Source organism: Schistocerca americana, chromosome 6 (genome assembly GCF_021461395.2).
Source record: "Schistocerca americana isolate TAMUIC-IGC-003095 chromosome 6, iqSchAmer2.1, whole genome shotgun sequence".
Lineage (NCBI taxonomy): Eukaryota > Metazoa > Arthropoda > Insecta > Orthoptera > Acrididae > Schistocerca > Schistocerca americana.
In genome coordinates this window covers 239,453,195-239,597,373 of record NC_060124.1, presented here as the reverse complement: position 1 = coordinate 239,597,373, position 144,179 = coordinate 239,453,195, and positions in this window count along the sequence as shown.

The following is a 144,179-nucleotide window of genomic DNA, read 5'->3' as shown; positions in this document are numbered from 1 at the left end:
AGCTAGACTTTGAGAATGGACAGCGTTTTGATGTAAGCTGCATTGGCGCCACATTTTATAAAATAAAGGTCACAATTCGGATTGTACCCGTCGGCTGTGCAGGGATAAGGCAGACGGATTTTATTGAGTTGTGTGTCGTATGGGGAAGTGCGCTAATTTGGCAGAGTCGTCGAAAACGGGCTATTGTGGACAGAAGTACAGGTAGTCAGAATTGGACTAAATATACAGGTCGCTAAAGGAACATCTGAGAGAGTGGAATAGGAACAGTTAATTTTAGGGGAACTTTGAAGGTCGTGAGACACAGCCACCACGTACAGGTCCTGCAAAAACCGGAATGTTTAGCGAGATGAGAAAAAACAGATACTGTTCATTAACCTAAAGAATTTACCAGTGGGTCTAAGAACCACAGCTGTGCTTACAGAGGTCCACCCTTATCTGGCGCCATATAAACTCAGAGAGACGACGACAGCGGGACACAGTTTTGTAGAGTCAAGTTTAACGATTTTCCGAACTGGTTAACCACTTGAAATGAGGTTTAGAGAGGGAGACCAGCACATCTTGCGACAACTTCTCTCTGGTCTGTGTTCATAATATTTATCATTCAGCCAATAAGTACGTGATGCCAGAAAATCTCGGAGAAATGAGTCTTCCTTGTCGGAAGCACACTGCAGAAAGTTTCTCTTGAGCCAGGTGCCATCTCTGGCAAATTTTCACCTCAGGCAGACTTCACTTCGACAACGAGAGGCTCTAATCCGGCAGAGGTGCAATTAGTCACAAGTTGTTGGCACAGATCCAGTGACTCGTTTTGTAGCCAATTTAGCTGCCACTTGCAGATTACGAATATGGTGAGTCACATCAGCGAGGCGAACTGCAGGGGAAGTCACGTCATTTTTAAGGATATTCAATAATTTCGATCTTCTATTCGAATACTTGCTTGCAGGCAGTGGTTAACATGCTTTCAGCTCCGGCTACAGACGAAAAGTATATTTTTCTGTAATACTTTGTATCTTTAAGCATTATCCTTCGGCAGTCATGGTACGACTTCCACGAATCAATATTTTAATCAGATACGCGTTCATTGTAAATACAAAATGGTTCAAATGGCTCTGAGCACTATGGGACTTAAAATTTGAGGTCATCTATCCCCTAGAACTTATAACTACTTAAACCTAACTAACCGAAGGACATCACACACATCCATGCCCGAGGCAGGATTCGAATCTGCGACCGTAGCAGCAGCGCGATTCGGGACTGAAGCGCCTAGAACCGCTCGGCCACAGTGGCCGGCTTGTAATTACATCGCAGATTCCATGTCCAGGGTTTCCAAGGCATTTGCTTATGATTGTACATGACTGTCAAACCATTTCTTTTGCATTATCATGTGTCATACTGAGATATGTTGTAGCGATATGGTAATGGTGTAATTTGTAATATTAGAAGCCAATAGCGTGTATGGTGTCAGGCAAATCCAACACCTTCCATGAACACCCTGAAATGATTAGCAAATCCAGTAGTATGTCACATAGTTCCGAATAAATCGTGACATTAAATTAACCAAAGTAATACGAGTAACGAGTGAGCAAATGGAATACCACAGACAAACACAAGAATGCCTAAAAGCATGTCATGCCTTCCCACCGTGAGACAAACGCAGTTCCGAGGGGAGAAATGAGGACGGAAGCCGAGAGCAGAGCCGTGTTAAGCGAGAAGGCCCTACGATAAGGGACGGACGGACACCCACGTCGCCAGCTAACTGCTAGGACCACACCACCCGCAAGTTTTTTAGCGTGAGACTTTTTCGCGTCTCTGTTACGTCAAGACCACCCCCCAGCCCATGTTAAAAGCTAGAGCCCTCCAGAAGAACAGTATAGATCTTACAATAACGCTAAAAGGACCACACCAGCTGCAAGTTTTAGCGTGAGACTTTTTCGCGTCTCTGTTACGTTGCAAACTTTAAAAACATTGCCCCACCACGAAATGTATGACGTTTCTCATTGGATAGACAGAATTTTTGTAGGCGGAGCTTAAGGTTAACAATGAGACCCTGATAGGTCAGATGAAAACACAGCCAGATAGTTTTTTTAAACCAACTTCGGTAAATTGTAGTAAGGTGAAGTTAGAAGAGAGTTGCTTCCGAGAGGGCGAGCTGGACGGAGCTGTGCTGTCCGCTGCCCCCTGACGAACACCGACAAGGTAATGAACGCAAGCGATGCTGCATAACAGCGCATAAAGCTTCACTCAGAACTGCAGAAGTCTCATCTGTTACACCCCCTTTTTACGTAATACTAGTGTCGATCGTCAATTAAAACTCATGGTGTTCACATTTGCCACTTGAAGTAAAAATCTGAAACGCGATGATTTTTCTGTTATATAGTTATTGAGAAGCCACATCAGTCACTGTAATTTACGACAAGTTAGATAAGTAATTAAAGATAATTGAGCGTCACTGTAGACCATTTTGATAGTTTTCTCTTTTGTGAAACTTAATTTAAACCTAGAATATAGATGTGATATGGCATAGGTCATCCTTCGATCCATTGTAGAACTTGGAAACCCATTCAGGGAATATTCGTTCACAATTTTGTTGAACACAGTTGGTTTTTATGATCCTGTATTAAAACATTTCCTTTTATCAATAGTGCAGTTTATAAACGATGTTTTGTGAGTAGAATAAAATTTCCAATGGTAAACTTAACTGCTTTTTCGACGTTATTTTACCAGCTAACTAAAAATAGGAAAGCCTTGAGCCCCTTCCACTAAATTTAGTTAGTATTAAGATTCTTTTACAGGGAGTGCAGTGGAGCTGACGCTGAAATCATTAAGTACTTGGTTATATCATCGCTAGTCTCACTGAACTCTTCTGAATTCTACATGTCATGTGAGGTCTGGCGTCTCCTTACCAGCAACACGTCCCAGGTTCAAACTAGTCAATTCCCTAAAAAACACGCTCAGAGCGTCGTTGCGCGAAAGTGGTAGGGAGACACGATATAGAACAAACAGACACCACGCAGAATGTTTAGAAGCGCTTGATACGAAATACTTTGTTTCATGACTTATTTTGACAGTAATTAGCTGTCATTTGCAGATTCTAGTATCTATAATGTACACTCAACATAGGCTCTACAGCGCATCGGCTAAGTCTTCCTGAAATGTCATCGACGTATCATCTTTAATCGTGTACCCGTTTTTGCTCCTCTGTTACTGTTACTGGAGCTTGTTTTCAGTATTTCGAAGAGACCGATGTTGGTTGTACTTATGGGAGTTAGGTAACTTTTATTATTAAAATACTATGGTTGCGAGTGCATAATTGTTGTAGGGTCGTGCAAATTACTACATGAACACCATTCAGTCCGTACACTGTACGTCTGAGAATCTGAATGTGATACCTGGTTACAGTCGAAGCTGGTCATGAAGTAAACTATTTCACATCAAGCGATCTTGGCTTCTAATATTACAAATTATATTAAGTTAGCTGAAATCCTTGTTTAATTTCATAGATAATCTAACTCCTTTACCGTAGTTTTGGTGGACAACGATTTAATTATGCCAGATAGGCAGTGCCATTGAATAAATCCCCCTAAAAATCCATGCCAGATATGTTCGATCAGGTACAAATCTGGCATGCTGGTGGGTCAATGCATCATTTGAAAGCGATTGCTTTCCTCGAACCACTCCATCACACTCCTGGCCTTCTGACATGGTGCGTTATCCTGTTGAAAAATGCCACTGCCATCGGGAAACTTGATCGTCATGAAGGGGTGTACGTGGTCTGTAGCCAGTGTAGGATACCTCTTACTTCTTGGCCGTCTTGGTAACTTGCACAAACTTCGCTGGACCCTCGGCTGCCCACGTGAAAGTTCCCCAGAGTACAATGGAGCCGCCGCCAGCTTGTCTCCATGTCGCATTACAGGTGCCAAGGAGCTGTTCCCCTAGATGACGGCTGATTGGCGCCCTCCCATCAGGATTTATCAAAGTATGCAACGGTCTGCCACTGGGCCAACGTCCAGTGCCGATGGTCACGTGCTCATTTCAGTCGTGTTTGCCGATGTCGTGGTGTTAACAACGGCACGCGCATGGGTCGTCGGCTGAGGAGACCCATCGTTAGGAGTGTTCGGTGCACTGTGTGTCCAGACACACTTGTACTCTGTCCAGCATTAAATTCCAATGTTAGTTCTGCCGCAGATCGCCGCCAATCCTGTTTTACCAGTCGGCCAAGCCTGCGACGTTTCACATTTGTAAGAGACCGGAGCGGCCCAATCCCACTACGTCTGAACGTGGTTTCACCCCGGTTTCGCCACTTGTTGAAGACACTCACCAAAGAGCTCCTCGAACACCTGACAAGTCTTGCAGTTTCCGGAATACTCGTTCCGAGCCTCCAAGCTAACTCAATCTGCCCTCGTTCCAGCTCAAATATATCGCGCGCCTTTTCCAATTCTACATATGTACAGCACGCACATTTATACAACATGTACCGTGCGTTTCGTCTGACTAGAAGTCATTCCTCGCCAGGTGACGCTACTATTGCCTGGACGGGTTTATACTGATAGCAGGTCGGTGGTCATAATGTTATGGCTGATCAGTGTACTTCATTAACTGTAATCAGATTATGTTGTTGTTCACACATGGATCAAGTTTCATACAAACAAGAATATTTTCATGGCATTAATACCGGAATCATAACTGCTGTGCACTCTTAGGTTAAGCTATAACACGTAGGAACAGCTTTCAAAGTGAAGCCGTATGGACAGATGTGACTGTATCTGTTATCCAAGCTCAGTTCGATACAATGCCCATCTGGGTTGAATTTATTGGTAGTGCCAGAGTTAGCAGCTGCAGTGGTCAAAATAAATGTTACACGTTGTCTAAACTTGAAATCTGAACGTTGTGATCCAGTAACACGTTACGATATCAATACATGGGATTGTTTGAAATGTAATTATAGCAGAAACAGTTCTGGTTCCTACCGTGAGGGAACACGATGTGCTGTCTATAGCAACTATGTCCCTTGTAAACACTGCAGTACTTGTGCTCTCTATCATCACGATAGTTGTATTGCTTCAAGATGTTTTGGGCAACAATAACTTTCGAGCAGTGACTCTGTACAGACATTCCAACAAGAAGACAAAAGTCGCAGTAAATGTCGTTATGAGTCAAACTAATGTTTCTAGAATCTGGAACACGTTTCTAGCAACAGGACAAGTGGAGGCTCGACACAGTAGTGGCCGCGGAAGAAAACCAACAGGTGTGCAGAACCGATTTCTGCATATAACGGCAAGTATATACCGCCACCAAGCTGCGACACGTCTACAGCAGCAATTACAAACAGCCAGAGGAGTGCAGTTATCAACAAAATGTATGATGTTGGCTCCGTGGGTAGTGGTTATGTGCTGGAAGGCCTCTCAAGGCTCCTCCTCTGCTTGGGTCTGAAGAGGGACGATGAGCACGAAACCACTCTTTGTGGACTAGGGAGCACCGGGACAACACTCTACGGAAAGAGGCTCTTATCAGTCTCCACCCTGACAATATTCGTGATTGCAGGCAACAAGGACAACGTTTACACACCAACTGTGTCTTTGAACGCCACCCTTATGAAGATGCTAGAGTGAAGCATCGGGACGACATCGTTGCACGCATTATGGCTCTGTCTGCTGAATGTCTAGGAGAGGGATTCACGCTGGTGGTCGACAATGCACGCTCCCATCGTCACAGTCTTGTGAACACATTCTTAGTAGAGCATAGAAACAGTCGAATGAAATGGCGCCCGTATTTTCCAGATCTCAACTGCACTGAAAATCCATGGACCATGCTTAAACGAGTTGGTTGGCAATATTCCTGTCCCATCACAGACCTCACAGAGAATGCTATGGAAGAATGGAGCAATATCCCCCAGGTGTTACATGGACAGTTCGGTAAGGAGTCTGTCCAACCGCATTCAAAAGTGTCTTCAGTTCCTAAGAGGGACATTTGGTTGATAAGCAATGTGTTACACAGGATGACAGTGACAAGAAACCGTAGTGTCTGCAGTGAAATCTTTTGTAAGGTTTTGTTTTTGTTTGTGTTTATTATGTGAAAACGTGTTCACTATCTTTAATTTGACATCTTTGATTGTCGGGTGTTCTCCCGGATATGTAATTGAATGGGAACGACTGGAAATCGATATCATAGGCATATCGGAGATGAGATGGCACCAATAAGGTGATTTCTGGTCTGGAGAATACAGAGTCATTCACACCAGAACGGACCAAGATAGACCAGAAATGGGAGGAGTTGGAATAATTCTGAGGAAAAACTATGGCTCACGTGTCAAGGGATATGTGCAATATAGCTCTCGAATAATACTAGTCAAACTTGAAACTAAACCAAAGGACACTGTGATAATACAAATATACATGCCAACATCCAAAGAAGAACATGCAGTCATTGACGAAATATACGAAGAAATAAGCAATACGATGAGAAATGTTAAGGGAGATGAAAACCTTATTGCCATGGGGGACTGGAAAGCGATTGTGGGTGAAGAACAGGAGGAAGGAATTGTTGTCAAATATGGACTTGGAAGACGAAATGAAAGAGGAGCTCGACTTATCGAGTTCTGCTCGAGGAACCAATTACTTGTTGCATACACACTTTTCCAACATCAAAAACGAAGAAGATACACATGGAAGGCCCCTGGAGACGCGAGGAGACAACAGATTGATTAAATTCTAGTGAAAGCAAGTGTTAGGTACCAGATAAAAGATTGCAGGAGCTATCCATCTGCAGACATAGGCAGTGATCATATTCTGGTCCTGATGAAAAGTTCACTGAGATTCAAACGTTTGAAGAAGAAGCTAGTAAAACTTAAATGGGAACTAGAGAAACTGGAAACTGAAGGACTGACAAAGCGCTATGGTCATGAAACAGGTAACTTAGCTAAGAATTTTCAACATGGTGGAGTAAATGAAGAGTGGAATCAAATTAAATCTGGTATATACAAAGCAGCAGAAAAGATAGTTGGAAGAACTGAACCCAAAAACAATAGGAAATGGATTAGAGCAGATACTATTGAGCTTATGGAAAACAGGAGATTATACAAAAATGCAACTGATGAATAAGGAAAAGTGAATGCAGAAGACTAAGGAATTTAGATAATAGAGAAGCTAGGAAAGCAAAAGAAAATTTTCTTGAAGAAATGTGCAGAGAAGTGGAAGAAAATACGCAAAACGGAAGAACTGATTTAGCCTAAAGAACAGCAAATCAATTTTTTAACAAACGTAAAACGACACTCTGAGGCACAATAGAAAATAATGAGTGGAAAATGGTGTTTGGTGAAGACATGGTGAAGAGATGGAAATAATATATAGAGGAGTTGTATGCCGGAGCACCTCTTTCAGAGGAAGTAATAGGAGGAGAAGAGCAAGTAGACGAAGATGAGATGGGAGATGACATTCTGCAAGAAGAATTTCACAGAGCTCTAAAAGAACTACGGGACAACAAAGCAATGGGTATTGATAACATCCCTGCAGAACTAATAAAGAAGGCTGGTGACAGTATGAAAATCATGCTGCTTAAACTCATTAGTTCCATCTATAACACAGGAGAGATACCGACAGACTGCCAGAAATGTATCATTGTTTGTATACGAAAGAATGCAGCAGCTAAAAAATGCAAACAGTACCGAGCTGTAAGCCTAATATCATATGCATCAAAAATTCTCATAAAAATAGTTCTAAAGGGAATTGAAGAGAAGGTGGAGGATATGCTGAGTGAAGATCAGTTTGGTTTCAGAAGGGGTTTGGGAACAAGAGAGGCGATTCTGGCACTGAGACTCGTTATTGAAAAGCAATTACAGAAATATACACCCACTTATATTGCCTTTGTAGACATGGAAAAGGCATTTGATAACGTTATCTAACAAGAGATATTCAGAGTGCTGAGGAAAAGTGGAACAAAGTACAAAGACATCCGTGTGATACTCAGTCTCTATAAGAATGTGTGGCAGTGATTAGGAACTGTCACCATGAACAAGAAGCCAATATTAAAAAAGGGTAAAGGCAAGGATGTGCTCTCTCTCCTCTTATATTCAGTGCTTACATCCAGGAAGCTATAGACCAACTTCGAGAAACTACTGAGGTGGGAATCAATATTAATGGGCAGAAGATAGACATGCTACGTTATGTAGAAGATATTGCTATAGTCACAGAGACAAAAGAAGATCTAGAGAAAGTCCTCAGAACAATGGAAAAAATTCTATGCAGTTATTATGGAATGAGAATAAACAGGAAAAAGACTAAAGTGATGGTATGCAGTACAGGAGCAGAATATGAACCTCTGAGAATGAGAATTGGAAGAGAGGAGCTGGAAGTGATAGAGGAATTTACTTACCTGGGAAGCAAAATCACAAGAGAGGGTAGAAGCCGGAAAGAAATTGCGAGCAGAATACGAAAGGCAAAAATTGCATTTAATCGGAGAAGGAACTTACCAGCAACAACATCAGTCTGAAAATAAGGGAACGTATCATGAAAGGTTTCGTTGGGAGTGTGGCCCCATACGGATGTGAAACTTGGACGATTGGAAGAGAAGAGAGAAGACGGCTAGAGGCCCTGGAGATATGGCTCTATAGAAGGATGATGAAGATCAGCTGGAGAGACAAAGTAACAAACGAAGAGGTGCTTAGAAGAGTACAGGAAACCAGATCTCTGTGGAGGCACATCCAAACAATAAGAGACAAACTTGTGGGGCAAATCCTACGACACAACAACATCATTGGATCAGTAGCAGAAGGAGCTATTGAGGGAAGGAATCGCGCGGGGGTGGCCAAGGATATCATACACGCAACTGATCCTGATTGACGTTGGATGCAACACATACGTCGAAATGAAGAGGAAGGCAGACAGAAGAGAGGAATGGCACTCTGCTGCAAAACCAACCTCAAAGGTTGAACACTAAAAGATAAGAATTTTTACCACTGTTCTTGTAATATATTTCACGCACCAAATGACTACGGATGTAAATAATATACTCTTCTTCTTATCCTGTTTAAGTGTCATAATGATTTTTTTTAAATTTTCTTTCTTTCCTAGCGTTTCTGTTTTAGTGACAGGCAGTGTATAATTTTCCTTCTTCGTTTTGTAGCCACTAGAGGAGGCTGTAGAAGACAAATTGTGTCCGTCAGCAACTTGCCGTACGTGCATGAAGCTGCGGTTACTACAGTAATCCCCGTACGTCTTGAGAACACGCACACACAGCTCGGCAGCGCTCCCGCGGGTCGCTTTCGGCCACTGTGCGCCCCTCGCTACGGAGGCCGGCAGTTGCGGACTGCCGCCCCCACAATGCGGTCGGCGACCATGTAGGGCCGCTCCGGTGGGCGAGGACCTCCCGCGAGCGCGATAAATTAGTTTTTATGTCGCGAGTCGCGTATTTACTGCCGTGAAATATTGCGGCAACTGCCGCCGCGTGGAACTGCCGCGCGCGGCCGTGTATGCTTAACGGTTACATTGCGGCCGGCGGCGGCCGACAGCGTGCTCCGCGCAGACCAGGCGCTACACGTTGCCGGCGTTACTGCCGGCCTCTGAAGTCGCCGCCGAATGACTGCCCGTGTGTGCAGCACTGCCGGCAGAGCTACCTCGGCCCTCGGTCTTTCTACAACATCCATCTGCGAGGAATGAGGGGCATGCCTTCTACGAATACGCCTCCTTGCTTTTTATCTTCTGCGTAAGCATAACAAATACTTGTACACTACTGGCCATTAAAATTGCTACACCACGAAGATGACGTGCTACAGACGCGAAATTTAAACGACAGTAAGAAGATTATGTGATATGCAAATGATGAGCTTTTCAGAGCATTCATACAAGATTGGCGCCGATGGCGACATCTACAACGTGCTGACATGGGGAAACTGTCCAACCGATTTCTCATACACAAACAGCAGTTGAACGGCGTTGCCTGCTGAAACGTTGTTGTGATGCCTCGTGTAAGGAGGAGAAATGCGTACCATCACGTTTCCGACTTTGATAAAGGTCGGATTGTAGCCTATCGCGATTGCGGTTTAACGTATCGCGACACTGCTGCTCGCGTTGGTCGAGATCCAATGACTGTTAGCAGAATATGGAATCAGTGGGTTCAGGAGGGTAATACGGAACGCCGTGCTGGATCCCAACGGCCTCGTATCACTAGCAGTCGAGATGACAGGCATCTTATCCGTATGGCTGTAACGGATCGTGAAGCCACGTCTCGATCCCTGAGTCAAGACACGGGGACGTGTGCAAGACAACAACCATCTGCACGATCAGTTCGATGAAGGTTGCAGCAGCATGGACTATCAGCTCCGAGACCATGGCTGCGGTTACCCTTGACGCTGCATCACAGACAGGAGCGCCTGCGATGGTGTACTCAACGACGAACCTCGGTGCACGAACGGCAAAACGTCTTTTTTTCGGATGAATCCAGGTTCTATTTACAGCATCATGATGGTCGCATCCGTGTTTGGCGACATCGCGGTGAACGCATATTGGAAGCGTGTATTCGACATCGCCATACTGGCATATCACACGGCGTGATGGTATGGGGTACCATTGGTACACGTCTCGATCACCTCTTGTACGCATTGAGGGCACTTTGAACAGTGGACGTTACATTTCAGATGTGTTATGACCAGTAGCTCTACCCTTCATTCGATCCCTGCTAAACCCTACATTTCAGCAGGATAATGCACAACCGCATATTGCTGGTCCTGTACGGGCCTTTCTGGGTACAGAAAATGTTCGATCGCTGCCCTGGCCAGCACATACTCCAGGTCTATCACCAATTGAAAGCGTCTGGTCAATGGTGGCCGAGGAACTGGCTCGTCACAATACGCCAGTGACTACTGTTGATGAACTGTGGTATCGTGTTGATGCTGCATGGACAACTGTACGTGTACGCGCCATCCAAGCTGTTTTTGACTCAATGCCCAGGCGTATCAAGGCCATTATTACGGCCAGAGGTGGTAGTTCTGGGCACTGATTTCTCAGGATCTATGCACCCAAACTGCGTGAAAATGTAATCACATGTCAGTTCTAGTATAATATATTTGTCCAATGAATACCAGTTTATCGTCTGCATTTCTTCTCGGTGTAACAATTTTAATGGGCAGTAGTGTATTCAAATATTAAATTTTAATTTTCTTTCTAACCAAAAACGTTTCTTTTAATTGTTTTAAGCATTGTCAGTGAGGTAACCAAAGATGTTTCTTTGAATTGTTTTAGCCATCATCAATGAGCTAGAAAGGAATTTACAGTTACATTGATTACCAGAAACCTCTCGTACCAGAATCTTTAAAAAATCAAACTTCCATGTGCATTATTATTTAGAAAAATAGTGAAACGTCACAACTGGGAAATGTGATCACAATGAAATTAACTCTTCCGCTTAGAGACGCAACAAGATAGAAATGATTACATTTACAGAGCTGTACGTGCTCTGCGACTGTGGAAACTCAGTGCGGAGTAGCACCATCACATACTGCAATCAGAGCCGCTAGACATCGTCGCATGGAATGAAAGAGCGCCTGAATATGCTGCTGGGAAGACTCTTTCACGCGGATGCAGATGCGCCCACATAGCATCAACAGTGGCTGCAGGACAACCTAACGAACGACTTGCCGATCGACCATACCCCAGTTATGTTCGATAGGTTTCACGTCAGGCCAGCGGACAGACCAGGGAAGCGATAGAAGCTGTCGTTCTTCGAAGAAAGATTGCACACTCCTCGCCAAATGCGGCCAGGCGTTCTCCCATTGAAACACAGCATGTGGAACGGCCTGCACGAGAGGTAGTGCCTCGGGCCGTAACACTTCCCTCATGTACTTGTTTTGTAAATAAAACCGTCTTTTCCTGCTACCACTTAATTTATATTTCCCAGTAGCGTTTTGCCTTTTTCTGGTTCTTAGGCATCATCAGTGGGGTCTGTAACAAAACTGTATCTTTGTAGATCCCACTGATGATGCCTTAGAACCAGAAAAAGGCAAAACGCTACTGGGAAATATAAATTAAGTAACAGCAGGAAAAGGCGTTTTACCATTTACAAAACAAGTATTTCTATGCTTGCTGTGGTGGATGCCCACGCAAACAAACTTGTTACTCCCTGATGTACTGACAGCTGTTGAAATTGACCTCAAGATGTACGATGCGTGATCATGTGTTATAGGCAATGGCCCACCAGAGCACTACATTCTGCAATTCTCCTCCATACCGTTCAACAGTAAAGTTTTTCCGACTGCGTTCACTAGGTGGCGCCCAACACGAATGCGGACATCACTGTAGGGCAATTCTAAGTAGGGTTCGTTCCAAAACACCGCGATTTGCCTCTCAGCATGCCAGCGTCGTTGTTCACGTGCCTATTGGAGTCTCATACGTTGGTCTCCTCTTGTTTGATTGAAGACGAAGCAGTGGCATGCATGCCACCAGTCACAGTTTTAATCTGCCAGGAAGTTTCATATCAGTGCACACTCCACTGTAGAGTGAAAATTTCATTCTGGGAACATCCCACAGGCTGTGGCTAAACCATGTCTCCTCAGCATCCTTTCTTACAGGAGCGATATTTCTGCAAGGTTCGCAGGAGAGCTTCTGTGAAGTTTGGAAGGTATGAGACGAGGTACTGGCGGACGTAAAGCTGTTAGGACGGGTCGTGAGTCGTGCTTTGGTAGCTTAGATGGTAGACCACTTGCCCGCAAAGGCAGAGGTCCCGAGTTCGAGCGTGTCTCGGTCCGCCCTGTGATGTCGGCGAGGTTACCCGTTTCCTCTTCGAATGACGGTACCGCACCGACTGTTATTGGGTAACACCCACCTATCTGGTCACATAAAAGAGGACACTGTTGGGTGTAATGGCACGCCATGTCTCTGCTTTCAATCTCTTACTATGATTTCTCTGTTCTTCAAGTCCTCTTATCGTGCCGTATTGCAAATCATTGCCTCCACCTGCTTTACTTTTTACGAAAAGTAGTGTATAAAACAGCGTCAAATGTCTGAGTACCTTACAAATGAGTAAACCTTAAGCATGTAACGTTTGTTGGAGGTCACTAACTGGTCGCAGTGTCAAACACAGCAAGAGTGTAACATGGGCAATCGGCGATCTCTTTTACGCTACAGGTACTATTACATCATTCGCAACGTCTAATACGCCATATCTCCTGAACTATGAGCCGTAGAATGGTAAAATTTTGAAGTGCATTCAGTGGTATACAGGGCGTAACTAAATTCCCTTTACAGAATATGAGGACAGTTTCCTTACATCTGCATAACAAGAAAAGTCTCGTAAAAATGGACTCTAAAATGTGCACTTGGGCAATAGAAGAGACGTGTTTCACAGCGTCGAAGACGATCAGGCGCTCATAGTTCTTGATATTCGTTCTGCAGCACATGTGTCATTTTTAGGTTTCCAGAAGAAGTTGATACCATACCTCTCTGCATGGGACATACATTTCCCGTAAACTGTGAGCCAGTGATTCATGGGCATGAAGCCGACACATGACTGTATCCCAGACATATTCCATCAGCAGTGTGAACAGATTAATTTGGTGGTCAATACATCAACATGTATCCACTGACAAGTTCCTCAAGCCACTGTATCATATTTCTGGCTTTGTGACACATAGAGCTATCTGCTGACAGATGCCATTCTCACTTGGGCAGACATCAAGCATAAAGAGATGATGGTGGTAATTAATAATATTCACACAGTGCTCAGCTGTTATGGTACCTTTGATTACTATGACAGCACTATTGGAAACCAATTAGTTTTCCCCCATTGAATAATAATGTCCCATCAGCCTGTGTTCATGCTGTGCATGTCCTAGCAGCCATTCGCCTGGATGGGGGAATATCTGAACCATGCACTGTCTCTGTTGTGGTGGGGCTCACCTCAGCAAAACCTGTGGCCATGTGCAGCTTCAGAAAGTGCGAGGATGCTAGGCAGGAGGGTCAGTTCCTTGGCGAGTGTGTTGCTACTTCATGTGGTCCAACAGCAGCAGCTAGTGTGACAGTCAGCCAACAGGTTGAAATGGGTCACCTGCAGGGTGCACGTAGGTGTACACTGGAAATCAGCGACCAAATTTCGGCACCAAGAGTCGCTTGAAGTCGGCCTTCCCGCATCCTAAGCTGGATGGCACAAGTTCAAACCCTGGCACCATCAGGTCTAGGCAAGACTCATACACTAGTGGCTAAAAGAGATACTCGCTAGCTGCTGAAGAGACTGGATGGCAAACAAAGCGTTAGCAGTTGTCGTGTAGCATGCAGTAGTTCTCATTATAGGAACGTCCAATAACTTGTAACTTACTCATGTTCTCACATTCGTTCAACCACTTTCCACAGATGCTTACGTCAGTAGCATGTGAACTACCGTCGAGCTTCAGTGCCTCCAGGATACTTGTTCCCAGGCACCAGACCCTAAAAATGGCTCCATTGTCAGGGTCATTCAAGCCAGCGTATTTGCCCAATTGCAGCCCATTTCGTCGCTATAATGGTTCCGTATTTGTTTCTGCTGCACTTATATACTTTCAGTAAAGAAAGATTAATTTTAATGCCCCATCATCAACACATCATTAGAGATGGCACACCAGACTGAATTCTTTCAAATAGAGCAGGTTCATCCAAGAATTGCGCCCGGCAGGCGCGCCCGCGCCCCGCGGGCGCAAGACAGTGTAGTTCAGCGCCCCGTCCGCTACCATGTGTCGCTAGTGTCGCCATAGGAGCGAGTGAGAGAGAGAGAGAGAGAGCTGCAGAGCGAGTGAGACCGCACAGCACAGCTCTGCGCTAGACTGTCCCGCGGTCAGATCTAACGTAAACAAAATATCTATTTTCGAATTAATTTTATGTAAGGGATATAAAGTCTCATTCTTACTGTTAACAGTTACAACTGAGTATTTTTTGTTATACTTCGTGCTACAATTTTTTGTACCCCTTTTCAGAGTTTAGAAATCGGATCCTTAGTTTTCTGTTTTGTACGTAATAATTTTAGCTGACCAAGATTGAAAACTTATTAAAATAGAATTAAGGTTATAAAGCTCTTTAATTCTTACAGTCAACATTGTTAAAGAAGACAATTAACATTTTACACGTTTTTCTTTTTCGAGGAAACGATTTTGTCTAGGCTTGGTACAATATTCCGTGAGACTGCTAACCTCAAAGAATTGGTCAAATTTTTATCGCCAAGGAATGAACGTTTCTTACTTTTAGCAAGCTTTAAAAGAGAGAAAAAGCGCTCGCAAATATACGTGGAACCAAACATTGAGAGATCTTTGGCCGTGTGCTTGTGCAAAAGAGGCTATTTCTCTCCTGGAAGACAGCTGTAAAAGTCATCCAAAGTTTTACACATAAGAAAGCGGTCCTTGAGGCGGATATCGCACTGCAAGCCAATCAGCTGTAATTGAAGAACTTGTGAGACGTCCTATGCCCGAAGGGAAAACGGGCGAACAAATACATCTATCGGCTGGCGTTCGGGCGGTCCGCACGGCCAGCTACGCGGCACGGCTCGGCCGCTGCAGCAACATTCGAATTCGCCCGGGGCAATGGCCGCAGGTGATCACGAGCGCTAGCGCCCCAGGGGCACAGTTTGAACGAGCCCGAAATAGAGGAAGGGAAATCACCTCTGACGTTTCAAAGGAACCATCCTGGCATTTACGTGGAGATTTTTACGGATATAATGGAAAAACTACGTGTGGATGTGGATCTGAATAGTCATTATCCCAAATAGGAGTTGATTGTTGTCACCACTGCACCAAGTCATTTTATTACCTACTTGTTGCTAGTGATCACATTCTAGTCGGCTTATGAGTATGTATCATAACATGTCTCAGTATGTTTCATAACGTTCTACGAGTGGCCAGAAAAAGGAAAGAAAGAAACCTGAAACCATAACGTCTTACAGTGCATCAGAGTAAAGGGTGGACGTGGTTGATCAAATGACTCATAAATATACTACGAAGGTTGCATATAGGAGATGGCAAATGCATGTCTTCTACAACATACTGAATGGCAGCAATAAATGGATGGGCCATCTATAACATAGTAACTAACAAAATAATGGAAAGGAAGAAGTTCATACTTCAACTGCAAATGAGCTCAAAAGAACGAAAGAGCAAGAACATCAGCAAAGGAAGAGGATGTGGGCCGAAATCACCTAATAAGCGGAGAAAGTGCCAAATCAGACTCTGGAAAGGCAACAAGAACAGAGAAAACTGTGTGAAGTGCCACAAAGCCGTGTGCGGAAAATGTGCGTGTAAAACATAAATCACTTCTGCTAAGTGCGTCTAGCAGCTTCAAATGACTTGAGTGGAAAGTAATACAGAGCTGTTTGTAACACACCAGTGAGAGTAAAATGGACCAAATATACTAAATGTGTCGAGAAGGTTGTATGAACAATTAATAAATTAAAATCTATAGTTAAAAAACTTGTTAGCAGTCGCAACAATAAATTTGTATGATACATTGTTATTCAAATAAATTACTAATTATTATTTGTAGCTGTAAATTATTGTTGTGATTGCTAGAAATAAAGTATGTGTTGACAACTTGTTTAAGTCAAATATGAAAATATTTTATGTGGGGTCAAAATGACCTCTTTCCGCCGTTTGAGGAATGAGAATGCCAGAAACTCCGCCGTTCTATTCAACTACTGTGATGCTGGACGTAACGGACATTAAGCTGATATTAACATATCTTTTATCAGATGAGAGAATCCTTGGGGAAATATAGCCTATGCCATCCTGTTTTACAGAATTTTCACTAGCAATCAACAAGTAAAGATAAAAAATGGCTCTGAGCACTATGGGACTCAACTGCTAAGGTCATTAGTCCCCTAGAACTTAGAACTAGTTAAACCTAACTAACCTAAGGACATCACAAACATCCATGCCCGAGGCAGGATTCGAACCTGCGACCGTAGCGGTCTTGCGGTTCCAGACTGCAGCGCCTTTAACCGCACGGCCACTTCGGCCGGCCAAGTAAAGATACTTTAGCGATATGAAAACACGTGAATACTCCGATTTCTTCTGTCTTCCAAAATAACACGCAAAAAAGGAGGAATCTATATTTTTCTTGTGTATGGAGAGCAACATCCTCATATGGGTTCGGTAAGGTGGATTTCCTAACTGGGGAGTCTATGTCGGTGGTAGGGTTGCGGTTGGGACTCTGCGTCCAAGCTGCTGCTGCTCGTTTCGCAACGTGGTAAGAGACAGCGAGGCTGGTCTACGGCCAATGGCAGACATTGTCTTGAGGACTCGGCTTACTGGAAGATGAGGTTCAGCCAGTCACAACCTGGCAGATACAAAGAAAGGCTCTGGTCAGTCGCCTCTTCAAGTACTTAAAACCATCGGCAGATGGCGCTGGACCAGACTGGAGGTGACTGACCAGCTTTTTCGTCCTGATATTCTATGGTTAAGCAAGGTAATGAGCACTACACTCATAAAAAATATCATATAATGAATTTCCTACGTTCCTGTGGGCTAGGATGCGACTTGCATGTTGTAAATAGATACAAATGTGTTCCATTTCCCAGTGCTATTGCTACATGTCTCCTGTATAAAGGGAGCATGGAATTATAGAAGAACCTCCCCCCCCCCTCCATCTTGTTTTTTCTCACCTACTCTCTCTCTCTGCCTACCTTCTCTCTCCCAAGTCCTTTTGCATTCCCCTCCTCTGCCTTTCCCCACTCCCACGTTTTTCCTCTCCCCCCCCTTTTTTCCCCCCATGTACCCTTGGCTGTGGTGTGTCATCTTCGTGCCAACTTTTTAGTGCAGTGTTTCAAGTGAGTGATAAGTGTTGGGCTTCTTTTTCAAAGTGTTGCGAACAGAAATCATACGGTCGCTGGGTGTGATTTTTATATCCCTTGCAAACAGAAATTAGACTGTCGCCATGATTTTTTTTTAATTCTCTGTCTACTGTTTTACCTGTCTGCTTCCTGTGTATTTTATTATCATCGCCAACCCTTTGTTTTATGTTTTAATGTATACAATTTTCCGCCATTTTGCAATTTAAGTCGCCATTTCTATTGCCTGCTTTTATTGTTTTTATCTTCTTTTTATGTTCTAAAAATACTGTAGGCTGAAGAGCGGCGTACTAAGGTGCTGTCGAAACTCAATAAAGGAAAAAAAAATATAGCAGAACCTATCCCTCCTACCAGATCTAATCCTCCACTTCTTTTCCTTCCCCTTTTCCTAAAGGGCTCCCTCTCTCCCTCCTCCCCCACCCCCTCCTTTCTCCCTCCCACCTCCTCCCTCCTAGTTTCCCACTCCCTCCCCCCCCTACATCACTGGGCTTCCTCATATAACCCTACCCTCTACCCTACCCTCTCCCTCCCCTCCCCCTTTCTATCTCCCATTGGCTACTTCCCCCCTCGTTCTCCACTGTCTGTCCCCTGCACCCAGTGGCAGGTCCTCCCCCCATCTCATCAGTGTGTTCAGTGCGCCAAAGATCATCATCAGTGTGCTAAGTGCTCTCTTCACCAAAGTGCATCAGTGTTCTTCTACATTGTGCTCCTCCGTTCACATGTGAAACTGTTTGTTTACGATTGTGTGCACTGCTGAACTTACTTGTACAACCAGTGCCTTCTGCAAATGCCCTCATTTCATTGCTTATGTATGTCTCCTGTTTTTACCATTCATGTATGTCTGTATTGCTGTCTCCATGTTTTCTATCTGTTATTCCGTGGCCGAAGAGCGGCGCAGATAGGCCACTGCCGGCCTACCTTTTGTAAGGTATTAAAATAACAATAAAGGAAAAAATATATAGCAGAATTGTGACTGTGCTAATGCTATTACCCATCGTTATTTCTTTCTCAGGAGATATTTCAATGCAACATCACTAGTAGTTTGCTGTTCTACTATTAATACCTATTCTCCCAAAGTAGGCCTACTGGCTAGACTGGCTGGGACAACTCCCCACATCCAGCAGTAACTGACCAGGGAGAGCTACTATCAAAAATCCATATCAGTCTTCTGCATACAGTGATGTACATGTGTGTAGTTGGGTGACCTTCAGATGTATGAGTAGTTGAAACTAGATACCTAAAAGTTTGGTGAAGCCCGTTTCTTACCGACGTGTTCTGAAAGAAATGTTGTCTTTGAATGTTGACATCGTGAACAAAATCTGTCCTAGAGGATTTTGCACTAGTTGAGATGTAGCTGACAGAAGGTTTTTCTGGAGAGGACTGGTAAGTACTGCCTAAGACATTTCTGGAGGAAGAAGACCTGGTTGCTGTTTCACCTTCATACTGTAGGACAAAACTACCTAACGTGTTTTAACCCGTCAACCAAGGTTTTCCCTCTGTATAAGCATTCATATTGATTCCCATCAGTTTTTTGCACCCATCAGTCACAGTTTCGAGTGCCCTCTGGTGGCAGTAACGTGAATTAAGTCAGCTGGTCTCCAGATGTCAAGGTGGATACACGCTCAATCAAATATTTTAGGAATCTTTTTCCAACATGCTTACACCCCAATATAAAGAACAACCATCCTATGTCCTCCACACCAACAGCAGAGACTCATGACATAGACTTTACAACCTGATGATGAGAGCATTGTCTCTTGAAATGCGTTGTTAAAATATATGTATAAGATTCGCAGTTGAATGCTAACAGTGATAACCAGTATAACGACAATTGCTACCTCGACTCCATAATGGATTACATTAAAAAGAGACTCAATGATTTTTCCCACCAGTGTTCAGGTGGGCAATGGGAGTGGAAGGTAGGAGCCCTCTCTCCCATAAACTGATTAAATGAAGAATATACAAAGTGAATTTTATAAATAAAGAATGTAACTGACATTGAATAAAATTTTGCTGTGAAATTGTTCCAGCCCAACGGCTCAGTACAGACTGAGCTTTTCCCACAATTTTCGAGTAGGGCTTGGGAGGGGAAATAGTGGTGGTGTGAAATTGGTGGACAGGAGGTGGGGGAGAACCCATGACATCATTAGTGTGACTTTGCCACACACACATCATATGGCACGGAGTATGGGTGGGAGGAGGTTCTGTGACCTTGAATACATTAAAATCATGCTGGAATGAACATTATCCCACTACTTAGATATTTCAGTGTTTAGTACAGATCGTAAATGATTCCATTTATCTACACATAAGGAATGAGTAGTTTGGGCTAGTGACTATTGTCAGATCATATGGTCATAACATGCAAAATTTAACCATGTGGACCGATACTGATAATTGATGATTATGAAAAGTAGGAACCAATTTCAAACATCGTCTACTGCTTCACCTATAGAAACAGAGCTGCAGGTGTTTTGGATGTGATGCGAATACATAATCTGTCGCTTGTTTGTAAAGATATTTTCACTAGTCAAAATTTTTACTGACGGAACTAAGGAGTTCTTAAATCTGGTAGGTAGGGAATTTGAGATGCCGCAGTATCTTTCACATGTTGCCACCTCCATCTGTAAAATAAGTGATAATGTATAATAAGGCACTGCTTTACCCATTGGTTATAACGTGTATTATTTCTCATTCATCGAATCAGGAAACCATTTTCCCCACCACTGCTTATTTATGGCTCTGCCCTCCGCATCTAACTCTATTTAGCCGCGTGGCGCTATTTCTTTGGATTTCCCGGGATGCATTCGCTTGGAGGCGGAGCAGTTTGTACTCTGAGATGGCGTGCTAGTACGGGAACATAAACAGAAAAAAGGCGAGCTATTTTATGGCGGCGCCATAAATGTGTTAAGCGTAATAAATGGGTAATTTCGGTATGCAAATCACGAGGAATCTACGAGCCTCTTTCTTGGGGTAAAACGGTTGTCCGCAAATATTTTACAAGGATTTAGAAATACGGCAACCTTATGTAGGAAACTAGGACGATAGTTACGCAAAAAAAAAAAGGAAAAGAAAAAGCACTGGGCCTCCATTTAGTAGCATTTTTTTCCTTACCGAAGGAGAAATTACGTCTGCAACAACATTCAAATATTCAACATGGTTGCTCTAAACGAGCGGGTACATGATACCACAGTGTTCTTGTAACTCAAACGATAGCAGTTACTACGCATATGCTGAAAGTACAGTGTGTCCATAATGAAAGCTGCAGTTTCAAAACGCTTTAGCAAGAGAACGACTGCTCAGAATGACGCCAAATGTGAACAGCATTGGCGCAGAGGGTAACGTCATGGAACGAAAGAAGAAGGAAAAAAAAAACATGACCAATAGATGGCGCTGTAAGCGTCAGCACATGCACACCAGCAGCCGCGCCGTACACGACTCTAGCTCAGTTTGGATTCCAGACGCCCTACACAACTGTCTCCACGAAGGGTTGCCTGTTGGTAAAGCTCTTTTACAAGAAATAAGACTGGTGACTGTGCACCCAGTATCCCTACAGAAGTACTGGATATCAAAAAAGGCATTGATTCGATGTCTGCCAAGGGTATGAATAAAATGATTAAAAAATTGGAAAAAACAGATTCTCTTGTGGTGAAGTGCGGCAGAGGGAGGAATGCAGTAATCAGACGTCTATCGAAGATGTGGCTACAGCAGTGCATGATGGGTCGAACGGTGGTGTGCAGAAATGTGGTCCACAGGGAACTGCCAGAACGCTGCACATGCCTGCGAGCATGGTGCATAAAATCCTGTTAACCATAATCACCCACTTTCAGGAGTTGCTTCCTGCTGACCTGTCAGCAAGACAAATATTAGCTCTGGAATTTCTTGCTCGCATGGAAGTGGACAATGAATGGCCATGGAACATTTTGTGGAAGACGAAGCCCATTTCCAAGGGCATGTCAGTACGCATAATTGCAGAATATTGTCAATGTAAAATATCTACCACATCAACAGCTACAACTCCATTTGGCAAAGATGATCGTGTGAGGTTGGTAGATAGCATTTTTTAACGTAGGCCCAATGTTTTTTGAGGAGGTGAGTCCTGCGTGTGCTGTTACCTAGTACCCTCCCTGGTAAACGCTTTGAGAGTCTTTTGTGCACCAATGTCATTCCAACCCTTCGACAAAGTAGATGTGTGGACAGGATCATTTTTATGCAAGGTGGCGCTCCTCCGCACACTCCACAGCCAGTGAAGCGACTGCTGCAGAGGCGTTTCGAAATTCCTGAAATCGTCACCCGTAATTTCCCTACGGCCTCGCCGTCTAGATCAGCTGATCTTAATTAGTGTGACTTGTAGCTGTGGGGTCATTTACAGTGACGAACGTAGCCGAAATGAAGGCACGCTTTGCGCAACGCACTCTCAACGTAACCCTCGACACATTCCGATCTCCTGAGAAAAATGCTGTTTTTTGATTTAAAGTTGTGGCACAAAACAGTGGAAAAGTGAACAGTATACCGAAAATGTCTTGCGCCAGTCTGACAACAGCTAGAAACCGATGACATTTTGCTTTTTATGCTGGTTTGGGACTCAGGACAATTAAAAACATTTTTTCCATCCGATGTGGTACGACCTTATTGTGGCGGTTGAGCTTACATAACATTGCCATAAACGATGACTGCCAAACTTGTGCACTCACGCACATTGAACAGCGCGGAAGGTGTAATGCGTAGCTCAACTGCAGCAGTCATATTGCTATTCATCTGTCATTTGTAGATGACACCACTTATGGTAAGAATCTTACTGCTATCCGTTGGTAAAATTTTCCTTAATATTTTTCCTTTTGTTCCATGGACGTCATTATGAGCAGACGTTCTCTTACAGCGTTTTGAATCTAGGATTTAATTAGAGACACAGTGTATAAAATATGAGATAACGTTCTTTTTAGGCAACAACGTTCATCTACATCTGCTTCTACATGTACACTTATTTTCCGCAAGCCAATTTACGATATGTGATGGAATGTACTTTGTGTTCCACAATCATTGCCAACTTTGCTGTTCCAATAGTGGATGGTGCACGGGAGGAATGACTTGGAGAGTATCCGCTTGAGCTCAGTTGTCTCTACTTTCACGTTCATGGTTGTTTTCGCGAGATACACGTAAGATGAAGCAATAAATACAGGGCCTCTCCTGGTACCATACACCCTAGGGACTTCAGCAATAAACCACGTCGTAATGCGGAAAGCATCTGTGGTACGAGCTGCCATAGGAGTTGTAAGAGCATCTCTGTACGGCTTTCGAGTTTCCTACATGCCCCTGAGACAGAACTGTGGAGGATGTCTGGGATCAGTTTCGGACAAAAAATCAACATATTACAGTAATTACAAGTGAACTACTCCAGAACATAGGAAACAGGTTTCAATTTCGAACGCCGTCACCATTATATATTCCTATCGATAAATAGGAGATCTTATGATGCCCTTTCAAGAATAAATCTGAAATTGTTGTTCACAGATATTTTAAATCCTTCAAAGTTCTCAAATGATTGAAATTTAATTTCATTCTACAGGAACAGAATGACATTCTAAAGATGAGGAGTGATGTAAGCAGTTCGTGGTCGACCATCAAATGGTTTTCAAATTTCGGTCAAGTGCAATAGAGCGAAGGGAGGGATCTTCACCTGCTGCCTCCCATCGCCCCCCCCCCCCCCCCTCCCACTCATCTTTTGTATGTTATCAAGATGAAAATAATCATTTGGCAAAACATAGTGTAAGAAAGTTTTTATACATGGAAGAATCCTGGAGATTCTAGAAGGTATCAGATAGATTGTATAATGGTAATACAGAGATTTAGGTTTTAAATTGTAAGACATTTCCAGGACCGGATGTGGACTCTGGCGACAATCCGTTGGTTATGAACTGTAGATTAAAACTGAAGAAACTACAAAAAGGTGGGAATTTAAGGAGATGGGACCTGGATAAATTGACTAAACCAGAGGTTGTACAGAGTTTCAGGGAGAGCATAATGGATCAATTGACAGGAATAGGGACCAGAAATACAGTAGAAGAAGAATGGGTTGCTCTGAGGCATGAAGTAGTGAAGGCAACAGAGGATCAAGTAGGTAATAAGACGAGGGCTAGTAGAAATCCCTGGGTAACAGAAGAAACATTGAATTTAATTGATGAAAGGAGAAAATATAAAAATGCAACAAGTGAAGCAGGCAAAAAGGAATTCAAACGTCTCAAAAATGAGATCGACAGGAAGTGCAAAATCGCTAAGCAGGGATGGCTAGAGGACAAATGTAAGGATGTAGAGGCTTATCTCATGAGGGGTAAGATAGATACTGCCTACAGGAAAATTAAAGAGACCTTTGGAGAAAAGAGCCACTTGTATCAATATCAAGAGCTCAGATGGAAACCCAGTGCTAAGCAAAGATGGGAATGCAGAAAGGTGGAAGGAGAATATAGAGGGTCTATACAAGGGCGATGTTCGTGAGGACAATATTATCGAAATGGAAGAGGATGTAGATGAAGTTGAAATGGCAATTATGTGACAGCGTGACGAGTTTGACAGGGCATTGAATGACCTGAGTCCAAACAAGGGCCCGGGAGTAGACAACATTCCATTAGAACTACTATGGCCTTGGGAGAGCCAGCCCTGACAAAACTCTACCATCTGACGAGCCAGGTGTATGAGACAGGCGAAATTAACTCAGACTTCAAGCAGAATTTAATAATTCCAATCCCAAAGAAAGCAGGTGTTGACAGAAGTGAAAATTACCAAACTATCAGTTTATTAAGTCACGGCTGCAGAATACTAACACGAGTTCTTTTCAGACGAATGGAAAAACTGGCAGAAGCCGACCTCGGGGAAGATCAGTTTCGATTCCGTAGAAATATTGGAACACGTGAGGCAATACTGACCTTACGACTTATCTTAGAAGAAAGATTAAGGAAAGGCAAACCTACGTATCTAGCATTTGTAGACTTAGAGAAAGCTTTTGACAACGTTGACTGGAATACTCTCTTTCAAGTTCTGAAGGTGGCAGGGGTAAAATATAGGGAGCAAAAGGCTATTTACAATTTGTATGGAATCCAAATGGCAGTTATAAGAGTTGAGGGGCATGAAAGGGAAGCAGTGGTTGGGAAGGGAGTGAGACAGGGTTGTATCCTATCCCCAATGTTATTCAATCTGTATATTGAGCAAGCAGTAAAGGAAACAAAAGAAAAATTCGGAGTAGGTATTAAAACCCATGGAGAAGAAATAAAAACTTTGAGGTTCGCCGATGACATTGTAATTCTGTCAGAGACAGCAAAGGATTTGGTAGAGCAGTTGAACGGAATGGACAGTGTCTTGAAAGGAGGATATAAGATGAACATCAACAAAAGGAAAACGAGGATACTGGAATGTTGTCGAATTAGGTTGGGTGATGCCGAGGGAATTAGATTAGGATATGAGACACTTAAAGTAGTAAAGGCGTTTTGCTATTTGGGGAGCAAAACAACTGATGATGATCGAAGTAGAGAGGATATAAATTTAGACTGGCAATGGCAATAAAAGCGGTTCTGAAGAAGAGAAATTTGTTAAGATTGAGTATAGATTTAAGTGTCAGGAAGTCGTTTCTGAAATTACACTCCTGGAAATTGAAATAAGAACACCGTGAATTAATTGTCCCAGGAAGGGGAAACTTTATTGACACATTCCTGGGGTCAGATACATCACATGATCACACTGACAGAACCACAGGCACATAGACACAGGCAACAGAGCAAGCACGATGTCGGCACTAGTACAGTGTATATCCACCTTTCGCAGCAATGCAGGCTGCTATTCTCCCATGGAGACGATCGTAGAGATGCTGGATGTAGTCCTGTGGAACGGCTTGCCATGCCATTTCCACCTGGCGCCTCAGTTGGACCAGCGTTCGTGCTGGACGTGCAGACCGCGTGAGACGACGCTTCATCCAGTCCCAAACATGCTCAATGGGGGACAGATCCGGAGATCTTGCTGGCCAGGGTAGTTGACTTACACCTTCTAGAGCACGTTGGGTGGCACGGGATACATGCGGACGTGCATTGTCCTGTTGGAACAGCAAGTTCCCTTGCCGGTCTAGGAATGGTAGAACGATGGGTTCGATGACGGTTTGGATGTACCGTGCACTATTCAGTGTCCCCTCGACGATCACCAGTGGTGTACGGCCAGTGTAGGAGATCGCTCCCCACACCATGATGCAGGGCGTTGGCCCTGTGTGCCTCGGTCGTATGCAGTCCTGATTGTGGCGCTCACCTGCACGGCGCCAAACACGCATACGACCATCATTGGCACCAAGGCAGAAGCGACTCTCATCGCTGAAGACGACACATCTCCATTCGTCCCTCCATTCACGCCTGTCGCGACACCACTGGAGGTGGGCTGCACGATGTTGGGGCGTGAGCGGAAGACGGCCTAACGGTGTGCGGGACCGTAGCCCAGCTTCATGGAGACGGTTGCGAATGGTCCTCGCCGATACCCCAGGAGCAACAGTGTCCCTAATTTGCTGGGAAGTGGCGGTGCGGTCCCCTACGGCACTGCGTAGGATCCTACGGTCTTGGCGTGCATCTGTGCGTCACTGCGGTCCGGTCCCAGGTCGACGGGCACGTGCACCTTCCGCCGACCACTGGCGACAACATCGATGTACTGTGGAGACCTCACGCCCCACGTGTTGAGCAATTCGGCGGTACGTCCACCCGGCCTCCCGCATGCCCACTATACGCCCTCGCTCAAAGTCCGTCAACTGCACATACGGTTCACGTCCACGCTGTCGCGGCATGCTACCAGTGTTAAAGACTGCGATGGAGCTCCGTATGCCACGGCAAACTGGCTGACACTGACGGCGGCGGTGCACAAATGCTGCGCAGCTAGCGCCATTCGACGGCCAACACCGCGGTTCCTGGTGTGTCCGCTGTGCCGTGCGTGTGATCATTGCTTGTACAGCCCTCTCGCAGTGTCCGGAGCAAGTATGGTGGGTCTGACACACCGGTGTCAATGTGTTCTGTTTTCCATTTCCAGGAGTGTATTTGTATGGAGTGTAGCCATGTATGGAAGTGAAAGATGGACGATAAATAGTTTGGACAAGAAGAGAATAGAAGCTTTCGAAATGTGGTGCTACAGAAGAATGCTGAAGATGAGATAGATAGATCACATAATTAATGATGATGTATTGAATGGAATTGGGGAGAAGAGTAGTTTGTGGCACAACTTAACAAATAGAAGGGACCGGTTGGTAGTGAAACGTCCCCTTAGAACAATTATACAAGACTGTGCTTAAACTGACACACAATATTTTTAGCGCAACGCAATCTGACTTTCAATAATCCCTACAAAAGAATGGCCCTGACTAACATTAACCTATACCTTTCACAAATCACTTACCTCACAAAAATCTTCGTTACTCGAACTACTGCAATACAGCGAGCGCCACTACTGCCAGCTAAATAAAAGATTCAAACTACGGAAGGCACTAACTACTGATAGGCCTAGATAGCAAATGAAAGATTTTAATAGAGAACAAACAATGTATTTACCTTAATAGTCATTATATATATATATATATATATATATATATATATATATATATATATATATATATATATATATATATATAGCAGTTTATGACATCCAGTCTTACAAATTTCAAAACTCCGCCATCTCTCTCCCCACATTTACCACTGCTGGCAGCTCACCTCCAACTGCCCAACGCTACGCGCTGCTCACATCCAGCTGCCCTACAATGGCAGACAACAATGCAAACTAGCCACAGACTGTACACAGCACATACAGAGCGCTACGTGGCGTTACCAATATAAAAACTTAAACAGTCTACTTACATAGCCCCCATGCTCCCCACAAAAATTTTTACATTTTGTTTTGGGCAGTGGCCAATACAGATTTGAAAAAATTTTTCATAGTTACGATAACAAAGAAATCAAATGCACACACTAATTGATACAATGTTGGTCAAAAGCTAAAATTTTCTCACAGTCCATAAAGACAGTCCCGATCGTTCATCACAGTAAAATAGCAATGTTTTTCTCAAAGTCTGAGCAGCAGAAGAAAATGCACACGGAAGTAGTGGATTTCCATGCAGTCTTGAAGAAGTAGTGTTGTCCTTCCAACGAAAAGACAGTGCTGACTCTTGACATGCAGACAGGTAATGGGCCACAACAGAGCAAACCCACCGCAGAGTCAGTCGAAATTTTGAAGAATATTGGTAGGTAGGTCATCACAGAGTAGACCCACTGTAGTCCTTGTAGAGATGGACAGCAGCCACCTGCTGCGACTGTGCAGGTGCACAATCACCATCGAAGAGTCTTGCGGAGAATGTAGCAAGTCCATAAACCACCACTTGTGCACTCACACAGTTTTTGGAATTGTCCTTAGAACCAGCAATGCTGTTATCCAGTCCCTTCCTGAATTATTAACACACGTGCAAACACTAACAGTCCCTACTTCTCGCATATTGTCCATATACTATTACCAACAGAAACGTGTGCAGTGAAATGTAACTTACAAGTTACTTAATTTGATGAACTGGTGTCAATTACAATTTTATAACATAAGAATAGAATAACAAAGGTACAAAATACATCATTAAAGAACATAATAGTACAGATAACATTTGTAGTAAAACAGGCTTTACAAAAAAATAGAAATAAACATGCACATCGGTGTTACAAGAATTATGACATAAGTACATACATAAAGGTCATAATAACTTTTGAAACATCAACTTCTCATATGAGCAACAAAACAGAACAGATAAATAATGTCGAAACATCTTTACAAAGTAAATATCATAGTATTAGAAAAATTCTACAAGGTAACTCATATCAGCTAAACACATAAAGACAAGAAAAACACAAATATACAAGAGTACACAAACACATAGCAGAATAACACAAGAGGAAAGGGGAGGGTTTGTTTACAGTGTAACATTTGGTACTGCAGTCCAACCTAAAACTTCATTCCGTAGATCTTTTGTCTTATTTCAACATTTGTTTCCACCAAATAATCCTATCCAAGCATGCTTTCTGAATTTATATGTTCACATATTTCTTACCTCATTATTTATTTTCCATTATCTCACCTCATCATTTATTTCCAAGAAAATCCTATGTAAACCTGTTGTCCCTAAACCCTACTTTCTTGCTCATGTCCTCTTTCAAAATACTTTTTCGGCCAAACCATTTTCTTATAGCTTCTCAATGCATTTCTTCCAATTCATCACAACTCATTCTCTCATACAGCCTACCCCATCTTAAGCTAACTTAAATCTACTGAGCTCAATGCAGCAGCATAAAACAATTAACAAAAACAGCAATGATAAAAAATACAAATGGGAAAGCAAGCAGCATAAATTAGCAAAGCAAATGCATTATTACAACTAATATAAGGCAATGCACAGCAAACAAGAAAAATAAATCAGTAGTAAAACTAGATTAACAGAGTAATACAAACTGAAATTTAATAACACTATGCCTGGCAAACAGCAGCAGCAAATCCAATAACTTATATCGATCACGAAAAAGCTCAAGCAGAAAAAATATTACAATAAAGATGGCCATGTCTAATACCTATGTCACATCTTAACACTAGAGTGATGCATCACAAGAACTTACGCTAGCAGATAAGTTACCAAATCGTAAAATAATTATTTATGCAATTCCTGTAAAGGGAAATGTCTATTTATGTGCCCTCGTTTTCTTGGAAATAGATCATAAATTTATAATTGACTGGATCTGTAGGCATAAAATAACTATATTAGTACATCGATTAAATTTTATTTTAACCAATGCTGCAGCGCAGCTAGAAACTAAATATTAAACAAAATGAGTAAATAAATACATAAAGCAAGCCATATGGCATTTCTCTCAACTAGCAAGACAATAGCTGTGAAATGTTTCTCATTGTTTCATTAGGCATTTTAGTAAATATCATAAATTAAGAGCTCCACAGTATAATCATATGTTTTCAGGTTTGAGCGTGTCGTATTTGCGATGCTTTCTACAAAGGAACGTCAATGGCAAGGATAATGGCCTCTTTTCTTTTCTCTCCACCTGTGCCTTTGAAAGGCACACACTAATGGCATTTTTCCAGGCGACTATCGCACAGCTGGGTGCGGCCGACTCATTACGTGAAGGTGGTCACTTAACTTTCTTACTGAAATATTTACGACACCAGTTTGCATTACAGTGACAGTCTCACATAAAAAATTTCACAGGTCTAGAATTTGCGTTACAAATCTGTAGAAACAAAATCCTGTAAATATAACAGTGTCCAAAAAATTTTCGTCGGCATTGTGGTACTTTCACGCATTTACACACATTTCATAACTCTTAAAGTACGATTCTTGGTTTCCAACATCCTTTTTCACAAGTCAGAGTCCCTAACCACTACTCATTATTCCTTACCTTATTACACATATACATATTCGTCGACACTTCTTCAATATTTCATCATAATAAATACATAGCATAATCAAATTCCGCATATAGCATCAGCTTATTGATCATAAACATACCACAACAGCATAATAAACATCGTCATCATAACATCATAAAACCTCAGCCAAAACTCAAAAAAGGAGTAGCTTTATGCAATAATGTCAAAACCTAAAAAAAATTCTCTGCTCATTTCAATAGTGTCATCTACCTCAAACGTACTTTAAGAATCATGCTCCCTTACCAAATACATCATTCTAAGCTCTCATAGTATCACATTGGTTCCAAAAAAATATGAACAGTTCACAAAGTACAGACAAAATACAATTTCATAAGTGTGAAGTTACCCAACTGTGTAATTGCGTAAACATGTGTCACTGATGTAGTAAAAATAAGTTTATCTCTCTCAGTTAAATGATCAGATAGCTGTGTAATTATGTGTTAGAGAAATACGGTACCGATGGGTAAAGTTGTGTAAGCAAATACCATATTAGCTAGGGCTACTTGTGCTTGCCAAACACATGATACACAAAGTAAACCTGTACCCCCCTGAGGATTAATGTAATTATACCCTCAGGTGTTACAGATTACAGCAATGGAATGTAATGTATCACGGAAAACTTTCTTTGTAATTCAAAAATCTTTAAAAATAAATGTTTAAAGTACAAAATTAATCACTGAAATGCGTGTCCTGTAGCGCTAAATGTGCGTCTTGCTGTAAGATAATTCTGTTGAAGTGTCGTAGTTATCGTCCTCTGTAAGCAAAGTTCTGCTGAAGTCAATGTACTCACCTCATCATAAACAAAAGTGAGATGCTTTGCGTATAGATATCGTAGTTATTATGCTAATTGCCATGATGAAGAAAGTACAATAATGTAACGTATTGTTGTGCTACGAAAAAGGCTGTCTCATTGTAGCTATACCACAAAAGTTACTACTAAAACATGTTTTACGTTCCAGAAGAATTCAGAAAACCTGTGCAGATATAAAACAGATACATCGCATAAACAACATTGTAAATTGTCACTCATTAGTAGCGTCGTGATAAAATCGTGTAGCTGTCACATAAACTAACCTCTGTGTCATCTGGTATCTCACAGAAAGTACTTTAAATGCAGAATGTATTTTCAAGTAAACCAAAATATTGCATTAAAATCTCATTAGCAGTACTGGTAAATGTTCTAAGTATGTGAGCCTTATAGTCGTTACGTAATCGTGCAACTAACAAGCAAGAATGTACACACACAATAACACTGTGTCGTCTGTTCACAATAACAATGCATTCGTAATTTCCGTTTAACCCTTTGTTGCCTGATGGTACTTAAAAGTACCACTAAGTTTTGACTTTCATTATTTTCTCCTGGTGCAGTTTCGTGATCTGAGAGCCTGTCGGTATGTAACAGTAACTCTGCTCTACTGTTTCATACATGTTATTGTGCAATACATAGACCTCTCTGGCGGTCAGAGCTTGAAATTGATTTTCGCGCGCTACTGTGAAAGCAGAAGATTGTATGTGCTTGTTTCCATGATGTTGCCTGAATTTGTGCGCAATTTATTGAAACTTCCGTTGAGTTTTCCATTGTACGTACTTACTTTCTTTGTTTTTTTATAATAGTTTGAAGAATTACGTTACATGTGAATGAGATAAAGTGGAAAATATAAGGCGGACTTAGTAGTACCGTCAGGTTGTGTGAACACTTTATTGTAGCAACAATGCATTACCTCTCACTAGTTGTTCTGTCCACTTTTTCTTACACAGAAATCGGTAAATACATTTGCCCTTGGAACAATTAGAACAAACAGGAAAGGTTTGGCAGGGAATTTACCTAAAGAAAAATGTCTAAATCAAATCACAGAGATTCATCTTTAGACCTAACAGTATTTCAATGGAAGGAAAATAAAGTAGTGTATTTTGCGTCAAACTTCCATGGCACTGAACAGAGCGTAGTGACAAAAAATCAGAAGATGGAACTAAGACGACTATACCATGTCCAGTTACTGTATGTGATTACAATAAAAACATGGGTGGTGTGGATCATGCAGACAGATTACGTTCAACTTATGGTTTTGACAAGCGATGAAAGAAATGGTGGCACTATCTCTTCTGTGGAGAAATAGAAATTGCTTTTGTCAATGCTTACGTCATTTTCAGTGATCTACATGGGGCACTGCCACTGCTGAAATTCAGGCGTGCTGTGGCACTAGGGCTAATGAATGAACAGCAAGTGCCAAATCTCAAAAAAGAGAAACTCTGGTAAAGATGAAATAACTCTTCCAAAGAGAACGAAGGATAACTTTTCTGTTCCGAAGGATGTACGTCTTGGCAACCGAGGAAACCATTTTGTAGTGTTCAGTTGTAAAAGAGGACGATGCGAAATGTGTGCGAAAAATAAAATTCAGTCGAGACCACATTCACAATGTAGTACATGTAAAGTGTATTTGTGCTGCAATGAAAAAAAGAACTGTTTCCTACAATTTCATGAGGTATCACTAAATATGTGATATGTATACACTGTCAAAAATGTATAGCTAAGTTACTATGCATTGTGAAGTTGTTCTAGAATAAATTTATGCGAAATTTAAAAAAAAAATTCAGAAATATCATATTTCTGTTTATTAATTTACTAATGTAAAAATATTTAATATTTGTGTGGAATAAAATACAAGTTATAAAAATTGGAGCATTTTTCTGCGCATGTTGTGATTCTGTCCATGGAGTCTGACGGTACTTCTGAGTACCAGGCGAGAAAAAAGTTGTGCAAAATAAAATAAAATTTTCCTAAAATCCTACCGTCATTTGAGGCCACAATAGCATAAATTTTGCAAAGAAAATGTTAAAAAGCAAATTTTTTCTTATGTCAGAAAACAAAGGGTTAAATACGTTCTCTTGGTTCTTGACTGGATATTTAACTTCAAACATTGTTGCATATTAACAGATTCTAAGTCAGACAAAGCATACTAGTAATGTAAAGTGAAAAGTTATATGGCAAAGACAAAGTTAAAATGCAGATTATCTTTCAATAAACGGTTTTACATGTGAAATGTGGTGTAAACCTTTACCCTTCCTAGTACGCAGAGTTTCAACATCAATGCAATTATCATGTGGTATACGTCGGACTCTGTAAGGTCCATTGTAAACTAGAAAGAATTTGTGACTCAAGTGTTTCTTCTTATGTGACAATGAATAAGCTTTAATGAGAACTTTCTGACCAATATATAATTTCTTTGCATTTGCTTTAGCGTGTAGTTTTCTCCTTTTGTCTGCTGCAGATTTTATATTTATAATAGCCAAATCAATTATGTCTTTGTGTCGAAGTTTACGTGTATTCGGGAAAGGTACAAGCTCTCTGATTCTGTTCGGTGGTTCCATCTCAAAATCCAATGCGCCTTGCCAATTTCTTTCATAATTTCCGAAGTGTCCTGTGTTATTATTTTGTGGTTGTTCCGTATTTCTATGTCCCTCTTCCCGTACTGGAGCGCGAGTGTCCTCTGAAATATGTAATTCTTGTATTACTTGTGCCAACTGATCTTGTACTTCCCGGATTTCTCTTTTATGCAGTGTATTGATTCGATTTTGAATTTGTTTGAATATTCTAATTTGTTCACACTCTTCAGTGTCCGTGAAGGCTACGGGTCTTGTGTCATTCAGACCATCATATACCTTTGTAGATAAGTTAGTGAACTGATCTGTAAGTTCGGCTACTTTATCCGTTAGTGATAAGTGTTAGTTTCAGAGTGTCCATTTGTGTTGAAATCGTATCTACTGTGTCTTTTAAGTTTTCCTGAGTTTTTTCAAGCTGCATAACCGAATCGGTAGATGCAGCTGAGTCAATTTTAGCTTGCAAGATGTCGTGATTTTCATGAACAATAGTTTGCAGTTCCTTTATGGCTGCTTCGTGATTCTGTAATGCATTTTCATGACGCGAAAAAATAGGTTGAAAATGCTCACAAATTTGTGTTTTTACGTCGTCACGACTTTTTGACATTTCGATTCGATTTTATGTAACTCAGTAGTTAAATCTTCACGTGTTTGTTCAAGCGTGGTGTGAAGATTTTGTTCCATTGCATCTAACTTTTGAAGATTTTGTCCCATTTGTTTCTGATTTTGTTCAAGCGTTGTGTCTAACTTTTGAAGATTTTGTTCCATTGTGTCTAACTTTTGTAGCCTTCGTTCCATTTGTTGCATTAACTGTAATAACAATGCACTGGTGTCTGAAACATGTTCTTCAGTGCTTTTCGGCAGTGAATTTGCACCGGCAACATTCACATTTTGACAAGCGGAAAATGTGTCTTGACTCATTTGAGAAAACGGTGAGAACCCAAAACCTGAGTCTACAGTATTTGCAATTTTGTGTCCTGTCATTTCGGAATCCTGAGGCGAGCTGTTGCCTACCGATCGATCGATAATGCTTCCCTGTTCACTAATTGTTTCACTGTCTACACCATTATTTGCCGCCCGCTCTATTTCCCTATGCACAATTACCAAATTACTACTTTGAAGTCTGTTAATTCATTACACAGTGCTACTGATAAGCTATGCTCGTCGTCACTATTATTTCTCAGTTTACTTTGGAGCCTAGTGTTATGTTTTTCACACGCCATTATTGTCACAATATTTCACACGAAAACACAGAAAAGCACAATTTGAAGAGCAAAAATAAGAGAACACATTAACAGAGCACTGAAAAAAATATCTAGTTAATTGCAAGCGCAGCAGCGAAATACTTGGTGCAAATTTACATGCATGCCACAACTGTTTTACTGTACAAAAATGAAAGACTGCAACTACAAAGGAGATTCTCTCTACAATGACGCTCTAGCAATAAACTAAAGCTACACTAATTACACAAACTATAAGAAAAAATCAGAAGAGTCCAGTGAGGTATCCTCGGCTGAGGGTCGACATATGGAAGGTCCCCTTTGAACAATTATACACTACTGTGCTTAAACTGGCACACAATATTTTTAGCGCAACGCAATCTGACTTTCAATAATCCCTACAAAAGAATGGCCCTGACTAACATTAACTTATACCTTTCACAAATCACTTACCTCACAAAAATCTTCGTTACTCGAACTACTGCAGTACAGCGAGCACCACTACTGCCAGCTAAATAAAAGATTCAAACTACGGAAGGCACTAACTACTGATAGGCATAGATAGCAAATGAAAGATTTTAATAGAGAACAAACAATGTATTTACCTTAATAGTCATAATATATACAGCAGTTCATGACATCCAGTCTTACAAATTTCAAAACTCCGCCATCTCTCTCCCCACATCTACCACTGCTGGCGGCTCACCTCCTACTGCCCAAAGCTACGCGCTGTTCACATCCAGCTGCCCAACACTACAATGGCAGACAACAATGCAAACTAGCCGCAGACTGTACACAGCACATACAGAGCGCTACGTGGCGTTACCAATATAAAAACTTAAACAGCCTACTTACAGTAGGACATATTCTGAGGCATCAAGGGATCACAAATTTAGGATTGGAGGGCAGCGTGGACGGTAAAAATCGTGGAGGGAGAGCAAGAGATGAATACACTAAGCACATTCAGAAGGATGTAGGTTGCAGTAAGTACTGGGAGATGAAGAAGCTTGCACAGGTTAGGGCAGCATGGAGAGCTGCATCAAACCAGTCTCAGGACTGAATACCACAAAAACAACAACAGTGTCCTGCTGCCTGAAGAAGTCCGTAACTGCTTCCTGCACATACTCGTCCGACAGATTCCCGGTTTTCCACAGATATGTTGCCCCATACACATTCCTCACTACCCGATCGACGTCCACCGGTGTTGTCCTTCGGCAGGCAACGGAAGATTAACAGCACGTTGGATCTAAGACACCTTTGTTAGTAACATCGTCATAGTTTACGTTTCCGCATTTACCTCTCGCACAATGCAAAGACACGTACGTCACATTAAGCCCATGCCTACACGTAGTCGCAGATACATCCGCACCGAAGTCGTGCTACGTTCCAGAGATGCTGCAGCGACGCCCTGAAACGTAAAACTTTTTGATCGCTCCGTGTTTTCTTGCAAACAGACATTTCGTAATTTTACTGCTCCTTGAAGTGTACAAACTGTCGAAAACAAACTGTTCTATGATAGGCTCAGATACACTTAGGAATTACGTATAACTGTAGACAAATGAGATCAGTCTTCTGACAAGGCTTACCATCACGTCTCTCCGTACAGTTAGCGTTATTCATATACTTTTTTGCCGTCAATACTATGGACGTTCCCTATATTTTTTATTGTCGAGTACCGATGGTTAAAGGCACTATATAGTTGGTGACAAGACGACAACTTAAGACAATAAGTCAATTAAAATATCGTGGTGCTAGGGTCTCTATCATCTTAAAATTGGTCTTTACGTCAGTCAAGTAAACAGTAGGCTATATTTGACTAAATATCATACATTTGAACACACTAATATTGTATAGGTTACAGAAAGGGGGAAGGGGGGCAGAAGAGGGGAGCCAAAAGCAATGTAATAGGCAAGGACGGAGGAGAAAATGATAAGTTCTTCAAGAGTAGTGAAAGTTTAAACATTTGGGAGGGGGAGAGAGACAGGTTGAGCTTAGTAACAAAGTCAGTGGATTCTACACTCAAACACCAAAGAAACTGGTATAGACATGCGTTTCCAGATACAGAATATATAAAGAGGAAGAATATAGCGCTGCAGTCGGCTACGCCTATATAGCACAACAAGTGTGTGGCGCAATTGTTAGATACGTTACTGGTGCTACAATGTCACGTTATCAAGATTTCAGTGAGTTTGAACGTGGTGTTGTAGTCGGCGCATGAGCGGTGGGACACAGCATCTCCGAGGTTGCGATGAAGTCGGGATTTTCTCGTACGACCATTTACGAGTGTACCATGAAGGTCAGCAATCCGGTAAAGCATCATCTCCGACATCGCAGAGGCCACAAAAAGATCCAGCAAGAACGGGGCAAACGACGACTGAAGAGAATCGTTCAACGTGACAGAAGAGCAACCCTTCCGCAAATTGCTGCAGATTTCAATGCTGGGCCATCAAGAAATGTCAGACTGCGAACCATTCAACGAAACAAAATCGATATGAGCTTTCGGAGGCAAAGGTCCACTCGTGTACCCTTGATGACTGCACGACAAAAAACTTTACCCCTCTCACCGACATTGGACAGCTGATGACTGGAAACAAGTTGCCTGGTCGGGCGATTTTCGCTTCAAATTGTATCGAGCGAATGGACTTGTACGGTTATGGAGACAACCTCATGAATCCATGGAATCTGCATATCAGCAGAGGATTGTTCAAGGTGGTGGAGGCTCTGTAATGGTGTGAGGTGTGTGCAGTTGGAGTGATATGGGGTCCCTGATATGTCTTGATACGACTCTGACTAGTGACACATCCGTAAGCATCCTGTCTGATCGCCTACATCCATTCATGTCCATTGGGCATTCAGACCGACTTGGACAATTCCAACAGGACAATGCGACACCCCACACATCGATACTTGCTGGCGCCAGAAACACTCCTCTGAGTTTAAATGCTGTCACTGGCCACAGACATGGACATTATTGAGCATACCTGTGATGCCTTGCACCGTGCTGTTCAGACGAGGTCTCAATTCCGTCGTGCTCTTACGGATTTATGGATAGCTTTGCAGGATTCATGCTGCCAGTTTCCTCCAGCACGACTTCAGGCTTTAGTCGAGTCCATCCACGTCTTGTTGCGGCACTTTGGGTGCTCGTGGGGGCCTAAACGATATCTGCCACTCGAACCAGTTTCTTTGGTTCTTCAGTGAAAAAACCAGCACTCTATTTCTGTAACAAAAATATCAACAACAGTCTTACATAGCGGGCTACCCAAGGCCAACCCATCATTATGATGGGATATATGCGTATTAAGTTAGAAACATATCAATTTTAATACCAGTTCTAGCATGTTAGTAAGCTCTATAATTTTACCAATTTCAAACACATTCCTTAACTAATTTGATTTTATAATGATCATCTCGTCACTGGAACATTGTATACAGCTTTATGTTCATTGAGGCACTGGTAGTACTTCCGAGTATCGTAATATTTCATACTGAAGCCACAGATTCGAAGCTATTTTTCCTGGTGTGAGTGTGAGATGGTGAGTAAATGAAGGTTTGATGACAGCATTTAATTTCTTACACATACGAGGGTTGACTGAATTGTAATGCCAGCACCTTCGTAACTCCTCAACAGTTGGCAGCATTGTTATGCGGCAGGTACTGGCTTGTTCCGCAGCCTCTTCCCTACAGCTCCAGTTGGCGGTGAGCCTTAGCGCTGAACGGCTGTGTTGGTACAGTGTTAAGTATGGGACCCTGCTCAGACGGTCGGTCAATGCGATTTAAGCAACGTGCTGTCATTGAATTCCTGACAGCAGCAGGTGGCAGCCCAACGGAGATTCATCAGAGAATGAAAGCAGTTAATGGTGATTGCGTTGATGTGAGTACTGTGCGTCGTTGGACGAGTATGTTTAAGGATGCTGAAGCGAGAAGATCTGATCTGAGTGACAAACAAAGAGTTGGACGTTCTGTGACAGCAACCACCGAGTTTCACAAGCAAAATGTTGATAGATTGATTCAGGACGATCGGCGTATCAGTCAGAGAGATATTGCAAGCACAATCTGCATTTCAAAAGAACATGTGGGTCACATTATTGCTTTGCTTGGCTATCGGACGATCTGTGCACGATGGATACCCCGGATGCTGACTCCTGAAATGAAAGCCCACAGACTGAAAATTTGCCAGGAACTCCCCTCACGTTACGAGAATGAATGTGATGACTTTCTCCATTCAATTGTGACAGGAGATGAAACGTGGGCACACCATTACGACCCTGAGACGAAACGTCTGTCTATGGAATATCGACACAAAGACTCGCCCCAGAAAAAGAAAATCAATATGCAGCCATCATCTGCAAAAATCACGGCCACATAGTTCTTGGACGCAGATGGTGTTATTCATGTTGATTTCCTTGATCATGGAACAACAATAAATTCAGAGCGTTACATCACAACGCTGCGAACTCTGAAACTACAGCTAACAAGTCTCCGAAAGGAAACAGGAAATATTTTCCTGCAGCATGACAATGCCAAACCACACACTTCACGTGCCTCCACAGAAGAACTTAAGAGGCTGAATCTCACCAGCGTTCGGCATCCTTCATACAGTCCAGATTTAGCACCGTCTGACTTCCATCTGTTCCCGATGATGAAAGAGGATCTGCGCGGACATCATTATGCTTCTGCTGAAGACGTCGAGAGAACTGTAAGACTGTGGTAGCGGAAACAGTGTCGACTTCTTCCGTGACAGCTTCAGAAAACTTGATCGTCATTAGCACAAATGTATCGAACTAGCTGGTGATAATGTGAAAAGTAAATAATGGTAATTAAAGATCACATTTTAAGAATTATTTCTGTCTTAGTTTATTAAAATATTCCCATTCAAACCCAGTTAACGAAGGTGAAGGCACTAGTTTTCATTCAACCCTGGTATTATAAGAAGTGCACCGTATACTGCTCACAGCTGGGTGGATTGGTATATTCTCTTTATGAAGAGTGGATAAGTTACTCAATCGAACAGACCTGAGGAAAAAGCAATTCCTAGAACTGTTCACGAAATCGATATACAGTAGCCTCATCAGGTTATTTGTTCGTTACACTTTCAATACAACGCTTTGTTACTGAGCTCGAACATCCCCCTCCCCATCTCACACTCGCCTTATTTTTAACCTTTGACTGCACTTGCAAGATTTTATCATCTTCTCCTGCCTCTATTCCTATTGCATTCCTCCTTTCTTTGGCCTCTCTTCTTCTGCCCTTCACCACCTCCCGCCACCTCCCCCATTCCACCATATGGCATATATAGTATTACTGTGTTCAAATTCATGGTATTTTAGTCTCATATACCCCACTGTTTACTACGTTTTAAATGAGAGAGGTAAAATTAGTTTTAAGATGGGAGGGACCCTAGCACGATGATATTTTAATGCAATTGACTTACTGTTTTAGGTTGTAGATGCACAAGGTAACAATGGACTTAAGATCGTCTCATCACTTAGAATCATACACCTCCGCCACGTTAAGAGCACAACTTCATTACGTTGTCACAAAAGGATAATATTTACAGAATGTCACTTTTCTTTGTGGTCAATTGTGTGTCGTCCGATAACCGTAGATGCAACCCTTCATAGCTATACGTTACCTACCAAAAGTGGTTACCGCTGCCACGACTGGCCGATGAGATGCGGCACGGCGTAGAGAAGATTTGATGTTGCACCACTGAGTACCCCAACGTACCCATGGAATCGAAGATGCGGCCATATTCCGTCACTGTCCCCTCTGGCTGCCCGATATCCTTAAAAAATTACTTTGTATTTGCTTAATTTTAACGATTCATTGTCAAGTCGATATTATATGGCGGTATAAACTGTATATAACGGCAAATTTAAACTTCGCTAAACAGATTTGCTATTTTGTTTTTAATGTTTCCTTACAGTGGTGGCTATTTTGCTGTGTAATAACTTAATGTTAAAAATTTTATGCTTTTTTATATTTCTTACACTGACTTTCTTGAACGGTAAAAACTGGCCAGGCACTGTACATCTGTACACTTATCACGGCTGGCTGCGATTTACGTCTACTTAAATCCCAACACTGAACTCTTCTTTTTATATTTGGCACACCTACTTGGGTAGCGAGCGTGGCGACTGCGTACCGTGAGTAAGGGGCTATATATGTATTGTAAGCTTGCGCTATATAAGTTTGCTGTTGGAGAGATCAATTTTTTAAAAATTTATCTTTGGTTGCTGTTCTAACAACGTAGACCTATTTTTTTTATCAAAGGATAGCCTCACAATGCCAGTAGGCAAAATAAATAAATTGTGACTGTACATTAAAACACATACTATTTCTGCTTTGTACTGGTCGCTGTTCCACTGACAGTGTGTTGGGAATATGTAAACTCTAAGGCATTCTAGTGACAGATGAAAACTGGGCCGTGTAGTGGTAAATTGCGAGAATACAGGGCTGGCCAATGAGTGTAACCAGATATAGCAAGCCGCGGTAATGACATCGTGGGGAAACTTAAATTCGCTGTTGCCTACGCTTACGGCTACTGTCCTTGGAGGCAAATTCCACCTTTCAAGGACTCTCCAGACGCGTTACCTCAAGTACCAGATACACTACTTAGAAAGAAGATAGGGCACAAAAGGGAAGGGAGATAAGGATACAGAATTAGGTCCACAGGCCACACGCGAGCATCTATAAGCACTGAGCTGGTGCAAATAAGTTGGGAGACTAACATTTATTATTTGAGAATATTTGTTCTAAATGATCAATTACGTAAGAGCTACAGAATCGATGGTTTTCCTGCATTAGATTATGTTGTCCTCGTATAGTTTTCATACTTTTTTTTTTTTTTTTTTTTTTGCAATGTAGCATTTTGTAGCAGTAGGCATGGCAGGGAGTGTGTTGCATAAGGAAGACAGGGGTATGTTAGCGTGGCAGTATGAGTTATATCGTCACTGGTGTGTAGCGAATGAGTCGCGATCATCCGGTTACTTCAAGACTGGCAGGGTATTGACGTGGGTTGCTTTTCCCAAGGTGGCATTACCACCGAGGATGACCGTGAGTGATTAATTGTGAAATTTTAATATGTTTTATTTTGTTTAAAGGTTAGTAAGGGCACTTGGAGGAATTTCCAATGATTACTGTGTTTATAAATGAGACTCAGTGTTAGCAGATGTATTTTATTTTGTGTATTTTTAGAGACAATGTTTCGCTTTGTCAATCTACTTCAAATGATTTTAAAGTGACTGTGAAGATGGATATGATATAACTTGTGGACTACTGGATGCCAGTGATTATTAAATAGTCCGCCTCCATAGGTGAGTGGTCAGCGCGGCAGAATGCTATATGAGGGGCCCGGCTTCGATTCTCGGAGATTTTTTCCGCTCGGGGACTGGGTGCTGTGTTATCTTCATCATCACTCCATTCTCATCAACACGCAAGTCGCCAAAGTGGCGTCAATTAGAAAGACTTGCACGAAGTGACTGGTCTACCCGATGGGAGGTACCTAGCCACATGACATTTCATTTCGGCATGTTCGGGAGGAGTTTTGCTTCGAAATATTTTGCATAATTCAGGTGGGACCTACGAGATCCCATATTGTATCTTTCCTGGGATCTCTCTCGTCTTTTCCGTAACTCAGTTGTGATTAGAAAATACGGAGCAAAAAAATGGTTCAAATGGCTCTGAGCACTATGGGACTTAACATCTGAGATCATCAGTCCCCTAGAACTTAGAACTACTTAAACCTAACTAACCTAAGGATATCACACATGCATGCCCGAGGCAGGATTCGAACCTGCGACCGTAGCAGCCACGCGGTTCCAGACTGAAGCGCCTAGAACCACTCGGCCACACCGGCAGGCACGGAGCAGCTACTGAGAAGTTTGTATGTTTATATTTATTTACGAAAAACAACCTTACAGTTACTGAAGTATTTTTACAAGGTCAGGCAAGTTGGCGTCTGTCATAAAAGGGTAGATATACAGGGTAGTCACAATAAAACTTTGGCTGTGTGTGAGGGACGCCATGAACAACGAGAATGATACTTTGTGGAAACGTTTGTAAGGACATGCGGAAGCGAAATAACGAACAAACCAGTGAAGGAAACACTTTTTAATTTCCACGTGAGAAGCGTACATCTGTTAACTGAGTACCGTGCTTACGCTCCAGGTTGCAAAAATTGCTCAGTGTGACGACCATTTGCACCCACGACAACCTGGAGCAGCATTGGAGATACCCTGTTCGCACCACTCTTGGAACGGTGAACCATGATATATTCAGCTGACGTGCCACAGCTAATCGACTGCTTGAAGACCACACATTTGATCTAGTAATCTCAGCCATGGCAACATCAACTCCTTCAACAATTTGTGGTTCAAAATGGTTCAAATGGCTCTGAGCACTATGGGACTCAACTGCTGAGGTCATTAGTCCCCTAGAACTTAGAACTAGTTAAACCTAACTAACCTAAAGACATTACAAACATCCATGCCCGAGGCAGGATTCGAACCTGCGACCGTAGCGGTCCTGCGGTTCCAGACTGCAGCGCCTTTAACCGCACGGCCACTTCGGCCGGCAATTTGTGGCCCAGTCGGCCATCGGTCTCTTGCAGCACCTGTTCCCAAATCGCCAGTTAACTCGAACTGCCGAATCGAGGAGTTCAGCGCAATGTGGATAGGGAACCTCTCCGTATTTCTTCAATGCTTCTATACTCGCGCAGAGGAGCAGCACTAATTCTGTTCTTTTGATGATGCTTATGTTTCAACGCTATGACGCCGTACCAGTACCGTCGCTTAACAGCAATTCATGCGCTAGCACTACTAACGATGCAAATCTTGCATCACAGTGTGAAAAACATTCCTACACATGGTAAACATTAATAAAACAAAATTCTTCCAATCCATATGTGGCATACAGCAAACCAGTGCTTAATAGTATTGGTTAAAAACAGTCTTGGTTGCAATTTTAGTTTTTTATTTTTCAATGACGCGTTTCGCCTTATTTAGGCATCTTCAGGTTGACTTTTCTAGATGGACACGAGAGACACCAAGTTTTGCATACAGCGTTCCCGTTCACAGGAGCGACTCGTTACTCGCTCCTGTGAACGGGAACGCGTTATGTAGATCTTTGTGTCTCTCGCGTCCATCTAGAAAAGATAACCTGAAGATGCCTAAATAAGGCGAAACACGTCGTTGAAAAATGAAACACTAGAATTGCAACCAAGACTGTTCTTAACTGATACTATCAATAAAACGGACAAACTGCAGGGACGGATTCCTGACTGAAAAAAGGAAAAAATTTCGATGAAAATGTGTTTGGAACTGCATCGTTACCAAGGTAGATAACAGTCCTTCTGACCACGTGCCGTGCGTTCCATGCATGTTGCATGCTTTGTTGCTGATACAGCGAACTGTGAGCAGCAGAATGGTCCGGTATTCGTGTCGGGAATAAGCCGAGATGGTGGTTGTGTACGGTGAAGTAGATGGAAGCGGTCGACAGCCAGTACAGCTACACCAAAACAAGTACCCTCACGAACATCAGCCACATCACACAACATTCAAGTCATTTTTTGGAATTTGTGTGATAATGGGTTTATTCAGACATACAAACGTGCAAGAAGCGGCAGATTGTGCGTACACCAAATTTGGAGGACCAGGTTCTGCAGGTTACTGAGACGAACCCTGGTACAAGCTCCACGCAAGTGAGCCACCAACATGGTCTACATGTACCTACATCTACATCTACATGGATACTCTGCAAATCACATTTAAGTGCCTGGCAGAGGGTTCATCGAACCACCTTCACAATCCTCTATTATTCCAATCTCGTATAGCACGCGGGAAGAATAAACACCTATATCTTTCCGTACGTGATCTGATTTCCCTTATTTTATCTAGGTGATCGTTCCTCCCTATGTAAGTCGGTGTCAACAAAATATTATTGCATTCGGAGGAAAAGTTGGTGATTGGAAATTCGTGAGAAGATTCCGTCGCAACGAAAAACGTCTTTCTTTTAATGATGTCCATCCCAAATCCTGTATCGTTTCTGTGACACTATCTCCCATATTTCGTGCTAATACAAAACGTGGTGCCTTTCTTTGAACTTTTTCGATGTACTCAGTCAGTCCTATCTGGTAAGGATCCCACACCACGCAAAACTATTCTAAAAGATGACGAACAAGCGTAGTGTAGGCCGTCTCCCTAGTAGGTCTGTTACATTTTCTAAATGTCCTGCCAATAAAACGCAGTCTATGGTTAGCATTCTCCACAACGTTTTCTACGTGTTCTTTCCAATTTAAGTTCTTCGTAATTGCAATATCTAGATATTTAGTTGAATTTACGGCTTTTGGATCAGACTGATTTATCTTGTAACCGAAGTTTAACGCGTTCCTTTTAGCACTCATGTGGATGACCTCACACTTTTCTATAGTTAATGTCAACTGCCACTTACCGCACCATTCCGATATTTCTTCTAAATCGTTTTGGAGTTTGTTTTGATCTTCTGATGCCTTTATTAGCCGATAAACGACAGCATCATCTGCAAACAACCGAAGACGGCTGCTCAGATTGTCTCCCAAATCGTTTATATAGATAAGGAACAGCAAAGGGCATATAACACTAAAGGGCCTATGGTGTAAGCAGAAGGATATTTATGTTTTTCCTGCATGATAACCGGGACCATCCCTATCAGCTGCAGTCCTATCAAGGCCACTTTGAACATCTGTTGTGACGCGAATACGATGCAGCTCTGTACTGTGTTCCGGGGCGGTTTGTTGTCGTTGCACGAGCACCGGTCATATCCAGACACCTGTTCGTAAGACTTTTTTCCTCAATTTCCAGTGAGGAATACGTCCCGGCAGTTTTTCGGTTTTATTTATGTTCACCCTGTATAGTACTGTATACTGTACGGTACGCAGTTTTTCATCTACATTGGCTCCGGTAGCGAAGCTTAATTATAACCACACTGTATAGCAAATATATTCGGAAAGTGGAACAGAATGACAACTTTACGGAACACGTTTAATTACAACGTTACTGCCAACTATGAATATAACCATCATTTTGGGTAGATGTCCGGAAATGTGCGTCTCTACATCTACATCTGCATCTACATCCATACTCCGCAAGCCACCTGAAGGTGTGTGGCAGAGGGTACTTCGAGTACCTCCATCTGTTCTCCCTTCCATTCCAGTCTCGTATTGTTCGTGGAAAGAAAGATTGTCGGTATGCCTCTGTGTGGGCTCTAATCTCTCTGATTTTATCATCATGGTCTCTTCGCGAGATATACGTAGGACGGAGCAATATACTGCTTGACTCCTCGCTGAAGGTATGTTCTCGAAGCTTCAGCAAAAGCCCGTACCGAGCTACTGAGCGTCTCTCCTGCAGTCTTAAACTGGAGTTTATCTATCATCTCCGTAACGCGATTACTAAATGATCCTGTAACGAAGCGCACTGCTCTCCGATGGATCTTCTCTATCTCTTCTACCAAACCTATCTGGTACGGATCCCACAGCGGTGAGCAGTATTCAAGCAGTGGGCGAACAAGTGTACTGTAACCTACTCCCTTTGTTTTTGGATTGAATTTCCTTAGGATTCTTCCAATGAATCTCAGTATGGCATCTGATTTACCGACGATTAATTTTTATGGTCATTCCATTTTAATCACTCCTAATGCCTACTCTCAGATAATTTATGGAATTAACTGCTTCCAGTTGCTGAACTGCTATAGTATTTTTTAGCTAAATGATTAAGGATCTTTCTTTCTATGTATTCGCAGCACATTACACTTGTCTACATTGAGATACAATTGCCATTTCCTGCACTCTGCGTCAATACGTTGTAGATCCTCCTGCATTTCCGTACAATTTTCCATTGTTGCAACCTCTCGATATACTACAGCATCTTCCGCAAAAAGCCTCAGTGAACTTCCGATGTTATCCACAAGGTCATTTATAAATACTGTGAATAACAACGGTCCTGCGACACTCCCCTGCGGCACACCTGAAATCACTCTTACATCGGCAGACTTTTCTGCATTGTGAATGACATGCTGCGTTGGGGACAGGATATATTTTATTGGAGTAATTTCTTTTCCTTTCCTAATTTTTCTGACCTCTTGGGTGGCAGTAGAACAGACAGTTACAAGACGCCAGTTACTCCACTCGTAGTAATGTTGCCTTGTTTGCTGTCGCTCTGTGAACCAGGCGGAGAGACAAGGGTACTGGCGTGCGGTGTCACTCACAAAGTGACGCGGGGGGGGGGGCGTCATTAAAAAAAAAGAGCGAGGCGTCGCGGCGATCAGGCGGTCAGACGCTACTAATGAGCGACGGGGGCGGGTGGGGGAAGGACACAAGGCTAGATGGTGGGGAATGAGTGGGGGAGGGGAGTGGAGACGGACGGGCAGCATGTGCAGCGGGGGCGGCGGCGGCGGGCAGCGCCGACAGCAGGCGCTTTCATCCCCAGGCTGCAATTACGGCCGCGGGCCGCGGAAATTGTCGACTCGCGAACTCGTCTGCAATTTCCTGGCTGGCGCTCCCACCTCGCCCTGCCGCGCTCTCCGGAGTGCAGAGCGCGCGCCGCTGAATTTAACTGCCCGTGTCCCGTTAAAAAGAGGCAGCCGGCGAACGCCGTGCCATCAATTAATCAGGCGCGACTACTGTACTTACATCTTGTGCTGACTACTTACTACACCTGTATAACAAAGGTGATGCCAGAGATGTCAACAACTATAGAACCGATGTCAAATTTAAAACATTTCCGGCGTATAGACCAACAAAATTTCGACCGAACTGCCAGATGTCGGCAACTTGCTGCAATATTTCGGCGCAGAGTCTTCTAGCTAAAAGCTGCCGACATCCGACATTTCGACAAGAACTTTGTGGAGCAACTACCGACACGTTTTGCATATGACATACTCTTCCGACATTTTTGACAATATGCGTTTCATAGCCGTATCCTACTTGGGCAACAATAATATCCTCAGTAAGACACAGTTTGAATTTTAGAAGACTTACTCACTTCAAAATGCCAGTTACGTGCCTTTTCATCATATTGTACAACAATTAAGTAACAAAACAGCACCTGTTGGTTTTCTGTGTGAACTGTCTAAGGCATCTGACCGTCTGAATCACAAGATTCTCCTAGATAAACTGAGCTTTTATATAATTTCATATCTTACTAAAAGAGTGCAGAACTTTGTACTCAACAATTCGACCAATTTAACCGGCAAAGGTTCTTCTAAACGGCGATAAATCACATATGCAGTTCCATAAGACTCAGTGTTAGGTCCACAACTGTTTCTTTTATATTAAGTAAATGAGTTTCTGTCATCCGCAGATAAGATTAGTATTGTAATCAATCCATACATTATAGAGCAATAGAAGAAATGGTATACAATATTCTTAAAAGTATCACTGAGTGGTTTCTTGCAAACGATCTCACTCTCAATTTGAAAAAGTCACAACATAGTTAGTTCTGCACATCTAGAGATACGACACGGATGATACGCGTGACACGTGGTGAGGAAATAACAACTAGGATGGAAATTTCTAAAATTCTATGTGTGCGTATTGATGATAATTCAAACTGGAAAGACGAAACGCATTTGGACCTCATGAAACAACTTAGTTCAACCACACATTTACACAGTACTTCCAATAAGTGCGAAGAAACAAATCGGTAAGTTAACGTATATGACGTCTGTTCATTCAGTAATTTCAAAATAATAATGTTCTGGGGCAACTCATATTTAGGAAAAAAAGTCTTCCTTGCTCACGAACCTCCTGTAAGAATAATATGTCTTGCTCACCCATGATCAACCTGCTTACATTTGTTTAAGGAATTAAGTGTTTTGGCTACTGCTTCATAGCTTATTTATTCCTTCATGAACTTCGTTACAAATTGCGATGTACAGTTCAAAAGGACAATGATGTACATGATTACAATAACAAAAGAGAAAATGACATATGTTATTACACATTAAGTCTGCGTTTAGCACAAAAGCGGGTACTTGTTTTTGCCACCAAAATTTCTGGTTATTTACCCAGTGGTATAACATATCTGACAGACAGCAAATTTAAATTTGAAAACAGAAGGTTCCTCCTTGCCCACTCCTTGTATTCTGTATAACAATTTCCGTTTTTTTAATTTCTAAAATTTGATAGGTACCAATTATTTATTCAGATGTTTATTTTTAAAGAAATGAATAAAATAAAAAACAAAAACACTAGTAAAAGGTAATTACGGATTCACATTTACTTAAGGAAGTATAATATTAATGTAAAGTGATGTGTTCCACATCACTACGATTAATCTCTTCAAGTGATCCATGGAACATAAAACTAAGTAAGTAGCTACATATTTAACTTGGCCAGATTCAATGCTTAGTGCCAGTTAGTGTTAAATCCTTTTTGGTATTAGTCTGCGTTATTGTGAAGCGCTAAAACAATTATAAAAACGACGTATTTAAATAAAACAGCCACATGCCACGCACAGTGATATTCATTATTACCAGTCTGACGCGCCAGAGGCCAGCATCAATAGGTAATCACTGACTTACTGACAACACGCTAGTGGGATAACAACTGTGCTCAGCACTACTGTATAACATCACATCCCGTTCAGTATAGCTCCAAGCACAGAAGCAAGACGCACCGCTTCCTTTCACATCAACAAGAACTATTGTTTCTACCAAAGAGAAAATAACACAATGAGTGATACAAAGATATTATGATAGATAAGGCCACTTAACGCTCCGAAATTATTCCCACACCTGCCAACATCCAACACTATACCATTTCTTGTGTGTCATCTATAATATTTAGGTTCTTATAGTTTGGAAGATCTCGAATCTGTACCATTTATTAGGGCTTCCTTCTGTTCCACTCACGTATGGAGCACGGGAAGAATGATTGCTGAGATATTCCTGTGCGTGCTGCCATCACTATAATCTAGTCTTTGTGAACTGTACGAAAGTGAACACAGGGTGTTTTAATATATTGCTTTATTCAATTGGTTTTTTCTGAGTGGGATTTCACGCGATAGGAAACACTGAGAATTCGAGTAGTCCTTCTTTGTATCCGTTACACATCTCCTGTTCGTCCTGTTTGGTATGTGTGCCACGCAAATGAGCAATATTCTAGGATGGGTATGCAGTCCCCTTCGTAGACTGGTTGCATTTCGCTAGTATTCTGCCATGAACCGCAGTCTGCCACCTACGATTTATCCTACGTGATCGTTCTGTTTCATATTCTTACAAATGGTTACACCCAGGTATTTGTTTAAATTCACCGATTCCATTTGCGAATCACTGATGTTATTGTCATTGGATACTACCTTTTTTCGTTTTATGATGTGTACAGTTTCACGTTTCCGAACACTTAGAATAAATTACGTACGTTTTCACAAAAAAAGTGGTTCAAATGGTTCTGAGCACTATGGGACTCAACTGCTGAGGTCATTAGTCCCCTAGAACTTAGAACTAGTTAAACCTAACTAATCTAAGGACATCACAAACATTTATGCCCGAGGCAGGATTCGAACCTGTGACCGTAGCGGTCTTGCGGTTCCAGACTGCAGCGCCTTTAACCGAACGGCCTCTTAGGCCGGCTCGTTTTCACCACTTTGATATCTTATCAAGATGTAATTGAAAATTTGTGCGGTCTCTTTCAGACTGTACTTCATTGTGCATAGTCGCATCATCTGTGAAAAGTCTAGATTCACTATTAATATTCTGCACACGGTCATTATTATACAAAATGAGCAGCAAGGGTCGCAACTCACTTCCCTGGGGCATTTCCATAGTTCCTTCTACATTTGTCGATGACTCTCCGTTCCGGATAACATGCCGAAATCTCCCTTCCAAAGAATCCTCAGTCCAGATAGAAATTTTGTTTGACACCCCCCATTTGATAGCACTTTTGACGATCAACGTATACGTGAAACTGAGTCAAATGCCTTTCGGAAATCGAGAAATCTTGCGTGTAACTGACTGCCTTGGTCCATGGTTTTAAGTATGTCATGTGATTAATGTGCTACTTGTACTTCGCATGATCGATTTTTCCGGGACACATGTGCAGGGTATCGATCTTGATAGACTCCGTGTCAGTCGATTTGAATGTCCTTTATTATCGCCTTTTTGCACTCCTTTACTATCCCCTTTTTCCACGTACGTGGCAGCGTGCAAATCAACCAACCAGAGATCTTAAGCATCGCGACAGTGCCAGTCTTCAGTACATCAAGATCAGCAGTAAACGGTACACAACAGTATTAACGGCAGTAATTGACAAAAACAAATCATGACAAATCATATCACCCGTGAAATATTTCCTTACCACGATTATGTTCCTACAAAGTATTGTTGCCCACCATACCTTAATACACTGAAGCGCCAAAGAAACTGGTACAGGCATGGGTATTCAAACACAGAGATATGTAAACAGGCAGAATACGGCAACGCGTATATAAGACAAGTGTAAGGCACAGTTGCTAGATCGGTTACTCCTGCTAGAATAGCAGCTTCGCAATATTTAAGTGAGTTGGAGCGTGGTCTCATAGTCGGCGCACGAGCGTTTGGACACAGTATTTTCCAGGTTGCAATGAAGTGGGGATTTTCCCGTACGATCATTTCACGAGTGTGAATATCACGAATCCGGTAAGACATAAAGTCTCCGACACCGCTGTGGCCGGAAAAAGATGCTGCATGAATGGGACCAACGACGGCTGAAGAGAATCGTTCAACGTGGCATAAGTCCAAGCCTTCCACAGATTGCTGCAGGTTTCAATGGTGAGCCATCAATAAGTGTCAGCGTGAGAACCATTCAACGAAACATCATGGATATGGGCTTTCGGAGCCGAAGGGCCACCGGTGTGCCCTTGATGATTGTATGACACAAAGTTCTACGTCTCGCCTGGGCCCGTCAACGCCGACATTAGGCTGTTGATGAATGGAAACATGTTCCTTGGTCGTACGAGTCTCGTTTCAAATTGTATCGAGCAGATGGACGTGTGCTGGTATGGAGACCACTTCAAGATCAATGGACACTGCATGTCAACAGGGAACTGGTGAAGCTAGTGGAGGCTCTGTTATGGTGGGGGGGGGGGGGGGGTGCAGGTTGAATTATATGTGACCCCTGATACGTCTCTGACAGGTGACACGAACGTAAGCATCCTGTCAGATCACCTGCATCGATTCATGTCCATTGTGCATTCCGATGGACTTGGCAATTCCAGCAGGAAAAGGCGACGCGCCACACGTCCAGAATTGCTACAGTGATGCTCCAGGAACACTCTTCTGAGTTTGGACACTTCCGCAGGCCATCAAACTCCCCAGACATGAACATTACTGAGCATATCTGGGATGCCTAGCAACTCTCTGTTCGGAAGTGATCTTCACTCCTTCGTACTCTTATGGTTTTATAGAGAGCCCTACAGGATTCGTGGTGTCAATTCACTCCAGCACAACACCAGACATTAGTCGAGTCCAGGCCACGTCGTATTGCGGCATTTCTGCATGCTCGTGGGGCTTGGGGCTCTACACGATATTAGGCAGGTGTACCAGATATTTTACCTCTTCAGTGTATTAATGCGTTGCGGCTGCTCCTTATTAGCAAATTGTTGCTCGCAGAGACCATTCCACCTGTGGAGGCGATCCTTCCCGCGTTTGCACACCAGAATATTTTTGTATAGCTCCAGATACATATCTAAGAGGCACAGCTTGATTTCACATCAACAAGAAATTTCATTTATCCCAAAGCGGAAAGGAATACACTACGTCATATAAAGATATTTTAATACATAGTTCCACTTAATTTGCAGCGTCACAACCAATTATCTAGTGTTTTTCCTTACTTCAAATTTTCAATCAACACTCTTGCATCTAAATGAGGCTCCTATGACATGTAAGCCCAAATAGATAATGAATATTTTGTAATTATATCGAAGTATGGTTTATGTTCGGTTCCGAGGGTGCTTTTAACCAACTGACGTGTGTTTGGAGTCTGTGTAATGAATGTATATTACTTATGACCTCAGCTGCAACAGTTTGTGATCGCTAAGTCCCACATAAGGTTAATCTTCCTTTAAAAATGACTAAGGCCCAAATTAACAAAATGTAATCTGACTATTGTTACTTATGTTTCTACAGACAGTCACACCAATGCAGCACAACCTAATATTTTGTTTAATATCGGTAATACTTTAGTATAGTTTACTGGTTAACCTTCCCACTGTTGAAACCAATTTGAATCCTCCGAATAATATTTAATATGTGTCTGATAAGTAACACGGAAATCCATATTTAAGCTTTCCTATACTAAGTAGTTGTGTTTCGTTTAAATGACCTTGCAACACATCGTAAGCTCAACAGATAAAATGTCGAGTAGTTGCCGTCTCTCAGCTCTCAAGATAATTTACTGTCCGCGTTCTGAAACTACTTTATCAATCCAAAGAAAGGTTCCTTGTAAACATCCAATACGAGCAGAAATGGTTTTGATTGGAAAAGCTGATTTAAATTAGTCACGAGAATATTGAATTAAACTATCTCTGTATAGACCTTGTGCTACGTCACGTGGATACACGCTTCTGCTACCTGATAAAGTTAGTACTACAGTTAAATAAATCTGTGAAGGTCACAGTTTGAAATAAGGATATGAGATTTGCATTAACTTTATAAGTATTATTGTGCTTCAAAATTTCGAAACTCTTATATGGCTCAAACCGATTATGATTACTGAAAACACCTACTTCATTCATCGCAGTTTTACAAAGAACATTTCGTTAATATATGTTTGATACGACATAGAAAATGTAAAACCGTTTTGGTGAATGAACTTTGTAATTATTAATGTGTTTACAGATTACAACAGTCTTTACAGTTCAAACCGACTACGGTTATTCAAAACAACTCTACTGTAACAGCAGTCGTACAATGACGATTTCGATAACACACGTTTGATAAGACAAAGAAAATATTAAATGAATTGTAGGTTTACACTCGATCACGAATCGGAAAGAACATGTAAACGAAAGTAGATCTGCCACACATTGATAGTAACTGTGACTGTCACTCTGTTACTCATTCGATAACATTCCCTTAAGCAGTCACAGTGTTCCGTTATAGCTTACCAGGCCGTAAATTAAAGAGACACATTAACCTGTGTTTTAGAATAGCTGCGTGGAGAGCAGATCTCTATACTTATTATAGTCACTTCGTCAATACAAGCCCACTGCTGTTTCCATGCATGGCTCCCTCTCTTTTTCTCACTAAACAGGGTATTCGGAAATTCCCGTAAAAAAACTTCTATGACATGTAGAGGGAAGTGAGTACATAATATTTTGAATAGGAACCCATGTCTGGAAACAAAACATCTTTACGAGGTAGTTCTCTAACATGTTAGTCACGGTGGAGGATGCTTGCTTCTGATTGCCTGTTGTCGTGTGACGTCTATCCTACCACTCCCACATGTGTTCAGTCACGTTACAATTGTTATCGGAAATAGATCATGATTGACTGTGAGAGGGACCGTTGACGCATTTCACGGCTTGTGAAGCAAAATCTCTTCCAAACTTGACAGGAATTGCTTCAGGTAGTGAATGAAGGCGCATGTAGCGGCACCACCAATTGGGATAGGGAAAGTTAGTTTTGTGCGATATTCTGAGCACAAGTTACAGCCAGGTACAGGCCAGATTGCAGTGAGTTACGCATACCAATGGCTGCGATGTATAATGGAGGCCATAGGGTCTTCGAACCGCTGAAAAGCGTAAACGCAGTGGTTTGCATGGCGCAAGCTATGGGCAGAAGGGGCCCACTGGCGCAACCTAGGTGGGATAAGTACGTGACTTGGAGCGTTGCATTAGCAAAACAGGGGCGCACAGCTGAGTATAAGTAGGCGCCATTTCCTAATGAGATTCATTCAAGTATGGCAGCTCTCCTGGGCGGCGAGGCGTGTCACACCACCGGCTACATGCAGCAACAGATGGGGCGCCAGCATCCCAGTCCACGGCTGGTCGTTGGTTCGATCCTCTGAGGTCGACATGGGGTCTGCAGCCAGCCAGCGATGGGCCACTCTTCGGCTCGCTACCGAGAGCAGTTGTCTCGGCTCCCGACACACGGCGGAGACATCCCGAGGCAAAGGCCACAGATTTGGACGCTGGATCACGGGCGCTGGCCACCGTGATCTCAGCTACGCCAGCGAAGAAGAAGCAGCAGCGGGAAAGGCCTACGGCTCCTGGCGGAGCAGCGCTGAGACAACGAAGACGGTGGCCGCTGAGTCGGCTGCTGGTGCAGCCATCCTGACAATCAGAACTCTGCAGCTGGCCGGGGTTGGCTCAACACAGCATTGCATTACATGGGCCACTGGGGTGCTTCCTCAGCATTGCGGGGCCCTGTGATGCAGACCAAGAGGAACAAGAGCACTGTAGCTGAAAAACAATAAATCACTTGGAAAGTTCTCCCCAAGTTTTAATACGGGACCTCATGGCAATCACCGACTACATTTGGTGTCTTCCCGGTACATTTGCTCATCCTGATACATTCGGTGGCAGAAGTCGCCAATATAGTGCATCCCAATTTGTTAGAGAAACAACATTGCGGCGGGAAATACACGTAATGAACATTTGGCTGTCGGTCACCTCAAAAGAGGTCATATCTCACACAGGTACATAAATCTGCGCATCTTCATTGGGTTAGAAGTCACCGAAAGTAAACAATAGATGACTGGAAGTACCTAATGCAGTCTGACGAATCACATTTTGGCCTATTTTCAAATAATGCACATCGTTGAATGCGACGAAAGCCATATTCTTCTTTCAGTAGGTAAATTTCCTTCTGAAAGTCGTCTTCTTTGTCTGCTAGCATCATTGCCTCGTCAGCATACAGTAAGTCATTTAAAAGGGTCCTTCTGTCTGGCGACATAACTTCGTGAAATTCTATTTTCCGTATATGCATTTCTTCATAAATCTGAAACAAGTATTGGGAGATACGGAAGGCTTGTCCAACTCTTTTGTTAGTTTCTGTCTCACCATACATTTTTCCGCTGCAATCTAGAGTGATAGTCGTGTTGTAATACAAACTTTTTATCGCATTTATCAGATGTATGGTATGTCCGTGATTCGTCTTCATCTTCCACAATTTCTGTCTATTGACATTGTGAAAAGCTTTAATTTTTTTTAAAATTATAAAATCAGTTCTGTTAAGACACACAAATCCATAAACAGTCAGACAAGTTAGTAAATTACAGCTTAGTAAACACTCCTCGAAATGTCGTAAGCCCTTATGTATCTAGAGCCGGAGAAATGGCTATTCGTTCTACGCACAAAGGTTAATAAAGCAGCTGGAGCTGTAGTCTTCCCGTTGTTCCGTTGTTCATCTCGTCTCATGTGTTCAGGTCGTCGGGCTGAAGTTGAGAAAGGAGGTATACAGCCAATGGGTAAGAGGTTTAGCTCATATTTACCAAGACTGTGGTGTAACATGCTCTATAATACTACGATGCACTTCTCAAACATTTACGAGAACAGTGAAAGAGATTCGAACGCAATAAGTGTGAACTTGTAGTCCACGCTGCCACCACTACTCGATACCTGGCTCTGTTGTACGGTATTCAACAGGCTTGCAAATCTCTGGACCTCGATTTATCAATACGCTCGAGAAGGTATAGTCCTGGAGCAGAAACTGTTGCATCAAAGTGCACTGCCAGACGAAACATGTCAAGCACCTGGAATTGGAGGAGGAAACAAAATGAAACTTGAAGGGGTTAAGAGGGTGAATGATATCATTTCAACGATTACAAACTGGAGCTAAATTTGCAAAGAACTTGCTTTGAAGAGCTTGCTTATCAGCATGGCCTTGCCTTCCATCTGTACTGGATGCACGCAGTGATCCGGTTCGGAAGGGTGTCGTAGAGGCTATGTATCCTCTCCTGCGGGAAGCCAGCCAGCAGCTGAAGTGAGGGGTCCTTGATGTCCCACTACTGGAACAGAGACGGAATTGACACCCAAGCTGCTCTACACATTTTCTGACGGGGACAGCTCTCGGGATCTCGCGGGGACAGGAGTACATTAGCATAACGTGGTCCGTTCATAGACACACTTGTCATGTGTCAACGACCATTGTCCTGTTGAAAACTGACAACACAATACCGCCTCATGTGAGGTAAGATACGAGGACGTAGGATTTCCGTTAACTAGCATTGTGCCGTCAGTGTTCGCATAATAACTACCAGCCGTGATCTGAAACCACACTCTAAGGCTCTCCTCACCATTCCGCCACTGTGCCTCTCCAAAGCACTGTAAGTAGGGAACCTCTGGTTCGATCACCGCCATAACGGCCTGCGATGCTCATCCGGCGTGGTGCAGAACTGAAATTCACCGCTGAACGCAGTGTGACAAGAGTCCAGCTCTCCTGAAGAATTTTTCTTAAATGAAGTGGGCGAGGCTTATGTCTCGTTTAGGCTTATGTCTGGTTTCTCACGACACAGGTGGGTCTGTTTCGGACATCTATCGCCAGAATGGTAATGAACGAGGTTAGGTGGATGCTACTTGAATGAACTGACACTTTAACAGAATATAGAATGCTAGCTAATCTGACAAAAGCTCATTATCTGAAGTTTCGAGACTGCTTATCATTTTATGAAATAACTATTAACTATCTAATGAAATAGTGTGTTGGTTACTTCTTCCAGTGGCAGTTGCATGGGATGCGGTCGAATATTCTTTCACATGGCTGGATGTGAAAAGTAATTTTAAATTGAATGAGAGTAATTTGTTTGATCAGGATATGAAATAAAAGTGTTTTACAAACGAGACTAAGTTAACTGCAGAATTTTGTGCTTTCGTAGCTGACAAAAAATGATCACTGTTCTTGAGAAGCGATGTTTCAGAAGAGCAATACTCCGAAATGTTGAAAATGGTGCAGGTTCGCTTCCCTCGTCATGGCCAAAATGTGAATATATAGGGAGTTTTCTCAATAATGAATTTTCACTGGAATGAAGAGAGAAATAAGATTAACTTGGCATAAATTTTGGCCGTGTTTGACATTGTTCGAAATATTCTCCAGTGACAAAATGTTGAAATATCTTCACTCTGTACAGTCGTTGCTAAATACTGTTGGCATAATAAAACATAGATTTTAATGCATTGTAAAGTAATTCACATTAAAACTGTGCCAAACCCATTTGTATTGTTTGTTCCGTCTACAGTGGGCTTATTTGATTGCTAACATGCATCTGTCCGGTTTTGAGGAACAGAATTGTGGCATCCCTACTTATGTAGCCTACCACATCCGGTAACAACACTAAACACAAACAACAACAGTGGTGCACTCTGGTGGTTGTTCTTTGTCACAAAGGTTTGCAGTTCTGATTATCTGCATGCTCGCTGGTGAGGTGTAAGGGTACGAATTTAAACTGACCTCGGACCACGTACATGGCGTCTTTATATTTTTCTTTTTTTTTCGGAAAATTATTGAACCGTTGTCTCTAGGCTTCCCTATTTCTACATAGGTGTTACGACCAGCTCGTACCTCTATGCCACGCCGAGGAAGTACTACGCGACTGGTGTGGAGCCACGACGCTTCCCACGGTACCTTTATATCTCTCGCACGAACTACTGTCTCGCCAAAAAGCGGTGGCATTACCGTATTTTATTTATTTATTTATTGCTTGCTTTCCTCTTCTCACAGTCCTTCCATCTGCCGTCTCGTCTTGACTTCTATGCCTTTTTATTATGTTTTCTTGTTACGTAACAAAATATGATTCTTTTATCTTATTTGCTAAAACACTATAATTCTCCTAAGAGATGGAAAAATTAACCAACCTAACAGTGTCTTTTGATGTTGTAACTTCCTTCTTCATCAACTTTTATTTTCTTCTACTCAATTATTTATTCTTTTAACTGCATATTAAATATTTCATTGTGTGTCCATATCGTCCGTAGTAGTTTTACAATTCCTAAGGGTGTTTCGTGGTTACAGCTACAAGAAAGTGCGTGATTTTCCCACTAGATGTGGTTCGCTTTATTGAGCTAAAGCATCACTAGTGAAATTAAAATCAGACGGATACCAACAATCTGGTATCTGCCTGCTCAGTTGTAGTGCTTGTGGAACGATATGCATTAGGATGATTGACAGGATATTTGACACAAGATGTAAAGAACACATCAGAGAATCTAAGTACGGTACAGGCCACTCCACATTTATTTATTTATTTATTTAACTTGGCAAAATTAGGGCCATCAGGCCCTCTCTTACATCTAACCAGGCATTCTACTTATTTTACATTCATATGTTTTAGTAGGCCTGTTAAACTACATCTAGTACAAAAAGTGAAATAAACTATTACAAAGGCACACCTGGAAAAATACATACATATAGAGTTTATATTCGTAGATCATAAGTACTGTTATAATTAGACATTGTTGAAGAGACAGATTTTAGATAGGAGTGCTAGCAGCAGGTGGTATGAGGGAGACTGATAGTGAAGGGAGGAGAAGAATAGAGAGACATGATGAAACATAATTAAGGAAATGTAAAGGAAAATAAGATTGCGTGGCTAATAGAGATAGATGAAGAGGAATGCATCTCAGGAGCAAGATAGATGACGCTAGCTTTGCTGTTTTACAGATGAGAGGATTGGCCTTGTACATTAATTTTGTGGAGAACGTTATGAGGATGATAGTAGGAAATGCTTCAGCTTATTCTTAAAACCAGCAGGACATTGAATTTTGCGCAAGGTAAGGGGCAATTTGTTCCAGAGGCGGACAGCGGCAACTGAGAAGGAGTTTGCAAAAGTTTTTGTTTTGTGAGTGGGCACAGTTAGGATACCAAATAAGAGTGACCTCGTGTTTCGATTATGATGGCATGACAGGTTTTTAATCTCTGAAGCAAGGTACTGGGGTGCTTGCGCGACGAGGAGTCGGCGAAGTCGACATAGAGTGTGGTAGTCACGCAATTTGTCCGGCCGCAGCCACCCTGGCTCGGAGACCATCTAGTACAGGAATACCACAGGTGAAGCACTATTGAAAAATATATGAATAATAATCACTAAAGACAGACAGTTACTCCCTTTTCAAGAAAATTTTCACGTGCACAAATCATTAGGACAAAATAAACAGTTGTTGATTGACCAAATAAATACTGGACAACAGACACTATATAAAATAATTGAAGAAATGGCATGAAAAAGAAAAGGGCATTTTCCATTCTTCAATCTCTCCCACTCAATCCCTCCTTCTCCTAATTTCATTTCACTTCTTGCTCCTCACCTATCCCTCCAACTCACCATTACACTACTATGGATTTATGTACTCATCTCTTCTTCTCCCTACCCCAACTATCTACAAAAAACCTCCATCTTCATTCCTACATTACCCTTACACAGTACATAAATACACCGTAACCTAATTACATAGAATAATACACATATAATTAACTACAGAGAAAAAGGAGAAAAGTGTACGTTAAAGACAAACTAGTGGCGATGTCGGCAACACTGTAAAACACAGTACATCCCCATATGATCCGTAATAAAAAGATCGACATTCCTCTCTCCTCGCCCCGTCAAAGACGGGGCAGAATGTTGCTTTAATACTATCATTTTTGTATTAATTTAAAAACGGTTCAAAAAGGGGACAAATTTACCGCCAAAATACTGAAATACGGCCAACTGTCCTGTTCGTGAACTAAACATTCGTTTGTGTTGACGTTATGAAACTAATGAGCACGGAAGTTCCCTTTCTCTAAGCAAACATTATGTTAACTGGGATGCCAACTGTCGCTACGGAGACGCAAGTCAGTATGTACTGCAGGCTGACTATTAAAGCAAGCGGACATACTAGTGTTAATTAAACATCGATAAAGTATCGATTAATCGATAGCAAATGCACTATCGTCACTATCGGTAGTCTGGTTTAATCATCGATAGTCCTATCGTTTATGATGTAATTGTTTTTCATCAGGTTACCTTGCATTTGGAAAGTGGGTGCGCTCAGCGACTGTTATGTGGCTTATCCATTACAGAGTACAGCAGTCAGTCGTCCTTTTTTATGTTTTACTACGCAAATCCTGGTTTTATTTCGGCCAGTAGCTAGCCATTCTCAATGCACTATTTTATATTCTCTATGGATGTACGTTCCTGTTGTTCGGGCGTCAGTCACATTTCTTTGAATAATATGTAATTCTTTTTTAACTGGCGCCTGAAAAATTGTCGGGTCCTATTACCTCCCTGGCGTTTGGAGTGCAGAGGGAAAGTAGATTGTATGGACGTATTTAATCAACATCAAAAATGGTAGCACCTTAGACAGTCTACGTTGTTTATAAACTGTGTTGGTAATAGAACGGTCATTGTGGGTGGGGGTCGTGAGAGAGGGAATTTTCTTCTTTGTCTTCCAGTGAAGACAACTCACGGTCGTGCGCATCTCGTACCTATCAGGTGCGTTGGTAAAATCTACACACTGAAACAACATGGATTCGTGGATGTGCATTTTACAGACTGTCATCTTCAAATGTGTGAGCTTGCTCGCTTACTTGTAGCTAGGAATACAACTGTAAATAAGGCTGAAAAAGCTGCTGCAATACAACGCAGTTAATAGAGGAAAAAATGAAGTCTTAAAGATTTCTTAAGTGTTTGTAATTGTACTGTATAACGCTTTTTAAAATAAATAAAATTATTATCGTTATAAATTAAACACCCCTACTACGGTCCGCTTCTGTTCCTGAGTCCTCACTGTACTTTATGTTGGTTGCCTGTGTTGTGTTCAATTAGCGGACACACCATCTCGCGGAAAACTGAATATACAATCCGTCGAATGCCAAGTTTTTTTTTTTTTTTTTTTTTTTTGTATGGTGGCTGTTTCACCCTCTTTTGTCCACTGAGTCAGCTTAGCAGTAAAAGACTGTCAAAGCAGAAACCTTTTCCAAAATTTTATTAAAAACAAAGGCTGTTGTGACTTTCTTTCATAACTCCACACTAACGAATGACAAACTGTGTAATGTTCCAAAAAGAGCAAACAAAACATAACTGAGTCCGATACAAGAGGTGCCGACCCTGTAGAACAGGTCGTGGCATCCGCTCAAAACAATTTTGGAAGTACGAAGTGAGCTTGAGATTGCGATGAATGGAAGTTAAAAGCACTACCTATCCTCACAGCAGAAAATTACTTACCTACACAAGAGATAATAGTTTTCCTTGAACCTTTTGAAGTAGCAACAACAACAATCTCTGGGGAGTCATACATCACTTTTTACGTAATTAAACCTCTTATACGAGATAGTGATGCAAAGTTTTCGGACTTGGAAAGCACTTTAACAACTAATGAAGTACGAAGTGTTTGGGATTCCTTCATTAAATCAGTCAATGAAAGAGTGAAACCAATTAACACACTGACTGTTAATATGCTTCAGTCTGGAACCGCGCAACCACTACGGTCGTAGGTTTGAATCCTGCCTCGGGCATGGATGTGTGTGATGTCCTTAGGTTAGTTAAGTTTCAGTAGTTCTAAGTTCCAAGGGACAGATGACCGCAGATGTTAAGTCCCATAGTGCTCAGAGCCATTTGAACCATTTCTCTTTTCATGGCATCTGAAAGTCGTACTTTCAACTAAATTTTTCTTAGAAGATGAAGTTTTCCTTCATCGATTTATTGTAGTTGGCTACACAAATAAAATAGAAACACTAACATATAAACGAGTCAAGAATGTGAGATGGTACTTGTTACTTAGTTACCGGGTCCACGGCAACTGTGAACGTTCAAACAGCAGCCTCAGTCGAACTCTAATGCCTCCCCGATCAATGCAGACGAAATTGCAGTCGCGGGGTGTTGCCGCAAAACGAACGATGGCCGTTTTCCAAAGACCGCAGCGGTACGTGACGGTCGGCGCATCGGAAATCTGGCCGCCGGGACCTTCTCTCTCTCTCTCTCTCTCTCTTTCTCTCTCTCCCTTCGTATACCTCCACCACCCCTATTTCTCATTCTCTCACTCTCTCTCTCTCTCTCTGCTTCGTTCTCTCTCTCTCTGTGCCACGTTCGGTCCGTGTCTCACACTGTGGCGCTCCCAAGAGGCGTCGACCAATAGAATTAAACCGCTCCGTTCAGACCAGAGGACCCGCCGCCACCATCGTGGCGTGCAATGGCGGCGAACGTTGCTGGGGGAGGGGAGGACGCCAGAATCTGGACACAGACACGAAGGGAGAGAGGCGGCAATGCAGAAAAAGTAGGAGAGGTGGCGCCGACAGTATTAATTTCAATATTCCGCGCTGGCATTAGGGATCAGTTTGCAAAGCGTGGCCTGGCCACCGCACAGAGAATCTGCGTCTGTCGATGAGACTCTTTCTGCCACTCTATTTCTTTTTTGTAATCACTGTCGTCGAGAAATATCCTCTCGCTGAAAATGGTCGCCGAAGACGACGTTCCGAAAGTATGGTACTCGAACTGCGGAACTTGACCTGGTAGTCAAAAACAAAGCTTCATTATTTCTCGCAAACGATCTTTTTTCACACCAATACTAATGTCAGTCCGTGGAGGGAATTAGATTATCTCTTCCACAAGTCCCGGTTTGTCTGAAAACACACTCTTATTCCTCAATATTACTTCATACAGACCTCGTCTTTGTTCGTGTGTTACGTTTGAGACACCGTCTACAATACTTTCCAATTAACTTTCTACACTATTGTCAGTTCCGAGATTCCTCACGTTACAGTAGTTCAAATTCATACCTACGTCAGTGACATCCGGTCAGTTAACAATGTGTATAGGCTGGTATTGCCTATGCACACAATCTCCTGCCTCGTCAACACTAACTACTATTGTTTTATCTTGTGACGTACATGTCAAAGTTTTGCTTTCGCAATTAATCACTGCACGGTACTTTAATAGCCAATCTAACCCGATAATTACTTCCGTAGTTAAGTCTGGCACGACGATAAACTCTTGTTTAAATTGTGCCCCACATATCTCGAAGTTGACAAAATTCTGTTTTGTGATCGGTTTACTGGCCTTATCAGTAGCACCGATAATTTTCACTCCCGTTACTGGCATAACTTCGATACCAGGTCTGTCTTTCAGTAACTGAATATTTTCCCAGATACAGCACTCAATTCTGCACCGGTGTCAATCAACAAATTTAGTTGTACGCCGTGCATGTTAACAGACACTACTATCTGTCTACACTTATCCTCGATTGTTTCTTTCTTTTCCCACAATAAATCCTCGTCTATATCCAGGTCATTCCAGAAAAAAACCATCCGGCTTTGATCCTAAACCCGGCTTATCTGGCGGCTTTTTCAGCTTCTGTTCACATACAGTTTTAATTTCAACACGTTTGTCCTGAGGCTTAGTCTGTAGCTTCACCTCCAATACCGAAACCTTTTCCTGTAACTCGTCAACTAGTAAGTGTTGCTTTGCTATCAATTCATTAATTGTCACCTTCGTTGATCCCTCTTTGGTCAGATTGATCTCATCCGCCAATCTACCTGGAGGAATGTGCCCAATAGTATCTGCAATTACTTCCTCTGGATCTGCGCAACCCACACTGCTATCGTCCGACCGTATAACGTCAGCTCTAACCTCATACACACTGTAATCTACGTGCTTTTCTACCAGTTGTGTCCGGCTATCACTAAAATTCTCGTAATCTTTCTCCTTAATACTCTAGCAATGTTTAAACTGGAGTTTTGCGTCGGATGGGTCGGCTGCTTCTACCACTATAACTGTCGGTAAGGTCTGCCGGTCATGGCGAGAACTTTCCGTTACTACTTCAACATCCAACTCCTGCGGGACGAAACACGACGAATCTTGCTCGTGCTCCCCATTAACATCAACTATTTCTGGTAAAATCTGCCGGTTAGGGCCAGAACTTTCTATCACTTCACAAACACTATCTTCCTGCGGGACGAGACGCGCCAAATCCTGCCCGCGCTCCCCATAAACACTTCTCCCGTACAGGCCCCTATAACCTCTTAGTTCGTCTTATAAGCGACCGAACTGCCTTAACCAGACCTCGTCCCTCTCTGCATCCCCTCGCTCGATGACGGGCGTGTTATCCGACATCTGATCTTCTCTCACCAATAGCGAATCATTCTTAAACTCAACCTCCAGTTCCGCTGTGGGTGTTACAGCTGCCACTTTATAACCGATTTTCGGAACACTACTTAAATTGTTCTCACTGACAGTGAATGTATTTTCTACTGCCGTGTATACAGCTGATCTACTACTTGTGGACGCACTCCTTTCTCCTAACACTGGCACACTCTCCCGCCGTTGATTATTCCACACGGAATTTTCACACCGACGACACCTCGGTTTTCTCCTATTATTGGGCCGCTAAAATTTCTCCACGCCCGGTCGGCCCCTCACCGGCGTGGCTAATGGTTTCCCTGTCTCGTACCAGTAGATCCGTTCCCCGGATGCTGCTGAGGCGGCTGATCACATCCTCTGGCGTTATTACTATTCCGCGAAGCCCGTATCACGTTAGTATGATAATGGTTTCCGTCATTCCTGTTATTATCTGCATTGTACCGATTGTTATTACGGTCCGAACCATTCTTGTTATTGCTGCCATGATTGCAGTATGCATTATTCCCGTGGTTATCGTTGTTGTGGTTGTTGTGGTATCCGTTGTTGTTACCATGGCCTCTACCACTGTCGCGATTATTGCGCCATTTGTCCTCGTCCTCAACTCTTTCCGGGAAATCATTGATTGTCTTGTAATAGCTTCCTACGTAGCGTTTTGTATCATCTGGAAGCTTCTTGTAGAGTTCCCAGACTATTTCGGATTCCGAGCGGCGATCACGCAAATATTCCAAATTGTGGATCCAGCCCTCACAAAACTCCTTCATCGAGCCATGCGAATTCGCATCGAAAGGCCTCGATACGACAAATTCGCGCCAGAAACTTTGTTGTTTTTGCTCTGACCAGAATTCAGCCAGAAACAAATTTTTAAACTCGTCGAAAGTCAGGTTCGTGATGTTGAGGTTTAAGCCCCAACGCTTGACATCACCAGCCAACACGTCAATAACCGCATTAATTTTTCTCTCATTAGTCCATGATCTGGGTAAAACTCTTTCACAATTTTTAATGAAATCCGTCGCGTGTATACCGCCTTTTTTCAAGGGGTCGAACCTCTCCTCTTTCGTCAACAATTCCAACAATTCCGAACAATGTGCACAGATTGGCACATAGCTCTCTTTTTCTTCAAGTTTCTTTTCTAATTCCGAAACTCTCGTAATTGCTTGGCCAGTGGTTGTCGCAAGCGTTTCCACTTCCCTCTTTTTCTCTTCGCAGGTATTAGCCTGCTCACTCACTTTAATAACTACTTCGGACACTAAAGCCTTTAAAGTTTCCACCTTCTGCTGATCCTCTTTTTTCATTAAATGAATTTGTTCCGTCACCTTATCCTCGATGATCGGAGCAACTGCTTCTTCTACACTTTTCTTCATTCTGCTGATTTCGGAATCAAAACGAGTATTTATGCTCGCAATTTCCGCCTGAACGCCTATCATTTCCTGTTTAAGATTACCGATTTCGGTATTAATTACAACAATATCTCCTTTGATTTTATCAACTTCTGTGTTAACAACTCCAACATTGTTGTTAACAACATTAATAGCTTTGTTCTGATTGTATAGCTTCCTGTCAATTTTTTCAGACTGAGCTTCTTGCTTGGCAGACTGAGCTTTAATTCCTGCCGATTGACTCTTGATTTCGTCAATCAAACATTCAATAAATCAGTTAAATTCCCAGAAACTACCAGTTTTACTTCCGTAGCGGCTTCCTCTTTAATTGTCCCCCTTTCAGATTTATTTTTACTTCCGATTCCGAAACATTTTCTTAAGTTTTGAATCCCATTTCTGCTCTTTGTTGCGTTTCGGCGGTCGCGTCTTTCATGCTAGCCGCCTGCCCCTGAGCAATGGGTTCCGCGGTGCGCGTTTGCCACTGTTCGACCGATTTTTCCGTACCCAAGTCTACCAAATTCAGGTAATTGTCGCCTTTACTCATTTTACAAATTTTCAATATAAATGACGAATCTCAAATCTAATTAGGATTCCTCCCGCTACTTGTTCTCGCTGACGTAACGATCTGTTCTTAACCAGTACTTTGTTTCGGGATTTGCACAATGCAAAATTCGTGTCGAGAACAACCTCAAATCCAAAGATGGTCCTGTCACGGTCGCCACGTGTAACGTCCCCCTCACTTATCGACCTTAATGACAGTGAAAAATTAAACCGCATGCGCCTAATGGAAACTTCAGAAAAGCAACCGTCACCGAAGTTAATTTGTCGGTAAAGAGGGAGGAAAGGGTTACATCTAAATGAAAGGAAAAATGCAAATGAAATTGGTGGAAATTAATTTTGAAAAAGGGTAAAATTAATAAAGAAAGTAAATGTGTGGTAGTTACGTTAACAATTAATTGACGTTAATTAGATATTTGAGATTTGGGGAAAATTACGGTCGCCAGTCCCATGGACAACTACTATAATAACTGAAAATGGATGATTAATGCACATATATCTAGCACTGAAAGTGCAGCAACTGAAGGTTGACACATGTTGTGTGAAAACTGAATGTTTGTCAGAAGTAATAAATTTCGCTACGCTCTGACTTAACTTAGCAAAAGAATTAATAAAATCGGAAAATTGAAAGTTAATTTAGTGACTGAAATTAATAGTGAACTTTGTTTCTGAAGCACTACGAAATTCAATAAAATAAGGTTAGTCTTGGGCTACCTCAACAATCCTCTCAAAAGCAAATTGAATCTATGCAAATTAGAAATAAGAGATTTAACTTTGAACTTGAATGAAATGATTCTGAACAATTAACAATAGTAAAGTTTAGTACATACCAAGCTGGGCTGCAGTCACAGGTAAGTTAAAATATGGTAACAGAACTCGCACTCTTAATTTGTGCTTGTGTAATCTAAATATTGAAGCCAGCTATGAATACTTTAATTGAATTTTGAAATTAAAGCAGTGAAATGGAATGATATTATTTTAATGCTGGCGTTTGAATTTCAGCGACACTCAGGTTCATTCTGGAAAAGTAAGGGACCCGGCTTGGTAATGCAATTGGCACAATGAGCAACAATGGTTCATGCTATGTTGCTGTAATTTTGAAACAGTTTGAAAAGCTGAGGTCTGCCATACAGTTCTAAAACTTTACATGCTTACAGTCTTCCTTGTTGGTAGACTGAAGGTTTGAAGTCGTCGATCGAGGAGGTGGCGACAGTCACTCATTGTCGGCCGTCGCTGTTGCAGAAGCTGGATGTTGGCGGGCCTTCTTCTCGACACGGTCACCAGGCGAAACGGGCTCGTGGTGTGCGCCAGATAATGCTTCCCGTCCGCGACACCGTGTCAAAAACTATAATAGCAAGTCGAGCGCAATTACATGCTGCCAAACCCCGAAAGCGCGTTAACTCACGGGAGTGTCACACAACACACCTGCTCCACTGCCCTACTCCAGCCAGACACCCTCTGCCCGCGCTCCATGCGGCAGAGTTAACGCAACCAAAGATCCGAAACACTTTGGTTCTCCACACGACTTATCGATGTAATCGTTCGATAGCATAGTTTTCTCTAGGCCAGACCCAGCGTAAAAATACAAATAGTATTTTCAAAACAAATCAATTATACTTCGACATAAATGCATATATATATATATATATATATATATATATATATATATATATATATATATATACAAATAGTAAAACAATTACAATATATATAGACACAGGAATGTCATATATTCGACTGATGACCTCAGAAGTTATGCCCCATAGTGCTCAGAGCCATTTTTTTTGTCATATCTTCAGGTAACAGAATAAGGAAAAACTTTATAGTTCAATAGATGGAAATAGGGGGATATGCATTTCCAGTGTTACACACTTATCATGCAAACCAAAGAACAAGTTTCAATAACTATTCTTAATCTACAATGGCCATTCCGGATTCGCCATATTGCTCATCCAAATGCGACTGTAGTGGAAACATTGCGCACAAAAAGAATCTCGTAGTCGCCACCACATTTGTAATGAAAAACATTTTGAAGAGTAATTCTTCGGGAATTACATTTTTTGTTAGACAGCACACATTTCTTAGCATAGCTATGTTGTTAAGCAGTCACATTCTGATTGACGAGTGGATTTTCGTTTACCATTTCTTGGTATTTCTTTCACTTCATTTTCTTTTAATGCAATATTCTTTCATGTTACAGATATAAATTACAATAGCATTAATAATGAAACTTTATAGCAGTATGTGTCACACAAATATTCTGGCAAAACTAAATCACCACATTTTTTTCCTTACTGATGCTTTGAGCACTCTGATGTTTATGAGACTGTTGGTGCATCTGTGCCCAATGATTTAAAAAAAAATTATCTAGTGCTATTAGTATGCCGTTGCATGAAATTGGTAACATTTTGTAAATGCTATGGGTCATGTAATCTTTTTATGTTATTACAGTGAACGTTTCTTTAATTCTACTTTTTATCTTCAGTTAGCGAATTTTGTAGTCTTATCTTTGTTAATAACAAATCTCATCCTGCAAAATTCTAGCCAGAGATATCAAGGAACAGTGAAAGGGGTGTGCGTAAAATTTATGTGCAATTTTTCTTGTTTTGGGTGTCTGTATTTGCTCTCGAAAGGTTGGAACTGCTTAGACATGCGCGAGCAGCCTCGACAGAGAAGCAGTACTCCACAGATATGAGTTATAGGTCATCATATTTGCTCTCCTATGACTGCAACAGATTTATCTGTTGATCGCGAGGACAATAGAAATTTTTGGGAGCTGTATTAGGGATTAATGAAAGATTTGTTTTGGAGAGAAAAGGGATTGATTTTGGCAATGGCACAATCATACTCTTTGTGAAGGATGAATTATAAGGAGTGATCAAGTTTGTTTAATTTGCGGCAGTGGTTTGATAATGGACTATTCTGGGTCTGTCAAGTATAGAGATCGAGAATATTTTCGTCTTTCACTTTTTTGTCAGAATTTCTTGATCATTGTTGGAGAAATGAATTTATGAATTAGAGTTTGGGATTTTGTGTAAGGAAAGACTATACACGTCAACTTAAATTTTTTTAACTCTCTGATTATACTTACCTGATTTCAGAGGAAGTCTCACTATTACTGAAGTTTCATAAAACGCTATTAAGGAAAATGATATTAATTACTACTGAGTTCGTTTAACTCACAGTCATTGACCACATTATAAGAGTCAATTAGTTTTCAATTTATTACAAACATTATCAAAAATTATGAACCAAGGATGGTAGCAATGTTTTGAGAGAACGCATTGCACTTTTGCAAATCTCAGTAGCTCGATTCTTCAGCTCTCTTATCGAGATGTGCTGTGGCTACGAGAGCAGTTAACACAGCGTTTTCCAGTGCTACCCAGATCAACCAAATATAGGAAACAGATTCTTTCTTTAATTAAATTTCACAGGAACTCTTTTATCAGAGTTTATGGTCAGATTTTTTGATAACAACAACTTTCAGACAGGCATGACTTTCCTAGAATTTTCGCAGTGATTTCCGTATGCATTCTCCCTGTTAAATTTTGTCTCTAACAAATAGCTATACTCCATCTGTCAGCTACAAGGTCAGGTAAGTACGACATTCAAAACAGGACGACCAAAGTTTAGCATGTAACACACAATTTAACATTAAAAACACAATCATCATTACAGATACAACTTTCCCTAAAATAAATGTAAGCAGGTAACTTTAAGTGTCACCTATTTCACACGCATCTTCTGCTCCCTGTCGACCTGGCCATCTCCTCTTCCTCATCTCTTTACTCAGCCATGCCCATCCACTTGCACACCTCCTGGAACGCATTCTGATACTACCCGCACAACACACTAGTCCTACAGGGCAACTGAGATGTCAGGATCTAACAAACCTCTCCTGCACCACCCACATACCCACCAAACTGACCGAAAAGATCGCGAGGTAAAATTGCCTTGTCAGCCAGTTGTTACCTATTTTTAAAATTCCAAGTTTCTTAGTGATTGGAAAATTAGTTTAAAATTAGTTTCAAAAATTTATAATGAGCTGTCATGCTAACAAAAAAGTTACCTAATAAAAATTTGATAAATACTCTGTATGACCGACATGCTCTGAACACTCCTTCACATGTGTTCTGTATGATGTAAGACAACGAATCCTATTACATGTAAGTATAAGCATTGTTTTTAAACCCCATGTAGGTAGCGAATACTGGCTTTCTGTCCTGCCACTTATTCCTTCTGGATCGCCATAGTTAAGCAATATGCCGCACTTAAAGTGCTAACTCCTGGAAATCGTTTGTTTGTTTCGATACTTCATAGATCTTATAAACCCCAGCCTCACTTCAGACGCAGCTTAGAAGTGTTCACGACACTTGTCTTCTCTTCAACTGCTTGAAGCTGGATTCATGACTTAGTCATTGGCTCGGTTAAGTACTGAGTATACTATAGCTTTACCACCTTGGTAACAATAAAACTTATGTGAACACTCACTGCAACTGTATCCCTGTTCGGGCATTCCTTAAACAAGTATGTTATTTACTTGCTGACGATGTGTAGTAGAACGTAAAGCTTTCTGGAAGTCAGGAAACACGGCTCACTTCCGAATCTTGTGAAGAAATATAGTAAGCTAGTTCCACACCGTCGGTGCTTGCAGAAGCCATATTGGATGTACAGCTGTATTTATATTCGAAAATGACCCCACGGTGAGGGTATAGGTATTTTGGTTACCGGTCTCTATTCCGCTACCCCCATTCCACGATCGAGTCGTGCGCAAGAAGCACGATTGTTCTCTCGCGCAGCAGTTTCAAGAACTTCTCGAGATGTACACGTAGGAGAAAATATTACATTGGGTTCCTCTTCGGGGTACACAGACTCTCGGAATGTTGACAGTGAACTACATCATCACGCACAATGCCCCTCTTGTAGCATCTGTCACAGGAATTGGATGAACACCTCCGTTACGCTTTCCCGGTTACTTTAACCTCATTTGCTGTATCAGTTATGTCTGGGAATCGTCCCAATCTCATGAGAAATACTGTAATATTGATCAAAGGATTGTTTAGTAACATACTTCCTTCTTGGTGGACTGCAGTTTATGAGGATTCTTCTAATGAATCTCAGTCTGGAATCTACCTTCCCTACGATTAGTTTTATGTGGTCATTTCGTTTTAAATCGTTCCTTATGACTATTTCCAGATATTTCATGCGTATAACTGCTTCCAATGACTGACTGTAAATCGTATAATCATAGAATAAATAGGAGCTCTACCTACTAAACGCTGTACATTATATTTCCTTCTTTTGGAGGTTGAATGGTAGCGTCTGCGGGAAGCATTTATCTCTTGACGAACTGCAGGATTTCGTTACAAATTTCTAGTCATTCCCTTGGGTATACCCAAACGTAATTCACATCCGAAGATTTCTCTCCGCTAAGAGTGTCCTATTGTGTTCGGTTTACTAAGAATTCTCTAATAAAATCACAAACCTGGTTTGATGTTCGAAAAGCTTGTGTTTTATTCATTAGGTGACAGTGTGTAACTGTGTCGATCGCCTTACAGAAGTCAAGTAACACGGTCTCAACCTAAGAGTTCGTATCTACAGCCTTATGGGTCTCATGGATGAACAGAATGAGCTACATTTCAGGTGATCGTTGTCTGAGAAAGCCATCTTGATCACCAAAATTTTTGGTCTGCCGAAATGTCATAATACGAGAACATAAAACATGTCCCAAAATTCTACAACTGTCGGACGTCAGCGATATAGCACTACCTAAGGGAGTGTCTGTAAATATTTTTTATTTATTTATAGACACAATCACATTCTTATGACACTGTCATAACCGATTTCGGCCATACAGTGACCATCTTCAGATTCTAAAGGCGGCATACACTGAACACAGGTTCATGCTTTGTCAAAACTTTATTTTTACAAAATAATCTATCACGCACTCCATGGACAAAATGTTTTTTTCCAAAAGGAGGGAGTGTCTGTTCGAAAATCTTTGTGGAAAACGGGAATGACTTGCGCATCATTCCATTCCCATGTAACGGTTTGATAGACTACTTCTAGAGATTTTTTTTGTGTGATGGTAGATAAAAGGCAGTCTTTGACCCCCCACACCCCCTCCTCCCCGAGCTGTGGCGGCTACTCTTCAAGAGCTGAGAAATCAAATTCGAATGAAGCTACATATTCAATAAACATCGACCTGTTGTTTCCAGTGCTGAATGAAATGGACTATCGTTTCATTGTTTCTCGAGCAACGCCCGGTGTTTTTGTTGAATGTGTAATATAGAGTCTGTGCGAACATGTAACTTTGAACCTTCCTCTATCCAGAGACATGCGCAATGTGTTTCTATCTTTTACAGATTTCTGTAATAAATAACCGTGATCTGCGAGTTCTTTTCGAATCATCCTGTATGTTGGTGCTAACTACAGCAGTATCTCATACTTAAGTCTATTAGCGCATGCTTTCACGAGTGTCGGCTTTCTCTTTTGGGTAGGGCATTGATAATGAAGATGGAAATCTTACAACGGAATCAGACTACGTAGTGAACAACAACAAAAAGATCTGGTTCGGTGTGTGCATGCGTGCGTGTGGTTGAGTGTGTGTGTTTGTGTGTTTGTGTGTGTGTGTGTGTGTGTGTGTGTGTGTGTGTGTGTGTGTCAACATCCTCCTTTCTCCATCGTTATTAGAGACGAACCGCTAATAGCATAAAAGTAAATATACGCTCGTGTTCAAAATTACTGCAGCAAACGAAAATTTTGTAACAAAACAGTATAAGCAGGTGATAGTAAAGTAGACACATAGTAAAGAATACAGAACGTAAACAACTGCAACGTGCATAACGATGACAGTAATATTTTCCTTTTTTTCCAACTTAATGTACTGCGCAGACATTCCAACACTTGGTTAATTACTTAGCAGGGGGTGTGACCACCTCTGGCAGCAATACAGGTCTGCTAACAAGTGGGGATGCAGTGAATTATGTCATCAATCTGATTCTGAGGCAATAACGCCCATTCTTCCTGCAGAGCAGCTTGCAAGTCTTGGAGACTTATTGGTGGGTGCTGACGGGATGAAACCCATTGCCCTAGAGTATCATAGACAAGCTCTATCGGATTCTAATCGGGAGAGCGAGTAGGCCACGCCATGCGCCCAATATCTTCCATTTCCGAGAAAACATCAGGCACCTGTGTTCTATGAGGTCGTGCATGATCTTCCACCACTGCGACGTCTAGGTCTACAGCACTTCTCAGCAATCGTATATGAGGTCCCAAGGTCTCATCACGATACCTGAATCAGTTAAATCTTATCTGGCCACACGTACAATTTCATGAAGATGTGATGGAGTGCTCAACATAATCCCTGCACACCCTATTAGGGATCCTCCTCGATATCGGCTTCTTTCTACAATGTTCGGGTCTCTCCAAACCATGTTCTACGTTCCCACCAAATGCGAATCCGTCGACAGTCACTCTACAGACCAAATCGGGACTCATCCGTTAAAGGAGCATTGCCCCACTGTTCTACCGTCCGCGTATCGTGTTAACGACTGCATTCTAGACCATCCCTTCTGTGAAGACACTTCAGAGATACACGCAAAGCAGGTCTCCGACAGTAAAGACCACTATGCCGAAGCCTTCTGTACACTGTTTGCGTCAAACAAAACGTCAGTCGACGCTTCGAGGTCAGATGACAGCTGCCATGCAGTACCAAGGCGATACCTTCGTGTCGTTGCAGCCAAATTGTGGTCCTCCCTTTTCTTTTGTCAGACATGGTCGGCCTGTCCTGGTCTGTGGGATACAGTTTAGTTCTCTACAAACTTTCGCCACATCTGAGAAACAACAGAACGCTTCACATTAAGCCGTCGGCTCAGAACAGTTTGCGTCTGTCCTGCTTCCATTCTTCCCCTGTCCCGCTACCGCAGGGACTGTGGTAGGCGTCTTTTCTCTGCCATACTGTACCGTTTGTGACTGTGTAGCCGGCCGCTGAGGCTAAGCTCTTCTAGGCACTTCAGTGCGGAACCGCGCGACCGCTACGGTCGCATGTTCGATTACTGCCTCGGTCATGGATGTGTGTGATGTGCTTAGGTTAGTTAGGTTTAAGTAGTTCTAAGTTCTAGGGGACTGATGACCTCAGATGTTAAGTTCCATTTTTCTTAGAGCCACTAGAATATAAATATATATATTTTTTAGATTACCCGGAAAACACTCCCTCGCTTGACAGGTGCCCTGACGTCATCGTTGGCTGATGGTACGTTGACCGGAATGTTGCCTTCCGTGTAGAACAAGACGTGTTAACAGTTTGTATGATTATATAGTGAATTAGAAGGGAAATCAGCGGTTCGTGCTTTAATTTTGGACACCACTGTAAATAGTAAATCTATCTAAAACAGAAACAGATCATGACCCCCCCACCCCCCCCCCCCCCCCCAACTAGAACCGAGCTCTCGGTCAGTGCCTGATGTGATCGCTTCAGATAAAGATCACGTTAGACAGCACTTACTGTGCTCATTCTTTGGAACTGTCTCGCTTATGGAATGGACAATCAATGAACCCTGGAATCTCGATGCCACTACAGGTCTTGCCTAGCCGTGCGTCTGCTTAGGACCCCAGACTCGCCGCCTACGTAGGGCAGTAGGAAGCGACCAATTAGCGCAGACTGCTAGCGGCGGCTGCAGCAGTAATCCGACCGCGGTTATCTGGCGTGATTACGCAGTCTCCGCCCCCCACCCCCACCCCCTTCTGCGCTTGCCACTGTAATCGCTGTATTGAGATACGCTTCTCCTCGGTGCGCCTCGGCAGGGCGTCTTGAATCCCGACAACGCCGGCAGTTGGGACGCAGCGATAGCCATGGAAACGCGGCCAGCGCCAGCCGGTCTTAGGCGGGTCTCGTCCGAGAGCGGAGGCTGCCGGAAGCGCTTGAAGTTTACCAGAGATCTGCAACTGCGTGGCCTATCCGCGTGGCCCACGCGTGCCTTTGGTGTGTGAGTGTGAGCGCTAATTCGCTTCACGAACGTTGTCGGAAGTTGTCGAGGATTACCGATGCTAATGACGGCCAAGTGAGCGCACATACACCCAGCTGGTACAGCCGCGTGACCCACGAGGATTTCACTCACTTTGACATAGGCTGCAACTTAACAGTAGGCATGCGCGCTTAGCTTAGCACCAAATGTGGGCGAAATTTATAAGAATGATGAATAACGATTGTAAGAATGATGAATAACGAATACAGATATAAAATGCTATTCGTTGTTCGTGAATAACAGACATTACTCGAAAGATTATTGACTTAAACGATTAGAAACACTTATTTCTCATCTGTGAATAAAAAGTATTAACTATTTAACGATAGACGACGGCCCTGCCGCGGTGGATACACCGGTTCCCGTGAGATCACCGAAGTTATGCGCTGTCGGGTGTGGTCGGCACTTGGATGGGTGACCATCCAGGCCGCCATGTGCTGTTGCCATTTTTCGGGGTGCACTCCGCCTCGTGATGCCAATCGAGGAGCTACTAGACCGAATAATAGCGGCTTAGGTAAAAAATACCATCATAACGACCGGGAGAGCAGTGTGCTGACCCCACGCCCCTCCTATCCGCATCTTACACTGAGGATGACACGGCGGTCGGATGGTCCCGGTAGGCCACTCGTGGCCTGAAGATGGAGTGCTTAAGTATTTAACGATCTCCTTTGTTACGCACTCTGGATGACCGCTAATTGTAATAAATGTTCATGGACTAATTAAATATTGGCTGAGTCTAGTGGTAATTTTAAAGAAAAATTACTCATCTGGTTTTGGAGGACCTTCTTCAATCCGTTGCTTTAATTGCTTCTGTCTGTAACCCTGCTTCCCTTGTAAGTCTGGTAACCTCGCAGGTTGACATGTTTCTTGAATAATATGGACAACAAACTGATCCATATGTAATTTTCATTTTTAATAGTCCTAGATGCCGTGCTTCCATCAATTTACAATGTGCACTCAGTCAAACACATTGAAATCGTACGCAACTCCATAAAAACTTCCCATCTCTCCTTTCTTCCCTCCCGCCACACAACATACAACCAACTGCACCCAGTTAACATAGTTCCAAAGTACATGAGTAGAGATATAGACATACTAAGATCGAAACATAGAACATTAAATCGAAAATAATTTACAGAATATAAAATTTACTCAACAGCAGAATAAAACAATTATGATAACATATATTCTCATAAAGAAAACTATACCTTTTTGTAGTACAGTAATTTTATGAACTTTTTTAATCAGATGGGTTGTGTTAGCAAATTTACTACTGCACAGTCTGAGTTTCAAAACATTACAAATATGATCGAAAAAAGGATAAGATCGTAAATTTGAGATTATACATGGCCCAGACAGCTTATTGCACGTTACAAGGATAATGGATAAATCTGAAGTATCGCTACATTCATAGTTCCAATTCTTTGTCATTTATTAAACGAATGTACTATTCATTTCTCTCAAATTAATTTTCAGAACAAGTATTTTTTTGGAATGTTTCATCAGAAACTTTATCCGGTTTGCAGACATTTAACGTTGTGACACTAAAGAAAATACTTTCTACACATGCAATGCACTCCTGAATTCGTCTTTAGTCATGTCTTCGATGAATGGCTTTCAGTTCGTAATCTGCTTCCGCAAAAATTGAGACATCGTCAATTCTGCTGTAAATTTTGGCGAATAATTCATTGTGGTTGCACATGGCTAATAAAATCTTCTTTGTATGCCATATTGACATTTGAAAATCATGACCCTGCTTCTTTGATATTTCTTTGGTTATTGTATTTCCGAAGATTGTTGTAAACGTTCCTTGGCCATGGAGAGTAATAGGGGTGAACAACTTTTTTTTCTTTAATTGGGGTAAGACTTTGCTGAAATGATTGCAGTTTTTATCGTAAGGTGAAAATGCCTTGTAATTGTCTCTTGGCGTTTTTCACAGTAAGTAAGTGGCAAGTGTACTGCAATATGACGAGCTCTTTTGTATACTCGAACACAGCGTCTATTTTGAAACCTTTTAACCTCATAGCTCTACGTAATCACATAGAAGGATGTCGGATCGGAAAACTATTCCATATTCTAACCGCAGGCACAATTACATTTTATCCCGAAACACTTTGGATGACTCTGGAGTCCGGCAGCATTCCGTATACGTTTTGAGAGACTTAATATTAAAATTCTGGTGATGTGAATCGTTAGGAACCACTGTGTTCTTGCATAATTATACTAAGGAGACACACAGAATCGATAGTGATAGCAAGCTATGAAAGGTTCTGAACACTATGAGTTTTTGTAGTCTGTTTTCTCATCGTTGGCTGCTTACGTAGACTTCTTGCGTCATGTTAACAGTGGCAGAAGGAGACGTACTGTCAGGTGCAGAGACAAATGAATGGCCCCGAGTCAGTAGTGTAGTGGGGCTGTAAAAACCGGTTCCCACTACAGCGCGTCAGCGCGGCGTGCGGCAGCGGCAAGCGTTTTCCGTTTAGACGCGGCGGCTCGCGGAATTTGAATTGGCGTTGCCACCTGGAAGCGGCAGTCGCTAGCGATAGTCAGTGACAGACAGCCATTGAGATACGGTTGTCGGCCCACTGGAAGGAGCTTCAAAGTTCACCTTGTAGACAGATTCATTCGTCAACTCCATGCAGTCCGGAAATGAAGTGAAATCTGCTGCAAAGACGGCAGTGCGAATGGTTGACCAGACTCTAAAATTATTCGAAAGAGGGACAAGAAGGTAACATCAGGAATGGCTTGCTGTGACAGAGTACCATAATATGTGGTATGGTGTGCACAACAAAACTGTGGTCCGTTCCTAACATGCGTCAACTACAACAGCTGTGACTGAGCTTACATCTGCTGTTGCCTCGCAAAATGCAAGAAGAATGAGACACATAGCGTGGTGCACCTACATTCTGTGCAAAGCATTGGAAGAATACCACAGTAACAAGACCTGGCGCAGATTCTGGATATGCCCACTCCTTCGTTGCAGAGGTGCAGGAGAGTTCCACATCTTCGCACGGGATATGAGAGAAAATGACATATAGAAGTTCTGTATATAAAGTTTCATATCAGTGCACACTCCGCTGCAAAGTGAAAATCTCATTCTGGAAACATCCCCCAGGCTGTGGCTGAGTTATGTCTCCGCAATATCCTTGCTTCCAGGAGTGCTAGTTCTCCTAGGTTCGCAGGAGAGCTTCTATGAAGTTTGGAAAGTAGGAGACGAGGTACTGGCGGAAGTAAAGCTGTGAGGACGTGGCGTGAGTCATGCTTGGGTAGCTCAGATGGCGCCGGCACGGTAGCTCTGCGTGTTCGGTCAGAGGGTTAGCAGCCCTCTGTAGTAAAAAAACTGAGTTAATCGATCAACAACGAAATTAAACGGATGTCTTACGACGTAACCCGGAACAGATGCAACGAACGAAAGCGAACAAAATGTGGTTAAAAAAAAAGATGGTAGAGCACTTGCCCGCGAAAGGCAAAGGTCCCGAGTTCGAGTGTCAGTCCGGCACACAGTTTTAATGTGCCAGGAAGCTTCATATCAGCGCACACTCCGCTGCAGAGTGAAAATCTCATTCCAGTTCTTTATATATTTTCGAATGACACCATAGAGGTAAATATATGCTACATTTAATAGTCATAATTGAACTGTCAAGCTGTAGAATGCCATGATAAAGATGCAAGAGATAACAATATTTTTAAACGTTATAGGACAAGTCTGTAGAACAGGTAAAGAGACATACTACCCATTTCTAAAAGACCTAAATTATGTTGTATGTTGCGAAAGACGAAGTTAGCTGAAGACATACCAATTTTTATGGCTCTTTAGTTATTTTCTAATTTACATAAAATTCTTTCGTGTATTTCATTATTTGTTTTGTCTTGCATTAATACATACCATGAGTTGTTGTCAATGATTGCTCCGCACATCATGAAACAGACGACAAAATTTAGAAAACCAATCACTCCAGAGGAACAACTTATTATGAAACACAGGTACAGGAAATTCCAATATTTGAAGCTGTTATAAATTGAGTTACCTGAAATTGCTGTTCGTTATTTTTTATGTCTGAGAGTTCAGTTAAGTAATCTATTGTTCTACTCAACTACATTTTTAAAATATGATTGTGAGACGAATTTTCTTTCATGTTACTACAATCTAACCGAAACTAATAACAACTTTGATCGGTTATGTTTTTCACGTTTTATGGCAAACATTTTTCTTGGAATGTAGGCTTGGCATATAACACCTGTATACGTCATGTACACCATTTTTACTCGCTGCATTAAGCCGGCAACGAATTTTACATGTCGAAAGATACATGCTGTGTTAATTCCAGATGTATTTAAGATGCTACTGTCTCAAGCAGTGTTGAGTACATGTCAACAGCTTAAATTAATTTTGCTTTTAACGATCATGGAACCACGTGTACTTACTAGCTGCTGTTAATAACATTGCACAAACAAGTTCTGTGTTTGATCTAAATCATATTCAGGTTACTATTACTTTTCTGAGCACCCATATGATATAATAAACTGGAACAGTCTTGCTCTTGTCAACTGAAAATGTATTTACTTGCAGATATTGCACTCATTGGGACACACAGCAGCAGGCCGTGGTGGCCGAGCGGTTCTAGGCGCTACAGTCTGGAACCGCGCGACCGCTACGGTCGCAGGCTCGAATCCTGCCTCGGGCATGGATGTGTGTGTTGTCCTTAGGTTAGTTAGGTTTAAGTAGTTCTACGTTCTAGGGGACTGATGACCTCAGAAGTTAAGTCTCATAGTGCTCAGAGCCTTTTGCATTTGCACACTCAGCAAATGATTTCATTGAGGTACCGTGTTGGACGATTAACTATAAGCAGTATTATGCGTAAGACCTGCCAAACCTTATGGAACGTCCTCCAGCCTAAGTTTATTCCTAGACCAACAACGGACGATTCGTTAAGCATTGCTTACGATTTTCGAACGCAGTGACAGTTCTCAAACTGTGTAGGGGCTGTAGATGGGAAACGTGTCGTAATGCAGTGCCCTGCAAATTCTATTGCAGAATACTTCAATTATAAAGGGACCCACTGTGTATTGATAATGGCGGCATGTGATGCCAATTATATGTTTACGTGGGTGGACATTGGAGCTCCAGGAAGAGAGAGCGATGGGGGCATTTTTGGCCGCACAGAATTTGGAAGTCACCTCAAGAAGCAAACACTAAACCTACCTCCGCCATCTGTGCTGCCTGGTAGTTACGTCGTCCTGCCATGTGTATTTTTTGCAGACGAATCTTTTCCTCTGACACCGAACATCGTGCAACCACATGCCGGCCGATTGAAAGACGTACTATCTCGTTGTGAGGCAATTTTTAATTACCGTCTTTGTCTGGCACGATGTTAATTGAAAATACGTTCCGCATGTTAGCAACGCAATTGTATTCTAAATGTTATAGACAAACAAAGTTTCTTCAGGCAAAATGAAACAATTAATACTTAATAAAGATATGATATAGCAGCAAACTAGTTCATGTTAATGAGGTGTAGGTCTATACAGGGTGTCATTTACTATTGCCGCCAAGAAAAACTCCGAAAGTATGATAGGAGCTGAAAAGTTTGTGGGACAAAAGTTGCATGGGATAACGGGGCCATAATATGACGTTGGTTTTTTGTTGCTAGGTAGGGGTGCGTCATAGAAGTGAAGGTCAACTTTTTTTTAATGGGATGCTATAGCTTGTTACTTATTTTCTAATAGCAGCTATCAAGACGAATACAGCGATGTGTAACAGTAAGGTCTTTGAAGGTCAACGAAGGTCACAACGGTGGCATGAACATCTATTTACAGACGGTTTCGTAGCGGTGACCATTGATATCAATGCAGTGCTGCAATCTTCTTATCATGGATTGAGTGATATCACTTATAACATCAGTGCTTATCGAAGCACATGTTCAGACAATTCTCTCTTGCATATGTAGACGTGTAGTTGGAACGTCTTTTACGAATCCCCACAAGGAAAAATCCAGAGATGTCATGTCTAGCGAATGAGCCGACCACGACACATCCCCTCCGCGTCAAATTCAACGATCTGGGAATTGTCTCTGCAACTCATTCCTAGCCATCAGCAAAAAAATGTGCCAGACACCCATCTTGTTGATACCACATTCCGTTCCTTGTTCCTAAAGGTATTCCTCCCAATAACAGGTCTAATGTTTCTTACAGGAATGTGGTATACTTCCTACCATTAAGATTTCCTTCGATGAAATAGGGGCCTATAATTCTGTTCTCCTGAATCCCACTCCATACAATCACCGACCACAGTTTTTGGTGTGCAACTTGCCGCAGCCAACACAGATTTTCATGTTGCCTAATTCATTTAGCCCAATAATGAATGTTATGCAAATTAATATTTCCATGGATCGTGAATGTAGCCTCGTGAGTAAATAAAATCAAATTAATAAATGTGTCATCGTGTCAGTCCTCTGAATTTGAAGTTCACCGCATCAGTAGAATTCATAGTGGTGCATACAATCGGTACCAGTTAATTGCTGGTGGAGGCTGACATGGTAAGGATGAATTTATGGCGACGCAGAACACGAACAACGTTACTCTGGTTCATACCAGATTCATTCGCTCTTTGACGCGAACTAACACAAGGACCTCGAACCACAGTGGCAAGAGCACCAATTTCTGTTTCCTAGTTAGTAACTTTCCTTTGTCGGATATGTTTTCCATGCATTAATGATCCTATTGTTCTCAATTTATCATACACATATTTGAATGTACGACATGTATGGTGAGCACGTTGAAGATATCTTTCAGCGTATAAATCTCTACGTTTCACTGAATTTCGCTAGCATTCTCTGTTAATGTGAAGCATATTGACTTGTTCTTCGAAGGAATACATCATTCACATTTACTTGATTCGACGATAATAGTCTTACCGTTGCTATTAGTGTTGTATTGCGGAACTGTCGAATGGTGTTTACATGTCAATGGCACGTTAAATGGAAACGCCGCATTCGGCCAGTATTTACTATATGCACGATACACGAGAGAGATTTGTCAGAGCCTGTTCTATGATAAGGGCCGATGTTATAAGAAATACAACTCAATCTATGATAAGAAGATTGCTGCACTGCATTCATACCAGTGAACGTCCGACAAACGTTTCAGTTACTATCATACTTTCGGAGTTATTCTAGGTGACAATAGAACGCTTTCAACATTAACATGCTCCATGTAACTGTGCTTCTCATTCACAGGCTGTTTATAGCGTTTAAAATGTACATCAATCAATTGTAAGAAACTATAGTTAGTTCTATACCTCAATAGATAAAAGAGGTTCAAGTATTTACCATATGACAAATTACATGACTCTTTGCCAATAATCATTTGCAAAAACACCACGTTTCGATATCTCGAACCATTTACTAATTTTGATGCTGTTACAATGACCCACGCTCGACCTCCGTGCTGCCCGTCCGCCGACATGTCATTCAATATCTCGAGAATGGTGATAGCTGTCATTCTGCTCTAAACTTTAAAAACAATTTCGATTTGTTGGCTAAATTTCATATGCAGTAATGTATTACCTAAAATGAAATATATGCAAAGTCTCCGCAATGCATTTTTACCTCTGCACACTAAACAAAATTTCATGTAGTGGTTTACTGGGAAGTGATATAGCAAGTATCAATAACGAGAAATGAAAGGAAATCCAGTCCTTTATCAGGCGAAGATATCAGACTGTTAGATGCGAAAGAATCAAATTTTTTCACCAAATAGTTTCCTTGAGATAGGATGATAAGTACTTCACTGCTGCTGTCACGTCCACGTCAGCGCTTCAGTGAAGGTTCGTATAGCCTGGGGTTGTGTGCCTGATGTCACCCTCAACGCGTTCTGTGATTGGCGGCGTGGACCTGCGGCGCGGCACGTGGCAGCGGCAGCAGTTGGACATGGGCAAACCGCGATTCAGAGCCGACTGTGCCGCGCCGCTGACGGCATTTCCATGCCAACCAACGCCCTGCTGTGAGGTTTTGCCGAGCGGCAGCCCTAGTGGGAACCAGCCTTAAAGGCGTATTCGGAGCTCCTGCGGCAGCATCCAGTAAAACAATTTACTTTCATTGTTGCCGGCTCACTGGGCCGCTGCGAGATCCAGCTGACTCAGCTCTATCAGTTGGACAGTGTCCGTACCCCTGTCGAAGCAGCCAGACCTTCCTTGTATCGTGAAACGAATTTTATGATGACTTCCAACAGCTCGTGGGACTTGGTAGGCTTTGGAATTATGGACAGCCATACAATATGTATTCAGTTTGTCCACAGCTCGTGGACTAGTGGCTGGCATTGCTGCCTCTGGATCATGGGGTCTCAGGCTCGATTCCTGGCCAGGTTAAATTTTCAGATATACCAAATGCTTTGTCTACAACAACGAGGGACGACATCGGTACTCCTTCTTTGATATGTGGTTTTCTCCTATATTCGTAAAGGTTTACTAACGAGATTTTCATGTCAAAATGATTGCATAAAAAAAAGTCACTACATTTTCTCTATGCTCCAACATCTATGTAAGTGGGCTTGCAACCTGTAGCACATAAAGCAAGTAAAAGACGGAAAAATCAGTTTTCTAATTATAATTAAGTTAGTTTATTATGAGAAAAAAGGCATAACACACTCCATGACCACCTTGTCTGATCAGTCACCACTGACCGTCAGCTGCATCAGTAAATTTACTGCTTATCGTTGTAACTGTCTAGTGCATTATAGCCCAAACTCCTGAGCCCGTCTGCCTATAAGCACTTTTATGTTTCATTTCTTACGCTGTAAATCAAGCAAAGCTGTGCTCAACTTGAATGATGGTTTCAACACTGCAGTGCTTTGCTACGGTTGGTGGTGTGGCCGTGACTTCCTACAATCTCTGAACAGATATAGCGTGTTAGATCGAGCGCTACAGTGCTTTACTAGGATTGGTGGTGTGCCCTTGACATCCTCCAATCTCTGAACAGATACAGCCTGTTAGATGGGGATCTACATTTCAACACAGGCTCCGAATTATGGTGCGACTTGATTTGGTGCTATTGTCATTGTTACAGGTAAAAGAAGCGATGAGAACAAAGAAAATCGTAGGAAGAACCGGAGAATGAACCCTGTGCCTTAATTTTGCAGTCTAGAGCTTAAGCCACAGAGCCACAAATGCCATTTCAGGAGATACCATTAATGAGTTATTTATAAAACTGAAACTGCACTGAACCAAGGGAACTAATACTAGTACGCGAATGAACTTGCCCCCCTTCTAATAGCCGTGTACCGCAAGTCTCTAGAGGAACGGAAGGTTTCAAATGATTGGAAAAGAGCACAGATAGTCCCAGTCTTCGAGATGGGTCGTCGAGCAGATGCGCAAAACGACAGACCTATATCTCTGACGACGAGCTGTTGTAGAATTTTAGAACATGTTTTTTGCTCGAGTATCATGTCGTTTTTGGAAACCCAGAATCTACTATGTAGGAATCAACATGGATTTCGCAAACAGCGATCGTGTGAGACCCAACTCGCTTTATTTGTTCATGAGACCCAGAAAATACTAAATACAGGCTCCCAGGTAGATGCTATTTTTCTTGACTTCCGGAAGGCGTTCGATACAGTTCCGCACTGTCGCCTGATAAACAAAGTAAGAGCCTATGGAATATCAGACCAGCTGTGTGGCTGGATTGAAGAGTTTTTAGCAAACAGAACACCTCATGTTGTTATCAATGGAGAGACGCCTACAGACGTTAAAGTAACCTCTGGCGCGCCACAGGGGAGTGTTACGGGACCATTGCTTTACACAATATATATAAATGACCTAGTAGATAGTGTCGGAAGTCCCATGCGGCTTTTCGCGGATGATGCTGTAGTATGCAGAGAAGTTGCAGCATTAGAAAATTGTAGCGAAATGCAGGAAGATCTGCAGCGGATAGGCACTTGGTGCAGGTAGTGGCAACTGACCCTTAACATAGACAAATGTAATGTATTGCGAATACATAGAAAAAAGGATCCTTTATTGTATGATTATATGATAGCGAAAAAAAACACTGGTAGCAGTTACTTCTGTAAAATATCTGGGAGTATGCGTACGGAACGATTTGAAGTGGAATGATCATATAAAATTAATTGTTGGTAAGGCGGGTACCAGGTTGAGATTCATTGGGAGAGTCCTTAGAAAATGTAGTCCATCAACAAAGGAGGTGGCTTACAAAACACTCGTTCGACCTATACTTGAGTATTGCTCATCAGTGTGGGATCCGTACCAGATCGGGTTGACGGAGGAGATAGAGAAGATCCAAAGAAGAGCGGCGCGTTTCGTCACAAGGTTATTTGGTAACCGTGATAGCGTTACGGAGATGTTTAACGAACTCAAGTGGCAGACTCTGCAAGAGAGGCGCTCTGCATCGCGGTGTAGCTTGCTCGCCAGGTTTCGAGAGGGTGCGTTTCTGGATGAAGTATCGAATATACTGCTTCTCCCTACTTATACATCCCGCGGAGATCACGAATGTAAAATTAGAGAGATTAGAGCGCGCACGGAGGCTTTCAGACAGTCGTTCTTCCCGCGAACCATACGCGACTGGAACAGGAAAGGGAGGTAATGACAGTGGCACGTAAAGTGCCCTCCGCCACACACCGTTGGGTGGCTTGCGGAGTATAAATGTAGATGTAGATGTAGTTCTGTAGAAATAAAAAATGAAGATACAGTGCCATTATATGTTATTGGTTATTTGATTTACAGATATTTTATTACAGAATAAATTTGTTTGAATGACCTACTTATTGGAATAATTATCCAGATGGAAATCTGTTCGAGGAGTGCCCATATCATTTCACCAAACTCCTTGTGCTTTCTTTTTTATTAGTTAATTATAAACAAAGTTGACTATTAGAATCTGTTGCGACACTCTCAATGTAAGTCTTTTTAATTTGTTCTGTGCAAAGTATGTATAAATGTCGGTACGATTTTGGCAGCCGACTCAAAGCGAGCACTAATTCATCAGCTATTATTTCACAGTAATATACAGTTCCACAATTGAAGGAATGACCTTCCATAACATTCATTATGCGGTAATAACTTTAATTTTCCTTATACTCTGGTAACACTTGATGGATCTGAGGTATACAGCACAGACCTTCTCCAAAGGAAACATGAAAAATCGACAGCTGTAAAGAAATTCTAATTCTAAATGCCTCTGAACTCCACGTTGTGTCGAAGCTGTGTAGGTAGAGTTTATGTTTCCTTATCCTCGTGGCAAGGCCCTGCCACTATTGCCCGTCACTCCGTGAGTGAACGCCGCGTGATGACGAGTGTGTGAACTGCCAGCCGCGTGCTTCTGCGTGCACGTGCTTAGCGAGTGATGTAGACGAGCGTTACTCACACAGATGTTGTAGGATGATGGTGATGAGAGAAGGTGACACCCGGTGCCGCGCTGGCTCATAGCCTGCTCCTCGCGAAATGCACTAAGAGGGCCGGCAAGCTTAACGTCCCCATCTGATGGACAGGTCGCCGTCAACAGTGTCACATTCCCTGACTTCACGAGAAGGTGACAACCTGACCTTGACTACGAAAGCATGTTACTTGTTGTGAATTAAACTGTCCAGGCCCTTCTTAAACTTTCGTTGTTTATTGCGACGTTTCGGCTACTGCCATGTTCAGACATCTGTAATTATGATGAAAGTAACATACAGACACACAGGTGTTTCCTATAACTAGTTAGTTACTTATACGTTCCATATATGATTTGAATGATTTTTTTATCGAAATGTAGAATGAGTCAGTTTACAGGATATGTTTACATGATTATTATTAACATTAGTGAACACATTATCATTATACTCTTACTCACGCAACTACACCTAAAAACCAGGATTTTAAGTTATAAAAGTACATATCGTCTTTAAAACATAAACCTTGAAAGATAAATTATAAAACACGATATAGACGAGAATAATTCCATACTCGTCAAATTAGTGATTCACATGTTGTGAATTAGACCATGTGCAGCTCTCCAAACTAACAACAAGTATTTGTCTAATCCGATTCGCAGTGATATCTGCTTAACTTGCATCTTCGTAAAAATTTTTACCCACACTGCTAATGGGCGCTCTGATTAAGCGTAGCTTTTTGGCGAAGGTAACTTACAAATATTTTTAACCTATTACGGTATTATATTGAGCTTAGCTTGTTGTTGTATGAGAAATGCTCGTCTCTCTCTATGTTCCTTTCACCTTAAGTATAGATATACGTTGATGGGAGTAGCCAAAACGTCGTGATAAATAAAGAAACTTTTGATAGACTATCTAAACTATGCTCTGTACCTCTACTGAAGTTTAGCACTCATTTGCATAATTTTAAAATAATTCAGGCACGAAACGCCTCGTGTTCTTTAGTCATTTTCTTACGTCTTTCATCATGTAAGCACGCAATACATCTTGCTATCTGTAATATTGGGACAATAATAATGTTATTTAAACTGAACTGTGTTTAATTTCTTAGAAAAGGTGCCAACTTTCAGTAACGTTGGGAAGCGACTGGTTTGGTAACCTGTCGATTACTCACCATCCGCGCGCCACTATGTGCACACTTAAGTTCTTTATAAGTCGAACCTTACAATCTAATTTTGACAACATGAAGTCGGATTAATGCAACATTCCGTTGCATTGTACATCGTATTATGATAGTCCAATATCGCCAAGCTTTTCCGCTCTCCAATGACGACACTGCATCTGACTCCTAGGAGAAATCATAATACCAGGTTATGGAGGCGTTTTGGCCAAATAGAAGGTTTGATAATTATGAATATTGATATTCTAATGACACAATGGTCTCATGGCAATCAACGTGTTAAACACTGTTCGAGAACCTATACGCCGATATCGACAGTCAGTACAGAGCGACTGTTTCGGTGCGGAGATACGGCCAAAAAGCTCTTCGTTATTCTATGCAATGTCTGAAAGGGGAACCTCGACATACTGGTTTGGCTGAATCCCCGCAAGTTAATTAGTTAGAGCCTCCTTCTAAGGAATCTATAATAAAACCGGAATTTTATCTGCATAGCATCCTACTGAGTAAAGAATTTGAGAGAAGCTCAGACTCACAAGCCTAAAAATAATGCGTGTATACATTTATTTTGCTGCACACTGCTTTGATTCAGTACAACTCACATTTAAAAAAAATTTCAATTTCCAGAATGAGATTTTCAGCTCTGCAGCGGAGTGTGCGCTGATATGAAACTTCGTGGCAGATTAAAACTGTGTGCCGGACCTACACTCGAACTCGGGATCTTTGCCTTTCGCGGGCAAGTTTGGAAGGTAGGAGACGAGGTACTGGCAGAAGTAAAGCTGTGAGGACGGGGCGTGAGTCGTGCTTGGGTAGCTCAGTTGGTAGAGCACTTGCCCGCGAAAGGCCAAGGTCCCGCATTCGTGCCTCGGTCCGGCACACAGTTTTAATCTGCCAGGAAGTTTCATATCAGCGCACACTCCGCTGCAGAGTGAAAATCTCATTCCGGAAACATCCCCCAGGCTAAATATTTCTCCGCGATATCCTTTCTTTCAGTGAGTGCTAGTTCTGCAAGGTTCGCAGGAGAGCTTCTGTAAAGTTTGGAAGGTAGGAGACAAGGTACTGACAGAAGTAAAGCTGTAAGAACTGGGGCGTGAGTCGTGCTTGGGTAGCTCAGTTGGTGCCGGCACGGTAGCTCAGCGTTTTCGGCCAGAGGGTTATCTGCCCTCTGTAATAAAAGAAAACTGAGTTAATCGATCAACAACGGACTTAAAACGGATGTCTTACGACGTCCGCCCCGAGCAGATGCAACGAAAGAAACCGAACAAAATAAGACTAAAAAAAAAAAAAGAAGAAGTTGGTAGAGCAGGTGCCCTCGAAAGGCAAGGGTCCCGAGTTCGAGTCTCTGTCCGGCACACAGTTTTAATCTGCCGGGAAGTTTCAAAATTCTATCTCCTTTGGTTATCAGGCTATAAAGGTGAAATGCAGCACCGTATCACCGTTTTAACAAAATATTACGGTGTATTACAAAAATTAATCAAAACAGGTTGACTTGCCATCATGGAACATTTCTTTAACCTTCCTTTGACAACCATAAAGAATGGTACGAATCACTACAAACTTGGGGGATGTGTAGAACAGTGAACTCATAGTAAGTGAATTGAATTCTAGAGACACGACATGTACATAAGCCCAGCAGAGTCCTCCTTTGTGTGCCACAAAAGATCATTGTTAAATGAGACTCGGCCGCAGCAGAGCCGTCAGACCCAGTGGAAACGTGCAAGCCAGTGACTCATTGGCGTCAAGGGCGCAATACCAGCTTCTGAGAGAGTGCGAATGGCCTCCGGGAAACGGATTTGTCGTACACTGACCCTACGCCTCGTACAGTGCACGCTACTATGGCAGTGTTCATATACATCTACATCTACATTTAATCTCCGCAAGCCACCCAACGATGTGTGGCGGCGAGCACTTTACGTGCCACTGTCATTACGTCCTTTTCCTGTTCCAGTCGCGTATGGTTCGCGGGAAGAACGACTGCCGGAAAGCCTCCGTGCGCGCTCGAATCTCTCTAATTTTACATTCGTGATCTCCTCGGGAGGTATAAGTAGGAGGAAGCAATATATTCGATACCTCATCCAGAAACGCACCCTCTCGAAACCTGGCGAGCAAGCTACACCGCGATGCAGAGCGCCTCTCTTGCAGAGTCTGCCACTTGAGTTCGTTAAACATCTCCGTAACGCTATCACGGTTACCAAATAACCTTGTGACGAAACGCGCCGCTCTTCTTTGGATCTTCTCTATCTCCTCCGTCAACCCGATCTGGTACGGATCCCACACTGATGAGCAATACTCAAGTATAGGTCGAACGAGTGTTTTGTAAGCCACCTCCTTTGTTGATGGACTACATTTTCAATGGCTCTCCCAATGAATCTCAACCTGGCACCCGCCTTACCAACAATTAATTTTATATGGTCATTCCACTTCAAATCGTTCCGTACGCATACTCCCAGATATTTTACAGAAGTAACTGCTACCAGTGTTTGTTCCGCTATCATATAATCATACAATAAAGGATCCTTCTTTCTATGTATTCGCAATACATTACACTTGTCTATGTTAAGGGTCAGTTGCCACTTCTTGCACCAAGTGCCTATCCGTTGCAGATCTTCGTGCATTTCGCTGCAATTTTCTAATGCTGCAACTTCTCTGTATACTACAGCATCATCCGCGAAAAGCCGCATGGGACTTCCGACACTATCTACTAGGTCATTTATATATATTGTGAAAATCAATTGTCCCATAACACTCCCCTGTTGCACGCCAGAGGTTACTTTAACGTCTGTAGACGTCTCTCCATTGAGAACAACATGCTGTGTTCTGTTTGCTAAAAACTCTGTATCGAACGCCTCCCGGAAGTCGAGGAAAATGGCATCTACCTGGGAGTATGTATCTAATATTTTCTGAATATCATGAACAAATAAAGCGAGTTGGGTCTCACACGATCGCTGTTTCCGGAACCCATGTTGATTGCTACAGAGTAGATTCTGGGTGTCCAGAAATGACATGATAAGCGAGCAAAAAACATGTTTAAGATTCAACTACAGATCGACGTCAGAGATATAGGCCTACAGTTTTGCACATGTGCTCGACGACCCTTCTTGAAAATTGGAGCTACCTGTGCTCCTTTCCAATCATGTTGAACCTTCCGTTCCTCTAGAGACTTGCGGTACACGGCTATTAGTAGGGGGGTGTAGTGTGTGGGCAAACGAGAGCCGTAATCTAATCAAAGCGCTTGGTGACCAACACCTTGCCCACGTGGCCGTAACCGATAGAGCAGCCTCGTACATGGCGTTGGAGCTCTGGAACTGGTGTGGAGATGACTGCATCGACGACTTGGCTCCATGTGCTGACGACTGGACTGGTGACTCGCTTGCTATTGCGAGGGCTTCCAGTGACCAGAAACCGTCAAAACCTCAAACACCTATGGTCAAGTCCGCTTTCGTGCTGAGTGGCAAAATTTAGTGTTTTCAGACGATTTCCTCTTAAACTTATCTGACGACAAAGATGGCAGCGTAGCTGTTAGGCGCTACCGTGGTGACATCTTATCGGGCAGACTGTTCAACGACATAACTGGCAAATCCTATGTCGTCGGTGGCGCCACTGGATACACAAAGCGATTTCACCTTCTACAGGCAGAGGGCAATCTGAACAGCTACCGTTGCATTAAGGATGTCTTCTAGCCTGAGGCAATATCTTTGCTGCAGGCGGCTCCACATGCCATACTGCACGCAGCTACACGTAGCGAGAAATGAGCTAGCCTTTGAAAGAATGACGACTGCCATGGCTCCTCTGGACTGCTCGATCGCCTGACATATCACTCATGGACCATATCTTGGATATGATTGGTCGGCAGTTTGTTCGTTCTGGTCCTCCAGCAACCACTGCCGGTGTTTTATGGTTCAATGGTTCAAATGGCTCTGAGCACTATGGGACTTAACATCTGTGGTCATCAGTCCCCTAGAACTTAGAACTACTTAAACCTAACTAACCTAAGGGCCTCACACACATCCATGCCAGAGGCAGGATTCTAACCTGCGACCGTAGCAGCCGCGCGGTTCCGGACTGCGCGCCTAGAACCGCTAGACCACCGCGGCCGGCGGTGTTTTATGCACGGACAGGGTATTCCCCAGCGGAATATCCAAGCCGTCTTTGATTCCATTCCAGAACATGTGGAGCCTCTGTTGCAGTACGTGGCGGTTTCGCACTGCACTGCATTTTCTGCGTCAAGTGCATGTAAGGTACTGTAATTCGAATTATTTATATCGGTCATATACATAATCTTTAGAATAAATTTCCTTGTAATCGTCTGCCGGCGTCTTAGAGTTGCCAGTTTTAAAAAAGTAGGGTGCTCCTGCTTTGTGGAATTTTCTTGACTGAAAATGCTTGTTGATAAATATCTAGACTTTCGTGATGCCGGTGAGGGAAAGAAAGGGACACAGTGGCAGTGGAACATTGTTGACAGTGAGAGGACTGTGTTAGGAAAAGTGTGGAGACAGTGCCAGAGGCAGATAAATAAAGAGAAAGAGAAAGTGATAATGAGAAACAGAGTCTATGACAATGACAACGAGGAAGAGAGAAATAGTGACTGTGAGAGGGAGGTAGCAGATTTATGAAAGGTATATACAAGGGGTAAAATTTTGTAAGAAAATTTTATATTGAATCAGAAATGGTCAAATATATCATCGACTGTATAGAGCGTCGCTACTCAACAGCAATCGCTGGTTCACGGTGTTATGGGTAATGTGTTAGACTAACTTTGGTTAGAAAGATGTATAGACTGACTTCAGATAGAGTGACGTATGGAGGACTCTCAAGTGTAAAGATGTGTTCTATGTGATGTGTGCTATGCTTACTCGCTACGGGCAGTAATTATTGTTTTTCTGAAGGAAACCACTCTGGAAATTATTAATATAAAATTGTTTTGTTACGAATGCAATGCGTGTACCCGTAAGTGCTGATTCATCATCCACATCTACATCTACGTGATAACTCTGCTATTCACAATAAAATGCATGGCAGAGGGTTCAATGAACTACCTTCAAGCTGTTTCTCTACCGTTCCACTCTCGAACGACGCGCTGGAAAACGAGCACTTAAACTTTTCTGTGCGAGTCCTGATTTATTTTATCGTGATGATCATTTCTCCCTATGTAGGTGGGTGCCACCAGAATCTTTTCGCAGTCGGAGGAGCAAACTAGTGGTTGGAATTTCGTGAGAAGATCCCGTCGCAATGAAAAACGCCTTCGTTTTAATGATTGCCACTCCAATTCACGTATCATGTCTGTGGCACTGTCTCCCCTATTTCGCGATAATACAAAACAAGCTGCCGTTCCCTGAACTTTTTCTCTGTCATCCGTCAGTCCCACTGATGCGGATCTCACACCACACAGCAATACTCCAGAATAGGGCAGACAAGCTTAATGTAAGCAGTCTCTTTAGTACGCCTGTTGCACCTTCTAAGTGCTCTGCCAATGAATCGCAGTCTTGGGTTTGCTCTACCCACACTATTATCTATGTGATCGTTCCAATTTAGGTAATTTGTAATTGTAATCCCTAAGTATTTAGTTGGATTTACAGCCCTCAGATTTGCGTGACTTATCGTGTAATCAAAATTTAGCTGATTTCTTTTAGTACTCATTGAATAACTTCGCACTTTTCTTTATTCAGGGTCAATTGCCACTTTTCGCACCATACAGATGTCTCACCTAAATCATTTTGCAATGCTTTTTGGTCATCTGATGACTTTAGAAGACGCTAAATGACAGCGTCATCTGCAAACACGGCCCCTTAAATAGTTTCCTGAGTCGTTAATATAGATCAAGAACAATAGAGGCAATGTGTAGCATCAAATCGAATGATTTTGCAAAGTTAATTGTTAATGTATAATCAATTTATTCTATGTTAATTGTGAGCATTACTGATTTTCAAAGCCTCAAAAGTTTTATAGATAGTGCCATGTGGTTACTTACCCCAAGTCAATACCAGTTCCCAGATCCATGTCGTTTTTGATTAACTATTTTGGTCAAGAAGCTATTTTCTCTGTCATATTCGATTCAATTAAAATGTATACAAAGAAACAGCCTTGTACAGTAGCTGCATGCTAATTTCAAATCAATAGTGTACCATCAGATGCAGTTTTTGTGTTATGTCAATTCATGCTGTTTTAATTTGTTTTGAAGTTATTGACAGTTTACATTCACGCAGTCAGACAATTTCAGTACAGGGCAAAGCGCTTAAGCAACGATATAAAATACGCGTTCTCATTATAACAAATGTGCACTGTTAAATGTACATGTTTCGAAGTATTAGGTCAATGCAGACAACGGTGCTTGGTGGCTCTCCTATGGTGATATGGTGATTTTATTAGTTGCGTGCCCACTCTCCAGGTGGGTGGGGTCTCCCCACGCCATCCCACATGCCATTACAGGGGTTATCTACTGTGGACAACAGGAGTGTCCGAGCTCGGAGGCTGGAAGGAAACCCGCTGCGTTCCTTTCAGTATTTACCGTAAGTGATTTACCGAAACTACAGGAACCTCAGTCTCGATGAGTGGACATGGATTTGAACTGCCGATGTCTCGACTGAGAATCCAGTAGAAATATGATTCAAACTGGGACGGGATGATTTAGTTATCCATTGATGAAGTGGGCCTTTGTCAAAGATCATACACCTATCTTTGATGGGGTGTAGAAATCGAATTTATTTTGTAGTGATACTTCTTCCTCACTTTAAAACTCAGTGCAAAACACTAACTCGAAAGTTTGGTTGTAGTATAATTCCTTTTAAATAAAGTATCAATAATTAAACTTTTATTTTTATTTTCAGTTGTTGAGAGTAGATTTCAGGCCTGTTTTGCCAATATGTATTCTGTGATGATGTCACTACAACAAGCAAAATAAAGCAATTCGCTTGATCCACAAGTATGGAACACACATCTTCACACAGTTGTTGCTTCCCCATCGATGGAAACTGCATGATGTTGTATGCAATGACTACTACTACTCTACGACCACGAAGTAAAACTCATCAAACGACATGTGAAACCGATATGGGGCTCCGTATCGCCCGAAGATGTGGTGATCAGATAGCTCTTTAGTTGTGATACTCACATTTTGTTATACTGTATTTCATCTATTGTGTTTGTTTTCTCTTTGACGAAGAGACTGTGTGTTACGGTGTAACAGCGTCGTCATGCCGGCCTGAACGATGCAGTAGAGAAGGCTATGACCAATAGAACTCTGACTAGGACGACACCACGATAGGAGCGGTACCTATACGAAGACAGTATAAGCGCCGCTCCAGCTAGTTTCGGCCGCACTAGGAGACCGGCAGTAGAAGAACGGCATTAGAAGACGAGCTGTGATACACACTCTATAGGGTGAATCACTAACTATTGCTACCTAGGATAACACCGGAAGTATGATGGTAGCTGAAACGTTTGTGGCATAAATGGTGCATGTGACACCTGGTGCCATAATATGACATTGGTTTTTTGTTGTTAGGTGGGGTCGCGTCAGAGATATGAAAGTCAACTTTGTATTTTTAAATGGGATGCTATAGTTTGGCACTTATTTTCTGATAGCGGCTATCGAGACGAGTCCAATGACGTGTAACAGTAAGGTCTTTGAACGTCAACAAAGGTAAAAAACGTGGCATGAACGTCCATTTACAGAAGGTGTTCGAAGCGATGACCAGTGGTATCAATACAGTGCTGCAATCTTCTTATCATGCATTGAGTGGTATTCCTTATCACATCGGCATTTATCGAAGCACGTGCTCTGACAATTCTCTCTCTTATATCGTGCAAATACAGTAGTAAACATGCGCCGCCTACGGCGTATCAATTTAACATGTCATTGGCATGTAATCACCATTCGACCGTTTTGCATAACAACACTAATAGGAACGGTAAGGCTAGTTTCGTCGAATCAAGCGAATGTGACTGATATAATCCTTCGAAGAACAAGTCGATATGCTTTTCATTTATGGAGAATGGCAACGAAATTCAGTGAGAGCTTAAAGATATCCTCAACGTACTCATCCTACATGTCGTACATTTAAATATGTGTATGATAAATTGAGAACAATTGGATCTTTAACGCATTGGAAACGTAGCCGGCAAGGGAAAATTTCTAACGAGGAAACGGAAATTGGCACTCTTGCCACTGTGCTTCTAGGACGTTCTGTTACTTCGCTTCAAAAGGCAAGGGAATGTGGCATGAGCCAGCGTAGTATTGTTAGTGTTCAGCATCGCCATAAATATCATCCTTACCATATCAGCCAACACCAAGAATTGACTGGTACGAATTGTATGCATCGCACTGAATTTTGCCGATGGGTTCATCTTCAGATTCAGAGGGATGACACATTTATTAATTTGATTTTATTTACTGACAAGGCTACATTCATGAATCATGGAAATGTTAATTTGCATAACATGCATTATTGGGCAACTGAAAATCTATGTTGGCTGTGGCAAGTAGCACACCAAATACCGTGGTCTCTGTATGTATGGTGTGGGATTCTGGTGGACAGAATTATAGGCCCCTATTTCATCTAAGGATATCTTAATGGTAGGAAGTACACCACATTCCTGCAAGAAAGATTAGGTCAGTTATTGGAAGAAATACCTTTAGAAACAATGAACAGGATGTGGTATCAACACGATGGGTGTCCACTACATTTTTCGCTGATGGCTAGAAATGAGTTGCAAAGACAATTCACAAATCTTTGGACTGGACGCAGAGGTTATGTGTCGTGACCGGCTCGTTCGCCATACTTGCCGTCTCTGCATTTTTCTTATGGGGATTCGTAAAAGACATTTTTCACATAGACGTTCCTGCTACACGTGAAAATATGCGACAGAGAACTGTCAGAGCCTTTGCTTCGATAAATACCGATGTGATAAGGAATACCGCTCAATCCATGGTAAGAAGATTGCAGCACAGCATTGATACCAATGGATATCACTTCGAACACCTTTTGTAAATGGACGTTCATGCCACCTTTGTGACCTTCGTTGACCTTCAAAGACCTTACTGTTACACATCGTTGGATTCGTCTCGATAGTTGCTATTAGAAAATAGGTACCTAAATTTAGCATCCCATTCACAAAAAAAAAAAAAAAAAAGTTGACCTTCACCTCTCTGACGCGCCCCTACCTAGCAACAAAAAACCAACGTCATATTATGGGTCCCGTTATCCCATGCAACTTTTGTCCCATAAACTTTTCAGTTTCTATCAGACTTTCGGAGTTATTATTGGTGCCAATAGTAAGTGACTTATTTGCTTGCATGGAAATTGTATATATTCAAGGACACTGATTACTGACATGTCGCCCATTGCTTGCGACACCTGTTTGTAAAACGGCAAAGTTCAGTATCGTCAATTAGTTTGATGTAGTAAATTACATTAATAAGAGTAGCTTGAATGTTGTCCACCTGTCCGAGAAAACAGCTTCCTAGGCAGCCTGTATTAGACGAGTGGGAGGATCGTACACTGCAAATCAGTGACTGCTGCCTACAGTTGCGACTCACAGTACCGCTGAGTGAAAGTCTCGTATTCTCTCTCTAGACTGACCAACAGAGCCCGACCGACCGCTGTGTCATCCTTTGCCAGTGACGTCATCGGACGCCGTATGGAGGGGCGCGTTGTCAGCACACCGCTCTCTCGGTCGTTGTCGATTTTCTTTACCTCAGAACCGTTAGTAATAGGTCGAGTAGCTCCTCATGACGCTGAGTGCACCCACTACCAATACTCGCACACAGAAAAAAAATAAGTCCCTGGCCTTACCTGAAACCAAACGCGAGTCACCCGCTTAGCTGTCTGCCGCGCTAACCATTTAGCTACCGGAGCGGGCGCGTTGAGAGGAAATTACACTGAAATTTGTTACAAAAATGTTTTGATTGGCTAGAAAATGTTTGAACCTTTTGAATAGTGTCTAGACGCAAAATTTTGTCCTTTCAATTACTCTGTGGTCAAAATTGGAATCGACGTCACTGGAAACGAGGGCGACAATCAAACGCGAAATTGAAAGAAATTCTGATAATTGCTCCTGGTGCAGTTCAACTTCAATGACTGGTGTGTTATAGCCGTACCACTAGACTGTCGACGAAGAAAGGACTATATTATTTAGGCCCAGTTTCTTATACCATTCGACCGGTCCGTGGAAGTGCATCTGCCGTGACAGTCTGGCTGCCGAAATCCTGGAGGTAACTGACAGCCTCTAATAAAGGCAGACAGGACGCATTCCTGAAATGTGTTTGCGGTGTCGGCGGAATGCGGTCTCGCAGACTAATTTAGCGAGTCTAAGAGCCAAAGCAGGTAGTATCGCGCTGCCGTTCCGAACCCGTCGCTCACTGCGGTGTGGTGATTACCACAGCGTCCCCTTTAAACACCCATCTTACGCCTACTCCGTTCCTGATTTACATAAATAATCAGTAGTGAGAAATACATAATTTAGGAGGTGAGCAGACGTGCGAGTACACCTCTTTGCCGCGTATAAGATGCCTATGTCACTTAATATTTGTAAAATTGTATTTCCAGACAGTTAATATTCACTGTAAATGTTTTTTCTAGACTTCGCCACCCGTTCTCCAAGGGGTGGGCAATCTACTATTTCCATACGTCCTGGAGTCCATCAGAAAAGTATGTTGGTCAAATTCCATCCACACAACTGAATACTTATCTCATATAACTAAATTTAATTTTCTGTACACTCATAATTAAGTAGTCTAGCACAGTTTGCACCATTACCAACCTAGTACACTTCATGTCTCTCCATGTATTACCTACCATCCATATCAATATTCCTCGGTGAGGAAATATCAGTTTTTCTTTAATGTTTGTTTTAAAATTTCTGTCTTATTGTCTTTTGTGAAAACTGCCAGCATATGCAGCTGAAACATACCTTCTCAGGCTCATTAAAACATAGGATGGAAACCCAATGAAGTTTCCCACTCTTCTGTACGTTTCGTTGGTTTCCCAATCAGTCGTAGACTTCAGCAATACTTAATTGGTATTAATCCTTTCGACGTCTCCATTGTAGATTATATTTCTGTTACTGCGGTAAATTTTCGGTTCTCCAGTCAAACTTGCGTCATATTCTTCCATTTATTGTTGAGTTACATCTGCACGTCCATATCTAAAAGTCAGACTAACTTTCGGAAAACCTACAAGTGCAGATGTCAAATTTAAGACAGCAAAATATTTCCGTTCTTAAAAGCAAAGGACTGATGGGTATGTGAAGAGAATCCATTGGGCGCCTATGGGAGGAGGAGGATGAACAGTTTGATATGTACATCTCCATACATATTCTGCAAATCACTTTGAAGTGCATGGTGGAGAGCAGTTTCCATTACACAAATTATTAGGGCTTACTCCCGTCCAATGACGTATGGAGTACGGTAAGAATAACTGTATAAACGCCTCTGTCCTTGCTACAATTAGTCTAACCCTGTACTAGCGATCATAACTAGAGAATAAATGGGTATTTGTAGGACCTAGGGAATTCAGTATTTGAGGCAGAGTTGGACAGAGACCTGGATGGTTGAACGGATAAGTAAAATAGCTAAGAATTTATAACATTATCGACTGCGAGAATCAAATGATTATTCAATTTAGTATGCAACGTCTGTGAGATTGGAAACACACCATCATACTTGTGGAAGAATTAATTTCCAGAACGCCGAAGGTAGAAAGAACATACCTATAAGGAAAATACATATCAGGACCTCCGAAGACTGCCATTACTATTGGTTCAAAAATTGCTCTGAGCACTATTGGACTTAACGTCTGAGGTCATCAGTCCCCTAGAACTTAGAACTACTTAAACCTAACTAACCTAAGGACATCATACACATCCATGCCCGAGGCAGGATTCGTACCTGCGACCGTAGCGCTCACGCGATTCCAGACTGTAACGCCTAGAACCGCACGGCCACTCCGGCCGGCTACTGTTGGTGAAACTGGTTGTAAGTTCCTATGCGACCAAACTGCTAAGGCCATCGGTCCCTAGGTTTACACACTACCTAATCTAACTTAAACTAACTAACGCTAAGGACAACACACACACCCATTCCCGAGGAAGGACTCGAACCTCCGACTGGGAGAGCCACTTGAAACTTGGCAAGGTGCCTAGACAGTGCGGCTACCCAGCGCGGTTGATCTTGATGTATTTTAGAAAGCTATTTACGTTAAATCGTAGATTATTAGCTTACAACTAATAATAAATACTATAGAGTTTCGTATTTTCTTTTAAATTAGTGATTATAAAAATCTGTTGTTTCATATAATGGTTATTGCACGTTGACGTCGAATACAGGCGGTGATCACATTAATGCGACTGGACCGTGCATGTATGTGAGAGCCTGACAACTCATAGATCCTAAATATGGACGATAATAGAGTGCAGAAGGAGGGAAGGAGATTTAAACATTAAATGGATGACGATCAATTTGGCATTACGAAAGGTAGGCCCTCTACCAGAAGATAGCGCCGACAATACTCTGTCCTATTGATATTCAATGTGTAATGAATAATGATATTCGGGTAACATACGTTACTCTAGAAAGAGCATCCGAAAACTTAATGTGGTGCAAAATGTTGCAAATCGCTGTAAAGGATAGGTATACATTGCAAGAAGAGAAGAATGATCTGTAACACGCGCAGAAACGAATGTAATAAAAAGCGACGAATAAGAGAGAAGTGCTCAAATAAAAAATTAATAAATAAAAAAAGAGGTTGTAGGAGAGCGCAGGGCATGGAAACAGTCTTTTTCCTAGGCTGTTGCTTCTACAAATGGAAGAATTATAAAAGAAACAGAGAAAGCAGCAGGCACGGCACTAAAATTATGGGGAACCAACTATTAAATTCGTAGCTGACACTGTAAATAGTTAATTTTTTCTGACATAAATGATACAGTCTTGTAGCTACGTCTCAATCATATTGCACCTTTACATACTCAAGTTTTGACAGCCTTCACTTACGTGTTGCAATGTAACCCTTTGTGGCACTGAATTCTGTGCTCAGAATCATTTTGACCTTATTTCTGCCAGGCGTTGCTTATGAAATGTGTGTAGTTGCCGCTGCACCAGCGGTTCTCACACTGTATTTTCGAAATGTGTATCTCACACGGAAGCCGGCCGAGTATCATTGATGAATGTTCCAATACACTGCCCTCAAACTGTATTCTGCTAAGAATGATTTGTTGAGAATCTGGGACAGCTCCGTGTGATTTAAGTGAACAACATCCTTCTAAGATTCTGTTCGCGGCGATAAACTTATTCCAGTTTTAATGCCGCCTCTTTCAAAACACTTCTTTGCGCATTCGTTCCGCTTTGCGAGCACTACGTTCTATTGCAGCATACATAAAATGTATGTCCGCGAGTTCCTGTAGTGAGTAACGGTCCATTTTCCACAGGTGTTAACTTCATACATGACACGTCACAAGCTTTTGATTAGTATTTTCAAGGTAGTGTCATCGCTGTCGATGCCGCAGGCTGTTTTACGTAACGAAACATGCGTAGATTACGTACAAATGTCCGCCCCATATATATAGCTCATTCAAAACATGATATCTTCATTTCAAACTACTGGATATTGGCATCAAATTGATTTTCAGGTTTCCGTTTTAAAAAGTGGTTCAAATGGCTCTAAGCACTGTGGGACTTAATATGTGAGGTCACCAGTTCCTTAGGCTTAGAACTACTTAAACCTATGAAACTTCCTGGCACATTAAAACTGTGTGCCCGACCGAGACTCGAACTCGGGACCGCTGCAGAGTGAAAATCTCATGCTTAAACCTAATTAACCTAAGGACATCACACACATCCATGCCCGAGGCAGGATTCGAACCTGCAACCGTAGCGATCGCGCGGTTCCAGAGTGAAGCGCCTAGAACCGTTCGGCCACACAGGCCGGCAAATAAACATTGAACTAAACTAACGTTCACCTCCATAGGGGGAGTAGTAGAAGGTAAAATACGTTGGACTAATGGTATAAAGTGTTCTTTAAAACAGGTGTCAAATATTTGTAATACGCTGCATTGTCTCACAAGACCTACTGTCTGGGCAGGAAGATACGTGGAGATTCCAACAGGACACTTTGCTGACATGGCATGGCATCATCCACGTGGAAAGAATGTCTTCACCTGCTGTTGGCCAAGGCACGCTCCACTATATTTTGTAGCACGAAACGGCCTTTGCTGCGATTGGCTAAATGGCTCGCGACAGAAACTGCTTTGTGTCGGCAGGAAGTCAGGGGTTAGGCAGGGCGGGTGGCATCAGTCTGGCAGAGGCGGCCATGGAAGGTGGTCGGATCGGTGGTGGCTCTCGTCACTTGCTGAGAATTATCTTGGAGAACGTTGTTTATTCAGAGTCTGGTAGCGGGCCCGACAGTGAGCAGTCATATCTGTGGTAGCATCCGTCAGCTTTTAAAATAGTATTAACTGCTTATTAAAAAGAATATTGGGGTGCATTGGAACATATGGGCGACGGAGAAAGCAGACTGTTGCGACAATAATGGCAACATGCAACTTGTAAGGGATCCGTGATCCCACGAACATAGATGTTAGTATCTGACAGCCAGGTCGATAGCAGACTAGAGTCGATTGTCGAGCGCTGCAGGAGGGAGTGAGATTAGCGTCGAGTGAAAGCAGTACTGGGAAGACTGGCACAAAAATTAAAAAAATGACGGTCGAGCTGAGTTCGGTGTCAATGACAGATGTGCCGAATGAGGAGTAATTTGTAAATTCAGCGTAGTGCGACAAATCAGCGCGTAACCCTATCGTCGTGCGGTTGACCGATTCGCGAGTGATTTAAGACCAAAAGTGACAAGTGCCGAATTACGTGTTCCGCCTTAACCGCGTCAGCCAGCAACAACCATGGATTGCAGTGAGGGTGGTTGTGAATGTTAAACATCATCATTGCATCTGACGTAGTACTTAAAATCAGCAACCAATAAAAGATATAACCGTAATTAGACGTGTAAGTCGAAAGTAGCAACTGCCTCAGAATTTGTATGTTAACAGAAAATTCATATCGGTTTGTATATCGCAACTTTTGTGGTCTTTAATAATAGAAAAACTTTCAATCATTAACTATTCCGTCTCAGAACAGACGCACTCTGTTGAAATACCTCTGAAGCCACAGCAGAAAAACCGATGGTCTTTCATCCATTAAGCACACGGACATATATTCATAACAATTAACTGTTTGGCGGCTTCGGTAAATCACATAAAACCCAATAAAGGACATAACGGGGGTGTTTGAAACTGTTATGGAAATTACATTACTGAACATGTCACAATCGGACACGAATGTGGTGGCCAAATTCGCCCCTGTGCTGAATACTTTTTCACTTAAGTATGGGCAAGGATGATTTTATTATTATAAAGCATGGTTAGGCACTATTGGATCGATTCACCAGGACGTGATACGTGTTACTCTAATCGGAAAGTGTAGATACTATTTTATTTGAACACGATTATGCGGCAGGACTTTCAGATTGTAATATAACAAGGCATGCCATAAGACGCATGACATGCTCTTGCTGCAGATTGCAGATTTAGCTCCACACTTTTCTACAGTTTTAACTCAACAGTGTATCAACACCAGCGAGTAGACGAACTGGTACCATCATCTGCTGCGAGAATGAGGGATGTAGAAGATACCTTGTAGTTGTTCTCTAGAGAACTTTTGTTAGTGTGACGGATTTGGAAATCTCCAGCTTTTACGGTTGTCCGTTAAGAACCGACATCGTGGTACGTCTTGTGAAAACAAAGATAACCTTGTAGTGGCATAAACGCACGTAGCTGAAGACGATGAATGTAAATGCTCCTCTGATATAAAGACATTGACACAGGCAAGAAATTGCAATAGGCCATGTGAAAAGAGTCAGTAAAAATGGAAAAAAAAATCGAGGAAGAGCGGAGCAATCCGTCAAATGTGTGTGTGTGAATTCCTAAGGGACCAAACTGCTAAGGTCTTCGGTCCCTAGACTTACACACCATTTCAACTAAAACTAACCTATGCTGAAAACACACACCCATCCCCGAAGGAGGACTCGAACCTCCGACGGGAGGGGCCGCGCAATCCGCCACATGGCCGGCCGAAGTGGCCGTGCGGTTAAAGGCGCTGCAGTCTGGAACCGCAAGACCGCTACGGTCGCAGGTTCGAATCCTGCCTCGGGCATGGATGTTTGTGATGTCCTTAGGTTAGTTAGGTTTACCTAGTTCTACGTTCTAGGGGACTAATGACCTCAGCAGTTGAGTCCCATAGTGCTCAGAGCCATTTGAACCAATCCGCCACATGGCGCCTCAAACCGCGTGGCCAGTCAAGCGCGGCAGTAATCCGTCAATACGAAAAACATATGTGTGATTTTGTACTTAATAGCTTAGGACATTTTCATATTCTACAACGGCTGTTTGGAAAATTAGGTCCCATCGATCATGAAATGGAAACTACTGTGAAAATCAAAAATATCTTATTTGCAACTGCTAGCTTTACCTTCCAGCTACCTTCCTAAATACTCGCCGCTCCGACTGAAATATTTGTTGTAGTGTTGTACCAACTTCCCAATACCCTCGTCATAGGACGCAGCTGCCTGGGGTTTCTGCTAATTCTCTACTGTGGTCTACAGCTAGTTGTCTGTGCCAAAATGCCTTCATGGCCAGCGGTCCATGTGAGCAGAGATGAAAGATAGAGCCTGTTACCGGCTGTACTGCGGGCGATCAAACACTTCCCATCGAAAACGCTGAAGGAACATCTTCTTTGCCCCTGCGAAGTGCGGCCGAGAATTGTCACGAAGAAGGAAACGCACGATGTGGACTGCATGACATAAGGTGAAATGCCTCCCAAGGTCGTCGTGCCTGGCAGGGGGCACAATTGATCTAGGTGTCTGTTGGTGCTGACTGTGCACTCAGAACTGAAAAGAACCTTGTCACGCGATCCGGGGGCATACTAGAGACGCTGCCAAACAAATTTTCACAGTGGTCTCCATTTCGTGCTTCGTCGAACCGTAGTTTCCGAATAGCACTCGTATTACACTGAAGTGCCAATGAAACTGGTGTAGCCACGCGTATTCAAGTACAGAGATAAGTAAACTGGCAGAATAAGGTGCTGCGGTCAGCAACGCCTGTATAAGACAACAAGTGCCTGCCATTGTTGTTAGATCGGTTACTGCTGCAACAATGACAGGCTATCAGGATTTAAGTTAGTTTGAACGGAGGAGTTAGTCGGCGCACGAGCAATGGGACACAGCATCGCCAAGGAAGCAATGAAAGGGGGTTTTCCCGTACGACTATTTCACCAGTGTACCATGAATATCAGGAATCCGGCACATCATCATATCTCCGACATCGCTGCGGCCGGAAAAAGATCCTGCAAGAACGGAACAAACGACGATTGAGGAGAATCGTTTAACGTAACATGTGCAACACTTCCCCAAATTGCTGCAGATTTCAATGCTGGGCAATCAATAATTGTAAGCGTGCGAATCATTCAATGAAACATCATCGATGTGGGCTTTCGGAGCCGAAGGCCCACACGTACACCCTTCGTGACTGCACGACACAAAGCATTACGCCTCGTCTGGACTCGGCAACAGCGGCATTGGACTGTTGATGACTGGAAACATGTACCTGGTCGCACTAGTCTCATTCAAATTCTATCGAGCGAATGGACGTGTACGCTTTTGGAGACAACCTCATGAATCCATGGACCATGCATGTCAGCAATGGACTGTTAAAGTTCGTGGAGACTCTGTAATGGCGATGGGTGTGTGAAGTTGGAGCGATATGGGCCCCATGATACGTCTAGATACGACTCTTACAAGTGGCACATACGTAAGCATCCTGTCTAATCACCTGCATCAATTCATGTCCATTGTGCATTCATATCCATTTGGGCAATTCTAGCAGGACAATGCGACATCCGACACGTCCAGAATTGCTACAAATTGGCTCCAAGAACACTCTTCTGAGTTTAAACGCTTCCCCTGGCAACGACGTCTCCAAGACATGAACGTTATTGAGCATATCTGAGCTGCCTTGTAACGTGCTATTCAGAAGGGATATCCACCCCCCCCCCCCCCCCTCGTACTCTTACGGATTTATGGACAGCCCTGCAGGATTAATGGTGTCAATTCCCTCCAGCTCTACTTCAGACATTAGTCGAGTCCATGCCACGTCTTTTTCCGGCACTTGTGCGTGCTTGAGGGTGCCCTGCACGATATTAGGCAGGTTTCTTTGGCTCTTCAGTGTATATGATTTTGTAGCGCTTTTGTAGGAAAAACTGGTACAAGTCGACCTCGGGGAACATCAGTGCGGATTCCGTAGATATGTTGGAACACGTGAGGCAATACTGACCTTACACCTTATCTTAGAAGAAAGATTAAGGAAAGGCAAACCTACGTTTCTAGCATTTGTAGACTTGGAGAAAGCTTTTGATAATGTTCACTGGAATACTCTCTTTCAATTTCTGAAGGTGGCAGGGGTACAATACACGGAGCGAAAGGCTGTTTACCAATTGTACAGAAACCAGACGGCAGTTATAAGAGTCGAGGGGCATGAAAGGAAAGCAATGGTTGGGGAGGGAGTGAGACAGGCTTGTAGCCTATCCCCGATGTTATTCTATCTGTATATTGACCAAGCAGTAAAGGAAACAAAAGAAAAATTCGGAGTAGGTATTAAAATCCATGGAGAAGAAATAAAAACTTTGAGGTTCGCCGATGACATTGTAATTCTGTCAGAGACAGCAAAGGACTTGGAAGAGCAGTTGAACGGAATGGACAGTATCTTGAAAGGAGGATATAAGATGAACATCAACAAAAGCAAAACGAGGATAATGGAATGTAGTCGAATTAAATCGGGTGACGCTGAGCGAATTAGATTAGGAAATGAGACATTTAAAACAGTAAATGAATTTTGCTATTTGGGGAGCGAAAAAAAAACTGATAATGATCGAAGTAGAGTGGATATTAAATACAGACTGGCAATGGCAAGGAAAGGGTTTCTGAAGGAGAGAAATTTGTTAACATCGAGTATAGATTTAAGTGTCAGGAAGTCGTTTCTAAAAGTATTTGTATGGAGTGTAGCCATATATGGAAGTGAAACATGGTCAATAAATAGTTTGGACAAGAAGAGAATAGAAGCTTTCGAAATGTGGTGCTACAGAAGAATGCTGAAGATTAGATGGGTAGATCACGTAACTAACGAGGAAGTATTGAATAGAATAGGGGAGAAGAGGAGTTTGTGGCACAATTTGACAAGAAGAGGGGACTGGTTGGTAGGGCACGTTCTGAGGCATCAAGCGATAACAAATTTAGCATTTGAGGGCAGCGTGCAGGGTAATAATCGTAGAGGGAGACCAAGAGATGAATACACTAAGCAGATTCAGAAGGATGTAGGTTGTAGTAAGTACTGGGAGATGCAGAAGCTTGAATAGGATAGAGTAGCTGCATCAAACCAGTCTCAGGACTGAAGACCACAACAACAACAACAGCGCCATTGAGAGCTGGGCATACACCACTGCTGATGTTGGTCTTGGTACATTTTCACTGGCGTAACTTCTTGGTTCCCTATGTCAACATGGTTCAGTATATCACAGTATCCTCTACAATTACGCCGGCAGCTAGCCCTCTGTGTGTGCGGACTCTTAACCACTGGTGCCTGGTTAGGCGGGCTGAAAGTGAGCGTACGTTGAGCGTGCCCCACAACACGCCTTCCACCCCTCCCCCTCTCACACTCTCCCCCTCTCCCCTCCGCCCACAGGCCGCCACCCCCAGTACCCTACACCGGGAGCTGGCTGGCTGGCAGACCGGCGCCTGAAAGCGCCCTGCAAATGGCGTGAATTATGCAAAGTGGCCATTCAAAGCCTATTCCGCCCCTTCCCTTCCCTCCTGAGAGGGCCACCCCAACAATTGTGTTGGCTGGCGAGCGAAAATGTTTTGCAGCCAGCAGCAAAGGACAATAGCCGGCGCCACCGCTATGAATATATTGCCGCCGGCCGCGTTTCTTTTGCTAACCGTTCCTCAGATTTATATATATAAATTTCTTTCTTTCTCTCTGCGCTTACTTTCAAGTTTAGAATTCCTTTCTAAGAGTAATAACCTAATTTCGCAAATTACGTTCTCTTTGGTAGAATGTCTTTCTCCGTGTCAGTATTAACGCAGGAAGAATAAACGTACTGCTGTGCTTCGTAGAAGCTAATGAAGGGCTCTCTGACAGACGTCAAGCGCTTAGAAATGTTTGCGCCTTTCAAGTAAATGATTATTATAATAATCTGTTTCGTCTAGGGACAAATTAGTTTCACCGGTTTTTAAATAATTCATAATGCATATATCGTGAAATATTAGACATAGTGAATCTGATGTAGATGTATGTCAGTAAACCATTTCATGGCAAATTTGAAAACTTTTTCAGTAGATGAACTTTTTTCTTTGCATAATATCATTCAGTTCTAGAAAAGTCTTCTGGGGTAATGCTGCTAAGATAAAAAAAGAAATATATTCTGCTGGAGTGTGCAGGAAATATATTGTTTAAAACTGGTAACCAAAAAAATGCACGAACTTCTCCAGGGCTCTTAGAGTTCTCGCATTTAACCCTTTGTGCGTCACATTTAGAAAAAGATTGGGGAAAATAATTTTGTGATGTATATTTACAGTATGTGTTGCACATAACCCATTTCCATTGCAAAAGTTCTTTTGAAGCTTTTGGTCAATAAATAAAATAATGATCATCATTAGAAATTACATAATAATTACTCAAAAAACGCATACATAACTGTATTATAAACTTACCGTATTTCTTTCCCTTGTTCTTGGCGAACTACGTAAAGTTGGTTCCATAACAAAGTATTTCAGCATTCACAGAATAAAACTAAACCCAACAGTTATTGTTAACTCACAAATGCAGCAGCACAACTCACGACACTTCTCTGTTCTGCACTTCAAACTAACTGCGAGTCATGAAAGCAAACGCCACTGTGATCTGTTGGCCAAATTTGGAACTACGTGAAGCGATGCCAAACGGTATCATTGAAGCATTCGGAAGCTCAAAAAGAGCCACGAATACTTAATGATACCATTTGGAATCGCAGACGCAGAAAGAGTTGATAACCGATACATATACTCCCAAAGGTATTTACAGTTTACAACAAGAGTGCATTGAAGATGAACTGTGAAGTTCACAACCATGACACTGAAAATAAAAATAATTTGGCCATAGATTACGTATACCTATTGTGGTGTGCGTACTGTAAGACCTTCGGTACACACACCATCAGATTATTTGACTTGTCGCTCTAACGAAATAGGCGAGTGTCAGCAATATGTCTCGTGGTCTTATCGTGGCTTGTTAATCTTCTGCCGTTAGGTCAGACGATAGAAATGCCACTTGCACGCTTAGAGTAGCAGATTGACGGTGACCAACTTTAAACAGAACTGATTAATTTTCACACACATTTATTAAAATAATAACAAGCATAAAAATTACTAAACTTGGTTCTGGATGCTATTTACAATTGACAATCGGAAGTTCCTTTGGTATTGGTACGTTAATGTTATTCTCACATATATCTCTGATACTTGACAGAAGTGTTTATACATTTATCTTCATGGCTATGTACAGGAATATGGTAATCTTATTAGGCGCAGACTGAAACTTAACTATAGACTGGTACAGACAAATGTAGAACTCATACAGACTGGTACAGACTAATGCAGACTGGTACCGACTAATGCAGGCTGACTAATCGGAGGTCTGTACACTCGTTACAATACATCGAGTGTTCTTGTATCACTGCGCAAGTGTGATCCGTGAAGGTAAAAGGTTCTACATTAGCAGCAATTTCATTGGCTGCGTTACATATTAATACACAGATTGGCAGAAGCAGAATTTGGTCCGTCTCTATGGCAGCGCCATCTCGTAGTGCGGAGACGGACGAGTGCTGTGCTTGCGTTGTTGTGCTCTACGGGGCGCGCTCTAGTGGGAAAGTTGTGTACGTGCTGACTATGCGGAACTATGTACACTACACCTATCTAGAGTTCTGAACTGAGTTCTACGATCTGCTATAGAATTCCTAGATTTTCTCATGACATTTTCCTTGCAGATTATTTAATGGACTGGATACTGAAAGTGATTTCCTTGGATTAATTTTAGAACTGTACATCATTTTCAGAGTACAGAGGGCGCACAAGAGGTAATGCTACACGTTTTTATCTTGGCGACTTGAGAAGTTGAAAAAATGCAAAATTTGTATTAGCCCTTATAGTTTCATGAAGTCTCAGTCGATGGTGAGGCTACACATAGCCTTCAAAATAGCGTCTGCAACAGAGCTACATTCCAAGCACAATTTCTTTTGGCGGAAAACGAGAGCATCGCAGATATTCATAGGCCCTTGCAGAATTGTGCAGAGACCTGGCAGTGAAGAAAAGGACACTGAGTTGTTACGTGAGGAGTCTGTCATCATCCGAACAAGTTGGCCCAAACATGTACGATCTCCTCCCGCGTATTGAAAGGCCACAAAAATGGCTCTGAGCACTGTGGGACTTAACTTCTGAGGTCATCAGTCCCCTAGAACTTAGAACTACTTAAACCTAACTAACCTAAGGACATCACACACAACCATGCCCGAGGCAGGATTCGAACCAGCGAACGTAGCGGTCGTGTTGTTGCAGACTGTAGCGCCTAGAACCGCTTGGCCACCCCGGTCGGCGGGAGGCCGCACACGGCTTTGATTATGCGATGTTGGGGCATGCGGAATCTCTCATTCGACATGCTCGACGAGTCACAACCAAACATCTCGCTGCTCAACTGGAGATCTCTGTTGCTAGCGTTGGTGGTGCTCAAAGGTGTGAGCCCGCCGGGTTCCTCACCTTCAATATATCAGGCCCAATTAAAGATGCACTCTGCGGAAGGAGTACGTGTATCATGGGGACGTTACTGATACCGCAAGACGCTGGCTCTGTCGTCGACCACTAGAGTGGTACAATTCTCCCATACAGGGCCTACCAGAAAGGTATCGTAAGACCGTCACATTAAATGGATATTGTGTTGAAAAATAGAGATTTGTAGCCGAAGGAGTAGGGAATAATATGGTGTATTGGAATCCCAAATAAAAGCAACCTGCTTTCAGAAAATAAAGTGTTCTATTCCTTATTGAACGTCCCTCGCATTTCAAAACAACAGTAACATTTTCCCTTTTTTTACGATATCTTCTTCGTTCGTCAAATTGCCATTTAATTATCTTATGACGAATTTAAAATTTAGGAAATCTTTGATGAAGAGCCTTGTGTGTGGCCATGTACGGAAGTGAAATAAGGACAGTATGCATTGCAGAAAGAAGAGAACACAATCTTTTCAAATATAGTACTAGATAGGAATGCTGAAGATTAAGTGGCGAGATTGAATGACTAATGTGGAAGTTGTGAATCTGACGGACAAGAAAGAAACTTATGGCACAACCTGCCTAGAAGGCGAGATCGATGGGTATGACACGTTCTGAGGCACCAGGGAATCGTCGTTTGGTAATGGTAGCAAGTGTGGTATGCAAAAATAGTAGGGTGAGAGGAAGGCTCGAGTAAACTAGGAGGTTGAAATTGATGTAAAAATTATAGAGTGATGAACAGATTTGTACGGGTTTGACTAGCATGCAGAGTTGCATCGAAGCAGTCTTAAGAGGGAAAAATTGTATCTAGCGTTCACCACGCTCTCTGTTGTTACCACTCCGTATAAACGATTTAGGAGGCAGTCTGAGCTGCTATTTTAGATTGTTTGCAGATGATGGTGTCATTCACTGTTAAGTAAAGCCATCAGCAGGTCAAATACAATTGCAGAACGATTTAGGCAAAATATCTGTATGGTGCGAAAAGTGTCGACTGACCCTAGATAAAGAGAAGTGGTAGGTCATCCACATAAGTACTAAAAAATTACATACGACCTAATTAGGAACGATCACATAGATAACGTTGTGGGGAAGGCGAACCTTTATGCTGGTAGATCACTTAGAACATGCAACAGGTCTTCTAAAGAGTCTGCCTACTCCACGCTTGTCCGTCTGCTGGCGGAGTATTGCTTCGCGGTATGGGATCCATACCAGATACTGAGCCGTGCTGTTGCTCGCGTTGGTGCCGTTGCTAGGTTGGCATCATTTAGTTGGTATAGTTACGGTTGTCATCTTCTTCTTGTGTTCATTGGCGCCACTCCGTTTGCAAGCGTTGTCTGTCCGTTGGTGGCAACAGCGGCAGTTATCGATATCTAATAACGATGGTACTATCTTTGTGGCGACGTTGTGATGTTTCCGGGTCGTGTGAGTCAGCAGTTCGGTTGGAGTCGGACGAGCAGCCAGGTCAGCTCAGCGTGCAAACATGCCGGGACCACTGGCGGCACTCATGCACTGCCGGATGGAAGGGCTGTAGTCGCGAGGGGTACAACCTCGTTGTCAACCGGACCCAGGAAGTTTAAATTGAGTGGGCCTTAATACAAGTAGTGAAACCTCAAACATTGTGAGATCTCGTCATTTCCTTGTGTGTTGCTGTTCGCAGTGTCGCCGAGACGAAGAGCAGCGAGTGAAGTGTTTGGGAAAGGCGAACCTAATTAGCCTTCTCCACTTTTTATTATTAATTGTTGCATTCTGTATGTTATTATTTGTGGAGTTCAACCAGTGGTATTTTTCCTGCCTAGTGGCCGCTAATGCCCCAGTTACCTGCCCTGGAGCTTAGTGTATGTTACGGCAGTGTACTTTGCCTCGCCTTGCCGCTGCTGACCGGTAAGGCGTGTAGTTCGACAGCTTCCTTGATTTGTGGGCCAGGTGGTGCTTTTTTCCCACTCTGGTAGTAGTGGTTCCTTTCTGCTTCCAGATGTTCTAGACACCGGAGTCTGAAGAGGTAGTGCTGACCGCCGGTTACGGCTTGGGTGTGTTATTCCATCGCCGGCCGGTGTGGGCGAGCGGTTCTATGTGCTCCAGTATGGAACCGCGCCACCACTACGGTCGCAGGTTCGAATCCTGCGTCGGGCATGGCTGTGTGTGATGTCCTTAGGTTAGGTAGATTTAAGTAGTTCTAAGTTCTAGGGAACTGATGACCTCAACTGTTAAGTCCCATAGTGCTCGGAGACATTTGAACCATTTTTTATTCCATCGTTGCATTGGTCATCGCACGTTAGGTAGATTCAAATGGTTCATATGGCTCTGAGCACTATGCGACTAAACTTCTGAGGTCATGAGTCGCCTAGAACTTAGAACTAATTGAACCTAACTAACCTAAGGACATCACACACATCCATGCCCGAGGCAGGATTCGAACCTGCGACCGTAGCGGTCGCTCGGCTCCAGACTGTAGCGCCTGGGTAGATTCGGCAAATCATTATTGGCCATGCGTTTAAACTGCCATTAGTATGAGTTACCATTTCGTGAAGTGAATGTAACTCTTGGCTGCCTGTCTCATTGCTTGCGAAGTTTTGAGGGACTTTCCCTGTCGATCCTTGGAGCAACGTCTGCGCCGCACCCCCCCCCCCCCCCTTCCCCTTGGTTTGGTCAGATTTGATGATTATTTTTTAAAATATATGTTAATGACTGTAATTTCAAGTTTGAAGAAGTTAACTGGTTCTTAGAAGATTGCTATTCAGGCTTCCAGCCCCGAAACAGTTTTAAAATTATTAGTACGGGGGCCTTCAGCCGAGAAATAGTTGAATTTGTTGTCGTTAAGGCCTTCAGCCGTGAGTGTTACTAGTCTTAAAATTTTAATTAGACAATTGTATTCTAGCAGTGAGATGTTGATGATTGTTCTCTAAAAATATTTTAATAACTGTAATTGCAAGTTGAAAAAGTTAACTGGTTCTTAAAAGATTGCTATTCAGGCCCTCAGCCGTGAAAGAGTAGTTGAATTATTACTACTGGGGCCTTCAGCCGAGAAATTGTTTGAATTTGTTGTCATTAAGGCCTCTAACCGTGGGTGCTACTTGTTTTAAAATTTTAATTAGACAATTGTATTCTAGCAGTGAGATGGTGATGACTGTTCTTTTAAAAATATTTTAATAACTGTAATTGCTGGATGATGTAGTTTAACTGGTTCTTTAGACTGAAACGATTTTAAATTATCACTATTGGGGCCTTCAGCCAAGAAATAGTTTGAATTTGTTGTCATTAAGGCTTTCAGCTGTGGAACACTTATTAATTTATTGTCACTTTTTTGTTGTTGTTGTTTCCTAATAAAGTGTACGTGATTGAAAAATAAACGAAGCAACAGTAATTGTTTACGCCCCGTCCACAATCGCAACCCAATCCTGCCTTCCTTGGTATCAGGTCTCAGACAGGATTGATGGAGGACATCGAAAAAGTTCAAAGAAGGGCAGCTCTTTTCTTATTACTGCGAAATAGGGTACAGAGTATTACGGGTATGATACGCCATTTGGGATGGCAGTTACTGCAAAAACGGTGTTTATTGTTGTGGCGAGATCTTATCACGATATTACAATCTGCAGCTTCCTCTCCAGAAAGTGAAAATATTTTCTCGATATCTACCTTCATAAGAATAAATGGTAATGACATTGAAACAAGGGAAATCAAAGCTCGCACGGAAGTACGTAAGTGTTCGTTTTTCTCTCGTACTGTTTGAGAGTCGCACGGCACAGAAATAGTGTTAAAGTGTTTCGATGAAACAATTATGTAGATGCAGATGGAAATATTTAAAAATATCTCAATGATTTTTCACAAATGAATGATCGTTTTCATTTCTACTTAACCTCAACAGCTCAATCCGATAATGTTGAACCGAAGTGGGAAACAGTTTCACACTTTCAAGGAAGAGGGAAAGGAAAGACTGAAGATTACGGTTATATCTCCTTCCACGAAGAAATCATTAGAGACAGAACATAAGCTCACATTGAACAACATGTAGAACGAATTCGGTGGTAACCTTCCCAGTGTAACCATTCTGTCACTTACTTTATGCATCTGAGGGAAACCGTGTGAAACGTATACCTGTAGATACCGATCGCCGTCCTCCCAAATGTATGTCCAGCTTAGTAACGTTAAGCCACCTCTATCAGTTGCAAGGGACCACAACGAGCGCTAGCCTGACAATAACGTAGCAGAAATTCCGTGAAGTCTGGATGGCAGAGGAGGAGGGGCTGTCGGAAGTGATGTTGGGAAGGTGCGCTGTGAGTAGTTTTCAGATACATTAGTCGGTAGAACAGTAGTCCCCGGAAGGCGAGGGTCCCAGGTTCGAGAGACGGTCTGGCACACAATAACCATCATCATGAATTTAAAATTAAAACTTTAACTCTTTTAAATTCAGTTACGATGAGATCTCTCGAAAGTACTAGAATGGTAACAACGTTTCAAAATAATTCTGTGGGGAACAATGTTTCTGTACCAATAGCAAAACAAGTTTTAGAAACCTTGTGATCCCTATCACTAATAACAGTTCTTCTTTAAATTTATGTATGGGTCCTGCGTTTTAAATATTTAATTAATATTCCGACAACTTGCAGGCAAAAATTATGGTATGGGAAGGCTGACAATTCTGATGATTTGTGGGTGCAACACGCCTATCAATCAGAGTCGGCCACGCGTGAAAGATGTACTCGGATGAATCATACCATGGATTCAGCACATAAATCGCAAAGGATTTGTTCCGTCAAATAAAAATCATACTACTCTATGCATTCATTATTACCAGAAACTTAAATTGCGCGTTTCTAATCTGTACCCGTTCTTAAGAATTAAGTTAGTCTACTGGTTCTTGATTTACTAAAATTTTTTCGCCCTTTGTGATGCGTTTCCCTAGCGACCTGTCAATAGTTGAAATTCTTATGTTTTGGTGTCTTATTGATGTCGCCAAACTTTTAGTTTGAGCAGCCAGCTACTAATCATTCACAATTCCTATATTAATCGCTAACTCTCCCATGTTGTTAATAATGTCATTATCACCTCATTTCGTGTAATGAAACACATTCCCCATAATATTACTTCCAAGTAAAATCGCATGTTCACCTAAAAATTCAAAAACCTTTAAAATTAAGGTAAATCAAAGAAAAAATTATTAATATTTACAGGAAGCCGTGTGCATTTTTCATGGGGGCTTAGTTAAAGTCCAATTATTTTAGTAGCTGTGTGTCTGGATACGAAGTCTCGTAACCGGTTGGCCCTGACTAGTATTAGTACGCAATCTGACTGCATAAAATAACAATAAAGAATTAAAGGAAATTTCCGTTAACACAATTGATCAATTAAGTCTCCTACAACTATAGAAGCTACGAAACAACATAGAACAAGTGGAACGGTTCTGTGTGTGGAAGTGTGATTCAACGTACACGTATCTGGCACGGTTCTTCCTCAATACGACAAGATATTTTAAACACTATTTACAATGAACTAATTGAAAAACCAGAAATACTATAATTGCACATCGAAACCAGAATTACAAGTCTAATACATGAACACGAGCCAGATGCTTTGTTGACTGAACCTGTGACCAAGAGGCATTGTCATTAAGAAAATGTGAAATATTTTTTTTTGTTACCTGCATATATATTGACGAAAAGTACACTGTGATCATTGCAACATCTTCCATCTATACTTTACACCAACCGAACAGCATCTACTCTCTCGCCCAACAGAACAACAACTGCCCACGACATCCTCTGAACTAGTACTGCTCTCGACATCCTCTCAACAATTACTGCCCACGGCAACCTCTGAACTACTGCTCTCGATATCCTCTCAATAAGCACTGCCCACGGCAACGACTGAACTAGTAATCCAGTGGAGGTGGCGGAATAATAATCTTTGGCGCAATCTCTGGCGCTGTGACTCAGTGCAGCCACCTTTCATATGTCCCTCCTCCACAGGCTAGAATCTGATGGTATTTTTGCCAGAATTGGTGGTGAAAATACCACCAAATTCGTCCAAAAAATACAGACAAAAATAAAAGATGATATTAGTAAGTAATTATCACATAACTAAATGAATTTTGGCTTTGGACTGACCCTTCGATAACCTAATATATAAAATACAGTAAGGAATACAAATGCTTGCATACATGTGATTTTACATTATAGTTTACACAAGTATCATTTGTCAGAGTGGTTAAATAATTCAATCAATGGCACCAGCAATGACGAATAGGTGCAGGTAAGACTCTCATAAAATTTCATAAACAGTAAATACACAAAAAATCAGTTTATAAAAATATTCACATAAAATCTTTTCAATAGTTGAATAAACAAGTAGCACTCCTCAGAATAGTTGACAGTTCCAACAGTAGCACACAGCAATGGTCAACAGGTGCAAGTAGCAGTCCCATAACATTTCATCAGCAGTATTTAAACAGCTCTAACAGTGGCACCCAGCAATGGCGAACAGGCACAGACAACAACAACTGACATTATCTCAGTAGCAGCAGTTTCATCAGTGGCACCCAGCAATGTTGATAGGTGCAGACAGCAACAAGTAACATTATCTCAGTAGAAGCAGTTCCAACAGTGGCACCCAGCAATGTTGAACAGGTGCAGACACCAACAAGTCACATCTCATCACTGGTTGAACAGTTGCAACAGTGGCACCCAGCATTGTTGAACAAGTGCAGGTAACAGTCCATAATATTCACTATCAATAATTAAACAGTTCATCAGAGTTCGTCAGCAGAAATTAAACATTTCCAAGTGGCACCCATCAATGATAACAGGTGCAAGCACGAACAACAGTTTGAATGCACACACAATTGCTTTTACAAAATTATTATCAATGCTCTTACACTAAACATACAAATTATAATAAACACACAAATGATATCAGATAATTGTCATATTAACTATTACAAATATCAGTAAACCTGTGATATTTATGGGTGTCAGTGCAAGCCACAACAAACAAGTAACATAATATTTAGGAGGTAGGTCGGTACCAATTATTTGGGATTAGGAAAGGAAAACACACAAAACACACTCACTCATCTTTGTAATTGAATAGTGTTAACTATGTAAATGCAATTCTGTCAAAATTTGATGTTCAACATGTGTATCAATTAGCGGCAACAGTGTATAGCAGTCAATAATAGTTAGTCAACGTCATAGTCATCATGTCAAGACTAATGTTTGCCAAGCCAAATCAAAATGTACTGTTCCTGAACAACTGTCAGTGTGCCAAGATATGCAAATACTTCCTCTCTCCAAAAAAAAAGTATATGCTGCTTATTGATTTAACAAAGTGTGTGTGTAGACAATCTTCCTTCCACTTGAGTGTTTGCCATCTTCATCCTCCTTGTTCCATATAAACCAACAAAAAAAAAAAAAAAAAACGCTCCTCACTTACTTTACCTCTTATCCACCAAAACTCCAATAATCATCAACTTCACACAATCTCAATACCTCAATAATACCTCTTCAATAGGTCGATACATATAAACCTTATCACCAATATCATTTCACTTCCACAACAACTCTTTCCTCTAGTCAGTCTCCTCGAACAAGTACAGATAAAATCCTAGTGCAAACTTCAATTCACCATCCCATACAATCCGAAGACACAATGTCCACACACAACCTCTGTGTAATCCTCCTGACCCAAATCTTCTAGTCATTCTGAATTACAAAATACATTTTGGTTACCTTGTCCATTATTAAGTAAAGGAAATGCATACATGACCTCTAACAGCCTTTAGTTTGAATAACTTTCAGTAAGTACATACGAGTACGAAGTATGAATGATTACATAACACTTTGAATGAATAAATCGTAATATTTCACAGTGTGTACACAACATCAAGAATCATAGCAAAACAGAAGCAAACATGTAGAGTATATTTTTGTGTCAAGTGTCACTTGCTATTTCAATTGCTCGTGAAGAATGCAGTGTATTAACTGTCTATGGTCTAAACCTAGTGTTGGTATTTCATGTCGTTAGCTTCCTTTCTATTAGCATCAATTTGTACAGTTTCCATAAAACCTCCAGCACATGTGACTTCAATGAAGTTTCTCGTAACAATGTCGTTCGTAGAATTATAGCGGTTCATTTTCTTATCTTAAAATATAAAGCACTGAGCGTGAGCAAAACATGCAATAGCGAGTAAATATGCCCGTAGAGAACAGCATGTCAACAAGTGGATGTAGCACAATCGCTACAACGAGGCTCTGCCAAGCTAACAATCTATAATTAATACCATAGTGTGACCTAAACTCCATGTTCGTACACTGTATATCAGCATTTCTATATACCTAATTAAAGAGTAGTTATGACAACAAAGCAGAAACGTGCAAATATGTAATCCATACGCAAAGCAGCAAGTATATATCCTACATAATAAACAGGTCATTAGCATCATATAAGCAAAAGCAAATAAATGTTCATATTTAATCTTAATAAGTAAACATGAAGGCGCAAGCAGACAAATCACAAAGCATCATTTACATACATAACCATATCAGCACAACTAATCAGGTGACAATTATAATTTAAATAAATAAGCACAGCAGGCACATAATAAAAAAATGACATCAATGAAAAACCAGAGCAGCCAAGCGATGCATTATATACATAAGTAACAACCCTGTTCATTAATCAATCATTGTGAAAATCAGTTAACACAAAGTCTAAATCACGTAAACGCTAGCAGCAAATTACGTGTAAAGTACATACCTAAGTAAAAATATGTTACCTGAAAAATAAACTCAATTAATAGTTACCTTTTTAGTTTATTGTTTTCTTCTTCGAAATTACATTCTTCCTGAAATTTTCACGATAGGAAGTCCTCTTAACGTCGGACACCCACAGAATTTACCTGAAGTTCTTAAATATTTTATACAACTGTGTCCTGAAAAAAACTGAATGTTAATAACATAATTTATCAAGTCACTATAGCTTTATACTGAATTTAATCGGAGAAATTAGACTGTGTATTTGTTTACGGCTGTCAGAGCATTCGCACTGAGCGTTCGATCAGCTGTAGGTAGGCGTGACGTAGGCACAATAATACTACTGTCTGCTACTTTTACTATCAAAAGAATTCCAAGGGACGGTCCGAAGCAGCGGTCGCCACGTGCATGAGGGCTTATTTATTATGCAATAATTTTAGTAGCTGTGTGTCCGTTTACGAAGTCTCGTAACCGGTTGGCCCTGACTAGTATTAGTACGCAATCTGACTGCATAAAATAACAATAAAGAACGAAAGGAAATTTTCGTTAACACAATTGATTAATTAAGTCCCCTACAACTATAAAAGCTACGAAACAACAAAGCACAAGTGTAACTGTTCTGTGTGTGGAAGTGTGATTCAACGTACATCTATCTGGCACGGTTCTTCCTCAATAGGACAAGATATTTTAAACACCATTTACAATGAACTAATTGAAAAACCGGAAATACTATAATTGCACATCGAAACCAGAATTACAAGTCTAATACATGTACACGAGCCAGATGCTTTGTTGACTGAACCTGTGACCAAGAGGCATTGTCATTAAGAAAATGTGAAATCCAGAATGAGATTTTCACTCTGCAGTGGAGTGTGCGCTGATATGAAACTTCCTGGCAGATTAAAACTGTGTGCCCGACCGAGACTCGAACTCGGGACTTTTGCCTTTCGCGGGCAAGTGCTCTGCCATCTAAGCTACCAATGCACGACTCACGCCCGGTACTCACAGCTTTACTTCTGCCAGTATCTCGTCTCCTACCTTCCAAACTTCACTTCTCCGTTAAACTGCTGTCCTTTGCTATCTCTGACAGAATTACAATGTCATCGGCTAACCTCAAACTTTTTATTTCTTCTCCATGGATTTGAATACCTACTCAGAATTTTTCTTTCGTTTCATTTACTGCTTGCTCAGTATACAGATTGAATAACATCTGGGATAGGCTACAACCCTGTCTCACTCCCTTTCCAACCACTGCTTCCCTTTCATGCCCCTCGATTCTTATAACTGCCATATCTGGTTTCTGTACAAATTGCAAATAGACTTTCGCTCCTTGTATTTTACCCCTGCCACCTTTAGAATTTGAAAGAGAGTATTCCAGTCAACATTGTCAAAAGCTTCCTCTAAGTCTACAAATGCTAGAAACGTACGTTTGCCTTTCCTTAATCTATCTTCTAAGATAAGTCGTAGGGTCAGTATTGCCTCACGTGTTCCAACATTTCAGCAGAATCCAAATTGATCTTCCCTGAGGTCGGCTTCTACGAGTTTTTCCATTTGTCGGTAAAGAATTCGTGTTAGTATTTTCAAGCCGTGACTTATTAAATTAATAGTTCGATAATTTTCACATCTGTCAACACCTGCTTTCTTTGGGATTGGAATTATTACATTCTTCTTGAAGTCTGAGGGTATTCTTGCTTACCACATGGTAGAGTTTTGTCAGGGCTGGCTCTCCCAAAGCTATCAGTAGTTCTAAAGAAATGTCCACTCCTGGGGCCTTGTTTGGACTTAGGTCTTTCAGTGCTCTGTCAGCCTGTTCACGCAGTATCATATCACCTATTTCATCTTCATCTACATTCTCTTCCATTTCCATAATATTGTCCTCAAGTACGCCGGCCTTGTACAGATCCTCTATATACTCCTTCATCTTTCTGCTTTCCCTTCTTTGCATAGAACAGGGTTTCTATCTGAGCTCTTGATATTCATACAAGTGGTTCTCTTTTCTCCAAAGGTGTCTTTAATTTTCCTGTAGGCAGTATTTATCTTCCCCTAGTGATATATGCATCTACATCGTTACATTTGTCCTCTAGCCATCCCTGCTTAGCCGTTTTGCACTTCCTGTCGATCTCATTTTTGAGACGTTTGTATTCCTCTTGGCCTGCTTCATTTACTGCATTTTTACATTTTCCTTTTTCATCAATTAAATTCAATATATTTTTGTTACCCAAGGATTTGTACTAGCCCTCGTCTTTTTACCTACTTGCTCCTCTGCTGCCTTCACTATCTCATCTCTCCAAGCTACCCAATCTTCTTCTACTGTATTTCTTTCACTTATTCTTGTCAATCGTTCCCTAATGCTCTCCCTGAAACTCTCTACTACCTCTGGTTCTGTCAGTTTTTCCAGGTCCCATCTCCTTAAATTCCCATCTTTTTGCAGTTTTTTGTTTTATTCCACATTTCATAACCAATAGATTGGGGTCAGAGTCCACATTTGCCCCTGGAAATGTCTTACAGTGTAATACCTGGTCCCTAAATCTCCGTCTTAATATTGTATAAACTATCTGAAACTTCCAGTATGTCCAGGCTTCTTCCATGTACACAAACTTCTTTCATGACTCTTGAACCAGGTGGCTACCTCTTTCATTCCTTACCCCCATTCCGTATTCACCTACTACGTTTCCTTCTCTTCCTTTGCCTACTATCGAATTCAAGTCACCCAAGACTATTAAATTTTCGTACCCCTTCACTATCTGAATAATTTCTTTTATCTCATCATACATTTCATCACTCTCTTCGTCATCTGCGGAGCTAGTTGGCATATAAACTTGTACTACTGTGGTAGGCGTGGGCTTCGTGTCTACCTTGGCCACAATAATGCGTCCACTATGCATTCATTATTATTAGCATCTTAAATGGCGCGTTTCTAATCTCTACCCGTTCTTAAGAGTTAAATTTGTCAACTATTTCTTGATTTACTAAAATTTTTACGCCGATTATGTGACGATATTACTTATCTGTGCTATGTTTGACTCGTCTATCCAGACATATTTTATAGGGAACTCCAGACATACGGCTTCATCCTTTTTTACTTATTTCCTATGTTACCCAAACCTTTGTGCTCATTCTACTTCTGGTTGTTGTTGTGTTTCCCTAGCGACCGGTAAATTGTTAAAATCTTGAGCACTTTCCCGCGAAAGGCAAAGAGCCCGAGTTCGAGTTTCAGTCCGGCACGCAGTTTTAACCTGCCAGGAACTTTCAGATCAGCGTACACTCCGCTGCAGAGTGAAAATCTCATTTTGGAAACATTCCTCAGGCTGTGGCTAAGCCGTGTCTCCGCAATATCCTTTCCTCCAGGAGTGCTAGTTCGGCAAGGTCCGCAGGAGAATTTAGAGGGTAGGAGACGAGGTACTGGCAGAAGTGTGAGGACGGTGTGAGGGTCGTGCTTGGGTAGCTCAATTGGCAGTTCCGCTTCGAGCGCCGAGCGGGATGGTTCCTGTTTATTTCTCTTGCTGCAGCGTCACTTGTGTGAAGTTTTCTTTGTTAACGTTTTTCTGCCTGCCGAGTGAGTTGCTCCAGCTTACTACCTGGTTGTGTTCGTCTACTTCCATCGGCGTCGGCCGCTCCGCTATAGCTACCATGGTTTCCACGTGTATTCCACGAAAAGGTACTGTGAGCTTCACTTTCGATAAAACAACGCGACATGTGCAGCTCGGGTCTCTAGAAATCCACGACTGGCTTCTTGATACAATTCATGTGAACTCTGATCAGATGCACACCGCTTATTTTGACGCAGACGAGTACGTGTTTTGCATGAATTTTATGGATCCCCTTCACGTTGAAAGATTGTTGTCGTGACATGGTTATCAAGTACCGTTCATGCATCGCGATAATTCTCTTAGTATGGTGTCACTCGAAGAAGCTGAAATTGACTATACCAATGTTCGAGTGTTCAACCTCCCGCCGTAGGTTGATGGCAACTTTCTAAAGAACATATTGACTCCTTATGGTAGCGTGAAAAATGTCCGTCGTGAACGTTAGTCTACTCAACACAGATTACTTTTTTATAGTGGAACTCGTTCCGTGGAAATGCATGTTAAACGCAATATTCCATCATATTTACTAGTGTGTGGCTACCGCGCTCGTGCCATGAATACTAGTCAAGAGGTAACCTGCTTCCTATGTTATGAAAGTGGACACGTTCGGTCTAATTGCCCGCGCCGGCCGGGGTGGCCGAGTAGTTCTAGGCGCTACAGTCTGGAACCACGCTGCCAGTACGGTCGCAGGTTCGAATCCTGCATTGGGCATGGATGTGTGTGATGTCTTTAAGTTAGTTAGGTTTAAGTAGTTCTAAGTTCTAGGGGACTGATGACCACCGAGGTTAAGTCCCATAGTGCTCAGAGCCATTTGAACCATTTAATTGTCCGCGGAGAATTTTTGTATTAAAGCCGTCATTATTGCAGCATCGCAAATTGACGGTTGCTGGTCTTGTCCCTTCCACTCCCGACGTCTGACCTGCTTCTGCTTCAGGTCATAATGAACAAAAATATAGTTCTGATAATCGTGCAACTTAATTTACTCCTTTATCTCCGCAGCAGGTTCAGAATCCTATTGTTCCCAGGACAGAACCCGTAACAATGGCAAACAAGTGACATCGCACTGAAGATGATGACGGTGAGGATTTGGCTGTGCCTTCTGCCCCAACCTCCTCCGCATCGACTGTGTTCCCTGCTCCTGTCGCTGCTACGATACCTCCCATCCGTGGTACTGTGGGTGGCGCAGAAGTTATCTCCAGCAACCCTCCTGCTCCCGAAGTGGCTCCTCCTGAGCTGCCCCTCTGTGTGGAGAGGAAGCGGAGTCCGCCCCCCCCCCCCTTTAGTCTATGTGTCGTCCGTTACAGTCTGAGGCAACCCCATGTCCTCCTTCTCCTTCGTCTTCAGACGCCGACTGTTTCCAGAATTTGCCGCCTCCAACAACTCCTGACGAGAATAAACTTAGCGACCGAGTATCACCTGTTGTACTGGTAGTTCCACATAATGCTTCGGCCTTAGTAACTGGACCTGCAGTTCGTGGCCGCGCGGGATTACCCGAGTGGTCTTTGGCGCTGCAGTCATGGACTGCGCAGTTGGTCCCGGCGGAGGTTCGAGTCCTCCCTCGGGCATGGGTGTGTGTGTTTGTCTTTAGGATAATTTAGGCTTAGTGGTGTGTAAGCTTAGGGATTCATGACCTTAGCAGTTAATTCCCATAAGCTTTCACACACACTTGAACATTTTTGCAGTTCATGACCCTTGTTCTGAGGGGCGGGAGGCTGTGCCTAAACCTCTCCCACAACTCCGTAGCCGACAGAAACAGCGTATAAAACCTGACCGTGCGGTGGCTTATTTGAAATCGAAGAAAAAAGGTTGTGTATTTTGGGGTTCTAGTCCCCCGATTCATCTGTAGACTCCGCAATGGACCTTGACGCTCAGCTGTGTACCTAATTCTGCTCAATACCTTCCGTACATCACTGTATAGCTATGATCAATAACCCAAGCCCACGCGTTCTTTTCCGTAAATGTTAATAGTGTGGAATCAGAATTGCGATTGGCTTCGCTGCATCAGTTCATTTATGATTCATGTGCGGACAAAGTCTTCTTACAGGCGGTGTTATTTAGTAATTTCTACTTACCTGGTTTTCGTATGATCTTTAATGTAGCATCCGAATATTCTACGGGGACCACCTTCTTCTTTCGTGAAGGCATTTCTATTGCTAAGATGGAACTGTTGGATTCTGGCAGGGGCAGAATATGTATTGCGAATACATAGAAAGAAGGACCCTTTATTGTATGATTATATGATAGCGAAAAAAACACTGTTAGGAGTTACATCTGTAAAATATCTGGGGTATGCCTATGGAACGATTTGAAGTGGAATGATCACATAAAATTAGTTCTTGGTAACGCGGGTGACTGGTTGATATTCATTGGGAGAGTCATTAGAAAATGTAGTCCATCAACAAAGGAGGTGGCTTGCAAAACACTCGTTCGACCTATACTTGAGTATTGCTCATCAGTGTGGGATCCGTACCAGGTAGGGTTGACAGAGGAGATAGAGAAGATCCAAAGAAGAGCGGCGCGTTTCGTCACAGGGTTATTTGGTAAGCGTGATAGCGTTACGGAGATGTTTAGCAAACTCAAGTGGAAGACTCTGCAAGAGAGGCGCTCTGCATCGCGGTGTATTGCGTCCTGCAGATCAATCTCCAAATTTTAATTTCTCTCGGTTTACATGAATTGGTGCTCTCCATAAGCTTAAAAGACGTCTGGATATGTAAATAACCGACTTTTGCTAAATTTACTCACCTCGACTTCTAGTAGCATATTATATAGGTTTCATTTATCAGACTGCCTGAGCGACAGTATTCTTAATTTTGAAGTCATCGCCGGCCGCGGTGGCCGTGCGGTTCTAGGCGCTTCAGTCTGGAACCACGTGACCGCTACGGTCGCAGGTTCGAATCCTGCCTCGGGCATGGATGTGTGTGATATCCTTAGGTTAGTTAGGTTTAAGTAGTTCTAAGTTCTAGGGGACTGATGACCACAGATGTTAAGTCCCATAGTTCTCAGAGCCATTTCAACCATTTTTTTTTCTTTTTTGAAGTCATCCCAGCTTCCTTTACGGATCAATGTGCTGTAACCACAGCTCTCAATCTTGAACGGCAACCTGTCAAGTTGTTTCGCCCTTCGTGGATATTAAACGTCGTTCACCCAGCTGACCCCTCTCTCGATGACGTGATGCGAGTCGTGTGGAAGCATATTCTACGGTCCACTGGGAAATACTCTTCCACCCTTAAATGGTGGACGCAGTTAGCAAAACCAAGGCTCAGGCAAACTTTGATACTTTTCTGTGCTGCCAAGACGCGAGACTTTCGGAGAACTTACGAATATTACTGTTCCATCCTGCGTGAACTTTATTCTGCTTCGGATCACGACCCTCTGCGAATTGCGGATGTTAGTCGTGTAAATGCAAACATTGTTGACCTTGAAGAGAATAAAAATGGAACATTTGAAAATTCGATCGAAGCCGCTTTCATTGGTATCAGAAGAACTGACTTCCTTATAACATTTGCTTCAGCATCAGACCCGTCGCCGACTCGCTTGTATTCATTCTCTTACGACAAATGATGGACGTATCCTAATGCTGCAAGCTTATATAATACGTATTTTACACCAGTGCCCGAAGAATTTTACAAACGTACTGTGGGATAGCCTTCTCTAAAGTCCCCGGGTCTAAAGGGCCTTCCCAAGGAATTTTACTTGCGCTTTTGGCAGTCGTTTGGTGCTATCTTTACGTCCCTTTTGACTGAAGTGTTACAGGGTAGAGTAGTGCCGATCTCATTCAAAGTGGGAAAATTTGTATTAATCCCGAAACGCACTGGACCGGCTGCCCCTGATAACTTTCGCCAACTTACCTCCCAACTTACTTTGTTAAACTTTGATTATAAGACTTTGGCGAGGGCAGTTAATAGTAGGATATCAACTCTGATGGAGAAGATTGTTGAAAAACATCAAATCTGCGTACCTGGTCGTACCATTCTTACCCCTATAGTCGAGTGTCGTGACGTGGTTTCGGTTGCTGCTGTAACGTCCGTCCCTTGAGCCCTTGCTTTTCTGGACTTCGATAAGGCATTTGATCGTGTTAATCACGACTTTCTGCTTCGAATTCTGGAGGCTGTTGGTTTCAATGTTGACACACGGCGAGTGCTCTCAAATCTGTTTACGGGTATTTCGGCTTCGGTGGTTGTTAATGGCAACTGACGCCCCCAATAAATATCCGTAGGGGAGTGCCACAAGGAAGCCCGCTGTCAATGACTTTGTTTGTGCTGTGTCTGGAGCCCCCACTTCTTATGCTAGCATCCCAGCTGACAGGTCGGATGCTTTCCGGCGGGACTATAGCCGTTCGTGCATACGCGGATGACGTGATGGTTCTACTTCGCAGTTCTACTGAGATACCTCGACTGAAGGTTGTAATCGACGATCTCTGTCGGAGTTCAGGTGCAAAACTTAAAGAAGGTAAATTCAAGCTTATTCCCATGCGAGGTTTTGATGACGCGGTTGTTCCATGGGCTACTGCGGTGGATCGGCATACGTCTCTCGGTATCGTTATTGATCGTTGTCCACTCGAAATGGCGGAGCTCAACTGGAAGTCTGTTACGGAAAAATTTCAAGGAGCGGTACTAGAGCATGAAAGGCGTTCTCATACTCTGTTCCAGAAGGAATGAATACTGGAATATGCCTTATGCAAAGATTATTACGTGGCTCAAGTTTATCCGCTTCCCTGGATGATGACGTAGAAAATACAACAATATTCCCGTCGTTTCTTATGGAAAAGACCTATATTTCGGTTACGGTATGAGGGATGACGAAACATCGCTCCTTTGGGGGGCTGGACCTGACTGATATACGAAGGAAGTCGCAAATGCTATATGTGCGTCGTACTATTTTGATGATGACTCAAGAAATTCATACATTCACGTCTCATTTATTTCTCTGTGTCCCTTCTGCTAGTCTTGAACCCCCTATTGATACTGGTCGCATAAATTACAAGTTCAAACACATTCGTAACTTCTATCTTGCGGTGAACTATTTAGGGGCTGACATCTTATGGAGACCTATCCTTACCATGAAATTCCTAAAGACTCGTTGGGAAGGAGTCCCTTGTCCGAGCCTCGTTGAAAGAGAATCGCCGCAAGCAACCTGGACATCAGTTTGGTTAAATATCAGTCTCCCGATTTTCCCGATGCGCGTAGCGTCCTCGTGGTATAAGGTAGTCAATAACTTGATTCCAACAAACGAGCAACTCTTCCGTATTGGGCTTAGTGACACGGATTTACACAGTCGTAGCACGTCTCCAGATACGATACGACATCGCTTGACTTGTGAAGGTTATATGGAAAACTGGTCTTGGATCAGGACACAATTGGCCTTCCTTACTCGATATTTTGAGACTGCATACACTACGGACATCATATTGCGCCTAGATTCTTCTTTCTTTCCACGCTCGAAAACCCATACCGTTATGTTGTTGCTGGGACACTTCGTTCATTATGTTGTAGAAGGCGAGGGAGAAGATCAAATGAACTTCATGTAGTAGATGACCACAGCCTATTGGGCATGCTTGCGAATGTGTCGATATCGAGACTTCTTATCCAAAATATTGGATCCTGTTTTCCGTCGGCAAGGTGTTGGTTAATTTAATTTTACTCATAAGTGTTTTTCTTTGTTATGTATGTTCCCATCTGATTCCTTCGGCTTGTCCTCTCCTGATTTCCCTGTTCATTTTGTTTTGTTTTTTGACTCAGAATAGCTCACGTTCTATTGTGAAATGTGTATAGATGAAGTACAGATACACATGAGGGTATGCAATCCTTGCAATCAGATTGGGATTTATCTTAGTTTGCTGTTTCGAATGTCATCTGGTTTCGCTTTTCCTTCTACTTTTAAATTCTATGGCGAACTATAAAAATATATATAAAAACCAAAAAACACAAAATAATAAAAAATTAAAAATTTACTAAAAAACCGTATAAAAATATTTGTTGATACATATCATGTGAGTAGTTTGTCGGCTGCGTTATCGGTTTTTTTCCCTTTCTCCTTTTTGGCCCGCGAACCGCAAATGTCCCGAGTTCGAGTCTCCATCCGGCACACTTTTAATCTACCAGGAAGTTTCGCATCAGAGCACACTTCTTTGCAGAGTAAAAATCTCATTCTGGATGACAACTGGTATTTGACTTCTCGGCCAGAAATAAAAAAGAAAAGGGGGTTCAGTGTTTCTGGAAATTTAACCTCTAAAGAGTGCCAAAGGGGATGAAAATTTTGTAGAAAATATTTTCCTATGTTAAAAAAAGTGTGAAGCTAAATTTATGAAACTTGGTATTTCACTTCTCGGTTAGATACAAAGAAACATTTGTTACGGATGAAAATTGCTATGGAAAAATCTCAACAAGAGCGCCAAATTCATGATAAACAAGAACCTTGGACTTCAGCTACCAGAATCGCTTTTTGGTCAGAAGTACATTCAGAAAAGGCCATGCTTAAATGGCCTTCATTAGCGAGAAAAGCTTGGCAGGTGTTGTAATTTGAGAACAACATAAAAATTCGATTGAATAAAAAAACAAGAAAAAAATCTCTGCAGGCCATGCAGTCTACGTGAGTGAAGGATCTGCTCCTATACTCACGTCATTTCCCTGCATCCACTTTTGGGTGCCCTAAGACTTCTTCGTGCCTTGAATACAACAGAAAACATCTACACATTTACAGGGACGCACGCCACTACGAACTGTCCTGAAGTGTGCACTCATGTGTGAATCTGCATTACATCTCCATGTCACAGGAGGTGCTCCAGTGCAAAGATATACAAACTATTTGCTTAACCAACGTGAGATTGTACACTTTTTTTGATCATTACAAATTCTTTGAATTAGTTGCTACATTATTCTATAAATACAGTTCTGAATAGATAAACAATAAAGTAATCAAGTTACAAGAATAATATAATATTAAAAAATTCAGTAAGCAGAATCAGAATAATAAAATATCCAATGATAAGGCAAATGGAAATGCGCTTTTGCTATGTGCAGTACGTTACGCATGCCCCACGTTTCTCTTAGACATACTGCGAAGGATAACTACGCAGAAATGTGGTGGAAGAGACATGAGATAGGTTTTTCGTGAGAGATGGAGGCAGAAGGTGTAGGCTCGCCACTATGTGTCGATGTGATACAGAAAGACCGAAGTATGTAAAAGGGGATCTTCAGCTTGGTCTGTTGAGGAAGGATACCGTACGTAGCTCCATCAGGCATTGATATCGTAAGCGACGCATTTCCTCCCATTTTCTGTACTCCATCCTAAATTATGGGCTAAATCAGCTCGTAACTCGAAAACAGAGACTGCCAGATTTCTGTGTCGAATGTGCATTTCGTCAATAACTTTTTCTTGGTCCATGCAAGTGTTATAAAATTTAATTAGACTCGATACTGTAAGCGAAAACGTAGTCTGACAGCCAAATAATTATTGTGATCTGAAGGAAAGGAGAGTTTTTGTGCCAGCTTTGGCTTGGTGCATTACAGGCCATGATTTCAATATTTCAAGTATCAGCAGTCGTCACAAGTGCCACCGAGTGTGATAAAGTTTGAAAAAAAAAACAGCTGTTCTGATAAGAAACGCTTTTAACTAAATGCAATATTTTGATTTTAAACACCGAAAATCGAAGGGACATCTACAAACATTCTCTGAACAGCAAGGACTTATAAGGTGAGAGCAACTACAGATAGAAAAAGTGACGAAGGGGAAGCCAAGATGCGTTTGTTGACAGTGGGACCATACAAGCGGGGCAGACTTGGAGAAAGGAAAAAGGTGCAAATGTGATACCAATGAACAGCCAGACACAAAAGAGATCATGCAGGGAAAATATCTGACAGAAAACTTGTAAATATAGAAATCAAAAGAGACAAAGACAGTTTCAATTTACAGTTAGCAGAGGAGGGGAAACAGTGCGATACCGAGCATGTCCAGTAAATTCTGAAGGGATTAACGGAAAAGATGATAATTTCAGTCAGTTAATGAATATGGTGATATACAGAAAGGAGAGCTTGAGGGCAATATGCAAGGACAGGCATTCAGAATTCTACCATGAAATGTTCCTGAAACATCCCCCTAGAAAAATTTTATAAATGAATTACTGTGCTGATAAACGTCTTACGTTATTTGATTTTCAAACGGCTGAGCAGAACTGAACGTACTCAGACGTTTCTCTCTTTACTTATTCTGAGCAGCACTAAACTGACACACAGTATTTTTAGCGCAACGCAATCTGACTTTCAATGTTCCCTGCAAAAGAATGACCCTGACTAACAATAACCTATACCTTTCATGAATCACTTACCTCACAAAAATCTTCGTTACACGAACTACTGCAATACAGCGAGCGCCAATGCTGCCAGCTAACTAAAAGATTCAAACTACTGAAGGCACTAACTACTGATAAGCATAGTTAGCAAATGAAAGATTTTGATAGAGAACAAACAATGTATTTAGCTTAATAGTGTTCAAAAGTCATTATACAAATTTACTCTCTCTGATGGACACACGTCCAGATCATCCGCTCTCAAAACTCCGCGATCTAACTCCCCACATCCGCCACTGCTGGCGGCTCACCTCCAACTGCACAACGCTACGGGCTGTTCACACCCAACTGCCCAACACCACACTAGCAAAAATTCCACCAATGCAAACCAGCCACAGACTGCACACAGCACAGTTAGTAATTTTCATACAGAGTGCTACGTGGCGTTACCAACATAAAAACCTAAACAGCCTACTTACATTCTTAGTTAACAGGGGAAATATCGGCAATAATAAAACATTGCAAGGCATCGAACTATCGAATGAAGAACTGAAAGAATGAATTGACGAAGTTTAGCTTATTATGAAATTTTGAAACATATTCAAGCAGCTGAAATATGTTTGAGTACTAAAGAACGTGAGTGAAGGGGTTGCCATAACAGAGAGATGTAAACAGTTTGCAGACAAAGTAACTAAAGAAGCTATCAAAGTCAATGACAGAGTTTATCAACAGGCCATTGTTTGTGTATCTAAAAAGCTCAGGTACAAGAAAAATGTGAAAATTTGAAAAAAAAAAATCTGTTGGCGATACAAAAAAGAAATATTAATCTCAAACAAAAACGAACCAAGGGTCAGCCATCTTTACTACAATTCCATGCTGCAGACGTCGATTTCCTGCCAGTAAAACGTTATGTCTCACAGGGAAAGAGCATCCATCGGTATTACAATGCTAAAGATGGAAACGTCGTAGAGAGGTCGCCTTAGAATGGAATAACAGCTGCTTTCGCACGATGCACGAAGATGAACCATTCAAGAGCAAGAATTCATTACCAAATATTGATTACAAAACAGAAGGGTGTAAAGACGCAAGCGAAAGGTGCTCCAATCCATACTTATAGCTCTCGAGAGACGATGGACGCTTTATTGTAACTTCTCATCCCTAAATTAGAATAGTTAGATGCCCAGGGATGTTCAGAAACACATGATTATATTTGGTCATAGCATAGAGACGTTTGTCGAGTGGGTCAAGTAAACTTTTGGTATCGATCGAAACAAATGAATCACAAAGGTTTCATTATCGGGTACATAACAAGGGCACCAACAAAAATCTTTATGGTGTGCAAACCACGGGCCAATAAGAGATTGAGGTAAGGGTGCCTGAAAAGACAGATGTCGTGGTGGTTTCCATGATCAGACCAAGCTAAACAACCAGAAAAACTACATACCAAATCAAAGAAGGGTCGAACAGAAGTGAGATAACACGTAGTCCACCCTGTATCTAAAGTAGAATTAAAATTACTTCATAGTTGACACTTGATACGTTGGAGCTGATTTCCTCCAGTCAGAGGGCTGAATGTCACTCCCTAACCATTCGCCGTTGCCAGACTGCAACAACAATTATTCAGTTCACTTTGAAACGTCCCCGTTTGAACAATTATACATGACTGTGCTTAAACTGACACACAATATTTTGTTAGCGCAACGCAATCTGACTTTCAAAATTCCCTACAAGAGAATGGCCCTGACTAACATTAAACTACACCTTTCACAAATCACTTACCTCACAAAAATCTCCGCTGCTCAAGCTACTGCAATACAGCGAGCGCCACTACTGCCAGCTAAATAAAAGATTCAAACTATGGAAGGCACTAACTACTGATAGGGATAGTTAGCAAATGAAAGATATTAATAGAGAACAAACAATGTATTTACCTTGATATCATCATATATAAATATAGCAGTTCATGACAAATTTCAAAACTCTGCCATCTCTCTCCCCACATCCACCACTGCTGGCGGCTCACCTCCAACTGCGCAACGCTACGCGCTGTTCACATCCAGCTGCCGCTGCCCAACACTACAATGGCGAGTATTACAACAATGCAAAGCAGCCACAGACTGCACACAGCACAGCCAGTGATTTTCATACAGAGGTGGCGTTACCAATAAAAAAACCTAAACAGCCTTCTTACATAGCCCCCATGCTCCCCACAAAAACATTTTGCAAATTGGATTGGGCAGTGGCCAATACAGATTTGAAAAAAATTTTTCATTATTACAATAACAAAGAAATCAAATGTACACACTTATTGATACAATGTTGGTCAAAAGCTAAAATTTTCTCACAGTCCATAAAGACAGTCCTGATAGTTCATTACGGTAAAATAGTAGTGTTTTTCTCAAAGTCTGAGCAGTAGAAGAAAATGCACACGGAAGTAGTGGATTTCCATGCAGTCTTGAAGAAGTAGTGTTGTCCTTTCAACGGAAAGACAGTGCTGACTCTTGACATGCATACAGGTAATGGGCCACAACAGAGCAAACCCACAGCACAGTCAGTCGAAATTTTGAAGAGTATTGGTAGGTAGGTCATCACAGAGCAGACCCACTGTAGTCCTGGTAGAGATTACGGTATTGGTGGGCCACCAGAGGTGCAGACCCACTGCAGTCCTTGAAGAAATAATGGTATTGATGGACCATCAAAGATGTAGACCCACTGTAGTCCTTGTAGAGATAATGGTATTGGTGGGCCACCAGAGGTGCAGACCCACTGTAGTCCTTGTAGAAATGGCCAGCAGCCATCTGTTGCGATTGTGCAGGTGCACATTCACCATCGAAGAGTCTTGCGGAGAATATAGCAAGTCCATAAACCACCACTTGTGCACTCACAAAGTTTTTGAAATTGTCCTTAGAACCAGCAATGCTGTTATCCAGTCCCTTGCTGAATTATTAACACACATGCAAACACTAACAGTCCCTACTTCTCACATATTGTCCATATACTATGACCAACAGAAACGTGTGCAGTTAAATGTAACTTACAAGTTAATAAAATGATGAACTCGTGTCAATTACAATTTTATAACATAAGAATACAATTACAACAAAATACATCATTAAAGAACATAACAATACAGATAACATTTGTAGTACAGGCTTTACAACAGAATCGAAATAACATATACATCAGTGTTACAGGAATTATGAGATAAGTAGATACATAAAAGATCAGAATAACTTTTGGAACATCAACTTTACACATGAGCATTAAAACAAAACAGAATAATGTCTAAGCATATTTACAAGGTAAATAACATATTATTAATGCCAATTATATTTGAGGATAACAGTATTCCTCATCATAGTGATTGTAGCTTAGTATTAGAAGAAGAAAAAATCCTATGAAACTACACAGAGACAGGAAGAAAACAAATACACAAGGGTACACAAACCCATAGTGGGATAACACCAATAGGAAAGGACAGGGTTCGTTTTCAGTGTAATGTGTGGTACTGCAGTCCAACCCAAAACTTCATATATCTTTCCTCTTATTTCGTCCTTTGTTTCCACCAAAAAAATTCTATCTAAGCATGCTTTCTGTATTTATATGTTCACACATTTCTTACCTCAACATTTATTTCCAAGAAAATCCTACCTAAACCTGTTTTCTGTATTTTTTTTTTTTGTATAACTTCTCAATGCATTTCTTCCAATTCATCGAAACTCATTCTCTTAGAGGCTACCCCCTCTTAAGCTAACTTAAATCTACTGAGCTCAGATGCTAAACTAAGGAACGAGGCAATGCAGCAGCACAAAATAAGTAACACAAACAACAATGACCAAAAAAATGGAAAATTGCAAAACAAGCTACAGTAAATCTAAATTACCAAGCAATGCAACATTACAACTAATATGAGCCAATGTGCAGCAACAAGAAAAATAAATGCGTAGTAAAATTGGCTTAGCAGAGTAACACAAAGTCAAATTCAGTAGCACTATGCCTGGCAAACAGCAGCAGCAAATATAAAAAATATAAAACTTATATCTATACATGACAAAGCTCAAGCAGAAAAAATATTACACTAAAAACAACAATGCAGATAAGGGAAATGTATATTCACATCTTAATGTCTATGTAATTAAAGTGGTGCACCACAAATTATTCTACAAAAGAAATTACCAAGTACTTGAAAAGAAAATTATAGATGCAGTTACTGTTATTAGTCCCTTCGTATTGTTCTCTCCATTCCAAGAGCTCCTTTTTCGAAGAATGTGGATCAGAAAATACTTATTTAATAAATCTGTTGACAGAAAGTGTTCACATTAGCAAATGCATTTAAGTTTATTTTATAAAACTAATGCTGTAACACAGCTGGAAAACAGGTATCAAATGAAATAAGCAATTACGCAAACCAAAGCATAAAAATATCATTCAATAGTCACGTGGCATTTCGTAAGTCAGTAGCTCTCAACTCTCGTAGAAAGACGCTTGTCATAATCAGGTGTGCAGATGTACGAATATTTCCCATCAATTCATAAGCATTTCAGTAATTAGCACAAAGTACGAGTAACCATATGTTTTCAGGTAATGAGCGTGTAATATTTGCGATGCTTTCTACAAAGGAACGTCAATAGCGAGGATAATGGCCTCCCTTTTTTTTCTACCTGTGCCGCTGAAAGGCTAATGGCTTTTTTTTTCGGGCGGCTGTCGCCCAGGTGGGTGCCCGCGACGCATTACGTGCAGGTGGACACTTAACTTTCTTACAGAAATATTTACGACAGCAGTTTCCGCTACACTGACAGTCTCACATAAAAATATTTCACAGGTCAAGAATTAGCGTTGCAAATCTGTAGAAACAAAATCCTATAAATATAAGTGTCCAAATAAAATATTCGTCAGCATTGTGATACAGTCACACATTTACACACATTTCATAACTCTTAAAGTACGATTCTTGGTTTCCAACATACTTCTTATTCCTCATATACGGTAGCATCATCTTATTGATCATAAACATATCTCAACAGCATAGTACACATCGTCGTCGTAATAATATCATAACATCTCAGTCAATTCTCAAAATCGTCGTAGCTTCCTCCAATAATTTCAAAGCCTAAAAAAGATTCTCTGCTCATTTCAATAGTGTCATCTACCTCAAACGTACTTTAAAATCATGCTCCCTTACCAAATATATCATTCAAAGCTCTCATAGTATCACAATGGTTCCAAAAAAATATGAGCATTTCACAAAGTACAGACGAAATACAATTTCATAAGTGTGAAGTTATCCAACTGTGTAATTGCGCAAACATCTTTCACTGATGTAATAAAAAAAGTTTATCTCTCAGTTACATGATCAGATAGCTGTGTAATTTGTGTGTTAGAGAAATATGGTACCGATGTGTAAAGTTGTATAAGCAAATACCATATTAGCTAGGGTTCCTTGTGGTTGCCACACACATGGTACACAAAGTAGGCGTATACCCCCCTGAGGATTAATGTAATTATACCCTCAGGTGTTACAGATTACAGCAATGGAATGAAATGTATCACGGAAAACTTTCTTTGTAATTCAAAAATCTTTAAAAATTAATGTTTTAAGTACAACATTAATCACTGAAATCCGTGTCCTGTAGCGCTAAATGTGCATCTTGTTGTAAGATAATCTCTGTGGAAGTGTCTTAGTTATCGTCCTCTGAAAGCTAAGTTCTGCAGAAGTCAATGTACTTACCTCATGATGAACAAAAGTGAAATGCTTTATGTATAGATATCTTAGTTATTACGCTTATTGTTGTGATGAAGAAAGTACTGTACTGTAGCGTATTGTTGTGCTACGGAAAACCCTGTCTCATTGTAGCTATACTACAAAAGTTACTATTAAAACATGTTTTACTTTCCAGAATAATACAGAAAAACTGTGCAGATATAAAACAGATACTCCGCAAAAGCAACAATGTAAATTGTCACACATTAGTAACATCGTGATATAATCGTGTAGCTGTCACGTAAACTAACCACTGTGTCATCTGGTATCTCACAGAAAGTACTTTAAATACAGAATGTATTTTCAAGTAAACCAAAATGTTGCATGAAAATCTCATTAGCAGTACCAGATATAATGTTATTTTTCTCGGAGCCAGCTGGGGCACGTGGGTGCCTGCGGCGCGAGTCATTGTCTGTCTCTTTGTTGGCGCGCGTTGTTATTGGGATTAGGAGACCTAACTTCTACAAATTCACCTCCTGGAGAGGGCCCTGCTCTGTTTGAATCCCGCCAGTTCTGATGCAATTCAGGTCTGTCGTTACGAATATATCGTCTGTCGTCATGTCGGTAGATTCCGTAGTTTCTTCCTTGTCCGTCACGTGGTGGAGAGTTTCTCCCTGAATCGTAACTGTGCGCCGAACTGTTGCGTCTGAAGTTATTCTGCCTCCCTTGATAATAATTGTTTTGGTTCCCATATTGTCTGTTTCTCTGATTGTCTCTGTGATAGTCATTACTACGGAAATGCGATCTTTCTCTGTAACTATTATTACTCTGCCAGCGGTTGTCATATGGGTGGTGTCTGTTTTGGTCACGATTTGCGTTGTAAGAATAGCCTTTTCGTGTTCAGTTATTGTTTCTGTCATAACGGAATTGTGACGTATGTGACCTGTAGTGATTGTTTTCCTGTTTTCGCATCCTGCGACTGTCAGTGTCACTTTCCAGTTCTTGTAACAGTCCCTGATGAGCTTCAATGTCGTCTTTGCAACGTCCTGCCAAAATAATATGCCGTAAATGTTCAGGTAATTTGATTAAGCAAATGCGGATGAGTTCTGAAGGGCTGTATGGGTTTGAAAGATATTGATTCTTATGCAACATGTCTTCAAAATATTTGACAAGACTGGAAAATTCAGATTGTGCGAAACGTTTCATCATTATGATGCTATGTTTTACTCGGTCTTGTGTGGCTTGAGACTAATATGCTGAGAGGAAGGCATGGTAAAATTCTCCTTCACTGTGGCAATCGTGAATGACCGATCGCATTCTCACAGCTGGTTCATTCACTAAGTAGCCACACATAAATTCTAATCTGTGTTCCAACGACCAGTTGGGAGGAAAACAATGAGAGAATTGATGGAGCCATGCTTGTGGATGAATGTCGTTGCCAGAATTCTTAAATGTTTTGAATTTACGTGTAGTAATGAACAGCTTATAGTCAAAATCATCATGTCGGCGAGTCGCATATCGGTCATTGTTAGGTCGTGTCGGCCGTTCCATCTCAAAATTTGGTGCACACTGCCAATTTCTTTCATAACTTCCGAAATGCCCTGTGTTATTATTTTGCGGTTTTTCCGTGTTTCTAAGTCCCTCTTCCCGTGTTGGAGCGCGAGTGTCCTCTGAAATACGTAATTCTTGTATTACCTGTGACAGCTGATCTTGTACTTCCCGGATTTCTCTTTGGTGTTGTGTATTAATTTGATTCTGATTTTGTTTGAATTTTCTTATTTGTTCATACTCTTCTGTGTCAGTGAAGGCTACGGCTCTTGTGTCATTCAGATCATCATCTACCTTTGTAGATAAGTTAGTGACCTGATCCGAAAGTTCGGCTACTTTCTCCGATAGTGTACTTATTTATTCAGTGTGTTTTTCTGAACCAAGTTTCAGAGTATCTACTGTGCCCTTAAAGTTTTCCTGAGTTTTTGCAAGTTGCGTAACCGAATCGGTAGATGCAACTGAGTCAAATTTAGCTTGCAAGGTCTCATGATTTTCATGAACAATAATTTGCAGTTCTTTTATGGCTGCTTCGTGATTCTGTAATGCATTTTCATGACGCGAAAAAATACGTTGGAAATGCTCACAAATTTGTGTTTTTACGTCATTACAGACTTTTTGACATTTCGATTCGATTTTGTGTAACTCAGTAGTTAAATCTTCACGTGTTTGTTCAAGCGTGGTGTGAAGATTTTGTTCCATTGCGTCTAACTGTTGCTGTGTTTGTCTCTGGTGTTGTTCCATTGTGTCTAACTTTTGAAGATTTTGTCCCATTTGTTTCTGATTTTGTTCAAGCTTTGTGTCTAACTTTTGGAACCTTTGTCCCATTTGTTGCATTAACTGTAATAACAATGCACTGGTGTCTGAAACATGTTCCTCAGTGCTTTTCGGCAGTGAAGTTGCACCAGCAACATTCACATTTTGATAAGCAGAAAATGTGTCTTGACTTATTTGAGCAAACGGTGAGGACCCAAAACCTGAATCTACAGTATTTGCAAGATTGTGTCCTGTCATTTCGGAATCCTGAAGCGAGCTGTTGCCGACCGATCAATCGATAAAGCTTCCCTCTTCACTAATTGTTTCACTGTCCACGCCATTGTTTGCCGCCCGTTTCATTTCCCTATGCAAAATTACCAAATTACTACTTTGAACATCAGTTAATTCATTACTCGGTGGCGCTAACACACTGCTTTCATTTTCACTGTCATTTTTCAGTTTACTTTGGAGCCTAGTATTACGTTTTTCACACGCCATTATTGTCACAGTATTTCACACGACAACACAGAAAAACACAATTTGAAGATCAAAAATAAGAGAACACATTAACATAGCACTGAAAATAATATTTAGTTAATTGCAAGCGCAGCTGCGAAAAACTTGCTGCAAATCTACATGCATGCCACAACTGTTTTACTGTACAACAATGAAGAAGTACAACTACAAAGGAAATTCTCTCTATAATTACGCGCTAGCAATAAACAAAATCTACACTAGTCACACAAACTACAAGAAAAAAATCAGAAGATTCCAGTGAGGTATCCTCGGCTAAGGGTCGACATATGAAAGGTCCCCTTTTGAACAATTATACAAGACTGTGCTTAAACTGACACATAATATTTTGTTAGCGCAACGCAATCTGACTTTCAAAATTCCCTACAAAAGAATGGCCCTGACTAACATTAAACTATACCTTTCACAAATCACTTACCTCACAAAAATCTTCGCTGCTCAAGCTACTGCAATACAGCGAGCGCCACTACTGCCAGCTAAATAAAAGATTCAAACTATGGAAGGCACTAACTACTGATAGGGATAGTTAGCAAATGAAAGATATTAATAGAGAACAAACAATGTATTTACCTTGATATCATCATATATAAATATAGCAGTTCATGACAAATTTCAAAACTCCGCCATCTCTCTCCCCACATCCACCACTGCTGGCGGCTCACCTCCAACTGCGCAACGCTACGCGCTGTTCACATCCAGCTGCCGCTGCCCAACACTACAATGGCGAGTATTACAACAATGCAAAGCAGCCACAGACTGCACACAGCACAGCCAGTGATTTTCATACAGAGGTGGCGTTACCAATAAAAAAACCTAAACAGCCTACTTACAACTTACAATCACTTGTCCAGCACTCTTTCTAGATGGGTCTGTCACTTTTATTTGGTATTTCATCACACATGATAACAACACCAAGAATAAGAACAACAAAAACAACAACACCACACACACACACACACCAAACGATGCTAATGAATTACGCCCACGTTTGATACCCAGCATTAACCATACACTATCGGATATCTCCGCACAAGACCCGATTTAGCACCACATATACAGTTGTCATAATCGCAGAGACCGGCTTACATTAGATAAGCTTCGCATGATATTTCGCGAAGGTAATTTTTGAAGGCTGCATTTCATCGTTGCGATGGGGCATGACAGTTGCGGCTCGGTACAACAGTCAGACATGCAAGTATAGAAGTCAAAAAAAGTTTTGTATCACCTCGGTTTCGAGATTTCAGGAACCTGTACAGAAAATTGGAACAGAGATCAACATAAACATCATTTCCGCCCTTATCATTGTTCATGAAAACACACATTGCATATTGTACCACCATACAGCGAGACCTTCAGAGGCAGTGGCCCAGATTGCAGTACATACCGGTACCTCTAATACCCAGTAGCACGTCCACTTGAATTGATGTGTGCCTCTAATCGTCGTGGCATCTTATTCATAAGTTCATCAACGCACTGTTGGTCCAGATTGTCCCACTCCTCAACGGCGATTCGGCGTGGATCCCTCAGAGTGGTTGGTGGGTTATGTCATCTATAAACAGTACTTTTCAATCTATCCCAGACATTTTCGGTACTGTTCATGTCTGGAAAATACGCTGCCCATCCCATTCGAGCGATGCCGTTATCCTGAAAAAAGTCATTCACAAGATGTGCACGATGGGGGCACGAATTGTCGTCCATGAAGACGACTGCCTGGTAGATATGCTGCCGATATGATTGCATTATTGGTCGGAGGATGTCATTCACGTATCATACGGCACTTACGGCACCTTCAATGATCACCAGAGGTGTCCGTCGGCCTCACATAATGCCACCCCAAAACCTCAAAACAGCAGGGAACCTCCACCTTCCTGCACTCGCTGGACAGTTTGTCTAAGGCGTTGAGCCTGAATGGTTTGGGTCCAAACACATCTCCAACAGTTGTCTGGTTGAAGGCATTTGCGGCACTCATCGGTGATGAGCGTGATGCCATTGTGAGTGGTCCATTCGGCATGTTGTTGGTCCCATCTGCAACGCGCTGTATCGTGTCGTGGTTGAAAAGATGGGCCTTACCATGGACGTCGGAAGTGAAGTTGCGCATCTTGGAGCGTATTGTGCACAGTTTGAGTCGTAACACGACGTCCTGTCGCTGCACGAAAAGTATTATTCAACATGGTGGCGTTGCTGTCAGGGTTCCTTCGAGCCATAACCCGTAGGTAGCGGTCATCCACTGCAGTAGTAGCCCTTGGGCGGACTGGTGAGGCATGTCATCGACGGTTACTGTCTCTCTGCACCTCCTCCATGTCCGAACAACATCGCTTTGGTTCGCTCCAAGACGCCTGGACACTTCCCTGTTTGAGAGCCCTTCCTGGCACAAAGTAACAACGCGGACGCTATCGAACCGCGGTATTGACCGTCTAAGCATGGTGAACTACAGACAACACGAGCCGTGTACTTCCTTCCTGGTGGAATGACTGGAACTGATCGGCTGTCGGACCTCCTCCGTCTAATAGGCGCTGCTCATGCATGGTTATTTACATCTTTGGCCGGGTTTAGCGACATCTCTGAACAGTCTATGGGACTGTGTCTGTGATACAATATCCACAGTCAACATCTATTAAATGAGTTCTGGGAACCGTGGTGATGCAAAACTTTTTTGGATGTGTTTACTTGGTGCAGTGTTGCGACAAAGCGCAGTGGTTAGCCTACCATCTTGAGGTGTAAAAGGTCAGGTTCCAATGTCGTCAAATGCAGCAAATGTTTTTAGTTGCAAATCTAATCAAAAGAGTTTGATTATTATTTTACTTTACTTAACTGGTTTAAATGTAATTTTTTATTTCTATTTCCTTTCCACGTCATTTTCATCATCGTATTGATTTTTTTATTTGATCTTATTGTCCTTCCTATAATGCTTTTTCATTTGGAATCTACCTGTGTCGCCTATAATCGGCAGATAGGTGAAAACAAGAACTGCTCGTCGGTTGGTATCGCGGCAGTTCGTGTAGTCAGCGTGAGGATAGCTTCAGGTAACCTATGATACCGAGAAATTACGGTTTGCTTTTAGCGCTGAAAGTGAATTATTTCTGTCTTGAGTTTGCTCGTAGAGATTCGCTTTCGTCAGCGGGAACAAAGTGATTTTGATTTCCGTTCTGCTGCAGATTATTGACCGCCGTTTTCTCATATACATTTCACATCACGAGGTGGTGGTTAGTTTATAATATGAATATAAATTCTGGGCTACAAAACGCGTTGTCTGCCGCAGTTCAGTCATCGGTCACTAAAAATCAGCTTTCGATAGAGCATTCGCATTTCCGACATATCTCGCTGTCGCCTCATCCAACGTTAAGCCCGCCACACACGTTCCGGTATACCTGTCAGGTAAACCTGCACACGTATACCGGAAAGGCATACCTGTGCAGGCTGGAGCACACACACGCTGCGGTAGACCGGAAGATTTTAACTCAGTCAGTCGAGAAATGGCGAGCAGACAAGAAGACGACGCGATCTCGTTAGTCCGTTTGTTAGTGGCTACGAAGTGTAAAAGGAAGCAAAAACGAAAAACATGCTGCAAAGAGTTGTTTACCAAGCGAAATGAATACACTCATACGAAATTACTAAAACAGTTATGTTCAGAACCTTCAGATTATCGTAATTATTTGCGGATGGCTGAAGACGTCTATCAAAAAATATTGTCGCTTGTGACTCCTTTAATA